The 122,602-nt window shown below is 36.7% G+C and overlaps 2 protein-coding genes and 2 long non-coding RNA genes across 10 annotated transcripts; 2 read left to right on the top strand and 2 right to left on the bottom strand.

Moving 5' to 3' along the window:
* Positions 1-26,489: 26,489 nt before the first annotated feature.
* STEAP2 (STEAP2 metalloreductase) lies at positions 26,490-41,834 on the top strand. The gene is made up of 5 exons (XM_007076731.3): positions 26,490-26,569; positions 32,968-33,492; positions 36,489-37,016; positions 39,428-39,592; positions 41,547-41,834. The coding sequence occupies exons 2-5, from the start codon at positions 33,001-33,003 to the stop codon at positions 41,832-41,834; spliced, it is 1,473 nt and encodes a 490-aa protein (XP_007076793.1). The 5' UTR covers positions 26,490-26,569; positions 32,968-33,000.
* Positions 35,961-54,334, bottom strand: LOC102958144. Its single transcript, XR_444197.3, has 3 exons — positions 54,250-54,334; positions 53,809-53,874; positions 35,961-36,321 (listed from the first exon to the last, which is right to left on the bottom strand). It is a non-coding gene; the product is annotated as an uncharacterized LOC102958144 (long non-coding RNA).
* Positions 54,297-115,669, top strand: CFAP69 (cilia and flagella associated protein 69). 7 transcript variants are annotated; one of them, XM_007076754.2, is made up of 24 exons: positions 54,297-54,312; positions 54,652-54,773; positions 65,597-65,656; positions 67,469-67,534; positions 69,887-69,996; positions 72,646-72,722; positions 75,058-75,156; positions 78,548-78,697; positions 78,802-78,979; positions 81,038-81,161; positions 83,982-84,030; positions 84,122-84,243; positions 87,159-87,375; positions 90,236-90,400; positions 93,761-93,876; positions 99,050-99,168; positions 102,871-102,952; positions 105,862-106,054; positions 108,994-109,131; positions 109,759-109,835; positions 111,162-111,359; positions 113,062-113,148; positions 115,035-115,139; positions 115,452-115,669. In XM_007076754.2, the coding sequence occupies exons 2-24, from the start codon at positions 54,654-54,656 to the stop codon at positions 115,620-115,622; spliced, it is 2,823 nt and encodes a 940-aa protein (XP_007076816.2). In that variant the 5' UTR covers positions 54,297-54,312; positions 54,652-54,653; the 3' UTR covers positions 115,623-115,669. The 7 variants fall into 7 exon arrangements, with proteins under 7 accessions (XP_007076816.2, XP_042821838.1, XP_042821845.1 ...); XM_042965904.1 differs by lacking the exons at positions 54,297-54,312; positions 54,652-54,773 and adding an exon at positions 54,839-55,035; XM_042965911.1 differs by lacking the exons at positions 54,297-54,312; positions 54,652-54,773 and adding an exon at positions 54,839-55,035 and having other exon boundaries at positions 78,805-78,979.
* LOC122233505 lies at positions 68,360-117,266 on the bottom strand. The gene is made up of 3 exons (XR_006211059.1): positions 117,160-117,266; positions 116,957-117,014; positions 68,360-68,571 (listed from the first exon to the last, which is right to left on the bottom strand). It is a non-coding gene; the product is annotated as an uncharacterized LOC122233505 (long non-coding RNA).
* Positions 117,267-122,602: the final 5,336 nt, after the last annotated feature.

The raw sequence follows: 122,602 nt of genomic DNA on the forward strand, positions 1-122,602 counted from the left end.
ATTCAAATGCAAAACCTGGTAGAAGGTGACTACCTAGCTCTCTCCCTTGGCATACTCTGGATTACATATTTTGTCCTAACAGTCTCTTGAGGCTGTTAAAAATCCTGTTGAGTTTCTCAACCTCTCAGCTACCTCATCTAATTAAAAAATAGACTTTGGTGCTGGGTTTGTCTCTCCGGGTCTCTTTCTTCTTCCAAAACTTATTATCCTTCACCCTTTTGTTAGCTATCCAATACCTTCAGGCAAATAGTTTTTATAATTAGGCTTGTTTTTCTAGTGGTTCTCAGTATTGGTACATATAACTCAGCAAGCATTACCAGAAGCAGAAGTCACTGGAGAGAATTGACTGTTTATTGTCATCGGTCCTCTTCTTCCATTTTCTGGCTTCTATTCTGAACAGCTTTCTCTCTCACTGTTCCACTGTATGCTCTTTTGTCAAGATCACCAAGTGATCAAGTGTCAGCCCTCATCTCATTTGCTCACCAAGTACCATTTGACAAATTGGAGACTCTCTCTTTCTGGAAACATTTTCATTACTTGGCGTCTGAGAAATCATACTCTCTCCTCCATGCTTTCTCTGTGTCTTTTGCTGGTTCCTCGTCTTCCCATCATCTCAGTTAGCAAGGTCAACTCCTTGGCCCCCTTCTCTATCTACACCCACAATGTGGTGATCTCCTTTAGACTTGTGCCTTTAAATATAAAACACTGGAAGCATATTGATGTGTCCCAAATTTCTATTTTATTTCTAGCCTTGACCTTTCACCTGATCTCCAGCATATTACATCTAACTACCTTCTTGACAACTTTATTTGAATGTCTAAAATGCATCTCAAGCATAAAGTGCTAAAAATAAAATCTTAAGCTCCTTCCCATCTCCACCCAGTTATCCAAGATGGACACTCAGGAGTTTCTTTAATACTGCTCTTCCCTCACATTCCACATCCAATTTATCAGCAAATTCTGCTGGCTCGACCATCACAATATAATTTGTATCCAGCTGTGTCTCATTACTAAAACCCATATCAGTCCAAGCCACTGTAGTCATACTTGCTATTCCCTCTTCCTGGAAATCTCTACCTTTCCCATGATTAACTCTTTTACATCATTACATCTATGTTGAGATGTCATCTCTTCATAATGACCTTCCCTGACTGTCCTGTCTAACATCGTTCTCTTCCTGTATCACTGTCTCCTTTTCCTTGGTTTCATTTGTGTAGTTCTTATTACTATCCAATATTGTATCTTGTTTAGATATAACTTGTGTTTGTCTGGTCATCTGGTTCCCCCACTCATGGGAACAGACACTGTGTCTAGTTCATGACAAGGTTCTCGTGACCTAGAACAGAGCCTGGCACATATTAAAAGCTCAATAAATACTAGTTGAGGGGCACTTGGGTGGCTCTGTTGGTTAAGCATCCGACTTTGGCTCAGGTCATGATCTCGTGGTTTGTGAGTTCAAACCTCCCATCAGACTCTGTGCTGACAGCTGAGAGCCTGGAGCCTGCTTCGGATTCTGTGTCTCCCTCTGTCTCTGCACCTCCCCCATTTGTGCTCTCTCTCTCTCTTTCTCTCTCTCTCTCTCAAAAAGAAATAAACACTTAAAAATAAATGAATAAATACTTGAATGAACCAACAAATGAATGGTTGAATAAGGAACACAGTTGTATTGTCAAAAAATGGTTGAGATGGTGGTGTTTAGGAAATAAAAATTATTTAGATGAGTGGTTCTCAAAGTATGGTCCATAGACCAATAGTATCACATCACTTGAGAGCTTATTAAAATTGCAAATTCTGGGACACCCCCTCTAACCCCTGACCCACTGAGTCAAAAACTGGAGGTGAGGAGGCAGTCTGTATTTTATCAAGTCTTTCCATAGATTCTGTTGCAAGATAACTTTGAGAACCACTGATTTCAGGGATAGGCCAAACCTGGCCCACTGCCTGTTTTTCTAAGTAAAGTTTTATTGAAACACAGTCACTTGCATACATTTACATCTTGTCTATATATTTTTGCACTAAAACAGCATTGTCAAAAATTGCAACAGAGCCCTCATAGCTCCAAACGCCTATATTTACTATCTGGCCCTTCGATGACTTCTAGTTTAGATCAGCACCTTACGCTGTGTCATGATGGTAGCATAAACTCATACATCTATCTCCTTCCCCACTAAATGCCACTGAAATTAAAGAAAACCTGTGGTTAAAGAAGGATACATAACAGAAAACAAGAAAGGGTGGTCTCAGTGGACCAGAAAACTTTAGAAATTTCTAATACAAAAAAAAAAAAAACATTTTGGGGAGGTAAGGGGAAACAGATGAGATCAGATTAACAGAGAAACAAGTGGGAGAAGCTGCAACACAAGATTCAAATACAAGCTATTGCAAAAGGAAGCAAAAGTTCTTAAGAAAACCCTGAATGAGTTTTATGCTCTAAGCTAACCAAACCAAAGCAGTCCTGGAGAAATCATTGGATGAGTCATTAAAGGACCAATCAGAGAATCTGGCCAGTGACCCTTTCTTCCAAAGATCTGAACAGCTGGCCATAAACCTCATTTATAAACAAAGCTAAAAAACTTTGGGAAAGGCTCCTGGCTTCAGTGCTGGGGCCTGAGAAGCAGAGTCCAGCAAGACTTCCACAATGGCAGCAGAGGACAGAAATAGAAGGTCATCCTGACTCAAACATTTGCACCATGATAAACTGGCATGCACAGGTCTCCAAACTGAGTTCCGGAATTAGAGACTCCCAGAGTAGTTTCTGGTACTGCAGAAGCAGGACTATGTCACAAGGGAAGGGATGGGAAGCCCACTTTTACTAAGTGGACAAGCTACTTACCCGCTGTTGTAGGTAAAATTGTGTGCCTCAAAAAGATATGTTAAAGTCCTAAACCCTGGTAGCTCGGAATGTGACCTTATTTGGAGATAGATGATGGCAGATATAATTAGTGAAGATGAAGTTATACTGGAGTATAATGGGCCCTTAATCCAATATGATTAGTGTCCTTTTAAGAAAAGGAGAGAGACACAGAAATGAGAAGGCCACATGAAGACAAAGAGACACACAGACCATCACAGTGAAGACAGAGGCAGAGGTGGGGTTACTTTGCTATAAGCCAAAACACTCCTGATGCTGCTACCAGAAGACGGAAGAGGTAAAGAAGGATGCCCTCCTAGGGGCTCTGGAGGTTGCATGGCCTTGCCAACACCTTGATTTTAGATGTAGATGGAGATTTTAGTCTCCAAAGCTGTGGGAGGATAAATTTCTACTTTTTTAAAGCCACTCAATTTGGGGTATTTTGTTAGGGCAGGCTTAGAAAACTAGTACACCAGCCCTCTGGACCACATATTCCACTGTGTTCCCCTTTATCACCAAAAGTGGAACCTGCCTTCATAGACAAGTAAACAGAGATTCTCATGCGGCCAAGGAAATAGATCCACACCAATAAGAACAGTCAATCATCACCTAATATTTGAGGAAAATTAATACCATTAGAAAGGTGCCTGGGTGGCTTAGTTAGGCATCCATTGTCAGCTCAGGGCATGATTTCATGGCTTGTGAGTTCGAACCTCACGCCAGGCTCTGTGCTGCCTGCTCAGAGCCTGAAGCCTGCTTAGAATTCTGTCTCCCTCTCTCTCTGCCCCTGACCAGCTCGCACTCTTCTGTCTCTCTCTCTCTCTCAAAAATAAATAAACATTAAAAACAAGAAAGAAAGAAAGGATCATCTTATTCAAATAACAGAACAACTAAACCCTACAGAAAATAATGGAGGCAACAGAATAAGACTTATATAAATAAGTATAAGTAATTTATTTGGAGAGATCTTAGAAGATACTACATTCATTAGCAAAAACAGGATTGCTATAAAAAACAGAAACAATTGGGTGCCTGGGTGGTTCAGTTGGTTGAGCTCAATTGGTTGACTTTTGATTTTGGCTCAGGTCATGATCCCACAGTCATAGGATCAAGCCCCACATTAGGCTCCGTGCTGAGCATGGAGCCGGCTTAAGATTCTCTCTCTCTCTCCCTCTGCCCTTCTCCCTCTCTTCCCCACTCACCTGCTTTGTGCTTTCTCTCTCTCTCTCTCTCTCTCTCTCTCTCTCTCTAAAGCAAAAATAAAGAAAAGAAAAAGAAGCAATTGGAGTTCTTTGGAATTAGATCTTCACTGCAAGATTTTTTTAAAGCCATGCTGCATAGCACAATACTGTCTATCAGTTCAGGAAAAAAGCATGCAGAGAAGACAACACAACATATTTTGGCATGCAGAATTACATGCACATTTAAGAACATACATCAAACATCTTAAATAAAAACAATGGTAGGAAGAATGGGAATGCAAATCAGGGAGGAAGGTTTGAAAAACAAGAGAATGAAATAAGACTCTTACACAGACAAATGATAACAACATTGTGCTGTGAACTGAGGTGTTACAATTAAGCCAACTCTTTATACTCGGGATTCAAAAAGGAAAAAAAATTAAATATTAATGGAAGAATGGAATTCCAGAATAGATATAGTTGAAGATTAATTTACAGGTTTCCAGAAGGCAGTGCAAAAGAAAAAATTCATGAAATGGAAAATGTTAAAGAAAATTTAAGAGACATGGAAAAGCATCTGGGTGATTTCAAATACCTCTCATGTAAGCTTTAGCAGGATGGAATGAAAAAAATAAAAAGAGAAAATAAATAATAAAAGAAATTTTCTGAAGCTAGAGACTGTATAGGTGTGGATTCCTGCCACCTCTCAGGCCACCAAGGATAAGGGGGAGAAAAACCAAAAACTTCTATAGGGAAAAAACAGATTATTTACTTTAGAGAAAAAAGTATCTAAGGTTCAAGCAATTGAGCAGAGAGTAGGTGGTTATGCAGTGCTAAAATTTGGCTTTAGAAAAAAGCTGGGTAGTAGATGGTATAACTCGAAGGGGTGTCATTAATAATGAGCTAAGGATTCTAAAATTATTACTTTCCTCTTAAAGCTTCATGTTCTGACAGGAATGAGGCCATCATAATTCTGGTCTCTGCTGTAAATGAACCGGTGCTAAAATATCAATGCACTGTTGCCCAACTTTTCATATAAAATCAGTCTAACATCCATCTCACATAAGAAGCAGAGTTTATAAAATCACCTCCTAATGTCTACATATCTGTAATCCAAAATAATTTCTGTAAATTCTAATAAGTAGCATAATTTTGTATCGTAAATCCTCCATGAAGTCCCGTTTTACAAATGACACAGAGGCCAAAAAGAGGAGACTCTTCCGGAATCACACAGTTGCAGGTGTCAGAAAGAGGCCTGAGACCCAGGGCCCCTGACTTTGTAGCCACTGTGTCATGCTGAGAGCTTAGCACTGATCCTTCTACGTGCTTGTGTTTGGTCTCCTCTGTGATGAAGGATGGGCATTTGTGTCATTGCAAGTGTCAGCAAAGAGTCCAGAGACTTAAAACAAGCACATTTCCCTGTATTTTGCAGAAATCCTCACCAAAGCTTACCACTCAGAGGCAGGAAATCTGAATTTGCTCCAGATGGGTGAGGGGCATAATAGTGCCGGGAAAAGGGCTACCTGAAAACCCAGGGCCAGGAATTATTCAATGACTACTAATAAATACTTTGTGGCAAAATTCTTCTTTCTGTTGGGACAGAAGGCTAGAAGCAGTTTCACACCCCCATTAATCACCACCATGATTTCCTGATTCATCTTGGTTTTCAGATCCCTGGGCCTCATAGGTAAAATTTAAACAGTAACTCTAGCAATCGTTCCTCCTCAGAGCAACCCTAGAATAATCAGCAAAATCCCGTGGACTCGTCAAAATAGTGAGGTATGCTTTTAAATTAAAAGGCACTGCGTTTTGAGAGAGAGGCAAACCATAAGAGAATCTTAAACACAGAGAACAAACGGAGAGCTGCTGGTGGGGTGTTGGGTGGGGGGATAGGCTAAATGGGTGAAGGGCATTGAGGAGGGCACTTGTTGGGATGAACACTGGATATTATACATAAGTGATGAGTCACTAAATTCAACTCCTGAAACCATTATTACACTATATGTTAACTAACTTGGATTTAAATAAAATTAAAAAATTAAAAAAAATAATAAACAAACGGTACCATGTCTTCCTTTAAAGAAAATATTTTGGGTGGACTCCTGGGTGGCTCAGTTAGGTAAATGTGCAAGTTCGGTTTGGGTCATTCTGTGCTGACAGCTCAGAGCCTGGACCCTGCTTCAGATTCTGTGTCTCCCTCTCTCTTTGCCTTTCCCTCACTCTCACCCTGCCACTCTCTCTCTCTCTCTCTCTCTCTCTCTCTCAAAAATAAACACTAAAAAAATTTTTTTAATAAATAAAAAAGTTTTTAAAAAATTTAAATCTTCTAAAAAGCAAATATAATGTGAAATTTATTAAATATTGTTTTAAAAACCTGAAATTCAAATGCAAAATAACCTATTAATGTCTAACTTTTCAATACTTACTGGAGTTTCCTAAATCTATATTACAGTGATTATAAAATGAAATATTGTCTTTACCTAAATAAGGCAAATTTAGTTTTTCTGAATTTTCTTTGAGGGCAATTGTTTTAATATAGACCAGCACACTACCCACTTTTCCTATCTCTGTTAGTCAACCCAAACCACGTTTCTTTCTTCATAATAGTCCTTTGAAAAACATCTATCATTTTGTTCTTTTCAGAGACTAACACAGAAAGTGTGACTAATGCATAAGAAGTCAGTGAAAACCAAAATCATTTCAAGTTTTCACTACATTTGTGCAATGTCACCAGTAGGGAAGGAATGGCTTTCCAGACAACTTTCTGGAAGGAAAATATGAGTGGGAAATACACCAGGCCTGTATAGTTAAACAATTCCAAGATAGAAATCACTTTTCTCCCTGGAAACCAAAGGCTTGATTTTCATAATTCAACATATAATTTTAAACTAGGGCAACCAGATTTGCAACATGAAAACTGGAATTTTATTATTAAATTACACAAGTATACTGCACAAATCATACCAAAAGAAACAGCAAAATATTTCCAAAACAGTCTTATACAATGAACGCTTAGGAATCTTCTCCCTGAGGTAACTATAGACAAAGGAACATTTTGTCTGTTGAGGGCTCAGCTAAATTTGTTCCACAAGAGCTGGTGAGATTTATTTCTCACCTCTAAGGGGATAAAGAAAGAAGAATGCACATCGTCTTTAAGAACATCCAGAATGCTGCCAAAATTCTGCCTCCAAATTTGGCATTCTGCCTTTATCCTGAAAGATAATATCTTTATGTTATAATAGCTTATGGTAAAACAAACTGTCAACAAAAAGGAGGGAGGCTGGAGAGGCAGAGGGAAAGGAAAATTATGAAGTCAACTGAGTCACAATACTCTCTTGGTTTGCATTTTATTTATACAAACAGAATTAAAAAGTCAAATAGCCCTGTTAGCCAGGTACCGTGTAGTTAGAAACGGCTGATTGGGAAACTCCCTACTTTCTTTAAACAACTGATGAGTGACTATTGCATCAGCCTGGTGTTTTGAACGTTCCCAGGTGGCATAAGAAAACCTTAAAATGCTAAGTGTATCACCAACGATGAACAAGTCTCTTGTGTGATTTTACAAATCATTAAAAGTATCACTGCTTTTGCTAATCCTTTTACACTTGCCAAAACAAATATTTTTAAAGATAGCCTCTATTTTTCATTAAAATATTCAAGTGGATGCAGGGAAAGTACATAATAAATCTCTAAGGCAGGCATCTACCAAATCTTGCAAGTGGAAGAGATTTTTCCAGAATTGAAAGAAAAAAAGCATTCAGTGAATCCAAGGCATGGATTAAGGGAGACAAGAGAATAAGGCAAGACTCTGATGGACCTGCTTTCTTTGCATTGTTGCACTTCCTTGTTTTCTGTGTTGCACAAACGCTATTGAATATCAAGATTTGGCTTCCCATGAATAAGACACTTAATAAAGAACCATGTTAGCCCTTTCAAGCCCATAAATGCCTTTTAAGTGTTCACAGAATTTTACAACAATTTGATGAAAAAGCATTTAAAAATATAGCTTGCATAATTGTATCACTACAAGTACTTGAAACTATTACTAAAGGGGTTCAGTGATGCTACATACAAAATCCTTAGGACTTGCTATTTAAATTTATGAGCTAAGAGGAATCTTAGCAATTATCTAGTCTAACTTCCTTGTTTTACATTTCTGTTTTATTTTCCCCAAGCCATGTATTGTGTTTGCTTCAGGATCATGTTAGAGAAAAGGAGAAATGTTTTTAGAAAAATGGCCCAGAGGATAACATTTTTTTAAGGGAAAAGAAACTTCAAGGAGAAGGGAATTGAAGTGTATTGGGCACTATCAGAAAAATGTTTACAGGTCATAAACTCATAGTGGTAAAAACACATATAAACAACACAGTTTGTCCGTTTGCTGGAGTGCCTGTTGGTTTCCCCTGTTTTTCTGAGTATTTTGTGAGAATGCCAATTTTATACAGCATGGAATCAAGTAGGAATGGAGCTAAAGTAGTTTGCAAAGTTAAGGGATGGATGTGACCAGGAGTCCCCTGATCCTGGTTCCAGCCTGTCTAGTAAACTGGGGTAGGTGCTCCAACAGAGATTATAATTCACCTGAAGCAACAGTGAGAAACAAGGAGAAAACTGCTAAGAGCTCTATGATTGGAGAGATTATGGCTATTGCCTCCATTTACCTTTACCTTTAGTGTGAGTGTGAGTGTGTGTGTGTGTAACAACTAGTAGCAATCAAATCACTCACTCAGAAGTGATTTTAGATGCTGTATTATTATAATAAGTCGTCTCCAACATCCGCAATAAGGAATCGAACAGTGACAGAGAACTCACTATTTTGTGAGTCTACCTCGTTTTTCTAAATACCAGCCATTGTTCCTAAAACTGCTACCTAGAGCCTCAACCTGATGATAAATTTCTTACCTCCTATTCATCTAGCACAATATAACAAATCCTCCTTCCAGACATTGTTACATCTGCTAATGATATAACCATTTTGTCAAAGTTGAAAACTTTGCATTTTCCTACGTCTAAAAATCCAATCAGTTACCAAGTGTTGTTGATTCCATTTTGGAATCTGTAGCTTCCAGTTTCACATATAAAATACCACCACTTCTGCTGTATACTCATGTATCATAAAGACCAACCCTAATACAACACGAAGGAGACTATACAAGCATGTGAATGTCAGGAGGGAACTTTAGGACAATGCTGGGGTCTAGCTAGCAAACAATGTGACAGGAAAGATGAGCACTGACGATGTTAGGGTCCCTGAGGAAGAAGGTATCTTTCCTAATAGGTCTAGCAGAAAAAAATTCTAGAGTTAAAACTAATTGGCTCAATTTAGATCATGTGCCCATCTGTGAACCAACAATTATAACCTAGGAATGGACTGTCCTAGTTGAGTAGATCAGGGTCATGTGCCTACCAGTGGCTCTTGAGGGGAAATTGTGCCCTCTCCAGCTGAACTACTGAATCAGAAAGGAAGGAATACCAAACAGAAAAATATCATTATGTTTGCTGCTCTACCTCGCACTTCAACTGCTTCTCTCGAACAGCCTCATATTACCCTGTCTCTTAGCCCTCCTTTTCTTTTCTTTTTTTTAATAACTGAAGTTCAGTTTATTTTCTGCATATTCTAATTATCAAAGGAATTATGCTTGCTTTATTTTTTTAAATATAATTTATTGTCAAGTTGGCTAACATGCAGTGTATACAGTGTGCTCTTGGTTTGGGGGGTAGATTCCCATAATTCATCGCTTACATACAACACCCAGTGCTCATCCCAACAAGTGCCCTCCTCAATGCCCATCACCCATTTTCCCCTCTCCCCCACTCCCCTATCAACCCTCAGTTTGTTCTTTGTATTTAAGAGTCCTTATGGTTTGCCTCCCTCCCTCTCTGTTTGTAACTGTTTCTCCCCTTCTCTTCTCCCATGGTCTTCTGTTAAGTTTCTCAAGTTCCACATATGAGTGAAAACATGATCTGTCTTTCTCTGACTGACTTACTTCACTTAGCATAATACCCTTCAGTTCCATCCACGTTGCTGCAAATTTTGCCCTCCTTTTCAAGTGGTACATAGCTGACAAACTACTCTTTCTGAAACCCAACTTGGATCAAGCTTTTTCTTTTATCAAGATCTTCCCCAAATACCTCCTCACTGCTTACAAAATACTTAGTCCTTAATCTGGCATTCACATTCTTCAACAATCTTGCCCAAAATGCTTTTCTAGCCTAATCTGCAATTTTTCACGTTTCTGAAAAACTGATTTACTCACTCTCCTCCAAAAATGTCTTTGTCTCCATGGTCTTGCTCACACTGTTCACATCCTTTATTCTCCAAGAAAGTCTTTCTCACCTTTCTTTCATTATTCAAAATCCACTCATCCTAAAGTACAACTCAAAGTCTACTTCCATTTAATTTTCTAAAGTCATCCTATTCATCCCAAAGGAACTCCTCTCCCCTTCTTCCTCAGAATAACATTTTTGTTGTATTATTATATGACCAATATGATGCACTGCTTTATTCTATCATGAATTCATATTTCAATAAATAACACATACTATCTACCTATATCTACCTATCCAGATTGCAAACTTCTTAAAGGCAAGGATCATGGCTTGTATTTCTTTTCAGTGCAAGTAAGGCTTAGCTTACAATTAATAAACAGGTGTTTATTTGATTTTGATCATACAACCCTGTATATGTATAGGTATGAATGTCTTTAACCCAGTTTGGGAATCTGACTCTGATCAATGTACTATAAGGAAAAAAATACCAAGTTTCTATTGAGTCTTTAGTCACTGTACAATGACACTCACATGTATTTTTTTTAATCCATTCAACACATTTGCTTCAACCAGAGAAAGAGCTGTTCAGTAATTAGGAAAGTACTGAAGTTCTAAAAATCTGTGTACTTTTGGGGTGCCTGTGAGGCTCAGTTGGTTAGACATCCAACTCTTGGTTTCAGTTCAGGTTATGATCTCACAGTTCGTGAGTTCAAGCCCAACACTGGGCTCTGTGCTGCCAGTGTGGAGCCTGGTTGAGATTCTCTCTCTCTCCCTCTCTCTCTGCCCCAACCCCACTAATACTCTCTCTCTCTTTCTCTCTGTCTCTCTCTCTCTCAAAATAAATAAACTTTAAAAAATATGTATAATTTCTCTTACATATCTGCATAAAATGAATTGCAACTTTCTAAAATGAAGTGAATTGTTGACACAATAATCTAGATGATTTTAACCAAGAGATAAATACTGCTACTCCAATCTAGTTATCTACAATGATTAGATTTACTACATACTGCTATGTCACTTTTTTAAATGTTTATTCATTTTTGAGAGAGAGACAGAGACAGAGAGATAGAGAGACAGAGTGTGAGCAGGGGAGGGGTAGAGAGAGGGAGACACAGAATGCAAAGCAAGCTCCAGGCTCTGATCTGTCAGCACAGAGCCTGGCACAGGGCTCGAACTCACAAACTGTGAGATCATGACCTGAACCAAAGTTGGATGCTTAACCGACTGAGCCACCCAGGCGTCCCAATACTGCTATGTCACTTTTAAAGGAGGCTCTTTGGACAAAAGCACAGTCAATGCAAATTGCTTCCAGGAAACCATTTCTGAAAGAATTTGGCTGTTTATGTCTTTGGCCAGAATGATTTGAGTTTGGCTTACAGTCTCTATTTTGCTTTCCTGATGGAAACATCTACTCACATTATACTCACTGCAAGGATGCCTCGCCAAAAGAAAACCCACACTTCTTCATCATGAAGGGATGATAACAGATAGACAACTGGCATGTACTCTAAATGAAATCAACCCAGCCATCATTTCATTCTTCTTACCAAGTGTCTAATAAAACACAACACTGTTCTAGGTATTATGATAAACACTGTACGAGGTGTTGCAGATATACAAAATCATCCAAAGGTTATTCTAGAAAGAGAAGCAATACAAAATAATAAGCATGCTCTACATCACTAATAGGATAATAAGTGCCATACGTAATTAGAGAGAGAGTTTTGTGTGGGCTGGGAAAACACAAGAGAGGCTTCCTAAAGGAAAGAGATCAAAACAGTAGATCATTAGTAGAGGTGGGTCGAGTCTCATCAGGGGATAGGACTGCAAATGACATATTGTAGGCCAAAAAGATGTAAAAAGAGAGATTACACAAGGGCATAGTAAGTGAAAGAAGCTAAGTAATTTGGAAGTACACTAGAGAAGAGTTCTAATAGTCTGTGTTTTATCCTATAGACAATGGAGATTTTTTTTAAAATTTGGAGCATCTGTGAAATAGTGTTTTCATATCAAAATGAGAAATAATTAAATCACTAAACTAATTTTTGGAGAAAAAGAGACAATTAAAAATAATCTTTTTAAACAAAATCACAGATAGCTTAGAAAGGAAGTAATAAAGGTCAGAGTCAGCATGATGAGGAGAAAGCATAGATTCTAACAGTATAGTGGTTAGACCATAAAAAGTAATAATATTATATAACTGAAATAATTTAGCACTTTTATTCACATTTAGTGCATTTTCCTGATTATAAAACAATGCATATTCATTGCCTAGAAAAATCTCTTAGAAATTTAAATGTGTAAAATATAACTGGGAACTTGGTAAGAAGGAAAATTTATAAATAAAAATGTAAAAACTCTTGTGATATAAAAGGAATGTATCAAAAATCTTTGCTCTAAAATTACATTGTTTTTAGGGAGAACGTCATTCAAAACCCATTTACAGATACTTTTGACGTGGTTATATCAAACTTTTATCTAGTTTATCAGTTTATTGCACTTTGGATACAAGGACTTAGAGGAGTTTTACTGCTAGGTGCTGGCATATTAATATCAGAAAGTTAAAGCTCATGGTGAGAACAGTCCTAAAAAGTATGAAAAATGTACACTCGTTGTTAGAGTCATCCCCTTACATATAAAACAAACAGCTACTTGCATCTAAAATCATTGTAATTATAACAAAGTAATTTACATTCCTAATGACCTTGCATCATAAAGAAAACATAAAATTACATAGCATTTAATATGTCTAGTACGGCTTGAGAGATTACTATCAATAATATTTTTTTAAAAAGTTTTCAGACTTAAGGGGCACCTGGGTGGCTCAGTCGGTTTAGCGTAGGACTTTGGATCAGGTCATGATCTAACGGTTCATGAATTTAAGACCCGCGTGGGGCTCTGTGCTGACAGCTTGGAGCCTGGAGCCTGCTTCAGATTCTGTGACTCCGCCTCTCTCTCTGCCCTTCCTCTGCCTGTGCGCTCTCTCTCTCTCTCTCTCTTAAAAATAAAACAAAATAAACATTTTTAAAAAAACCTTCAGACTTCAAAGAGAAATTTTCAATTATTTAAATAATTTCATAATTATTCAAAATAATAAGCTGTGACAATACGAGTTTGGGAAAGTTGTCTATTACAACATTTTAACAATTAGAATAATATTAAAATTTTAAAGAAGAAGAGGGGAGCCTGGGTGGCTCAGTCGGTTGAGTGTCCGACTTCAGCTCAGGTCATGATCTCACTGTCTGTGAGTTCGAGCCCCGCGTCGGGCTCTGTGCTGACAGCCCAGAGCCTGGAGCCTGCTTCGGATTCTGTGTCTCCCTCTCTCTCTGCTCCTCCCCCGCTCATGCTCTGTCTCTCTCTCTGTCAAAAATAAATAAGCATTAAAAAATAAATAAATAAATAAATAAATAAATAAATAAGAAGAGAATGAAAGTTGCAATTATATCAAAAGTCAATATGACTCTAAGAATGACCTATAGAAACATCTGGAACACAAGGACACAGGCATAGAAGTCACTATTTCAACAAGTTTTTAACACTATTTCTTGGTCTAAATGCCAACACACTTAAAAGGAGCTTTTCTTATTGAATCAAAATCTCTTTCTAGCAAAAATTTAAAGCATAAATTTGGAATTCTTTAAATTTAAAGCACAAAGTTGGAATGTTATGGTTATAGACTAATAGAAGGATTTAATAAAATCATTATGCCTCTTAATAGGTTCATTATAGCTAGAAATTCAGGTTAGCAAAAGTCAAACAGGAAAAACAAGGATTTTAATAGTTGGGTATAAGATAAGAAGTGCTAACTGAAATACCTATCATACCTATTTTATGTTTTGTGGCTCTGAACATTTACTAATTTTTCCTGCCTACATTTTTCCTCTTTCAGTAATTTCATCATTCTGGCATTCAGCCTTTCCCAAAGCTCTTTGGCTCTGAAGGAACATGACCTGTTCCCCAAGCTACAGGAGTGCACTCTGGATCAAACCATACCTGAAACTCTCTCCTATTGGATTTTCAATTATGAAAGTCAGTCTATTTCTTTTATTGTTGTAGTCATTTTGAATAGATTTTTGTCACATTATAAAAATGTTTTTAATTATATATTTGTATGTGTGTATGAAATATGTACATGAATGCACTGTTAAAATAATAATGAAATTAACACTCATGTGACAGACATCCAGCTTAAGAAATAAAATATTAGTGTCTCAGAAGGTCCCAAGTGCCCCTCCTTATTGTAGCTTGCTCCTCACTCCCACCCCCAGAGATAGACAGCAACCTGAATTTTTGGTTAATCATTCCCTTGCTTTCCTTTATCATTTTAGCTCCTATGTATAAATCCCTGTACAAAACTACTTTTAAAATAATACTAAGATGTTATTTTACTATTTTTTAAAGATTTTTTTAAAGCTTATTTATTTATTTTGAAAGAGTGTGAGCAGGGGAGGGGCAAAGAGGGGGAAAGAGAATCCCAAGCAGGCTCTGAGTTGTCAACAAAGAGTCCAATCTGGCACTCGACCCCACGAACCATGAGATCATGACCTGAGCTGAAATGAAGAGTCACACGCTTAACCAACTGAGCCACCCAGGTGCCCCAAAATAATACTACGATGTTATTTGACTTTTTAACTTTCATTCTCTCACAAGTGAACAGTGGAGTTTTCCAGAGGCTACATGACTTGTGGTATTGCAACAGACTGAGTACAGAAACAACTAGGAGAATCAGGCTGCCCGTTAAGCTCGGCATTACAGAAATCTTTCAAAATATGTGAAACAGTGCCACTTTTCTCACTTTTTGTTTTGGAAAATACACTAATTTTTCAAAAACTTATTTATGTTCACATGTAATTGGTCTATTATTGTTATTTTGAAATTAAATAATAAATATTTTTTAAATCTCTCAGGTTTAATTTGGTAAAAATTGATAGATATAACCCACAGAAACAAAAACTCTTAGGGGTTCTCCAATAATGTTTAAGAGTGTAAACAGGTTCTGAGACAAAAGTATCTGAGGCAAATAACAGGAATAGTATTGCTAGGGTGAATACCATGCACATGTTTTCAACCATTTTTCTTTTGGATTGCCATTGCTCTTATAAATTTGTACAGTTTTTATTTTTGGATGCTAATAGTTTGCTTATACGCATAGCACGTATGTTTTTACAACATGACTAGTACTCTTCAATCACTTTATGGTTTCTTTTGGTCATAAGGAGCTTTAATTTCTGCATCAAATGGATACATCTTTTCCTCTTTCGGTTCACATCTTTGTACGTATGTCTTATTTAATAGATCTATCCCTACTCAAAGGTCACAAAGATATTTTCCTATGTTTTTTCTCTTTTTTAATTTTTATTTAAATTCTAGTTAGTTAACATACAGTGCAATCAATATTGGTTTCAGGAGTAGAATTCGGTAATTTATTTCTTACATCACTTACTGTGCTCTTCGTTACAAGTGCCTTCCTTAATCCATGTCACCCATCTAGCCCATCTCCCACCTACCTCCCTCCATCAACTGTCAGTTTGTTCTCTATTCTTAAGAAACCAAAGCAGGAGGAATCACAATCCCAGACTTTAGCCTCTACTACAAAGCTGTAATCATCAAGACAGTATGGTATTGGCACAAAAACAGACACATAGACCAATGGAATAGAATAGAGAACCCAGAATTGGACACAAATGTATGGCCAACTAATCTTTGACAAAGCAGGAAAGAGTATCCAATGGAAAAAAGACAGTGTCTTTAGCAAGAGGTCCTGGGAGAACTGGATAGCAACATGCAGAAGAATGATACTAGACCACTTTTTTACACCATAGACAAAAATAAACTCAAAATGGATGAAAGACCTGAATGTGAGACAGGAAACCATCAAAACTCTAGAGGAGAAAGCAGGAAAAATCCTCTCTGACCTCAGCCGCAGCAATTTCTTAACGCATCTCCAAAGGCAAGGGAATTAAAAGCAAAAATGAACTACTGGGGCCTCATGAGGATAAAAAGCTTCTGCACTGCAAAGGAAACAATCAACAAGACTAAAAGACAACCGATGGAATGGGAAAAGATATTTGCAAATGACATATCGGACAAAGGGCTAGTATCCGAAATCTATTAAGAACTCCCCAAACTCCACACCCGAAAAACAAATAATCATGTGAAGAAAGGGGCAGAAGACATGAATACACACTTTTCAAAAGAAGACATCCAGATGGCCAACAAACACATGAAATGATGCTCAATGTCACTCATCATCAGGGAAATACAAATCAAGGCCACACGGAGATACCACCTCATACCGGTCTGAGTGGCTAAAATGAACAAATCAGGAAACTATAGACAGATGCCAGCGAGGATGTGGAGAAACAGGAATCCTTTTGTACTGTTGGTGGGAATGCAAACTGGTGCAGCCGCTCTGGAAAACAGTGTGGAGGTTCCTCAAAAAATTAAAAACAGAACTACCTTATGACCCAGTAATAGCACTGCTAGGAATTTACCCAAGGGATACAGGAGTGCTGATGCATAGGGGCACTTGTACCCCAATGTTTATAGCAGCACTTTCAGCAATAGCCAAATTATGGAAAGAGCCTAAATGTTCACCAACTGATTAATGGATAAAGAAGATGTGGTTTATATATACAATGGAATACTATTTGGCAATGAGAAAGAATGAACTATGGCCATTTGCAGCAACGTGGATGGAAATGGAGGCTATTATCCTAATTGAAATAAGTCAGTCAGAGAAAGACAGATAGCATATGTTTTCATTCATATGTGGATCTTGAGAAACTTAACAGAAGACCAGAGGGGAACAGAAAGGGGAAAAATAGTTACAAACAGAGAGGGAGGGAGGCAAACCATAAGAAATTCTTAAATACAGAGAAGAAACTGAGGGTTGATAGGGGGTGGAGGAGAGGGGAAAATGGGTGATGGGCATAGAGGAGGGCACTTGTTGGGATGAGCACTGGATGTTGCATGGAAGCCCGTTTGACAATAAATTATATTTAAAAAAAAAAGAGCCTCGTTTCCCTCTCTTTTTTTCTCCCTCCCATATGTTCATCTGTTTTATTTGTTAAAATTCCACATATGAGTGAAATCCTGTGTCTTCTTCCTTAAAGATATTTTCCTAGGTTTTCAAGTTTCCCTCTCATAGTAAGTCTTTCGTTTTCCTAGAACTAATTTTTGTGGGATAAAGTACAACTTCACTTTTTTTCATAAAATGAATTTGTGTAAGAATATAAACAATAGCACTTCCTTCCCACTGACAGACAAGGCCTGCTCTGCCATAAATCACACTTTTTTTCTCTGTGCCCAGGGAACAGATGTTGTCTGTTCTATTACCTTGGCCTGTTTATCTAACCCTATGTTATACAGTTTTCACAGTTTTGTATTAGCCTTGTGTCTGAAAGGAAAAATCATCTATATTCTTTTTCTCTGGGAATTTCATGCCTGTCCTTGACCTCTTGCTCTTCCGTGTCAATCTTGGAGTTAATGTGTCTAGTTCCATGAAAAATCCTGACAGGATACCTATTGGAGTCACACTGAATTTATAGATATATTTGGGGACAATTGCATTTTCATGATACTGAGTCTTTCTACCCAAGTTTACGGAAGAACTTTATACATTGAAGATTAGAAAGTCTGGAAATTTCTTTATTACATAACTGCATAATAAAGGTGAGAACAAAAGAAATGTTGTCCCAGCATTTTTAAGCCAATGGCCTACTTAAGGTAAAACCTTAAGGTAAAACCTTTGATGATTTGCATAAATACTGGATTGTTCAAAATTAACCAACAGGAGAAGAGTGAAGAGATTATGAAAGCCTATAAATGGTATCTTTCCCAGTGTCTCTGTTTATTAAACAATTTTATATCTTCTTTATTAAAATGTTCAATTCTTTTGTGCTTTTATTGGAGCCTAAAGTTGCTTCTGTTTTGAATTTGTGTGAGCTATTTAAATATTTGACATTAATCTTTTGTTAAGTTACAGCAAACATTTCCCCTCAGTGTATGTTTTTTAAAAACACAGAACTTTAACTCTTATTTAGTTGAAATTATAATTCTTTATCTTTGGGATTGCTTCCATTTATTCAAACATAAAGAATCCTTTCCCCACTAGAAATATGACTAATGTTCACTTTGGTTTTATCTGATTTTCTTTATCATATGACTTAAATTTTGACCCTTTGACCTAAATAGAATTTATTTTGGAGTGTTATAGGAAATTAAGTATTATAAAACAATTGTCATGTATAAATGCTGTGGTCAGTTCTTATAACATTTGTATAAAATGAAATGGCCATATCTTTTTTAGAGATAGTTGGATTTACAGTGATAAAATTCCAACATTTTAAAGTGCATTACAATTTTACTTAAATGTGTTTTAAAATAAATAAACTAGGTTAAAAATAACTTTAAAAAAATAAAAGTGATTATAAAATAGACTCCTGTTTTATATCTCTTCCTTTCCTAATCTTCTCTGATCCCTTTATAGTCATAGGGTCAAACATTTATGTTTATAGAACTAGCACTTGGGTTTTGTTTCTTGAAGCTGATTTCTTTCATGAGTATTAATGACAGGATTTGTAATGTTGGAGATAACTCAATTATTCAGGAAACCTACATCTTAAACCAGGCATTAAAAAATGATGAAATGACATGAAACCATGAAATAATGTCTTTGTGATTTTTTTAAAATAATAAAACAAAGAAAGAAATAGTCTCCTGAAAAAAAGTGCTAATGGAGATATTTTTTAAGGAGTTCTTATGAGAGAGATGTAAAATGGGTATTACTGATCAAAAAGAAAATGAACTTTTTTTGGTCCTTAAACAAGCTACTGTACCACTGCATAACACCTTGCCCCAATATTGACAGTATAAAACAACAATTGTTTACTTCTCACAGTTCTGTGAGTTGACTGACCTCATTCTGGTGATTCTCCTTTGGAGTCTTTCATGCTTTCATCATCCGGTGGTAGCTGGGGCTGACTTCATCTGATGTTTTGTGTTGGACATCCAAGACAGCTTCTTCCCTCACATGATTTACACCTTAACTGGGCAGACTGGTCAGGTGTCTGTCTCTTTATGTGGGCTCTCAATGAGTCTAGATTGGGTTTCCTCACAGCATGGTGGTCTCAAGGTAAATTTCAAATGGCTGCTTGCTTCCCCCAGAATAAGAGTTCTAAGAAACCAAGGCAGAGGCTACAAGGCTTCTTGTGTTCTATCCTTAGAAGTCACAAAGCATCACCACTACTGCAGTCTATTTGTTAAATGGGGCCAGCCCAGGTTCAGTGTGGGGAAAGACTACACAAAGGCATGAATACCGGAAGGTGTAATTCACTGGGAGGCCATCTCTGAAGACCAGCTACCACAAGAACTTTCTACAACATTTTACATGGTGGCTGTTAAGATGGTGCCTAAAATGATATCAAAAGAATATGATGGGTTAAAAAAGAAAAAAAAAATCAGGAATGACTCTTTAATACTGTGCAGCCAAGTGTGAATTTTCTAGTTAATTTTTCAATCTTTAAATAATCCATATCTTCTCTACTTCTGACCATTTTACCTTCTGCTACTTTGGAGAATCTTGCTGTGTATTCAAATTGATACCAAATGAGAAAAGGGCAGACCACTAATCACCTTCCAACTAGGTGATACCACATGAAAGTTTGGCACCTTGAAAGGCACATCTCTCTATTAAGTACTAGGTGACATGACAACTTATCACAGAACAATAGTTGGTATACTGAAAATGTCAGAATTTTAGACCTTGAAGGGACTTGAAGATCAGTCTTCGTAGTCAAGACACTATACCTAAGACCCAGAGTAATAAGCAACTTGCTAAAAGTTCACATAAGTCATTGAAGACTTTCTAACTCCTATTCCACAAATTTGCACTGCAACATGCTGCCTTTTTCATTTACCTACTAGTATTTCAACTCAAACTCTAAGCTATGAACAAGGCGACTAAACTTGGGTATGGTTGATCTTTATTAAATTTTAAGACTTAAAAAGTGATGGCAGTGAGGTAGTGGAGAGTATAGAGTGATGTATGGAGAGAAAAAAAAAAAACAAAAAAACCTAAGCTTATTCTAAACCAGTGTTTCCCAAACTTGAAGTATGAAATCTTTTTAAAGAAAAAAGAAGGGGTACAAGTCCTCAATAGCAATGTTGTGGACTTACATTTTTTTATTAAAAATTACAGGAATAGGGGAGCTTGGGGGACTTAAGCACCTAACTTCGGTTCAAGTCATGATCTCATGGTTCATAAGTTCAAGCCCCGCGTTGGGCTTTGTGCAGACAGCATGGAGCCTGGATCCTGCTTCAGAGTCTATGTCTCCCTCTCTCTTTGCCCCTCCCCTGCTCACATTCTATTTCTCTGAAAATAAATAAACATTAAAAAAAAACTTTTTAATTACGAGAATATATTCAAATGTAAAACTTAGTATAAATTTCTTATGCTTAGAGCATGTACACAACTATAAAACCAAACAAGTTTGCAAGTTGTTAAATAATATCTAGCATTTACACTAGTTAATAAGTACTAGGCTCTTTACTTACACTGTCTCATTCAATATTCGTAACAACCACTGTTAGGTGGACACTATTATTATACCCATTTAATAGATGAGGAAATTGAGACTGAGACAAGAGTCAGCAACAGACTGAGCAACTTGTTCTGTGTCACACAATTGTAAGTGGGAGAACAGGCTTTCACAAAAAGTTCAAAGCTAATTAAGTGAATGTAAAGAACAATATTGTTTGATAGAAGTTAAATGACTGCTTGTAAAAGGTGGGCATGGTACTAACTATAACTCTGTAGATCTTCAGGGTTTAACATACATAAATTAAAATGTAGGGCGCCTGGATGGCTCATTTGGTTGAGTTTCCAACTCTTGATTTTGGCTCAGGTCATGATTCCAGGGTCATGGAATTGAGCCCTGATTGGGCTCCTTTCTGAGAATGGGGCCTGCTTAAGATTCTCTCTCTCTCCCTCTGTCCTTTTCCTCTGCTTGTGCTCTAAATACATACATACATTTTAAAGAGATTTTTAAAAATAAAATAAATAAAATAAGAGTGAGTAATTTCTTCCATCACTTTTTTCTCTTCTGTCAACCGCTAAATATACCTTAGTAGAGCACAGATTTAATGTTATCTGGTCTTCACTCGAAGGGGATGCCTTGTTAGAAATTGTCTACATCTGCTCACTCATTAAGGTTTTGGGGGTTTTGGGGTTTTTAAATTTTTTTTAATGTTTTTATTTATTTTTGAAGGAGAGAGACAGAGCATGAGTCGGGGAGGGGCAGAGAGAGAGACACACACACAGAATTTGAAGCAGGCTCCAGGCTCTGAGCCGTCAGCACAGAGCCTGACAGGGGGCTTGAACCCACAAACTGTGAGATCATGACCTGAGCTCATGAAGCCGGACGCTCAACCGACTGAGCCACCCAGGCGCCCCTATTTTGTTTTGTTTTGTTGAGACAATCCCTGATTACTATTTTTTTTAATTATTGAGATATAATTCACATACTATAAAGTCTACTATTTTAAAGTGTACAATTCAGTGGTTTTGAGTATATTCACCAAGTTGTACAACCATCACTACGATTTAATTCCAGAATATTTTCATCATTTCAGAAAGTAAGCCCCTACCCATTAAATGGTCATTCCCTACCCCTTCCTCACCAGGTAGTAGATTAGCAATTCCTAATTCATTTTCTGTCTGTATGGATTTGCCTATTCTGGACAACTTATGTAATGGAATCATAAAATATATGGGCTTTTGAGTCTGGCAGCCTTCATTTAGCAGACATTGTCAAGATTCATCCACACACTGTATCAGTACTTCATTCCTTTTTATAATAATATGTGAATAATATCCCCTATATGGATATACTACCTTTTATTTATACATTCCTTATTTGATAGACTTGATAGACATTGGGTTCTGAGCTATTATAAATAGTACTGCAATGAACGTTTGTGTGCAAGTTTCTGTATTCTGTATTTCTGTAGACATGTTTTCAACACCAAGAAATGGAATTGTCAAACTGTTTTCCAAAGTAGCTGCACCATTTCACATTTCCATCAGCAATGTATAGGGGTTCTAAATTCTCCCCTTCCTCGCCAACATTGATATTATGATACTGACTTTTGGATTACACCCATCCAGTGGATGTGAAATGATATCTCATGTGGTTTTGATTTGCATTTCTCTAAGGACTAATGATGTTGAGCATCTTTCCATGATCTTATTGGTCATTTGCATATCTTATTTGGAGAAATATGTATTGAAATCCTTCATCCATTTTATAATTGGGTTTTTTGTCTTTTTTTTTGGTCAGCTGTAAGAGTTCTCTCAGTAAGGTTTGACAGGGTAATATTGCTAGGTACCAATGCAATAAAAAATGCAAAAAAAAAAAAATGGGATCTGAAATTGCATGGTTATTGTGAGTTATAAGATGGTCATCCATGAGATCCAGAATCAAATCTGCTTGTACCAAAATTTTTTTCATTATTTTTAAACACACATTTTTAGGGGTGCCTGGCTGGCTCATCAGTAGAGCATTGTTACTCTTTATCAAGGGTTTATAAATTCAAGCCGCATATAGGGTGTAGAGATTACCTTAAAAAATCTTTAAAAAAACACATTTTTAAATGTGTGTGGAGAAACAGGGGATGGGAATTAAAGCATACACTTATCATGATAAAACAATAAAAATGAGTTTAAAATATGCATTTAAAACTTTTTTTAATGTTTATTTTTTTGAGAGAGAGAGAGAGAGAGAGAGAGAGAATGAGTGGGGGAGGGGCAGAGAGAGATTGGAAGACAGAATCTGAAGCAGGCTCCAGGCTCTGAGCTGTTGGCACAGAGCCCCAACGTGGGGCTTGAACCCACAAGCTGTGAGATCATGACCTGAGCCGAAGTCAGATGCTTAACTGACTGAGCCACCCAGGCATCCCTTAAAATATGCATTTTAAATGTTTAATAAAGAAATATTCCCAGGGACGCCTGGTTGAGTGTCCAAATCTTGATTTTGGCTAGGGTCATGACCCTAGGGTCCTGAGATCAAGTCCCAAGTAGGGCTTTATGCAATATAATGAACTACATAGTGATTAAGAATTATAACTATCTAGACCATGTTTATATATGGAAATACATTCTACAAAATACCTTTTAATACAGATGCATATTCATATACTTTAATAGATTTAGAAATATTCTGTCATTTTTTCCTCAGACAATATCCATAAAATATATTCTTATAAATCTATTGAAATATACAAATGTACTTATGTTTCTATATAATTTTGTCTTCAAACTAAACCTATTTTAAACAGATGGTATGTATATTTATAAATCTATTAAAATATATGAATGTGCACTGACAAAAAAAGTATGTTCATTGGATCCTTTGGTTTCAAAAAAGCAGTTTCACAAAAAATGGTTCTATTTTTTGAAGAAGTATTCCTCACAAAGTTTCAGTGCTCAAAATAAATTTGGGAATTTGTGGAAAATAGATTAAGTAAGTCTTTACAGTAGAAATTCTGAGCCTCTAATCCATAATATGCATTGTGAATCATGAAAATGAAAAAGTTCTTTTTGTTATTTATCTCAAAGTCTGTTGTTTTTATCATGATTTATATTACTTTACTTGCATAAATCAATTCGTATAAATCTTATTTGCATTTGTTTACTAATTTAGCTTCCCCACCAAACTATAAATTCTAACAGGACAGATAAGTTTATCTGTGTTCTTCATTGTTTCTAGTGCCGCAGCCAGGGGATATAGTAGGAGTTCAATAAATATTTTTGTAGTGAATGAATTACTGGCAGAGCATCTTGAGGAACCAGTGCATGGTTACACATCTTAAGAACTACCATTCTAAAGTTACTCAATTGTGTAATAACTTCAAAAAAAACTTGTGTTAACACCTCTAGGCCACTAGAGATCCATTTAATAAAATTATTGCTGCACTTGAGTGGAATCAATTACTACTTCAGGGAACTATAGAGATTTCTCAGAGAGCACATCATGACCTGGAAAAATCTTGCAAAATAATTTTTATATTCTAAAACTCCAACTGAAAAACAGTAGTAAAAATTTCAGTTACCCTGGAATAAGCTGAAAGGAATCATGCTTTGCATCAATGCCAACAATTTTGGGGGACACAATTGGCAACATGAGATTTTCCATCAGGGATATTTAATAGTTCAAATATGAAAAGCAGACATTCCTTCTGGCAATTGCAAATTATTGACTGATTCTCTTTTAAGTGATTTTGCATATAACTTCACCTTTGGGTGGGAGGGGGATAGTCCAATGTTAAGATAGCTTTTAAAAATACTTAAAATACATGGTTTAGGGGTGCCTGGCTGGTTTAGTTGGTAGAGCATATGACTCTCGATCTTGGGGTTGTGAGTTCGAGCCCCAGGTTGGGCGTAGAGATTACTTAAAACAATAAAATCTTTAAGAATAAATAATTAATAATAATAATAATAAAATATATGGTTTACCTACATGTTTTGCACAATAATTAACAGCTTTAGGATAGTTAGAAAATGCTTCATTTTTAAATAACCCTTTGTGAAAGTTTATAATGCCATTGTTTTTTCTGAAAAAACACACGAGGAAGCTGCATGCTTTTCATTAACAACTAAGATTCATGAATTTCCTCCCCTTGTCCTCCAGAGTGCTAAAAAATGCTAATTTCATTGAGAGTACAATTGAAGCAAAATAATAAAAATTGGTATAAAATTTAACTATTTTTTTTCCAGTTACCAAAATGGAAAGAATTTCACCAGCTGTCAATACCCCAACATCACTAAAAGCTTAGCTTATGCCTAAACTTTAAACCTTAATAATATTTGGCGGTAGGGGACGGGGCAAATGTCAAGTCAAACAAAGAATGTATTTCCAAACCAGCATTTGCAAAGGTTAATCTGTGAATGGACTACAGAGGGGAAAGTGCAGTTGTCCAATGATCGATCAGAGACCCCCTTCTCGGTTCCCCCCCACCTCCGGTTAATAAACCACCAGGAGAGATCATTTTTAAACTTAATTTGCTGAAATGAGAATTAACGTATGAAAAAAAAAGTTACCCGAATTTGAGAATTTTCCCAAATTGATTTTAATTGTGAAAACAAAGATCTCTTGCAAAAGATAAAGGAGTCCTGACTAGGTAATCTGCAGGGAGAAAATTTACAGAATCCCAAAGCCAAAAGAGTCCTTACAGCTCAGAGATTCCCTGGGCATTCAAGGCCATCGAGGCCCCAAGAGTTAAGTGGCTTTCCTAGGAACACAGTTCTCCTGACTCCCTGTCTAACCCCTCTGTTCCCCAACTCCACAGCTAGCTCGGCACTAGCTACAGTAAAGGTCAAAGTCAACAGACTAATCTGCATTCCGCAGGCTGTGAGGATCCTTCTATCTGAGGGAGTTTTTAAATATGGTTCATGAAAGGGCATTTCTAAACATTTTATTACAAGGACACAATCCAGACAAAAGACGGTTTGGGTGGGTAAAGGTGAGGGAAGGAACACGCAGAGGAAATAAAGCGCAGTTTCGTGGAGACTTGTCAGGAACTGAGAGTATGGAAGAGGTAACGGGGAGGGGGTGGTGCACGGCGTAATAAAAAGCAAAGTCTAGAGTGGAAAGGAGACTACGCAGCACAAAAGCAGTGGAGTAGAAAAGTGGGCTTGATTTTTCTAGAACTGCTTCTAAAGGAATCGAGGGGGAGCCTTGCGGAGACTGAGGGCAGAGTGGGGGCCGCAGGCGAGAGGCGGATTCTCAGCAGCTCCCAGTCCAGGGGATACTCAAAGCTGGAGCGAGGCAGCCGGGCTCCCCGCGGCACTGCTTGCCTGGGTCGGCGCTCTCTCTCAGTCCTCCCCAGCTCTCTCCGCGCCCTCTCCTGACCCCGCCGAACTCCCCGACTCCTCCAGACGCCGCACGGCTCCACACCTCCGCCCGCTGGGCCCTCCAGTTAGCGTTCCCGGCCAGCTCAGCGCCCTCCCCGCGCGCAGCCCCTAGCGGCGCGTCACTGCGAGGCCGGCCTCTGCGCGCCTCCCTCGTCCTCCTCCTCTCCGGCAATACGCGATCCAGCTCGGGGAGGCGGGGAAGCCGCCGGAGCGCGACTGCCGCGGCAGCCACCCTGCAGCCGCCGGTCGGAGGCGCGGTCCCTAGGCCCTAGAGCGCGGACGAGCCCCTGGGGTGTCGGCGCCTTGTCCGCAGAGCTGCCAGGCTCGTCCCTGCCCGGCGCGGGAGGCGCAGAGGTGAGCGGGTCGGGTAGGAGCGCGAGACCAGGTGGTGGCGGCGGAGTTGAGGGTCAAGATGCAGTCGGCGCCACGCGCTGCGTCCGTCCTCCCCGGATTCCGCGCCTTCTGCGGGCGTCAGTCCTGATCTCTTGGCATCTCGAGGTCAGGAGTGGGAAGGGTGGAGAAGGGTGTCTGTTCCACCTATTCCGCCCTCTACTCCTCTTGGTCTTCCACGAGCTCCCAGAAAGTCCTGAGGTTGGGCCCAGGAGAAAGGCCAGGAGAGACATCGTCCCAGGTAGGATGTGCCCCAAAGGGAAAGGACGGGCAGGTTACCTTAGCCTTCCTGATCGTCTACCTATCACTTTGGGTTCATGTAGCGCATCTCACTGAGTATCACGCGGCGCTGCTTTGCGAAAAAGTATTTCTAGTAGTCATTCTGTTTATTAGCCAATTATGCACCCGTGGGGTGTTTAGGCCATTATGTGTTAGGAGGTAATTGGCTGCTTCTTTGAGTGTCCTAAATCGTCTTTCAGCCTTGTGTTCAGCCTCAGCCAAAACTTGTTGAAAATTATGCCCTAAAAATCTTGCTCTTAAAATAGAGCAGAGAGATAAAGAGAATTTTGTCCAGAGATTTCCATTTATTATCTTCCCCACCCCTTGGAGAAGGATTGGTGTCAGTTTTTACTCCTCAGGCAGTTCATTTTTTAGATGGAAAAACTTATTCCGAGCCATGGTTATTATCACTCATCACTGCGGGTGAAATTGGGAGAAGCAGAATTTGAATTTGAACTCCTGCCTCTTCCCCCACCCTCAAGACTGATTAGATTGAGTCCTGGTAGCAGCTCCACTACTGGGAACCCTGAAAATTCCAAACCACCTCCTCCACCCCATCTCACGCAACTCCACCCCCACACACTCTTACCACCTTTATTATTTCTTTGTTGTGCTGATCTGCTGTATTTATTTTTTCTTTCAGGAAGTGTTTTTTGTTTTGTTTTGTTTTTTTACTCAGCATTTCCCCCTCTGTTGTTTCATAGATTAAAAGCTATTTACAGAAGAAAAATACCCATCCTAGATATTTTGCAGGGTATTTAGAAATGGTTTGCAATTTCTTTCTCTTAGCTAGTCAGTCTTTCGGAGGGGGTAAGAGGTTGAGACACTTTTATAAACAATGATAAATTGAGCTAATTGTGCAAAAAGGGAATGAAAAACTGTATTCAAGTCACTTTTTATTTTACTGGAGACATGGAAAATAATACTTGTAATGAATAAGCATAATTATATTTTAATACTGAAAAAGCACAGACGAAGGCAACTACATTTTTTAAAGAAAGGATAATAAGTAAGGAAGGTGAGAAAGAGGGTACACCAGTTTGAAAGACTAGGACTGAGGTTTCAATAAAGGACACAATCAGGACAATCAACATCAGGATGTTTTTTCTGTGCTCAGCCAGTGACCATGACACTGGCATATCACTTACTCACTTTGGGCTAACATGTCTTGATCAGCAAAGAGAGGGATCTTACCTATAGACTTTTTACATCTCTTTAGGTCCTCACTTTTTTTTTTTTCAACGTTTATTCATTTTTGAGAGACAGAGACAGACTGTGAGTGGGGGAGGGGCAGAGAGAGAGGGAGACACAGAATCTGAAGCAGGCTCCAGGCTTTGAGCTGTCAGCACAGATCCTGGCACAGGGCTCGAACTCACAGACTGCAAGATCATGACCCGAGCTGAAGTCAGACACTTAACCGACTGAGCCACCCAGGTGCCCCTGGACCTCACTTTTTTTTTTTTTTTTTTTTTGATACATTCAACAAAGATTATTTATGGCATTCTTTTTTTTTTTTTTTTAAGTGGTCTCCACGCCCAGCATGGAGCCCAACACAGGGCTTGAACCTATGACCCTGAGACCAAGACCTGAGCTGAGATCAACAGCCAGATGCTTAACTGACTGAGCCACCCAGGTGCCCCAAGAATATTTATTGCATTCTTATTTACAGAACAGATTCAGGTACCACTTCCTGGTTCATGGACTATCATCTTGTTGTCCTCATATGGCAGAAGGAGAGAAAGAGTTCTCTGAGGTCTATTTTATAAGGGCATTAATTCCATTCAAGAGGGTTCTACCCTCATGACCTAATCACCTTATAAAATCCAGACCATCTGATACCTTCCCATTGTTAGCATTTCAACATAAGAATTTGGGCGGGGAGGGATACAAACATTTAGTCCTTAACAAGAGTTAATCTTTTTAAGCAAGTGACAATAATTATATCCTTTGGAATTTAGGATGGGTAAAGAGAAACCAGGAGGAGGTCGAAGGAGAGTGAGAAAACAGTGGGTCAATGCATCAGATTTCTTCTGCTGTCTAGAATTATCACTTTGAATATTTGACTAGGATTATTGGAAGGCTCAGAAAATGAGTGACTGAGTGGGGTGGAGGCAGAGATTCATTATTTTTGATGAATAAGTGACAGAAACAAGAGGCCATGAGGTTGAATGGTTTATCCATTTGAATGATGACATACTGGAGAAGGATGACCACTGTTGGTGTAGAGAGGAAGACTGTGTATGTATTGGGGGCCAAAGGCACTAAGTGATAAAGAATAAGCTAGAAGTCAGTAGATAAAAGCAGTGCTTATAAGAAAGTTTTATGAGGTGCCACGAGCCTCAGTGGAGCCAAGTGTTTGCAGGAGAGAAGAAAGGTTCAGATGTGGCCTTGCAAAGTCAAAAATACACCTACCCCACATCATGGTCCTGGGGGATTACATTTTCTTGGTAGCATATCTAAATCATCAGGTTGTGAATGTTATCAAGATATCTGAGGTCAGCCTTTTCAGAGTTACTGTCATCAAAAATGAATGCCCTAGATGTTTATATGTGAAACAAATTAGGTTCTATTTATGTAGCATAACAGCTGCCATTCAGCCAGAGGAATGTCAAGGAAACTCTTCTAAACAAAATCTTAGGAGGGAGGCCACATAGCTGAGTATAATCCAATTTTTTTACCTTGATGGTAAATACACTTCAAGTATTAAATGCAAACAGCAAGTTGAATGGCCATTCAAGAAAAACTGTGACCTTGAAATTTCAAGGAACCCACCCATGTGCTACTTACATCACACTTAAATCGAGCTCATAAAGTTGAAGTGTCACAGTGTGAAATATAAAGTAGTGATATTACTATTATTATATAGCCTTAAGACTTGGAGACAAAAGGATTTTAGTATTGGACTGCAGGAGTCAAGTACAACCTCTTTGTTTTCCATTTAACAAAGGAAACTGAGACTCAGGAAACAAGGTGATTTCGGAGGCCTCAGCCTGTCTTTTCTCCTCAACACCACATAAACAAAACTTTCCATAAATGACATAGTCTTCTCAATTCTTTGATCTGAGAAGGTAGAGAGACTCCAGGACCTTGCTAATCAAATTATAGCCCATGAACTACAAGGACCAGGGCCATCACCCAGGAGCTTGGGAGAAACACAGAATCTTGAGCCTCACACCAGACCTAGTGCATTTTAACAAGATCTCAGGTGATCATATTCACATTAAAGTTTGATAGACATTATTCCAGAGCAAGTCAGTAACTCCCATCTGCTCCAATCAGCAGAACCCCTGATGCCTGGAGAGTTGAGGAGTCCCTTTGAAGACAGAAAGAAAAGATACCATCACTGACCATTCCAAATGTTGAATGTGATGAAACAACAGGAACAAAGTATGCTGGGCAGTGGGATGACACAGTTTCAAGAGCAGTACTGCCCTTTCCAGAAAGTGGAAAAAGGGAAATTGCAAAATAGTGAGTGGACCTTCTGATTCTGCTCCTGCCCAAGAAGGAGAGGGGAAAGGACAGCGTGCATTTCCTCAGCTTCCTCTGCTCCAGAGGGCAACCGTTACTCTGCTAGTGTTACTTTTCATTATTACGAGCAACAGTGTAACAACGAGCATAATTGAGGATCAAAAAGCCACATTTGTTCTTTCTAAATACCAAATTTAAGTATTAGCTTCAATCCTGAATCTTTTAGTAGGGTTGTTTTCAAGCGTGGCTGCATTTAATTAAAACACTTGATGATCTCCAGAAACATAGAAACAAACAAATCCTGATGCCCAAGCTGGACTGCAGACCAGTTAAACAAAAATGGGTGGAGTGGTGGAGGTGACTGGGTATCGCTGGGTTTGAAAGCTCCTCAGGTCATGTCAGTGTGCAGCAAGAGCTGAGAACCACTGCTTTAGCAGGCCATTCTCCCTCGTGGGAAGAAGCAGCTCTGAGATTGGATTTCTGCTTCTTCATTTACTCAAGTGCTGGGATCCCCTACTACTCCCATAGCACCAAGCAGAGTCAGCAAACCTCAGGTCACGCCAGTGGGGCAGTTTTCGTATTTAGGAGATGCCACAATCTCTACTCAGGAGAACTCAGGACTGGGAAACAGGACACTTGGGTTCCTGTGTGTGAGTCTGATAACTCTTTCCCCCTTAGGTAACATATACGATTAGGGTCAAGTTGGCCAGTTCACCTTGCATTGTTGAATGAAATGACCATTGATTTAATTATATCTGTTTTTTTTAACTGCTCTTGATTCCCAAGATAGCCCATGATTTCTCCAAGAGGATGTTGATGTTTTGTATTACTCTGGTGCCTCTGACCTCTGCCTGGCCTTCTGAGTGCATGGGAAGCAGATAATTACCACCCCCTTCTATCTTGAAAAGTGTGAAAGGAAACGTGTAATAGATTCAAAAATAGGGAGTTTTCTCCCTTCCCAGGATCTGAGTTAGACATTAAGATCACTAGCTAATGCTGAGGAGCAAACCATGGCCAGAGAAGGAGAATATACTACTCTGTGGTTGAGCACAACCATAACTAACTATTCCATGTCACCCCCCACTCAAAGAAAAAGCCCTCTCTTAAATTCTTGACATGCACCAAAGTGACAACATGCCTTAGCTGGACTGCATGGGTTCTAATCATGGCTCCTGACTTTCTCACCTTTCACCTTGGACAAATTAGTCATCTACTGCATGTGTGGTGCCTCCTGTTCACAGTGGGCATGGCAACATTAGCACCTGTCTCACAGAGTGGTTGCAGGGTTCAGTCAGTGAATAAAAAAAGCACAGTTGGCAGATAGAATGTGTTATGTGAGTATTAGGCAATATTATTATTGTTTTTCTGAAGATTAACTTACAGGTTTTTTGAGTCATTGTGATCCATTTCTAGGGTAAGAAGTTGAGTTTTTCTGGCTTTCTTCTACATTTCAAATGTCATTTAATTAAAACCCCAAAAACATGTTTTTTGAAGCATTCTACCTGTTCCTGTAAAATCCATTAAATCCATCTGCTGTAAGTATAAAAGACATTGTGCAATGGGGATGGAGTGGAAGAGTGTTTTTTGTTCAGATCCAGCAGTGACACTGATTCATGGCCATCTGATGTGTCTTCTTGAGCAAGTTATTACACATATCAACATTTCAGATGTTACTTAAGTAAAAAAGAATTTGATAAATTTTTTCAGGGAAAATAAACTGCATCCTATTCTGTGAAGCCAACAAATAAAAGGGGAAGAAAAAGATTTCATAAGTATTGTGTAATTTAAGACCATAAACACATTACTAACCCCGTTTTCATTGGGATGCTGTCTTTCTCAGTAAAGTATAGGATATAGGGTGAATGACAGAAGTCAGTGGAATCCTTTGTTGTATTTTAAAGCCTGTTTTTCTTTAACTCTTATTTAAATGCAGGGGTTCATTTTTTATTAGCTGATTTATCTCTCATTTAAGAATAAAGTCACTCATTAGCTGTGGAGGTGTATAGGATCATTGATTGACTCCATCCTAAATGATTCTAGCCAGTTTTAGTTTAAATATTTTTTTTTGTTTTTTGTGGCTTTTTTGTCTTCTGTTGTCATGTGAGCTGTCACATGCCAGCACGGTCCCCTCTACCTCTAGTGGCATTTCTGATTGGTTCCGTCTGACCTGTTGCCAAACTGGGGAATCAGACTTGTTAGAACCATGTTTCTAGGTGAAAACTTCAGTCTGGTTCCTTTTGTGCCATGGTGTCTTGCTGCTCAATGAGGGGTCAGCAGACCAGCAGCATCAGCATCACCTTGTTAGAAATGGAGAATCTTGGGCCTCACTCCAGACCTACTGAGTCAGAATCTGCATTTTAATAAGATTCTTGGGTGATTCATGTGTCCATTAAAAATTTAGAAGCCACACTTTAGCATATCAACTTTGTGACAGTTCATTTTTCTACTCTGACATCCTTTTTTAGCTTACAAATTGTGTCTTGCTGGGTTCTAGGTTTTATACACCTTGCCAAAATATTTCACCTCTAGAAATGAGAGGTAGTATTTTAATGTCTAGAAGTGTTTGAATGTTTGGTCATAAGTAATTGATGAAGATTTTATTTTCTCTCCCCTAGGATATCTCTGGTGATCTTGAAAGAGCCTGTATCATGGAATCGATCTCTATGATGGGAAGCCCTAAGAACCTTAGCGAAACTTTTTTGCCTAATGGCATCAATGGTATCAAAGATGCAAGGAAGGTCACCGTGGGTGTCATTGGAAGTGGGGATTTTGCCAAATCGCTGACGATTCGACTTATTAGATGTGGCTATCATGTGGTTATAGGAAGTAGAAATCCTAAATTTGCTTCCGAATTTTTTCCTCATGTGGTAGATGTCACTCATCATGAAGATGCTCTGACAAAAACAAATATAATATTTATTGCTATACATAGAGAACATTACACCTCCCTGTGGGACCTGAGACATCTGCTTGTGGGTAAAATCCTGATTGATGTGAGCAATAACATGAGGATAAACCAATATCCAGAATCCAACGCTGAATATTTGGCTTCATTATTCCCAGATTCCCTGATTGTCAAAGGCTTTAATGTTGTCTCAGCTTGGGCACTTCAGTTAGGACCTAAGGATGCCAGCCGGCAGGTATGTGTTTTTTGTGTTTTTTTAAATTTGTTTTTAAATTTTCGTTTCTTTGTTTTAATTATTGAAGTGTAGTTGACATGCAGTGTTCTGTTAGTTTCAGGTGTACAACATGGTGATCTGACAATTCAGTACATTACTCAGTGCTCACCACGAGAAGTGCAGTCACCATCTGTCACCACACATTAGTACAATACTATCAACTATGTTCCCTATCTCTACTTTCATCTCCATGACTTACTTATTCTATAACTAGAAGTTTGTACCTCCTAATCCCTAATTTAAGTGGTGAAAAAAATGTCATACTTCTAAAAAGCAAATTCTGACTCTCCAAGGATTATCATTTTGAAAACTGTATAGGAGCATCTGAAAAATCGTGTCCTGACCTTGTAAGGGTACATTTCTACCCCTATAAAATAATGTGGAAAGCTAAGAAAATTACTTGGATTTTCCTGTCACTTGACTTTTCCTGTCACCAGCTAATTCAGGGAAAGGCAAAGTTGGCTGATGAATAATGGGACACATTGCCTTGAGTCTCTCCTGGCTTCCACAAAAACAGAAACAATAACAAACATATCTTTTTTCTTCCTCTATCTCCCAAACTTTCTTCCTCCCTTCTCCTTCCTGGCAGCTGTTTGATAACAGGATTCCATCTCATATGAAACACTATTTAGTAGGATCCTCAAGAAGAATTCTTTAGTAGTACCTTTTTACTTTACATAGATTCTTCATAGAATTTAAAATAGTGCAGCCCATTTTATTTAAAGTGTAAATTTTAATCTGTGTGGAGAGGCAGACTGGATTTCTTAGGTTCTTTTTTAGTATATGGGTTCTATCTAGTTCAACTTGAGAATAAAGCAGATGGGAGCTCCATCAATGCCTATATGGAATGAGAACTTTTAGAAGTAAACGTGTAAAATAGTGCACCTTAAAAATCTTTTAAAGGTGTAGTCATGCATCATAGATAATCATGGTGGTAAAAGACTTTTATTATTTTTGTCGATAAAGACAGTTTATGCCTTAGATTAAATGCCTTAAAAAATAAATTCAAGTATTATACCACTGCATGCATATCCAGTCATGATAACCATTCACTTTCAGGTCTTTGATTTGGAAGACTTGGAAAAGATTATATACTTTCCAGCTCTCCAAAGGTCATTTCTAAATCCTTTTTTCTTTTGTATATCTATCAAAGTTTAGGAATGGATACATACCAAATTTAAATTTGTTTAAATTTAAACCTAAATTTAATCCTTTGCCCATAATTGTGATAATTGTCATTTATTCATTTATTTTGAGAGAGAGACAGAGAGAGCAAGCAGGGGAGGAGCAGAGAGAGAGGAGGAGCAGAGAGGCTCTGTCAGCACAGAGCCCAGTGTGGGGCTTGAATTCATGAACTGTGAGATCATGACCTGAGCTGAAATCAAGAGTCGGATGTTTAACCAACTGAACCACCCAGGCACCCCTTGATAATTTTAATTCATCAACAACAACTGTGGAACAAATAATTAAATTTAAAGTGAGTTACATAAATAGTTTTGTTTGTATTTCTTGGCCCTCTGCCTTTATTACAAAAGTTGGATTTATACGTTTAGGTTTATAAATTAAATAAATTTTAAATTTATTTAAATTTAAATAAATGTTATAGTTTATAGGTTATATCTATAATTAAATTTTATTACTTTAGGGTTTTTTAACAAGAAGTAAAAAAAAAAAGGTCACCATTGTCGAAACTGTAATAAATTACCTTAGAATGCTTTTCCTTATTTCTTTGGAATATGTATTCTTCCCCACTCCATTTTAGAAATTTGTGAACATTTGTATAATAGTATAGAGTCTGTTACTCCTCTGGTTAATGTTAAGTAAAATTAATAATTGGAAGAGCTCTACATTATTAGCATAATGCAAATTTTAGCATGCAAATATTTTAGTGTGGTCTGTTCCAGAGACCTTATATAAACATCTTCAGGGATATATTTAGGAATTTGTTTTCCCCAAACATTACCCAGAGATTTTATAGCAATATTTTTCTAGCCCTGAGTAAGATGACCTCCCCGTAAGTTATACTGGCTCACTTCAGCAGTGAATTGGTGACAATTCACAAATACTTGTTAAATTCTCAGTTACAGTAATTTATCTAAGAGGTTTGTGTAGTTTGAAAGTCCACCCTCACCCCCCACTCATCACGTCATTATATTATACAGAGGTAACATCTTAGTGTTAGAAAATGGCAGTTGCTTTACTATTTAAATTAACTAAACCTTATAATACCATTTTTCCCCCACATAGGTATAGTATCACTATTTATAGATGAAAGAATTTCATATTCTGACCAGTGAAGTAATATAATAATAATAATAACTTGAGATTCATGGTTCTTCAGATACTTGGTCAATCAGTTTCTAAACCAAAGATAAATTTTATAAGTGACATAAGTTAGAGATTTTAATTGCAAATTCAACCACCCAGAATTCATGCCCATCTTCTCTCTTGCTGAATATCTATAAAGGACAGTACTTGTAATCCCTCTACTAGACAGAATCACTACAGTCCTAGAACTGAATATTGTCCTCGAAAGTCCAGGAAGCCAACCCCACCCTGATGCCTGTGAGAGTGAGAGCTGGAGTGGGCAGGAGAGGGCCAGCAGCCCAAACTCCACCTTAACCTTACGTGCCACTGCTGCCGAAACACGTGGTCTAGAAACCTTTCTTTCCTCCTGGCTTTCTTCCCGTGAGGACTTCCCGATCCCAGGCTCTAGCAGGATTGTTCTGCATTTTATTTTCAGGTCACCACAGGTAGCAAGGACTTTGTTGTTTCTATGACAGTTTTAACCTATTAATAAATAGACAAATATGTTAATAAATGCTTTACCTCCTTAACTTTTTGCATCCCTCAAGGTCGTCACAAATGACGTTCCATGGGTGAAGTGGAGCATGCGATCGTCACTGGCACCATTTTTACAAACAATAGTAATGATGAGTCTTTTGTTTTTGCCACAGGTCTATATATGCAGCAACAATATTCAAGCTCGACAACAGGTTATTGAACTTGCCCGTCAGCTGAATTTCATTCCTGTTGACTTGGGATCATTATCATCAGCCAGGGAGATTGAAAATTTACCCCTGCGACTATTTACTCTCTGGAGAGGGCCAGTGGTGGTAGCCATAAGTCTAGCCACGTTTTTCTTTCTTTATTCCTTTGTCAGAGATGTGATACACCCATATGCTAGAAACCAGCAGAGTGACTTTTACAAGATTCCTATTGAGATTGTGAATAAAACCTTGCCCATAGTTGCCATTACTTTGCTGTCCCTGGTATACCTAGCAGGTCTCCTGGCAGCTGCGTATCAGCTTTATTACGGCACCAAATATAGGAAATTTCCACCTTGGTTGGAGACCTGGTTACAGTGTAGAAAACAGCTTGGATTACTAAGTTTTTTCTTCGCTTCGGTCCATGTTGCCTACAGCCTCTGCTTACCAATGAGAAGGTCAGAGAGATACTTGTTTCTCAACATGGCTTATCAGCAGGTATGGAATGTGCTCGTTATTTACTGGATACTAGTAAAATACCTTATCAGTATCATCTGTAAAATGTAAGATTTAAAGTCGTGTGAGCTTTTACACATCTTGTAATAGAAATTTTGGTATATTTAGGGAGGGGAAAGAATTATTCTTCACACAGTGTTTCTATTTAAGAATTACGTGGCTGATCCAAAGTCATTTAGGATAAAAACTGCTACTATACCTTTCTTTGAAGAGTAAGAACAGAAATAAAGGATTCAATTCTTTCATTTTTTTTTTTGATGTTATGATTGCAGTGATTGTTTTCAGCATTAAACATTGAGTTAATGTTTTATGATTGGCCATGTTCCATGAAACAATGAGGCATCTCTCAGTAAACATATGCGACAAAATTACAACTAGTGAAAATACAAAACAGAATAGGAAGCCAAGATCAGGAGACATACATTTATAAGGTTTTTGATATCAAAAAAGCTGAAAAGATACTTTGGTGAAGGTTTAGTTCCTCAGGTGAACCTTTATAGCACTTAGCTCTTCAAGAAAATCTCAGGGAAAGCTTCATGGAAGGAGCTTGATGATGGAGCCGAGTATGATTTTCCTCAATAATTCCCACTGAGCAAATGTAACGTAAAGGGTTTCACTGAAGTTATCTGCTGTAGCATTTACCTGTGACAGCCAAGGACACTGCACCAAAACAAATGTGAGCTTTTGCGTTTTATAAGGAACCAAGGCATCATGATCCAGCTTTGTAGCACTAGATACTTAGGCCTGTTTCAACAATTTCAACCTAAAATTATTTGAAAAAAATTTGGTAAATTGATGTTCTTGAAGCCATTGTCTCTGTAAAAATACCCCTTCCGCTAACTGAATGCTAAGGCTTTGCTATCTGCTGCACCAGCTCCCTCACTGGTTGTTAAGTTGTTTGCTCAGATCTCACCTCCTCAGGGAGGCTGAGCCTGGACACCCTTTTAAATTCTGCTATGCGCTTCTGATTCAACCCCTAGATTCTTCCTCCTCCCTCCAGTCCCTCCTCCTCCTTCCAGTCCCTCCTCCTCTGCTCTACCTTCACTCTTTTCAATAGCATTTATCACCTCCTAATACACTTTATGTTTTCCTTGTTGATTATATTTACTGTTGTCTGCCTCCTCTTAATCAGAACATTATTTCATGAGAGGAGGGACCTTTGTCCATTTTGTTCACTGATAGATGCCTAATGCCTAGAACTGTGCCTGGGACGTAGTAAGGCACTCCCAAAGTGTATTTGTGGGATGAATGAACGAACCAGGAGGCCAGGTAGATCCAGGTTGTAAGCTGTAGGTATGTCCTGCTGAGGTATGTCCTTGTTCTGTATTGTTGTATAGATGTCAAAAAAGGTATCAAACAAGAGCCTTTTTCCAAAGAGGAGCTCTGTGGCTTTCTTCGGGATGTTGATATGATTGTTCCAGGGACCTCATGCTCAGAACTAGCTTTTCTTTTTTTATTTCAAGTTTGTTTGGTTAACTGGAACTGGACAAAGTTAAACTGTTTTAAGTTAGAGTCTGTTATCCATGAACAGATTTTATTTAAAACAAAGCTTTAACCCAAGGAGTCCAACCCTTGATGTATACTCTAATCATATTGTTTACATGTAAATAAACCTTTTTTTTAAGTAAATAGACAATTCTAAAAGTAATCCCTGTGCAGAATACCACACATTCAGAGTTAATCAAGTCTGACTTGATTATATATGTATTATCAATGTAAGGGAAAGACATTTGGAAAAGTACTATATCTGAGTGAGGCAACTGAATAGTTGGAAAAGTATATTGATGAGGCAATTCAAGAGAATAAATATTTGCGTTCGGTATGATTTTATCCATATGGAAATCTCAGCTTCCTGAAGAAAAGAAGTTAAAAAAAAAGAGATAAATTAACATATAAATATTCTTCATGTGAGAGAGGAAGATAGAGACATAATTTAGAAATTCTCTTCCTGGGTTCTAAGTTGATCTAAGACCAGAATGTATCCAAAATATTTAACCGAGTTTAAACCAACTTGGAGAAGTCCCTCAAAACTAATTGTAACTGCCAGTACGTTTTTTATGTCACCTTGGAACCAACCACTTGGCATTCATGGTCTTGGGACTTCAGGCCAGGAATGGTGGTGATTTATAATGCAGATGGTAGATTTACTCGCCCCCTTACACATATGCAAGGAAAGAGAGAGTCTTAGTCCTCCTTTTATTTAACTCCCTCTTCTCTTTTCCCCACACCTGGAACAATAACATCCACTAATAGGTTCTCCATCATAGTCTCTTAAATTGAAATAATGCAACTTGAATATATCCATATATGATGTATTCTCATGCCAAGAGTGAACGGTGCTGAATCAGTTAATGTTCTGCCAAATAAAAGAAATTCACATTTGCTCTCATTAGGTTCATGCAAATATCGAGAACTCTTGGAACGAGGAAGAAGTTTGGAGGATTGAAATGTATATCTCCTTTGGCATAATGAGCCTTGGCTTACTCTCCCTCCTGGCAGTCACCTCTATCCCTTCAGTGAGCAATGCTTTAAACTGGAGGGAATTCAGTTTTATTCAGGTATGTGGGTTGAGGGATTGGGCGGCATAGAATTTAAGTGTTAAATACAGTTTAATTTTAAATATGCTTCTTATAAAAGAGTGCCTTTGGGGCTGCATTTATACATCTAGCTCAAGGAACAAAAACTGCTGGAAGCCAGCTTAGGACCATTTGGGTTTAGTAAGTAAAAGACCAGTACAGGATTCTACTAGAAGACTCTGATAGCACTGCTTACTATGTTACAAGTTAAGGTTATTTTAAAAAGAAAAAAAATGAAAGTGGGGACGGGTAAGCTTAGATCAAGTTTAGTGCCAAAAGTCAGTTTGTTATTAGACGAATGAGTGAATAATTATTTTACATTTTGAGCCACCTTGATCTTTCTAGAAAAATCTCATTAATTTGAATTCAAGTTGGGGAGAAGGTCAGTCTGAATATTGTAAAAGAAAGGTGTGTGTATACACACAAACACAAGCAGTGGCAAATTAGGTAACTGGGCTGCTGGGTTATGACAAGCAACCAGCCTTATGGATCTTGTTAGTATATGTATTTAATATATGAGTTGTATATATGTGTATATGAGTACATATAAAGGGTTTTCAAAGTAGCACTGTGTTCTTTAATAAACAATTCACCTTCTCCAGTAATGGTTATTTAATAAATTTGCCTATTTTTAAAACATGTAATTCAAACTTAGACCCTACCTATATTATCACAAAGTCAGGAATGGTTGTATCCAAATGGTTTATAGCACAATATGTGGATGACTGTCATTGGGTAGTACACTAAATTTTGTTTTGTTTTGTTTTTGCCTATTTGCTCAATTCATCTAAAGAACTCATTTAAGTTAAGGGCATATCCTGTCTAAATTAACTTTTCCTTTTTGAAGGCAAGAAAATGTGAAAACTTTTCCCATTGTTAGCTTAATCGCATCTGAAAAGAGATAGAAGGCCCTCTGATAAAGGGTGTTAGACGGATGCAAATTATCATTAAATAGAGATGAGTAACTGCCAAACAGGACAATTTTCTGCTAGTTGATCCTTTCCCAGTGAAGTTAGACATTACATCGTTATACTGATGTAATGTTACACAGACCATTTTGTCAAAGTAAGCAATCAAACGTAATAATTTAGGGAACCCAGAATGCTGACCTTTTAGATTTTTGCCTATAAACTAACAGAAGTACTCTTAATATAAATTTCATTTAATGTGGTCAATAAAGCCACATGTTTGAAATGCTATTCATATTATATACTAATACTATAATATTTTTCATGTTCAATATTTACATGTTTACCTTCAACTAGTATATTTATGTGAGGCAGGGTGTGGGGGGGGAGTGTATATGAATGAGAATGCCCTTCAGCATTCACACACACACATACCTACATACTATTTTTTTAATACACACAACTGGTGGAAATGTGGATAACCTTCATAAAGAAGTTTGGCAGTTTTCATCAGTATCCTTAAGGAAAACCCAGATGTTTTCACCAGTAATCCCACTATTAGAAACAAGTTATAAGAAAATAAACCAAGATATAGAGAAGGGCTTATAGTTGAGGAAAGTTGGAAACAGAGTAAATGATCTGTTGGAAACAGAGTAAATGAGTAAACAAAAAAGGAATGGTCAAGTAAATTGTAACACATCCATTCAGTGGAATATTACATAACATTAGGGTCAAATTTTTCATATTTAATGACATGAGAAGAAAGTTCTTGATATAAAATAATCACAGTATCAAGCTATATGCAGTATGGTCTTATTTGTATAAGATGTGCAAATATATAAATAAATATATATGAAATATATGAAGATATTAAAATTCTTTAATTCAGGAGAGAACAAAGCGTAGCTCAATAATTTAAGATGAAATAGTTTTAGCACACTATAAACATGGGTGTAGCTGGATAGGTTAATTTATGAGTTTGAATAACTTCTTATACTTTGTTTCTTTTTCTTCCTCCTCTACCCAAGTCTACGCTTGGATACGTTGCTCTGCTCATAAGTACTTTCCATGTTTTAATTTATGGATGGAAACGGGCTTTTGAAGAAGAGTACTATAGGTTTTATACACCACCAAACTTTGTTCTTGCTCTTGTTTTGCCCTCAGTTGTAATTCTGGGTAAGATCATTTTACTCCTTCCATGCATAAGCCGAAAGCTAAAGAGAATTAAAAAAGGTTGGGAAAAGAGCCAATTTCTGGAAGAAGGTATTGGAGGAGCAGTTCCTCATCTCTCACCAGAGAGGGTTACAGTAATGTGATGATAAATGGTGCTCATTGATGCCATATAGAATTCTGCTCATGCCATTATTTTTATGACTTCCTTTATGTTCATTTGCAAGTGCATTGTCAAATTGACATGGGCTGAAATCCTTACAGTAAGATCTCAATCAAATTAGTGGCAGAACTTTCTTGAAATTAATTTTCACAGAGATCAATTTTGGCAATATGAATTTTTGTGGTCAACTTATATGTTTTGTTTTACACAACCATAACACTCTTGTTATTTTAATAAACTGTATTCCATAATCAGGCAAAAATATTTATGGCGAATAATATAGATGTAACCTAATGTTAAAAAAACTTTACAAACCAGCAGAATTTTAAGTGTTAATATAATTGAATGGATGCATTTTTTTCCCTGAAGCTTACTTAAGGTTTTGTCATCCAGCTTAAGAAATAGAAACACATAATCATACATTAACTTTAAGAAAGGACATGTGACATTAGCATCTAGGTAAGGGTGAATGGTAACATTCCTATATTTTTCTCATAAGATAGGGTTTGAAGAATGTAATTAATTGTATGAACCAGTGTGCTTTGTGAACAAACACAAATTAAAAAAACAAATTGAATCTGACGTATTTGAAATGCAAAGGAGACATGAAATACATACTGATAATATGTACCTTATGAAAGATTTCATTCCTTTTTACAGAGCAGTTTCATTTGCATATTAATATGTTGATTTGGGAGAAGACCGTGATATTTGGCTTCCAAAACTGATTTTTTTACTATAGTACCAATCCAGGGAATCTTACAGTTGTTTCTAGTGACAGGGAGGGTATTAAGTTTATACACAAGGGGTTGTTTGTCAGCTGATCTATGTTGTTGTACATTAGCCAGTCCCCACTCTCTCTGGTATATGATTTTACTGATGTTCATTGAGGGATTATAATATGCCAGGCACTGTTCTAAGCACTTTACGCGTACTGTCCCATCTAATATTTACAACTCCATGACAGAGGTTGTTATATCCTCATTTTACGTAGGAGAAAACAGAAGGACAGAAAAGCAATTTGCCCAAGGTCACACAGTTAGTAAGAGCCAGAGCCAGCATTTACTATGTAGGCAGTCATATTTCCGAGGCTACGGTTTTAACCACTAGGCTAATGGCCCCTGCTCCATCCTTATGCATTCATTACCATCATGATGCCAATCTAGATGCTTCCTCTTTTGTCAGTAAAGGCACTGACATTCTTCACAGTGTGTTGTGGGTATCAAAAATATATGAAAATATTACAGTCATAAATTTATTATTGATTGTGGGATAATCTGCAGTTCCTCACCTTGCAAGAGGCTCTTGCTTGGGACCTGACCCTGGAGACCTATGGCAGTCCATATGACCCTATGCAGTGAGGGACTCCAGCAGGGTAGGACCATAGCAGTTTTAACGAATGGCTAAGGACCTGCAGAATCTTAAAAGTCCCTGAAGAGTTGGTCATCCCTTTTTTCTCTCCCTGAGAAGTCCTCCTGCCTGTTCAACCATTCATGAGGGAGCAGTTTGGAAGCATGAAGGATATTAAGAAAAGTGGTTAATTATAAATCTACTCTAGAGACATATAATCATACAAATTATTCATAAAAATTTTCAGTGCTGACACTCCACATTAAAATTGCATTTAGTTCAAACTTTGATTAGAATGCCCTACATTTTTTTCATTTGTTCCTTCCTTATTAAAATAGAAAACTGCAGATAAGATACAATTATATGCATTATGTAATTATATATCCTGAAATTATAACATTTCTAAACTTATACCCACTGAAGTACTACTGAATGCAACTGCCAAAATAAAAGGAGTTCTATTTAGTGGAGGCTACCTTTCCCATCATTGGCTCTTTCCCTCCTACTGCACCCTGTCAATTTGGTAAATCACTCATGATTCTCTGGTGTTCTCTTCTTGGTGAATTTTAGTATCTTGTACTTCTTAATTGAGCTCCCCCTTTTTAAAATTTTAATTCTATTTTTTCCCTCTTGATAATCACTTCCTTGCTAGTTTTTAGTAGGAACTACCTTGGGTGATAACTTTTAAAGGGAAACACCCATACACTGTTGTAGCACACTAGTGAAATTAATAGCATATTTTCAGTTTGTTCCTCAAGTTACCCTCTGTCAAGACCAGTGCTTTCACCATTTAATGTGAAAATACAATGAGACATTTTTAAAAGCTATATGACTATTGAATTATATTGTTGCATGTGTATATTAAGTAGCCAATAATATAACAGTATTACAGATAAATGGGGCCTTTGAAAATGTGAAAAAACAAACTTTATGAAAATGTATATAGTATATAACTTTTGTTTCAAATGATAAATTCTTCTTTTTCAGTACTACAAAGATGAAATAATTTTGAAGTTTTAGAATAAATGTAATATATGCATTCTAATTCTAATTCTAAATGTTTAAAAACCTTTCTAATACTGCAAAAATATTGACTTTTAATTTATTTATTTAATTGACTCTTAATTGCTTTATTTTACCATTTTCTACCTGATTTTTTTTTCTTAATCATTATTTCTCATTATCACTTTTTTTTTAAATCATTACTCTGGCCTCAGAAGTAGAACTGAATTCTGCTCTTGCTAGATGTGAGAAAGTGTTAGGAACTTGAAAGTAGTAGGGGTTTGTATTTTGAGAAGTGCCCCTGAGAAAATTATAAGAATGTAGAAAATATACCCAGTCTTAATCCTATGCAAAAAAACTAAGTAAGTTTTTTCTTAACAGGGAAGTAATCACGAGCTGAATCATGCTACTTAGCTTTTGTGTGCAGATTTCATATGTCTCCTCTATGAAGAATATTTAAAATCATGTTTAAATAAGAATATATTCATGCTAACATATATTTTTCAAAGCACATATGGAAATTTAGCCCAGATTATCTACATATAGAGATTTTTATTTAAATTTTAAAATATTTTAAGGTATGAAGAAATTATATTTATAGGTATTTATGAGATAATTATTTTCTGCTACATACAGTATTGGCTAGTGAACTCCGTTTTAATCTGATTAATTTCTTGTAAATTAGCATAATCTTGACTTGATTAAGGAATTTTACTTTCAACATTAATTTGATAATAGCAATTTAAGATATATTCATACTTTCAAATTATGAAAATTGTGTAAAAGGGCTTCAAGAATATCATATCTGATTTTTGTATTGTTTATCTCTTACATAATATGATAAAATTTTAATTCTTTTTAATTGCCTTTTGCCATTAAACTATTTCATAATAAATTCTGTACAAAGAGTTTTTCCCCCAAATAGAGGTTTATTTGTGAAATGTAAAGGTTTCTTATGTGATATTTTAAATAAAGTACCATAAATGTAACTCATAAGTATTTCTTTAGGAATATTATAAACACTGAACCTGTGTCAGCCTAGAGAATCTCTGTTTTGAAATAAGTATTCAAATAGCCTAAAATGTGGTGTTGAAATTATTTTGTGAATTTTTGCCTAAAGCATTGCTACATGTGCTCATGCCTTGATCCGGTGTTAACATTTCTATTTGTGATGTGTCATCATGAAAATGAGATGCTCTACCCTTAATTGTTTATAAGTGAGTAAAAAAATATTCTGGTGGATATTCAGTATATGTAATTGCTCTAAATGAACATGTACTGATTTTAGTGGAAACACAGTCTGTTCTTACCTTTGAACAGTGGATTTTATAGGAATGAATGGATTCTTTAATTTTTTTAATGCAAGAAAATTATAAAGTGCTAATAATCACAGATTCTGTCCATATGATACCAAAAACAGTATTTTGGTTAGTTCAGCCTAACACACAAACATACCGAGATTTTTTTAACTTTCCAAATCACTGGCTTTCTATCATGCAGTCATGCACAATTAGAGCAGACTATACATATAGGACTCTCCCCATGGCTGGACAGGCTAAATTAAATCACTAAGACAGGTGCTTTTTTATGACTTCAAATTGTCAACTTCAATCTTAATTCTCTTAAGATTTTCCTTGAAGGTCTTTCATAGCTTTGCAGACATTCAGCCTACACAGGGCCTGGAAGTTGTCTCCCAATGTCTGGTTACCCTACTTCTTTAAAAGCTGCTGTCCTTCACATTACTCAACTGCCCTGGCAGTTGGGTGTAACAATGAGACTGAGAGCTGGTCAGTGAGATGTAGGGGCACTGTGGTTGACTTCCAGGAAGTCTCTTCAAAGAAAAGCAGCACGTGTTCTTTATCTTATTCCTCCATCTTGCTGCCGTAATTGTGGATACAATAGGAGACCTGGCAAAAGTCTAAGAGGACCAAGGCCACACCCTAAGGAAAGCCTATTAGAAACTAAAAAGATCTTGACAACTTCTACTTCACTATTTGACTCCCTCTGCCTGTATTTAACTCACTGTGCATTTGGGTTTCTTTATATGAAGTCAGACTAATCCATTCTGGTGTTCTGTTCTTTGTCATGATTCTATTTAACACTGAATGAACTAGACTGCAATAATTCTTATCTTTAAAAGTTTTTCAAGGATAATGTGCAATTCAAATTGGAATTGATTTTCCATTGTTAATTAATGATACTCAATTTCTTGCCTTTGATCTTTCATTTGATATTTTGTATTTGCTTGGAAAATACTGTTTTCTTTATAACTGTGTAATAGCTATTTGCTAAAACTCTGTAATAGCCAAAATATCACTATCAAATTACATGCCATTTTTTATATCATTCTCATAGATCTGCCTTATGAGCATCTAAATAAAAAGTATTATTTAATGTGTTTTAACCTCTTTTTTGAAGTGTTACATACAAATGAATTTTTCTTTCTTACTGAATAATACTTCCCGTATTTGATGAAGGCCGTCTGTTTCTTTCTAGAAGCATCTGGAAAGCAATACATGAAATGGTTTTGGGCTTTTGGAGGTTTTGTTTGTTTGTTTTTGCCAAAGTAGTCATTTAGGAAGATATCTATCTAATGAGGTGGTATTTTAAAAATTATTTCAGGGCACCTGGGTGATCAGTCAGAAAAGCGTGTGACTCTTGATCTCGGGGTTGTGGGTTCAAGCCCCACGTGGAATGTAGAGGTTACTTAAACTTAAAAAAAAATTATTTCAGGGGCGCCTGGGTGGCTCAGTAGGTTGAGTGTCCGTCCAACTTCGGCTCAGGCCATGATCTTGCAGTCCGTGAGTTCGAGCCCCACATCAGGCTCTGTGCTGACAGCTCGGAGCCTGGAGCCTGCTTCGGATTCTGTGTCTCCCTCTCTCTCTGCCCCTCCCCTGCTCATGCTGTGTCTCTCTCTGTCTCAAAAATAAATAAAAACATTAAAAAAATTTAAAAAATATTATTTCATTTCACTAGTGTTAAGTATCTTTAAACCAGGACTCAACATAATAGTTGAGCTGTATTCTGTAAGCAGAAACTGTATCTTATTCACTGCTGTATTCCCAGTGTCTAATGCAGTATGGTCCTGAAGATACTAATGAGATAATGAATGCTGACTCATCTTTAGAGAAAATTGTGTTATTTATCACCCCACATGCATGCAGCTGTGCCTGCATCCTCCTGCCCACACCCCTCCCCATCACTGTCTCTACCTCCTGCCTTGCTTCCTGGCTGCCACCATCGCCACACTGCTGTACTGAGGAGAAACCAACCTTGGTGCCTGTGCGCAGGATCTGTGGAAGCTCTGGCTTCCCTGAGCTGCCAGGGAATGCATGGGCGTTAATGTCCTGAGAGTAGGGTTGCCAGGCAAAATACAAGACACGCAGTTAAATTTGAAATGCAGACAAACAATGAATAATTTTTTATTTAATTCTATTACAATTGCACGGGACTTTTTTGTTGCTAAATCTGGCAACTCTCCCTGAGGAGTGATCTTTGACCAAAGAGATGCAGCACAAGAGGGAGCTGGTAGATAAATTCTCCCTTCCTTTCCTGCAGATAAGCTAGCTATTCCATAGTATAATAATGCTTAAGGCCTCCATGAAAACATCATAAAAGACTGAGCAATTGGCTGCATTTGTTCCAAAGCTATGGCCAGCTCAAGTAACACCTATATTTGCCTGCCTCAACTTCTATCTTTTCCTCACCTGCTTCCCAGAGAGAGTGCCCACTAATAAAGTGGCAGCAAGTAAATGTTTGTTTGTTTGTTTGTTTGTTTGTTTAAGGCAGGCTCTAGGGAACCTAGGCTGGCAAATTAACTTTGGTAGAGGATTCTTCAAATGGAAAATGCGACATGACATAAATGATGTTGACAAAGTCGTGCACAGGGCCCCCCGCAGGCTCAAAATCCTGATCACTTGAAAGCTCTGAGAGTGGATGCATCTCCCAGGGACAGATTCATGTAGATCAAATGTATAGTGATTGTTAAATCAGAATAGTCATTTGTCATTTCTGTGAGAAATAATCAATGTCCTATAGGTAAGAATACCAGTATTGCCTTAACTAAGCATATTCTATCCTTTAATTTGTTCTTAGAAGAATTCAAATTATAGCCCAAAGTATGTTGGGATCTGTTATGGGATGAATTAAATCCCCCTAAAATTCATATTAATTCATAGGACCTTTAAAGAGGTATTTAAGGTAAAATGAGGTCATATGGGTGGGCCCTAATCCAAGGATAACTGGTGTCCTTAAAAGAAGAGGAGATAAAGGGGCACCTGGGTGGCTCAGTTGGTTAAGCCTCTGACTCTTGATTTCTGCTCAGGTCATGCATGAGCTCATGGTTCCTAAGAACAAGCCCCGCATTGGGCTCTGTGCTGACAGTGCAGAGCCTGCCTGGGATTCTCTCTCCCGGTCTCTGGCCCTCCCCCACTCACTCTCTCTCTCTCTCCCGTTCTCTCTCTCTCTCTCTCAAAATAAATAAACAAACATTAAAAATAAAAAGGAGATAAAGACACTGAGGGAAGACTATGTGATGACAAAGGGACAAAATGTCCACCTACAAGCCAAGGAGAGAGGCCTCAAGAATGAAACCAATTTTGGACACCTTATGGACTTCTAGCCTCCAGACTGTGAGAAAATAAAATTTCTGTTGTATAAGCCACCCAGTCTGTGGTATTTATTTTGGCAGCCCTAGCAAATTAATACAGAGTCCATGGAATTGGAGCAAGTCAAGTCAGTTATAAACCTTGAATAATTAATGTCATTGGAATACACTTGTCTGATTAATCCTGCTCCACAATAAAGACAGTTCTATCCTGGGTTTACTACACTGTAACCCCCACCATGTGAACACAATAGTTCTTTTTAGTTCTAAAAGCTGGAGAACATTTTCATTTCATGGAATATTCCTAAGTCACAGGACTGAAGCTTTGGTTAGGTACAAATCACTCCATAAATTCATTTCATTTACATATTACCATTTAGCTTCTCCATTAAACATGAATAGCTCTTCTATCTTCCTATTTAAAAGTCACTTGCAATTTGGATTATTAGTACATTTTTTATTAGAATAGTTGACTTCAGAGGTGGCTGATCTTTTACTTTTGTTCTGTCCCATGTATTTATTACTCCCAAATTTGCACTAATGATTCTGTCAGAAAGAGGTAATTATTTTGTTTCTCTTTTAAGCTTTGTTTCTGTCACAAACTGAAAGATTTTTTAAAACACTGAAGTAGATAAAATGCCAGCTTTATATGTTTTCTTTCTGTTACATAATTCCCCTAAAGCTAACCTACAAAGACTATACTCTAATTACATTTCTTATGTGCTATAAAAATTCTATTTAAAATTAATTACTCTGACTCACAAAAGAATAACATTTGTTTGAACATTTGGAACATCTGGCATTATTTAGAGGCTACCGAATTCATATGTAATCTAAAATACTTACTAGAAACATTCTTAAGTTGTACTAATGAATAATTACAATTTTACTAAATATTGCTTAATTAGGCAGTGTGCAAACAAGTATCAGGAAAAAATATCAGAAGAACAATGTTATTTCTTAATACTACATTTATTAATGTTCAAAATATCCTTAGTTTCAGTGGGAATGCAAACTGGTATGGCCACTCTGGAAAACAGTATGGAGGTTCCTCAAAAAGTTGAACATAGAACTACCCTATGACCCAGCAATTGCACTACCAGGTATTTACCCAAAATATACAAAAATACTGATTCAAAGGGGCACATGCACCCCAATGTTTATAGCAGCATTATCGACAATAGCCAAATTATGGAAAGAGCCCAAATGTCCATTGATTGATGAATGGATAAAGAAGTGGTGTGTGTGCATGTGTGTGTGTGTGTGTGTGTATGTGTGTGTGTGCACACATACACAATGGAATATTACCCAGCCATCAAAAAGAATGAAATCTTGCCATTTGTAACAACATGGATGAAGCTTGGTGTATTACACTAAACAAAGTAAGGCAAAGAAAGACAAATACCCTGATTTCACTCATGTGTGGAATTTAAGAAACTAAACAGATGAACATAGGGGAAAGAAAACTAGAGGGAGGCAAACCATAAGACAGACTCTTAATGACAGAGAACAAACTTTCTGATGGAGAAAGGTGGGTGGGGGGTGGGCTAAATGGGTGATGGGCATTAAGGAGGGCAGTTGTGTGAGCACTGGGTGTTATATGTAAGTGATGAATCATTAAATTCTATTTCTAAAATCAGTATTATGCTATAGGTTAACCAGAATTTAAATAAAAACTTGAAACATTAAAAAAAATCTGAACTAGAACCAAAAAATAAATAAATAAAAAATATACTTAGCTTTATTTTAAAAGTAAAAAATGTACATAGGACAACATATTATTAAAATGTCAAGTTAATCTTCAATCTATAGCTGCTTTTAAGGAATTGCAATTTGTAACTAAACAGATGTTTAATTCTGCAAAATTGTTATCAGACTGAAACATTTCTATTCTCCATAATTTATTTCTCATACATTTCTCTACTATTAATTTATCTTTTTGCTGAGATAATTTACCATTTCAATAGTTAGTCATTTTACCCTTAGATCCTTCTGTGTTGTGGTGTCAGGAAACTGTCCTGTGCTCTTAACTTAGAGTCTTCAAACAATACATTTTAAAAGGTTCAGTGAATGATTAAACTTAAATCCATTACCGGGGCCCTGGGTGGCTCAGTCAGTTGAGCATCCGACTTTGGTTCAGGTCATGAGCTCATAGCTCATGAGTTTGAGCCCCGCACTGGGCTCTGTGCTGACAGCTCAGAGCCTGGAGCCTGCTTCGGATTTTGTCTCCTTCTCTCTCTGCCCCTCCCCCACTTGTGCTCAGTCTCTCTCTCTCTCAAAAATAAATAAAATATCAGAAAAAATTAAATTCATTACCTAATATAAACAATTAAAGCTTTTTAAAAGCTTAAACTTGGTGCACTTAACAAAAAGAAAAACAAATATTATCACCAGTAAGAAAACAAAGGAAATGGAAAATACACAGATGGATACTCAGTGAAAGCCAATTTTATGGAGATCGTTAAAACTACTCCCAAACAACATTAATGAAAATATACACGCATCACGCTAGACCAGTGCTTCTCAATTTCAATATGCACACTAATCACCTGGCAGTCTGGTTAAAATGGAGATTCTGATTCAGGAGGTCCATCCTGGGTAGAACTTCTGTATCCCTAACAAGCCCCTAACTACCTAACAATGCCTATGTAGGTAGTTCAAGGACCCATTTCGAGCAGCAAGGACTTATAATTTACCTTACTCTGGGTAACTTATGAAATGCCTTAATTTGGCTTCAGTTAAAATTTAAAAACCAATTTATAATCGTTGAAATCTTTAATGTACATTTGTTGAATACCATTAGCCTGACCAAGAGCATAACATCACTTAGGAACTTGTTACACATGCAAACCCTTGGACCTCCCCTAGGCTTAACTGAAGCTGACTCAGGAGGTGTGGTTCAGACAGTCGGTTTTAATTAGTTTTCCAAATTATTCTGATGCATGTTAAGCTTTCAGAAACACTATTCTAGATACTATGCTGAGGGGTTGGGGTGCAAATCTGGGGAAATGACTTTCCTTGCTTTCAAAGTCTCTAGAGGAAGGGGTTGGGCACCTGAGTCAATAAACACCATTAAGTATGTGGTAAGAACAAAACCATAATGATAAAGTGGCATCCAACAGAGGATGTAAAGAAGGTTCCCCCAAAAAGTCACATGAGCTGGGTTTCACAGGGAGCTAGATATTTGAAGACAGTCCCATGTACAACAATATGCAAAGGTAATGCAGGAAGAAGCTTGGAACCTTCCTGAAACAACAAATAATTCACTCAAGATGGCTTGCATGTGGGGTGTTAGGATTTCCATCCTGGTTGCCTCTCATTTGTCAAATAATAAAAACAAATACCATTAGGGGCACCTGGGTGGCTCAGTGGGTTAAGTGTCTGACTTCAACTCAGGTCATGATCTTGTGGTTTGTGGGATTGAGCCCTGTGACAGGCTCTGTACTGACAGCTTAGAGCCTGGAGCCTGCTTCAGATTCTGTGTCTTCCTCTCTGCCCTTCCACCACTCACACTGTCCCTCGCTCTCAAAAATAAAATAAAACATTAAAAAGATTAAAAACAAACAAAAACAAATACCATTAGAGCTAAAAAAAAAAAATTACAAAGTTGAATCTATTAATTTCCTAGGTAAGGGAACCCCTTCCTATGAAGAATTTCACTGACTTCACTGAGCAGGAAAAGAGTTTTTAAGTGCTAGAAAGGGAGCGTTCACAGGAGTCATGCTAATTAAGCATTGGGAACTGGTACTGTGGATATAGGACAGAATGAATATATAGATTTGTAAACAATTAAAGTAAAATAAAAATCTTTTTGTTCATTTGTTAGGAAAGTGTCTGCAGTTAAGTCCAGTGAGGAGAGTGTGACTTTCCAGTCACTGAGGTTTATGGATTCTCATCAGATTCACCTTTTGTGCTGAAACACTATAGTCAGTTGATAACTCCCAGATTAACTTTGCTTTAAGTGGAAAATTTTTTTTGACAGTCCCTCCTCTTCATCTTTACTCATCCGGAGATGCCAGGCTCAATACACAAAAAAAGATTAAACAAATCATCCGACTGTCAGCTCTCCACTACTATCTTGGTTTTGGGTGCCATTCTCACAGGATCCCCTTGTGTTTACTCAAGTGATTTCAGTCTCCTTTTGATATAGTTTACTTGGAATGTGCAACAGCAATTTAGCTCATGTTAATACACTTGACACAACCTTTATACTCTCCTGGAGTAATAGCAATCTTACACCTATTGGACCCACCTCTAGGTGTTAAGGCCTTCAAGGAGCTCTAAAAATGCCAATGAGTAAAGATAAAAGGAAAACAAAAAGAGAGCTGAAGTCCAGGCAAGGGAGTTTCAAGAAGGGGAGAAATACTAGAGATATGTACAAGATGAGGACAAGAAAGGGTCCACAGACTTTGGCCACATGTAGTGGTGACCCCAGGGCACTTTCAGGCGATAAAGGATGAGGAAAGTGGAAGAATGAATATAAGTGAGGAAATGGAGACTAGAAACACTCAGTTCTCTTTCAAAACAGCTTGGTTTCTTTGGCTATGATTTACATCAAGTGCTGGCATGCCCAATCTAGTTTTTCCATTTCTTTTTATTTGTGTCATCAGAAATGTCATTCAGTGTCTGAACTGGTTAAAGAAACTTAGAAATGACTGATCGACCAGCTCATTCTACAAATGAAGAGAGAAATGCTGAGAGGTGAAGTGAAATTTATTTTCATGCAGTTTGTTATCCGTAATTTTTAAGGCCATAAACTTTATAGATAATATAAAAACACATATGAATCTTGAAGAGTTTCTTCAGGCTAAAAAAAGATGAAAAGGTTTAAAGGACTTTAAGATATTTTCATAGCCATGGCCTTTGGGCTGATTAAGTTATACTGATGATTATCATAAGCAGCTTTCCATTAAAGTCGTGACCCTCCTTGTGTCATCACTCAGGATACAATGGATAGATAACAGTAATAATAAAGATAATGATAATATTGACCATTTACCTGGGTACTTAAGTGCAAAACGCCAATCTGCAAACTACCATCTCATTCTGTCTTCTCACAGCAATCCTATTGAGGAGAAATGTTAAAAATTTATGAGAAAAGGGGGAACGTGGGGCTTCCAGGGGTTAACTTGCTCTAGATTCCATGATTTGACTCAAAACCTCTAACACTGTGTACTATGCCTTGTTTGTTATTTAACTATCTGGTAGAGCCACGAAAGCACAGAAGAGGGAAAAGGCAGGGATTGTAGGTGACACGGGTCACTCCTCTGAGGTGAGATAAACTGCTCCACCTCTAAAACTACCTATCCATCATCCATCACTCTTACGACCCACATCCACCCCTCATCTCTCCACCCACTCTTGCTTTACTTTAAGGCCCGGCGCAAACTAGCAAGACTGAGAACACATGACGCCAAGCTAACACGCCACTGCCACGTACCGGGGTCGTCTACTCCCGCCTCCCTCCCGCCAGCGACCAAACTGAGCTACTCGCAACTTGGAGGTGCCTTTAGGGTTTGGGGTAGTTTGGCTCCCCAGGCTTCCGTAGGAGCCGACGATTCTGCCGCCCCCGACCCCGCCCCTGGCAACGCTCTGGCTTGTTAACAACCCGCCAGCCCGCGGGAGCCGAAGTCAGCCGGTGGGCTGCGGTGGCTTGATAATAAGGGTGGCGTCGTGGTGGCCGAGGCCACTGCCGGACTCCCGAGGCTTTTCGCGACCCTAGCGGCTCTCCGGCGGCCTTCTCTTCTTGGTGGGGGGTACTTTGTGGATCTTGAGGCTAAGGGAACTGTGTAGGACTGGAGGACCACCCCCGCCCCCCATCCCTCCCTCCCTCCCACTTCAGCCATGTCGGTAGCTGAGGCCGCGGGGACCTCCGAGGTCCCGGAACCGGGCCGCAGGAACAGGTCCGGCAGCCCTCGCCAAATCCCGGTGGTCGGGGTGGTGACGGAGGACGAGGACGCACAGGTATGGTCGGGTGTCTGTGCTTTGGGAAGTGTGGAGGGGAGGTTGGGATCTGGGGGGGGCGGGGAGAGGCCGGGGGCAGCAAAGGGCGGAAATGGGGGCCGAAGTGGAAACACTCGGAGCCCGCGGGACGGAGGTTCCCAAGGCAACGCCGATCCTTCCGAGAACTGCCGCCGGAGGGAGGGTCCAGCTGTCGTCAGCCAACCTGTCTGGGGACTGTGGCGCGAGGTTCTCCCGGACCGTCCCACTAAACAGAATAAGCAAGGTTTTGCCGCTTTTCTTCGAAAACTGTGACCACGAAGGGCGTGGGAGGAAAGGACACGTTTGTAGCAAAATCATGGATTTAATGAGCATTTTGTTTGCAATGGGCTTGTACGTAGATACCTGTTACTAAGTGATGTTCTTGACATAGGGGTAAAATCTCTCGTGTTTAAATTAGCTCCCACTTTAAAACCTACACCTGGAGGGAAGGAAAATCTGTCAAAATTAGAAAGTAGCCTCATTTTCATATGAAATTGGAGGCTGGTTATGGAGCCGGAGTTGAGAGAGAACAGAATTTACATATTTTACTGTACTTGTATTTGGTTTTGAGTTTATTTTTATTAGGAATACAAAATTAGTTCTTCTAAGTTGGTCTGTTGAGATATTTCACTTCGGAACCCTCGGCTGGATCTCCATTCGTGGCGGAAGTGTTTGTAAACTCCACGTCGTTTGTTTCATACTAGGGTTCCATTGCCCCTCCCTAGAGAGTATTGATCAAACCCTAAAGCGTGAATTCTCTGGAGGAATCCTACCCTACCTCTTCACACTGATGACGTGGGGTCACTATGGGAATTCCTGTGGAGGTTTTGCGAGTCCCAGGCTGCGTCAGGAACCCTGTCTCCTACGTCCACATCCTGGAACCTTGGAGAGTTCCTTGGGAGTGGCCAGTTGACTGGGGACCTCTTCTTTGGGAATAAGATTGAACTCCCTGAGGACTCTCTGACATTTGCACGGTTTTAACTGTGGGCAACAGCAATTTTGCATGAGGAGGAACGGGGAATTTACCTTATCAGTTTTGTGGACGTATTCCAATAGGGTAGGGAGAAGAAAGACTTTCAGGAGCAGCAGCTCTCCACTCCCAAGGCTGCAGGGGGGCTCAACGTTACCGCCATTGTTGTGCCCAGAAACCGGGCACAACTGAGAAGTAGGTGAATTTGGTATCTAATGGCTCTTGTTCCTTCACTCGCTGTAAAAGAGGTGGCAGGGATGGGGGGCACAGTTACACGAGGCAGGCTAGCATGGGTTAAAAAGAAAAAAAAAAGGGAAATGCTTTTAACAGGCCAAAGCCAGAGTAGTCCACAACATATCAAGTAAAGCAAAACTAGTAAACCTGTGTATATGTGTGTGTACTTTCTCCCTTCCCTTTTCCCTTTCTTTTTTCCTTTTCTTTCATTATTACCCCTCCTTACAGAGCCTTGGATTCTCTTTCAGGTAGAACTATTTTTGTATTAATTGGAGTTCCTAGCTTGTTAATAAGTACTTGGAGAAGCATTAATATTTTTCAAAGTACTGGAGAAGGCCGTTTCTACCAAAAGAAAGGAGATAAAAACTTTTTTAGAGCTAGGAGAAATGATCACTCAACCTTTTTGGGTATTCTTTGTAGTTGTTCTTACAAATGAGGCCATGAGAAGTTAACTGAGAGTTACTTAGTTTCTTTAATCGGAGTGAGGTCTAGCCATCTTTGCCATCATTGAAATGATAACCTTTTAGACCTCTGCCTTAGACCAGTAGAGGAAAGACTCATGGAACCCTTGGAACACTTGAGAGACAGTAAGTATATACTGGTAGCTAAAAGTGACTTTGGAGAGTCTATCTCAGTGCTTTAAGTCAGCTCCATTCTATGCTTGAAATCACAAATTGTTTACCTTTATGTCCTATTTTTAAAATTATTTATTTTGAGAGAGAGAGAGAGAGAGAGAGCGCGCGCGCATGAGTGGGGGAGGGCCAGAGACAGGGGGAGAGAAACCCAAGCAGGCTCCATGCCATTAGGGCGGAGCCCAAGGCAGGGCTCAAACCCACCAACCATGAGACCATGACCCGAGCAGAAATCAACAGTCGGACGCCTAACTGACTGAGCCACCCAGGCGCCCCAATTTCCTATTTGTTTTAATGTTGTTCTCATTCTAAAGAATCAGAAGCCCTCTAGAGGTGCTTCTCAAACTTTAACGTCCATTTGGAAAACCTGGGGATCTTATCAAGATCAGACTGTGATTCTGTAGGGCTGGGGAGGAGCCCCGGATTCTGCTTTTCTAACAGGTTTCCGGGTGATGTCATTGCTACTGGTTGAAGGACCTCATTTCCCACCTGAAGTAGCAATGCTTAATTTATTATAGCTGCAGTAAAGTATGAACAGTGCTACAGAATTTCACAACATTTAACTCCTGGATAGCTGTAGGAAGTAGTTTCATGTGGATTCAGATTATAAAACAAAATAATAACAAAAATAAAACAAAATTCCAACCCTACCCCCACTGTTCCAGACTGTGTGTTAAAAAACAAGAGATGTCAAATGGAGTTTAAAAGAACTACTTGCTCTCTTTTCCTGTCACCACAAAGCTTCAGTTGATCTTGGATGAATGTCACATCCTTCTAGTCAGTACCTCTTCATCTCTTCCCAAACTGCTTTCCATAAATACCACTTTATGGTCCTCCTTCTTCCCTGTGAGCCTCACAACCTCTTTCAGGATTCCACAGTAGTTTCTTATCGCTTATGTCACCACACAGAATTACCCTGATCAAATCACTTAATATTCTATTTTCTGTAAAGCAAGCCTGTTTGAGAGGAGCGTGCCCCAAACCTGGGTGACCATCATAGTCATCTGAGGGGTTCAAAAAACTGTACCATAGCTCATTCCTAACCCAGATTTACTGACTCATAATCCCCAATGTGGAGTCTGGTACTTTTTAAAAAGCTGTCTCAAGGGGCTGGGTGGCTCAGTTGGTTAAGCATCCGACTCTTGGTCTCGGCTCCGGTCATGATCTCTCCATTTGTGAGTTCAAGCCCCATATCAGGCTCTGCCCTGATGATGTGGAGCCTGCTTGGGATTCTGTCTCCTTCTCTCTGCCCCTCCTCTGCTTGTGCCCACCCACTCACTCTCTCTCTCATTCTTTCTTTTTCAAAATAAATAAATTTATTTTTTTTAAACTCTCTCGAGTGATTTTTAGCCTCAAAACCACTGAACTAGATGATATCCAAGGTCTCTGCCTTCCCTAAAGTGCCTCAGATCTACTTCTCTGTTGTGTTTTCAGGGTTTCCCAATGTATTATTTGTACTTAATCTGTACCAGATTCTCAGTTTAGTGCCACCTCCAAGAAGATAGAATTCTTGCCTGTTGTCTTTTCCTGTGGTGTCCCCCATTATCTTCCAGTATTCCCCAGTAGCACCCAGCACAATATATGGTACACAGGAGGTGATATTAAATATTTACTAAATGAATGCCCTTCCCCCTTTTCTGAATTTAAAACTTACCCTACCTCCCTACTCTCCAACGTAAAGTACTCTCCCAATAGGAAGCATTTATTTTCACCCTCACAGATCTTCTCATAAATGAATATAGTCCTAGGTCTCAGTCACACCATTTGTCACCTAATTATCACTTGTGTTATGTTAGCAACTGTTTCATTTGTCTAAATTTTGCCTCTTTCCCTAGAATATGGATTCCTTAAGTGTAGGAAATATATCTTAATACCTATGTGTCCTTCCTTCCTTGACTCTGAGCTCAGAGTAGAAATTGAAGTTCATATAAATAACTTACAAAGCCTTTTGTGTTCCACACTGGCCTCCTGGCTTCTCTTCAACCTTGCCGGGTGTATTTTATACCTCTGCCTGAGGGCCTATGCACTTGGTGTGCCCATTGCCCGGGAGTTTTCCCCTATTTTTCATACCTCCTTCAAGACTTTGCTGAAATGTTACCCTCCCTGTGAGTCTTTTGCTGACCGTTGCTTAAGCATCTTAACACTTCCTACTTTCTTTCCTCCAAAGATATGTCATCTTGTAGTAAACTATATAACAGTGATTTTTGTCTCCTCCAAAGCATATTAATTCACTTTAAATTTTTTTATTTGTGGGTTACCTGGTGGCTCAGTCGGTTAGGTGTCCAACTTTGGCTCAGGTCATGATCTCGTGGTCTGAGTTGGAGCCCCCCTCCCCCCCCCCCCCCCAATCAGGCTATGTGCTAACAGCTCAGAGCTTGGAGCCTACTTTGGATTCTGTGTCTCCCTCTATCTGCCCCTCCTCCACTCGTGTTCTGTCTCTCTCTGTCTGTCTCTCTCAAAAATAAAATAAACATTAAAAAACTTTTATATGATTATAGGTAACATGATGTTACATTAGTTTCAAGTGTACAACATAGTGATTTGACAAGTATGTATATTATGCTGTGCTCACAAGTGTAGTTACCATCAGCTACCATAAAATGCTGTTACAATATCAGTGATTATATTCTCTATTTCATCCCTGTGACTTATTCATTCCAGAACTGGAAGCCTGTATCTCCCACTTCCCTTCACCCATTTTTTCTATCCTTTCCCTCACCCACCTTCTCTCCATTGGCAACCATCAGTTTGTTCTCTGTATTTATAGGTCTGATTCTGCTTTTTATTTGTTGATTTATTCATTTGTTTTATTTTTTCATTTTTGAGAGAGAGAGAGAGAGAGAGACAGTGTGAGCAGGGGGAGGGGAGGGGCAGAGAGAGAGGGAGACATAATCTGAAGCAGGTTCCAGGCTCCGACCTGTCAGCCCAGAGCCTGATGTAGGGCTTGAACCCATGAATTCTGAGATCATGACCTGAGCTAAAGTCAAACATGTAACCGACTGAGCCACCCAGGTGCCCCTATGCATTTGTTTTTTGTTGGATTCCACATGTGAGTAAAATCATATGGTATTTGTCTTTCTCAGTCTGACTTAATTCATTTAGCATAATACCCTCTAGGTCCATCTGTGTTGTCACAAATGGCACAATCTCGTACTTTTTATGGCTGTGTAATATTCCATTACATGTATATACCAAATCTTCCTTATCCATTTGTCTATCAGTGGATACTTAGGTTGCTTCCATATCTTGACTATTGTAAACATTACAATGCTACAATAAGCATAGAGGTGCATGTATCTTTTCAAATCAGTGTTTTTGTTTTCTTTGGGTAAATTCCCAGTAGTGTAATTATTGGATCATGTGATAGTTCTTATATTTTTAACTTTTTGAGGAACCTCCCTACTGTACCAATTTATGTTATTGCCAACAGTGTAGGAGGATTCCTTTTTCTCCACAACCTCACCAACACTTGTAATTTCTTGTTGTCTTTTTTTTTTTTTTTGCTTGTTTTTAGCCATTCTGACAGGTATAAGGTGATAGCTCACTGTGGTTTTGATTTGTATTTCCCTGATGATTAGTGATATTGAGCATCTTTTCATGTATCTGTTGGTCATTTATATGTCTATAGAAATGTATTCTGTTTAGGTCCTCTGCACGTTTTTTAATTGGATTATTTGGGGATTTTTGCTGTTGAGTTGTAAAAGTTCTTTATATATTTTGGATATTAACCCCTTATCAGATATATCATTTGCAAATATCTTTTCCCATTCAGTAGGTTGCCTTTTTGTTTTCTTGATGGTTTTCTTTGCTGTTGAAGACAAAACATATTGATGTCATAGGAAAGCAGGAGATTTTGTGTTTTATTCAATACCATATCCTTAGCAACTAGAACAATGTCTGACACAGTGTAGATACTCCAAAATGTTTGTGGAATAAATAAATTGTGATTACTTGGCCTGCATAGGTATCATGGCTTAGCTTCCTTGCCCAAATTTGCTCTTCCTCTGAGAACCTCCACAATCTTCTAGTTGAAGTCCTATCCTGCCACTGTATGTAATACTGCCATGGACTGTCCTTAAAATTGCCTACCCTGGTTTTGGGGTAATTGCTAGACATAACCTCTGTGGTCAGTTGAGAAGTCAGGCAGAGAACTTAGGTGCAAAGAACCAGCACTCCTGCATCAGACAGACTTGCTAGCCCAGGTACTAGCTATGTGACCTTAACAAGTTAGGTCTCAATACCCCAGTTTCATCAACTCTATATGGTAAAGTCGAGGACTACTTAAGATATAAAGTTTAAAAAAGGGGGTGGAGGGGCCTGCCTGGCTCTGTTGGTAGAAGATGCAACTCTTGATTTCAGGGTTGTGAGTTCAAGCTCCATGTTGGGCATGGAACCTACTTAGGAAAAAAAGAAAAAAAAGGATATAAAGTGCCAGAGACAGACACATAAAAGGACCACAGTAAATATTAGTTCCTTTCCCCATAACCATGTATCAAATGAGCAGGATTTCTCCCCTTTGACCTGTCCCTTGGTAAAATGGGAAAATAAATTTATCCTGTAACTGTAAGTAAAGGTTTAATTTTCTTCAAAACAGTTTATTAGACTTGATCTTAAAATGTTTTGTTAAATGTTTTTACAATTCTCTATAAACATCTTATGTTAACAGCAATTATTTTCATGTTTACATCTGTATGTCCTCTTTTGCTTCATTCTGCTGTGTGATCTCATTTACCCAAACTCTTCCAATTATTACTTTAAGTCTCTGATTTGGAAATCTCTGCCCCCCAATTTAACTTATCTCCAGCCTCAACACAGGCCTCTTCTTCCAGCCTTCCCTGTCTCAGCAAAGGGTGACACTACTTCTATAATTGCCCAAGCCCAGGAGCATCATCACCTTTTCCTCTCTCTCCCACCAAATCAAATCACTCTTTAAGTCCCACAGACTCTACCTCCTTGATGTTTTTCATTCCATTCCCTATTGTCGGCCTGGGTTGCCAGTACCTTAGTCAAGGCCTCAAGTTACAGATGTCTCCTACCTCCTTTCCAGTTCAGCCTAGACCTTTCCAGTTCAGTCTCTACTCAGCAAACAAAATTGCCTTTTTATTGTTACACTCCTCTGGTTAAAGCCTGTGGAAATAAAGACCACCCTGATGAGAATAAGCAGGCACTATTTAATATACAGAGCTTGCTATATAGGAAGTCAGCTAACATTACGTACATTTGGCAGAGACTCTAAGGCAGGCAGGGAAGCTTTGTAGTGAAAAAAGGGAAAGCTTCTGGTATGCTCTGTTTGGAGGTTGTTGCCATGGGGAAGCTGGAGGTGGGCTAGCTACAAACAGGGCATTCTATGTGATTGATTTGGGAAGCATATTTGGGTTTCTCTGGTGGTCCTACATAGCAATATGAGGGGCAAAAAATAGGGAATCTGGCAATCATTGCCAAATTCTGACTTTCCTGAGCAAATAGCTCCTGGGTTTGGTTGCTGCAGAGATTACAGGCTAGAGTTCTGTTGCCATATGTAGTCTGGCCATTGTCTGTTTATATATCCAGTCTCTCAAACCATTCAATATTTTTGAAGATCTTTAGCATAGGATACGTACAAGGCATTCTGTAAAGTGGGGTTAATAATAGTATCTACCTCATACAATTCAATTAGCAAATACGTGGAAAGTACAACTGTACCTGGAAATAGACATCACCATCATTGTTATGATCATTATTGTTATTATTCATGATTTGACCTCTACTTACCCAATCAGCATCATCTGTAGCCACTATCCTTTGTACTATATTTTCCTCCCCATCCTCAAAATGCCTTTTCTTTTGCCTCCAGGCCTTCACATATGCTACTCCCTGTCTCCACCTCTCAAACCTTCAGTTCATCTCACAGATCCTACTCCTTCTCACCTCTCCCTGCCAATTACTTTTTACAGCAACTGTGTCATGCCTTCTGTGCTTCCAGTCTGTGTGCTTCCAGAGCACGCCTTTCAGCATCCAGGGAGCATTTTGTAGCTTTTTATCTGTATTACTTGTATTCCATGCCAGACTGATAGCTACTTGAGGTCAGAGCAGTGTTGTTCCCCACACTTAGCACAGTTTCTGAAACATAGAAGCTGCTTCTAAATATTGATGGAAGGAGGAACGGGCTAAAGGAGGGAGGGCAGGAGAAATCTTAAAAATATAATATATGCTAAGCAAGTAACACACAGAGTAGCATGAAGTAATCAACATAAATCTGAAAGGAATCTATGCTTTAACCTTTACTACTCTCTGTTTCTTAATAAAAGTTATACCTGCTCATTTGGGAAAAACAATTCTGATAATACATGCAGGTATTAAAAAGAAAATGTTGCATTGACTTTCATTTCAATATGCTTTCCAACCTTCAAAAACAATATTGCAGAAAATCTTAAAACAAAAACCTATTTTTTCCAAGAGGAAGAAAGAAGACAACTGAGGTAGTGGCAGATGGCACTGAACTCAAATCTTAAAAGACAAAATTCTATTTATCAAGTTTTTTGGTAACAGTAAATTTAATAATTTAAACAATTTAACAGTAAAATATAACAGTTTTTAAGGATAACCATAATACCAGGTAAAGATCAGTATTTAGAAAATCTTTTTTGATTATTAATTTTTTTGGTAAAAAGCATTTGGAGTTAAACTCACTCAGATACCCTACAAACTTAAAATTAGAACACTTTACTGAAAATTGTTTTTTTGTTTGTTTGTTTGTTTTTAAGTTTATTTATTTGAAAAAGAGAGAATCTTAAGCAGGTCTCTGCACTGATATTGTGGAGCCGGATGTGGGGCTCGAACTCGAGCCATGAGTTCACAACCTAAGCTGAAACCAAGAGCAGGACACCTGACCAACTGAGCCACACAGGCACCCCTGAAAATTGTTTTTGAAAGACACTGCCTGAGATTAGAATATATGAGTTTGTAATTGTGAAAGGAAAGGAAATTCTAGACTTAAGAGGCAATAGAATAATATCTATGTAGACATAGGGAAAGATATGTATTATAGATTTAGAAATCAAAATACAATGGTGTTAACACTAAGTTAAATTATATATTTATACATGTAAACAAAAAGTAGCATATAAAAATAAACATAAAAACAAAATTATATATAAAAGTAGATGTATTTAGATGATAGGAATAAGTAGGATTTTCTTCCCTTTTGAATTTTTTTATATCATCATCTTTTATATAATTTTTTTGAAGTTATTTTTTTATTTAAAAAATTTTTTAATGTTTATTTATTTTTGAGAGAGAGAAAGCCCACATGAGCAGGGAAGGGGCAGAGAGAGGGGGACAGAGGATCTGAAGTGGTCTCTGTGCTGATGTGCGTGCTCTCTCTCTCTCAAAATAAATTAATAAACTTAAAAAAGGTTAAAAAAAAGGGAAGAAAACGTCATGCAACAAAGCATTAATCCCCAAAACTGAATTTAAAATGTGGAGATTTTTGTATAAGTACTTAAATTTGGGATAATAGCACTTCCTGTTTCCTTCTCCGCTTACCTACAAATAACTTCATATGCCAGACCCAGTTTCTGGAGCTGGGGTGCCAGAAAACAAAAGTCTTTGCCTTGAGTGAGCTTTGGGTAGGGTGTGGCGGGGGATAAACATGCAAACCATTCTAGAACCATAATGGGAATTGTAGTGGATAAGGAACTTAGGATGCTATGGGAGCACAAAGGAAGGACATTTGTTCTTTTTCCTTCCCTTGAGGAGGCAACACCTGAGCTGAGTTTTGAAGCACCCGTGGGGTTTAACCAAGGGAAGGAAAATAGAGGAGGGGTGAGGGGCACTAATGGAGAGTAACTGAATGATTTAGATGGGTTATGTTCAGAATTGAGTTTTATTATTCACCATAGAGTAGAGGACCATGAAGGGTGGGAGAGTAGAGGCACTGAGAACAGCAGGATACCTTCACAACTCTGTCAATAAATCAGTTGCGCTCAAGAAATATTTAAAATGGGGCGCCTGGGTGGCTCAGTCGGTTAAGCGGCCGACTTCAGCTCGGGTCATGATCTCGCGGTCCGTGAGTTCGAGCCCCGCGTCGGGCTCTGTGCTGACAGCTCAGAGCCTGGAGCCTGTTTCAGATTCTGTGTCTCCCTCTCTCTGACCCTCCCCCGCTCATGCTCTGTCTCTCTCTGTCTCAAAAATAAATAAACGTTAAAAAAAAAATTAAAAAAAAAAAGAAATATTTAAAATGTAAAATCTATAGAACTTGGACATTCTGTTTTCTAATGTTGATGACTGTAAGAATGCTGATACCAACTGAGAAAGGGGATACCTAGTTCAGGAAGATGATCTCCTACCTGTAGTTTAGAAGCGAGTCTTATGTATATCTGCATAGACAAACTCAACGTATTGTGCATGTGTGGGATGTGGAATATATATGTACCAGATCATTTCATTTTCCATGATTATTACAGGTGTTTTGAAATTTAAAGACCATAAGATTATAAGATAATACTAGAATTCAAGAGGCATTTTTATTATTTTTTTCAACTCCAAAATTTATTTACTCCTATAAGGTCTCATCTGCTTTTCATTCTCCCCTCCATATCTTTTATAGAAATTGAAGTATAGTTGACATGTAATGTTGCATTAGTTTCAGGTGTACAACATAGTCATTCCACAAGTGTATAGTTAATGCTATGCTCATCACAAGTGTAGCTATTGTCTGTCACCATGCAATACTGTTAGAATACCATTCACTCTATTTCTTATGCTGTATGTACTTTTCATCCCTGTAACTTATTCCATAGCTGGAGGTCTCTATCTCTAACTCCCCTTCACCCATTTTGCCCATCCCTCCATTATCCCTTTCTCCTCACTATCTTTTTGTCATAAGATACTTTTAAGTTGCTGAGGGATAATATCATAGGAAAATAGTGTGCTTGATGTGATTTCTTGACTCTCATGACACAGAATTGTAAGAGTTGTATGTTTTTTAGGGTGCTTTCAAGACCATGGACCTAAATCGCGTCATCAAACTCCTTGAAGAAACTGATAAAGTAAGCTTTGAGAGAAAATTTCTCTACTGTATCACTTATAAACTATGATTTCCCTGAAAGGTAACATGTATTCCCCCAAAATAAGTCTTGTTTATTCCTTTTTGTTGAAAACATTTCAAATAGGAACATTTCTCATATTCAAGGACTGTTTGAAGAATGTGTTTTACCTGGTATGGAGGCTGGAGGAGGAGATTTCATTTGGTTTTGTGGGATGGACAAATCCATGGTAGATATAAACAGAAGGTATCAAGAGTACAGGAAGACTCCTCCAGCCTCTATTAATTGCTTGTTACCAAAAAGGATGTGGGGAACAAGAGTAGAAAAAGTGATTCATGATGTACTACTTAAAATTTCCTGACATGAAATCTGGATATATACACACTCAGACATATTCATAAGTTAATCTACTTTGAGAGGGATCTTATACAGAATGGAATGGAAATAAAATTATTTCAGATCTGAGCCTCAAAGTGGAGAGTGTAGGCATTGGGAGGAAGGATAATAAATGCATTTTATGCATGCTCACACACCACACTCTCCTGACATTACCTAAGAATCGATTGCATGCCTAAAAGCCAGCACACACTATAACATGACTACAGGATGAAGATTTCATGCTTTTAATACGTGGAAAATGGGTTGATCATGGTAGAGCCAATCAAAAAAAGTGTCTAGTGATTAGTAGGCCAAAAATTTAGTTACTGTGTTAGCATTTTTTAGTCTCACATTTTCACATAGAGAAAAAGCACAATAATAATAATGGCCCTTATAAGAATAATTTATCTCTTGCTGGCTGTGTTTGTTGTGAAAGTTATTTTTAATTTTGAATGTGCCTTCATTAAAAAAAAGAAAACCCAACTACATAAAGTTCCAACTAGTTTTTAAATAAAGGCAGACCAAAAAAAAAAAATGTATAGAAAATGCCACAGCTTCTTATGAACAATTTAAGAATTTTAAAAGGACAGTGTGATTCAGTTATGAAGACAAACATATCACTGTATTGAGTTTTGTTTTTGTTTCTTTGTTTTGTTTTGTTTTTTGAGTTTTGTTTTAATTTGCTGAAGATGTTTGAGCCATTACACTGGGCTTGGTTTAGAAGTTAAAAATACAATTTCTACAGTCAGATAGCCAACTTTGACTCCTAACACCTCCAGTTACTAGCTAGGTGATTTTGGACAAATTAGCGTTTCCACTTGAGTTTCCTATTCTGGAAAATAGAGATAGTAATGGTACCTTCCTAATAGGGTTATTTTAAAAATTAATTAAATGACATGCATCAATAGAGCATAATGGTGCATGGCATAGAAAAATGCTCAGTGAATTCAAGTATTGTTAATATTATTAATGGAAACAAATGCTGCTTTTATATTAATCTAGTTTTGATTCTCAATTTCCTAATCAAATTAAAAAAAATATTTTTAACGTTTATTCATTTTTGAGAGAAAGTGCGAACAGGGGAGGGACAGAGAGAGAGGGAAATATGGAATCTGAAGCAGGCCCCAGGCTCTGAGCTGTCAGCCCAGAGCCCAGCCCAACACAGGGCTCAGATCCACGAACTGTGAGATCATGACCTGAGCTGAAGTCAGACACTTAACCGACTGAGCCACCCAGGTGCCCCTTCCTAATCAAATTTAAATGATATATTTATTTTTACCTTCACTGTTTGAGGAAGTATTTTATAATGCTTGCATTATAATATAGTAATTTAGTAATTAACAGTTTCAATTGACTTTCTTTTTATATTCAGGAAAATTTTTAATATCTCAACATATTTAACAGTACAAAAGAACTAAAATAGATAACTTGTTTTAGGATGATTTAGAAGAAGAACAACTTAAATCTGTCAAGAAACTGGTGCAGTGTTATCAGAATGGACTTGTATCCTTTACATATATCTATATCTGTATCTAGATCTTTACGTGTTTGTTTCATTTATCCTGAAATGGGAGAATTTTTATTAGAAAATGTATTCATTTCCTCTTGCTGCTATAACAAATTACCCCAAACTTAGTGTCACCAAACATCCTAAAGCTTTTTCTTACAGTTCTTGAGGTCACAAGTCCAAAATCAGCCTCACTGGGCTGACGTCAGGTGTTGGCAGGGCTGGTTCCTTCTGAAGGCTCTAGATGTGAATCCCTGTCTTTGCTTTTCCCAGCTTTTAAGGTGGCCGGCATTCCTTGGCTCATGGCCCCTTCCTCAGAGTAGCACCACTCTCATCTCTGCTTCTGTGGTCACATCTTTTGTGATCCTCTCCTGCCTCTCTCTTTCCCATGTAGAACCCCTGTGATTACTTTGGGCCTACCTGGATAATCTTGGATAACAGTCCCATCTCAAGGCTTTTAACGTAATCACATCTGAAAAGTCCCTTTGCCATGTAAGGTAACATTTGCAAGTTCTAGGAATTAAGGTATGGACAACTTTGGGCAATCCATTATCCTGTCTACCACAGAAAATATCTAACATTTTGTATTTTTCACAGAATTATATGTTTTGTTTACCAGGGAATATAAAATTGAAGAAACACTATAATGCGATTAACTCTGCACAGATAGTGGCAATTTTTAAAAAGTATATTTATTTATTTTGAGAGAGAAGGAGCACAAGCAGGGGAGAGAGGCAGTGAGAGAGGGAGAGAGAGAAAATCCCAAGTAGGCTCTGTGCTCCACACTGGGCCCAATGCAGGGCTTGATCTCACAACTGTGAGATTATGACCTGTGCCAAAAGAGTCACTTTACAGGTGCCCCAATGGATGTAGTTAGGAGGGTCAAGTCAAAGTCTTATTTTTACCAACTTACCTGATTATTTGTACTGTTGATAAACGTATTAACTTCTCCACCTCTTAAGAAAATCGGGATAACAGCACCTCATCATATTGTTAGGAAGGCTAGATAATGTACATGCAGGTGCTTGATAACCTGCAAAACATTGTATAAATATATTATTCCCACTGTATATACCACCCTGATCAGAATATGTGGAAACCAGTGCAGCTCAAAACTGTGTTTAAGAACCAGTTTATTGTTGGGTTGTTGTTGTTACTGTTTTAACCTTTGCATATATTAGCTATTATAAAAGGCAATGCAATTGTCACAGGAAACTCTCACTCCCTGTAGTCATCTTACCAGATTGGTAACAGAGAGTTCCAGAACTGGCTGTTATGCACCAGGTGGGGTTTTGTTTGTTTGTTTGTTTGTTTTTAATGTTCATCTATTTTTGAAAGGGAGAGAGTGGGAGCAGAGCCAGGTAGGGGTAAAGAAAGAGGACAGAGGATCCAAAGCAAGCTTTGTGCTGACAGCAGAGAGCCTGATGTGGGGCTCAAACCCACCAACCATGAGGTCATGACCCGAACCAAAGTTGGATGCTTAACTGACTGAGCCACCCAGGCACCCACCAATTGGGGTTTTTAAATAGATAAAAGGTGCTGTTACCTCAAGATTTAGAGAAGATAAATTTTGCTTTTAGACTAATATAAAAGCAAAATTTTTATTTCATTAGTTTTTTCTTAATGTTTATTCATTTTTGAGAGAGAGACAGAATGAGTGGGCAAGGGGCAGACAGAGAGGGAGACACAGAACTTGAAGCAGGCTCCAGGCTCCCCACTGTCAGCACAGAGCCCCATGCAGGGATCGAACTCACTAACCATGGGATCATGACCTGAGCTGAAGCTGGATGCTTAACTGACTGAGCCACCCAGGTGCCTCTCATTTCATGAGTTTTAAATGAAATAAAATCTCAGCCAATTTACAACATAAAAATAAGAACATGCATCTGAATAATGTTAATAAAATAAATAAGGTAGGTTTGGGTTGCTTATTCTGGAGCAGTGTATGTTTTGTGTGTGGGTAGGGGAAAAACAAAGTATAAAATTGAGCTATTGTTTTTTTCTATGTGTTATTTCTTATTGCCAATAGTAAGTTATTGATCAGCTGAATCCATGGTGTAGTAGTTGGTAATCAAATTCTAAAGGTGTGGTAAGGGAAAATGATATTTTGAATAAGCGATTACTGAGACAAAAATTAAATAATATTCCTAAAAAATATATGGTTCCAAGTTTTCCTCTTTAGACTTCAAAATTAGTATAATTAAAAGTGTCAAAAAATAAAAAATAAAAGTGTCAACCACATTTAACAAAATAGATGGAATTCTATAGACTTTCTTGAGAGAAGTGCTATAGAGTATGTTAATAAAAATATTAATCTTAATTTTATTTCTTAACTAAAAATATTAAAGCCCCTAAGGGATTTAGCACAAATATTTAAAATTCTGAATCTGTGTGCAGAAAAAATTGAAAACCAGCCCCACTTTATAGAATCTGCATTTAATATCCTAAAATTATGTGGGTAAGTTTTTTTCTTTAACTTTATTTTACATTAGCATGTAGCATATTATTTTATTTTATATTACAAAGATATGCATCATGGTATAGTATGTGATAAAGAACTCAAAACTTCACTGGATCACTTGATTCCAGTTGATATTTCAGAGGTGGTCAATTTTATTGTAATGGGAGATTCTAGCCACAAGAGATTAAACTATAATAAAATTTTTTCTCACAATAAGTTGCTCTCAAGTGAATGATAAATGTGAGATGAAAGCAAGAAATTATGATTTTTTTAGAGAATTTTTGAGAAAATTTATGAACAATACTAAATAGTTTGCCTAGTATTTTTTTCTCTGTTTAGAAAATTTGGCTCTCAAAGATATATTAACTTCTGAGTCATGTTTTATTGATTTTTCAAATTCCAATGAAGAATAAAATGTCACCAGTTATTTTTCTATGTATATTTTAAATGTAAATTAGAGCATTATAAATGTAAATCAGCATTATAAAATTAATATATTCTATCCTCCATACTATTGTTTCTTCACCCATTTGGGGCAACTAGGAATATCTTCTGCTTCCTTGCTGCCACATAGTAGCTAATCAAGACATCCATTTTTAGGTTTCAATATAATATAGTAGAGGAGATTTCTCAAAGTAGCAATAAACCTTTCTGATAATTTAACCTTCTAAATCTTTCTAACAATTCAACTTTTTAAATAGCATGTTTCTTTTAATACACAAATAACACTAGTAGGAGCATATATATATGGTAGTTTTAACTCTCACTTTTAGGTTTAGTAGCAATAATATTTTAAAATGTTATAACTATCTACATTTAATTTCTTTGATATCTGAATAAAATAACCAAAAATCATTTATTGAATACCTTTACCATACCTTACTTTTTAATACAGACCATGAAAAAAAAAAGAAGTAAATTATTACTCTGGTGCTTTTAAAGAACTTTTTTTTTTTAATATGAAATTTATTGTCAAATTGGTTTCCATACAACACCCAGTGCTCATCTCAACAGGTGCCCTCCTCAATGCCCATCACCCACTTTCCCTTCCCTCCCACCCCCCATCAACCCTCAGTTTATTCTCAGTTGTTAAGAGTCTCTTATGGTTTGGCTCCCTCCCTCTCTCTCTTTTTTTTAATGTACTAATTGCAAATTATGATATTGATGTGGATTATATTGTTATCATTTCAAATTCTGAGGCTCTGCAAGTCCTAGAATACCAGGTTTATAAGCATTACTTTCAACAGCAATGCTCTTATGGAGCTTGACCAAGAACTGGTTCTGTGTGAAAGCTGCAACTGAATATTTCCTTACATAATATGACAGACTTGAATTGCACTCTTCACTTTCCCTCATATTTCATAATTATTCAAATTATTTAATAGTTTTCTTTCATAATTTCTGCTTTCATCCTGCATTTCTCCATACCTCACCCTCACATGATTGATTCTTTCCTCAAGACATTTTTGGGAGATAAAAACATTGAAAATAAAAAATAAAACCTAGCCTTTCTGTTTTTGGTGCCTATGTTTTTCTCACTACATCAGAGATATAATGCATATTATTTTCATAACCTTTTGGGGGGAACTTTTCTAGCTTTATCTTTTAGGTTGTTTTCTTTGGTAGAAAAGTTTGAGGACAAAAAGTAATTTTAGAGTTCTTCACTTTAGAGATTCAACAACGAGCTGGATAACAAGTAATAAGTTATTGGTTTCAAATGAAAAGTTCTAACAAACACTAAAAATGAATCTCTGTGGCATTTGTAAAATTGTGCTTTTCAAAGATTTCCCTTGAAATATCTTTAAATTTTTCTTGACAAGCATGAATTAAAAGTCCTATAGAGAGGATATATTATACTTTATATAGTACAGGAGATTCAAATTTTGAACTCATGAAACGCCAAAATAGTTAATATTTTGTATTTAAGAAATAACTTTTATCTCTCCTTTCACATTTAGACTAATGACTCAGGTTTGAATGCCCTGCTTTTTATGATTTTTAAATAAACTATTTTCAAATAGCTTTGCTATAGTAGCTGTGAAATAGAAGTCTAATATAATTAATATTTGTTAACTTGGATTCTTTAGAGTCTTAAAAAGTGTATTTGTTATTTTGTGGATGGTAACAAGGATCCAGTTAATCCAGTTAATAAGGAAAATCCAGTTAATAAGGAAAAGGTCACTAACCTTTGAGAACAAATAGACCATTCATCTATCAGATTTTCAGAACTTTAAAAGCCCCTGAGCAGAGCAGTTTTCAAGTTCTAGGTAAGCCGAGGTCTGTGATTTGTATCTGATTATTCAGTGTCTTCCTAATTTTGATAGAGGTATACGTGTAATCCATTATTACTTTGCCTTCAGAGAGAAAAGAGGATTCTTAAGGTTTTTATTTATACAGTGTTGCAAGATGGCTTTCTTAACCTTTGCCTTTTATGTCCATCTCTCTTTATTTTTATAAACCTATTTTCCTTTTGGTCACTTAGTTAGAAACAAAAATTTTTTTGATAGTTGCCAATTCTCCCAGGGCTACAGAATAGGATATTATTTTCATTGTTTCCTTTAGAAAGGAAAATTTCTCATACTTTACAAATGGCTCAATTACAGACTTTATTAAACATAATTCATTTGTTCTTCATTCTTATTGAAGCTTGCCATTTTTGAAAAAGAAAGTATCGGATGAAGTAACATATGCTGAAGATACTGCTAATTCAATCGCTCTTCTGGGTAAGTTAAGATTTGCTTAAGGTAGAGGGGTGTAACATATGACAGGCCCTACTGTCAAGAAAAAAGTGTCTTATATACTAAGTCTTAGAGTCCCTCAAATGTAGGTTCTTTTCTTGTTTTTGGTTGGGAATTAATCATAGCGTGCTTGATGATAATTTTTGTTATCATTATCCACTTAGGCATTTTATAATACCAACAAGATTCTGTGTTCCTTAATTTAAGGACTGGCAGATGTTTATTTGTCTTGATGTTATTTAGTTTGTTGAAATATTTAACTTTTTTTGTAAATCAGACATGTGTTCCTCTCAGTAATCACAAAAATGTTTTCAATGTTAAACTCTCATAATTGCTAGTCTAATTGATTGCTAGAATCATTGGGATCCAAATTGTTCATTAAATAATCTAAAATTTTATATAAAATCATAAAATGGTGAGACATCCTTTTATATCTAAATAAGTTTCATTAGTCTTCTATGGTAGATTCTGGGAGAAATTATTATGGGCTAGAATGGAGTAAGGGTGTCAAGGAAATTAGAATAAATGTGGGGAGTTAGATAAGATGACCTTAAGGAGCAGGCAGGTTGGAAACTAATAGGAAACTTGAACTCTGAATCTCTACCATCAGTGGAAATTTACAATGGGAAGCCAACCCAAAGGAGGACATGATAACATTAATACATAAAATATGTAGGTTTGGGGGCACCTGGGTGACTCAGTCAGTTAAGCATCTGACTCGTGATTTCAGATCAGGTCATGATCTCATGGTTTGTGGGACTGGGCCCAAGCACAGAGCCTGCTTGGGATACTCTCTTTCCCTATCTCTTTGCCCCTTTCCCTTTCTCTCTCTTTCTCAAAATAAATAAATAAACATTAAAAAAAAAAGATGCATGTTTGGATGATAACATTAAAAAATGCCTCTATTGCCCTTATTGTTTTTAAATGTTGCCTCCATAAGAGTGTTGGCAGGCATTTGTATGATAAATACATGTCTCTTTATTACTGTGTCAGTCTGGTCTTTGCTGAATAACTGCTTGCCTGCCTATAGAAGAGTGAAGGAAGTATGAACTCTTTGCTTAAAATGAGCTCCCTTCACTGATTATTGACTGCAAATACTACTGTCCTGTCCCTTATTTTTTAATTGCTGAAAAGATGAGTTTTAAGCTAAAATAATTATATAGAGTATAAGGGGTTGAACAAATGTTCATTTTTACTAATAACTTCCAGCTTCTTCCTAGTAGTAAATCATATTACTTTTTTCTTCTAAGTGATAATTATTTCTGATTCAAGAGCAGGATTTTGGAAACGTATGAGGGAAAATGTTGGTACTCTGTCCTGAGATAAAACAGGAAACCGTGAGAAATGATCTAAACTTACAAGAACTAAAAGGGTGGGGAGCAGATGAGAAACCTTAGAATTTCCCGTAAACTTGTTTAGTTTTGTTGGAAAAGTTTAGTTGTTTCTGTTGACTAAGTTTTTCCAAAATGTAATGATTTTTCAACATAAAAGGAAGTGTTCAAAAAATTAAGGGAATCATCTGGAAATTGTCTTCTTTTCTTCTTCTTCTTCTTCTTTTTTTTATTTTAGTGGTATTTTTTGCAGATAGATACTCCTAAAGCAAGTGTGAAGCTTTCCTATGTGCTTTCTCCTTTGGTCCATTTGTGTCCCTACTCACTGACCACTCCCAGAGGTGAACATTGTGCAAATCCTAATGCAAATCACAGATTTTCCAGGAACACCTCATTATCTGTTTCCCTCACAGATTCCACCAAGATCTGGTTCAGCCCTGAAGTTGATTCTCCCAACTCCAGTCTCCAGTTGGGACACACACACGAACACATGTGCATATGTGTGTGTGTGTGTGTGTGTGTGTGTATAACCTATATCTTGCCAAAATAATAATAGTAACTTATTATATGCCAGACTCTATTCTCATCTTTTTCTCATATTAACTCATTTAATCCCCACAGCAATCTTTAAAGTGGAAACTGTTGTTATACAAATTTTATAGATGAGAAAACATACAAGTTTACATAGGTAGTAAACGGCAGAGCCAGTATTTAATCTTAAAACCATCTGGTTCCAGCATTTATGCTATTAATCACCATTCCTTTCTCCTTGGGAAGAAGAGGTTGAGTTGATTGAGGGGCCAAATGTTATAAGGATAGACCCAAGGTATTTCATGTATGGATGTTGTGTATGTGTGTGCATGTATAAAATACATGATCCAGCTTGAATTTCCAGTGAGGATATTTTTAATCATATTACTCACACATTTAAATTTGCAAATAAACTTATGACAGTGTTATTAAATAGCATTCATTTATCTTTCTGGCAGGTGAATTAATGAAAATACCAAATTCTGAATTGAGGATACAAATTTGTAAGTGTATTGTTGACTTCTATCATGCAGAACCACCAAAGAAGCATATTACAGGTGAAGTTTTCAATGGTCTTTTAGTAACAACTTACGTCTAGAAAACATTCTTCTGTCTCTTTGAACCTACAAAGACATGGTGGGATTGATGCAAGCTAGTGGGATCCAAGGACCCAGAGGTATTCCCACAGGACTCAAACACAAGCTGAGAGGTAGTAAGAGCAGAGTTTATTGAAGACATAGAGTGTAAATATGGATAGAGCATCTGGGAGACTCATAAAGGAAAGAAGAATGAGTCTTGTCTTTGCTTGGGGCCTGTGGTTTTTATTGAGGATTGTGGTCCTGTGCACATCTCCATAAGTCACTTACGCCCTAGAGCCAGGGGTCTTGATGAGTCAGTGGTTCTTGGAAAACCTCACCCAATTACTCTTAAGATATTGTCTGTTGTTCTGGAAGACTCCAAAGAAATCATTAAATCCATGACCTTTATAAGAAGGATATATATGTATGTATGTATGTGTATATGTATATGTATATAGATATAGATACACACACACATGTATATATATATACATATATATGTAATTATTTGCATGATATTTTTATTCTAATACTAAATATTTAGGATACAGTTTTAAAAGTAATGCCTAGATTAGTTTAATTGTAATTATTATTATTAATGTTATTTAATACTGTTAATGATATTATTTATTGTTTTTCTAACCCTTCTATAATTATTCACAATATCTTTTCCACCCAATTAGATGTTAAATTCTAAATGCTAATAACATTCTCACTCATCTTTGGGAAGAAAGGTCTGTATATTATAGCTAAGGGATCTTAATATATAATGGTAAAATGAGTCACACTGAAATGGGTGGTATCAAGCCAGGGGGCACTTGCATTGTGGATGATATTATTTAGGACATAGTTCCTACCTTCATAGTTTCTATAATTTATAATCAGTATAGGAAGGGAGAGAAGACATAAATAATTTAAGTGATATGTTTCTTAAGAGATGAGGAAATAAGCTATGGTAGTAAAGAAAGATTACTTATGACTAAGGAAAATGGAAAGACCTCTGAAGCACAGAGTAAGGAGATTATTAAATGTCACATTTGAATTATTGGTGATATAGACAGGTAGAAGTGTTTGGTAGATAGTAGACAGTGGATACTTAGAATAGACCAGAAATACAGGTTTGGAATTTATACAAATAGAGATGAAAGTTGAAGCTATCAGGATAGTTCAGTTTGCCTGGAGATAAAGCATATGAATAGCCAAGGAGCAAGAATGGCAGCATGGACAGTGCCCATATTGACATGTGGAAAAAAATGACCCAAAGAAATCAGCAGTGAAAGGCTCAATGAGGAGAAAGAAAACCTCAGGACTGTTATGTCTTAGGCGCCAATGAATGAAAAATTTGATGAAGGAAGAAGTGGTTTTAGCATCAAATACTGTAGTAAAGGCTTCGGCGATTGATGAATGAAAAGGCCAAATTAATATGGTACCTGAAAAGTTGTAGCTAGCCTTTGGTGGATGTATTGCCATGAGGTGGTCAGGGCAGGTACAGGATTGTCAGAAGAGAGGCAGGGGGAGTAAGGGAGTAGAGGCAGTGAATGCTTACTTAAATTGTGAGATCAGGTGGTGAAGAAAAAAGAAGAAGATGGAGAAGAGCTGAGCTGGTAGGAAGATCAAAGAGGGATATTTGGGTTTTACTGTTTTTTATTTGTTTATAGGAGAGGGGAAAATGAGGTTTGTAGACAGAACAAGAAGCTAGTAACTCAAAAATGGGAGGGTGAAAGTCCCAAAGAAAGCATGAAGAGGATGGAATTAAGAGCACAGGGATAGGGTTAACCTTGGCAAGAGACAGGCACCCTTTAAGATGGAAAGAAAGGGTGACAAATGATGTCTAAGATAAAACAGAGTAGTTAAAGTGTGGTGAGGCTGACCTTAATTTAATCAGGCTCCAAAATTTAGGAGCCCTAGGCAATGCTCTTACTGTCACACAGTTGGTTTTTAGTGGTAGGCATGGCTGGACATCTGGAACCACAGAGAAAAGTCCTCAGTAGAACAATTTAAGAGACAGCCCTGGAGACAGGAATCCAGTCCATGAGCCTTAATATTACTATATGCTTCCATAGAACTAGAACTCAATAGAAAAAGATATAGGGAGTTTGAAAGTACATTTTGGTCCATCCATATGATAGATTAGTATGGAATTAAAAATCATGATTTGGGAAAATATTTTACAGAATGGGGAGAATCTTAAAAAATGTTTAGTGGCTGCAATCGAATATAAAATTCCACATATAAGTATATTGTTAAAATTATATGCGTACATTAAAAATATTAGCAAGAAATATACCAAAATCTTAATGTTGCTATCTCTTGATAGTGAAATTACAGGCAATTTTTGCTTTCCTCTTCATACTCTTTTTTTTTTTCTTCTCCATACTTTTTAAATTCCTAAAGTAAGTAACTAGGGTATACCATAGAGAACCCATCCCAGAAATGAACAGGGCCTTGTCCATTGCCAAAGATGAGATTCAGAAAGATAACACAAACTGACAGACCTCTCAGAACTATGGCAAAGTCAAAGAACTTCATTGGTTTCAAAAGTGAAGAAGTCAGGGAGCTAGATAATTCACAGCACCAAGAGAGGAAATAGCTGCATCAAGTGAGCAAGTACCCTCTAATGTTTATTTAATGTTTCTCATTGAATGTAGTCAGGCAGGCACCTGTGCAATTATGTCAAAAGAGGAGGTAATGTTTCTCATAGGAACTAAGGCGGAAGGAAATTCTTATGCGTTGCCAAGAATCACACTTCCCTAAAATACCATTCTATTCACTAGCATTTATCAAAACAGCATTATATTTTCACTTATGTCATTGTCATGTCACATCATCATTTTTCCTTGAAAGCAACTGAAGTAATGCATTGACTTAAATAGTGAAAACATTTAATATTTGTAATCATACCACTTTTCTTTATGGGGAGGCATATCTATGGACAAATAAGAAATATTTTGCTCTTTTTTAGAATTCAAGATGTGCCCCCTCGGATCTGCGGTCCTATTTCAAATTTTACACCAGGGACCAGCAAACTATGGACCCCAAAGCTAAAATCAGCCCACTGTAAATAAAGGTTTATTGGAACACAGCTACATCCATTTATTTTCTGCATTACTTATGCTTGTTTTTGTGCTATGGTAGCAGAGTTGAGTATTTGAGACAGAAACCTTATAACTTGCAAAACCTAAAATACTTATTACTTGGCCTTTTACAGAAAAAGTTTTCCTGTCCTTGTGCTATACCATTTTAAAATGCCATACACTTTTTAAGTTGTTATTGCTGTTGTTTATAATAATAAATTACTCATTCCTTTGTCTGAACATAGATGATTACTATGTGAAATAACTGTACATATTTTTTAACTAATTGTTTTTAGGTTACCAGCAAGCAAGTTCATCATACAAGATTAAGATGGCTGAAGTTGGAGGATTGGCAAAAAAAATGGTCCAGTCATTGGCCTTACTTGAAAATCAACTTGTTGAGAAGCTTTGGGTACTTAAAGCTCTGCAACATCTTTCAACTTCTGGTTTGTATATTATTAAATTTAAATACTTCATTCTCAACTATTTTTGTTTTTATTTAATAATGCCAAAACTATACAACATAAATAACTTTTAAATTTATTTTAAGAAGTTAATTGTACTTTAATGATGAAAGCCCAAGCAGCCAGTGGAATCTGTGCCCACCTCAATGACCCAGATCCCTCTGGACAGCTTCTGTTTCGTTCATCAGAAATACTTTGGAACTTATTGGAAAAATCTTCAAAGGAAGAAATCATACAACAGCTTAGTAACTTGGAATGTTTGCTGTAAGTATGTAGTTAGATAGGAATGCTTTTTAACCTTAAAATGATAGCCAGTGACATCACTAACATCCTTGTTTGAATATGTATTTAATTAGGCTTTTGAGTCATGTAATGGCTATGTTTCAGGACATCACTTTTATGCTGTGGTATAAATGCATCTGCACATCAAGCCATTTTTTTTCTATTTGGAAAGCTTTTAAAGTAGATTAATTAAAACTAAGTTATGTCTCTGAATAAGTATAAAGTAAAATTAGACATTTAAAAGAACTACTTCATTTGTTCATTCACTAAACTTATTTTTGAGTACTTACTGTCTTCCAGATGTTGCAATAAGCATTAACAAGAAATATAAGTGAGCCTTTAAGTTACTTATTCATTTATTCATCAAGTAATTGTCTTCTCTGTGCCAACTTCACTACTAGGCCATAGAAATACAAATGAAAGCAATGCAGACATGGTCTCTGCTTTCATGGAATTTGCATGATGTTAGGAGATGGACAAGTCAATAGCAACTAAATGTTATGAAAGACATTATCACAAGGTGCTACATGTTCTTTAGAAAAGAGTGAATCAGCACACCCAGACCAACAGATTTAAACCATTTAGGATATTTATGGGCTTATGTAACTACAAAGTCAAGGATAAAACTTGTTTCGTGGGCAGTTGTAGTCAAGGCTCAGCAAATAAAAGGAGTTGGGCCCTTGTCATCCCTTTGCAGTCTTCCAGTGTGTTGTCTTTATTCCCAAGATCCACATGGTGAGACCTAGGAAGTGTACGTTCATATCGTCACAACCCCAAATGAAGCAGAAAAGACTTGCTATTCTGAAAGTCCAAAGAAAATATTTCGAATTGAGTCCCTGTAGGCCCTGCGTAGTCTGGATTGGCTATATGCCATTCCAGAATGAATTACTAGTGACAAATAAATGTTCTGGCTAAAAGGAAGCTGAAGGCATCTTTGCAAGACCAAAAATGGGGAAAGAGTAAATGCCCAAATAAAAATAAGGGTAGTGTTATCATAAGAAGGGCAAGTGAGGGGCACCTGGCTGGGTCATTCGGTACATCATGAGACTCTTGATCTCATGGTTGTAAGTTCAAGCCCCACATTGGGTGTAGAGATTACTTTAAAAAATAAAATCTTTCAATAGTAATAATAATAATGAGAAGAAGAAGGAGGAGGAGGAAGAAGAAAGGAGAACAAAAGAAAGAGAAGAAAGAGGAAAGAAAGAAGAGAAAGAAGAAGAAGGACAAGTGAGTGCTAGAAGACAAAGCAACAAATGCCCATTGTATAGGAAACCTGATGTAGATTTAGAGAGTTAATAAATACTTCCTGATGAACCTTAATTTGGTATCTGAATGATAAATGTGAATTGGCAACAGAGAAGAGTTTTGCGTCCTAGACAGGGGAACAGAAGTGAAAATAGAACCTAGCAACATTAAAAAAAAAAAAAAAAACTGAAAGAAATTCAATATATCGAGAGCAGAAAATAGTAGAATAGGGAGAGATGAAGCTAATTAGCAGGGACCATAACATGAAAGGCTTGATTAGCCTTGGTAAGGAGGTGTAGGACTTTTTAATATTAACGACAAAGAAAAGCCTTTAAGTAGTTTACAAAGGAAAATGATATGAATTAATCTTTATTTTAGAGCACTGTACCCACCTTGTATAGATTTGGATTGATGGATTCTTATGTGATAGAGATTTGAATCCTATGTAGAGGCAGATTTGGAAATGTAGAAAAGATTACAAATACTTTGAAATGAATAGCATAATATGAAAATGGGGGAGGTGCCTGGGTGGCTTAGTCTGTTAAGCCTCAGACTTCAGCTCAGGTCATGATCTTGGGGTTTGTAAGTTTGAGCACTGCATCAGGCTCTGTGCTAACAATGCATAGCCCACTTCGGATCCGCTGTCTTCCTCTCTCTGCCCTTCCCCTGATTGTGTTCTATCTCTCAAAAATAAATAAGCATTAAAAAATAAAAATAAAAAGGGGGCTTTTGTTGGTAGACACTTAAGTAGCATTTACAAAAATATGGTTTTAAAGATATGATTTTGCTTTCTAGGACTTTGAAGGAAGTATTTAAAAATCTGTTTATGAGAGGTTTTAGTCATTATGATCGTCAGCTTAGAAATGATATATTAGTAATCACTACAATTATAGCTCAAAATCCTGGAGCACCAATGATTGTAAGTATGAATCAAATTGCATTAATTTTAATTGTGGAAGTAGTTGGTATGGGGGGAAGGAGTCCTAAACTATGTTGTAATAGTTATGAACTTTGTTGTGATGCCCAGGTATATTGTAATGTCATTATGGTCACCAATACCCTTGCACTCTGCCAGTTCTTCTTTGCAACCTTTTGGAAACCTGAGATTCTCTTAATATTTTATAATTTACTTACATATTTACCATTTATGATACGTTACTTTGCTTTCTGATAATATGAGTTTATATCTGGCATCATTTCTCTTTCACCTAAAGAATTTACTTTGCCATTTCTTGTGATGGAGATCTGCTGGCTGCTGGCAGTAAATTCCCTTAGTTTCTTTTATCTGAGAATATCCTTAATTCAGCTTAATTATTGAGGTTTGTGTTCACAGAATATAGAATTCTTAAGTTGAACATTTTTATCTTTTAGCATCTTCTGGTTTCCATTGTTTCTGATAAGAAATATTTATTATTTCAACTTGTTTCCCCATGGACAGTGTATCACATTTCTTTCTGGCTGTTTTTCAAGATTTTCACTCTATCTTTGGTCTTCAAAAGTTTCACTATGATGTGCCAAGATGTGGTTTTCTTTGTGTTTGTTTATCCTGCTTGAGGTTCATTCATAGAGCTTCCTGAGTATTTAATTTTACTAAATTGGGAGAATTTTGGGCCATTATTCAAGTATTTTTTCAGCCCCTCTCTCTCTCCTCTTCTTCTGTAATTCAGATTACATGTATGTTTGTCATGAGGCTCTGTTCACTTTTTTCAATAATTTTTCTATTCTTCAAATTCAATAATTTGTATTGGTCTATATATGTAAATTCACTGACTTTTTTTTTTTATCCTCTTCATTCTGTTATTAATTCCATCCAGTACATTTTTATTTCAGATGTTACATTTTTGGGATTTTTAAAAAAATTTTTGTTTCCTTTTTTATAGTTTATATTTCTCTGCTGAGAGTTCCTGTCTTTTGGTTTATTATGAGCATCTATACCATGGATTCTGGTGTACTCCTCTGACAAATATATACTTTTTTTGTATTAATAGGCATTTAGTTTGGCTACTCATCCCTATGGTGGATGACAGGTCAAATCTGAGTTCATTTCTTTTGGCCTCACTTGGGATGCTTGAGAATTCCCTGCCCTGGCATGATTCAGGCATTAGCCAGAGATTTGGGAGTTTATACACAGAAGTTGAGGTTCCCTTTCTGTGGCTCTCTCCTTTATGTGGGATTTCTCTCTTCACATTCCAGTAGTAGCAGTTGCCCTGAGATTACCTCTGCCCTCTGAGTCTTCAAACCACTAAGATTACAGCTTTACTCTGAGTTGTATCATCCATACAAGGTGTAGACTAGGGCCTGGCCTCAGTCTAAAAGCCATTTTTTTAAAAAAGGGAAACCCATGCAGTTTGCATTTTTTAAAAAATGGGAAATCCATTTCTTTCTTCAAAGTTCTGAGTCCCTTCCAGCGTCTGCTTGGTTTTGGTCACAAAACCATTGTTTTTATATTTTGGTCAGGGTTTATGATTGTTACCTGAAGAAAGGTTTTTTATAGGAGCTACTCTGCCATCCCAGAAGCTGAGCCTTCCCACATTTTATAATGTAAACCTCACTGAATGATTGACATCCCAGAGTAGAGATCTTTGGCAATGACATTCACATATCAGCTACACACTTTCTAAGTTGTGCTTAAAGGAAATTTGGGAGCGAAGGCCTCAGTCTCATATCAATGGTTATCAAATGATCCCAACAAAGAACAGTCATGGAATTTATAATGTGCAAATGGGGCAACAATCCTCCATAGCTTCCTACTCAAGGCTGCAATGTATGGGTAGACCTGTATGTTTCTCTGGAAGCCCCTGGTTAGTTAATAAGTTCTCATTAGCATCTTTGCAAACATCCAGGTGCATTTTATGAGTCATATAACATCTTCACATTTAAACAAACTATAGGGGGACATCTGGGTGGCTCAGTCGGTTAAGCATCCGACTTCGACTCAGGTCATGATCTCATAGCTTGTGAGTTCGAGCCCCACATCAGGCTCTGTGCTGACAGCTCAGAGCCTGGACTCCACTCCAGATTCTGTGTCTCCCTCTCTCTCTGCTCCTCCCCGGCTTGTACTCTGTCTCTTTCTCTGTAAAAAATAAACATTAAAAAAAGTTTTTTTTAAAGAAACTGTATGGATCCTAAAGCAGTACAAATGAAATGCTGCAAGCTCTAAAGCCCAGGGTTTGTCCCTGTAAACTCTCCCTAATTACAAAGTCCAATTAGGATATCTCTGTCTGTAATGAGTTACCTCATGCTGAAATGTTTGCAATTCTGTTTATTCTTCAGGGCTTTTAATGTTAACTAGGAAATGTTATGTTATCTCTTGACCAAACCTTTGACATAATGAGATTGGTTGGGGTAAAGGTGGGAAGCAGGGTTGTTTAAGAAGAAAAGCTGTCGAAAATAACATCTTTCTCCCTCATTTTGTCACTTAAGGGTATAAATAATAAATTACATGAGTAATTTATAGTCTTAATACATTTTGGGTTCTTACCAAATTTTAAATAGCATCCTATAAGATATAGAATAATCTAAAAATATTTCTTAGAACCAATAGAAGGAAGTTTATATTAAATAAATTACAAGTTTATCTGGCTTCACATTTCTTGCTTTCATCCCTTTCTATTATGAGTAGTTTATGAAGTCAAATAAATGACAAAGGGAATCTGATAAAAATAGTTAAATATTAAGTAAATATAGACATCTGTAACTTCCATCTAATTAAATCATCCTTCTGTGTATTTATTATTAGGAATGTGGCTTTACCAGGGATTTGATACTATTTGCAACTTTTAATGAAGGTAAAAACTATAAAGCTTTCAACCTATAATTATCCTGATGAGTTTTATACATTATTTTAGCTGTTATTTTCTTTTTTTTTTCTCCTAACAGTTAAAAGTCAAAATCCTTTGGTAAAAGGTCTTAAGCTTTCTAATTCCTATGAAGATTTTGAGTTGAAGAAACTGCTATTCAATATAATTGTGATCTTATGTAAAGATTTACCTACTATACAGGTAAAAAGAAAAACAATCAAAACAAAGCTAAAATTGCCTCACTTTGTAGTGTAACTTTTTAAAACTCATGACTGCAAATCTTTTATCAACACATAGGTTTACTATAGAAAGTAACTTTTATTGGGCAGAATTTCATCTTTGCAAAATTTCTTTTGATTACCTGTTTAATAAACAGTGAATTTACCTAAATTTAAACCACATAAACCAAATAAAAGCAGGAGAACCTTACTGATTTATTTATGTATTTAGATCTCTTGAATAAGAAAAAAAATTAAAGAAAATCCATATAGGCCCATCCAGCCTAATAGTCTGTCTCTGATCATATTATGACTAAGGCTTTAGTCAGGCAGAATGCATTGCTGCCATTTTCTAGCAACGTGATCCCACATAGGCTGTCTAGTTTCTAAAAATCCCAGATATCTTAATTTCAAAATGGGTATAACACCTACCTCATGGAATTATGGGTTAAAGGAGCTCAGGATTTTTCGGTATTACAACTTTGAAAAACATACACACACACTAAAAAAGCCCAGAGAAAGAAAAATTGTCTTTAAAGTTATGGCTTTTTTTAAAATTTTTTAATGTTTTACTTATTTTTGAGAGAAAGAGCGACAGAGAACAAATGAGGGAGGGGCAGAGAGAGAGGTAGACACAGAATCCAAAGCAGACTCCACGCTCTGAGCTGTCAGCACAGAACCTGACATGGGGCTTGAACCCACCAGCCATGAGATCATGACCTGAGCTGAAGTCAGACGCTTAACTGACTGAGCCACCCAGGTGTCCCATAGCTTTATTATTTACATCAAAAATATATACTCTATAGAAACTAAGTGTATTTTCTGAATTGCCAAATAGAAAATCATTCCATAAAATATGGTTTTATTAGTACAGTGGAGTCTTCTATAACTATTAAAATGATAGCTATGGAGACAAAATGTACACTACAATTTACAAACCAATTTTAATTGACAACAGAGTCAAATAGCATAACAACTGTGGTGAGATTCTTAATACAGTATGTAAGCAGTGGAATCAACTAATTTGTTTTATGTCGTAAGTTTGTGGTCCATTAATAGTAATGATGATAAATATATGTCCTATTATTTGAAGTTCATGGAGTATTTTGAAAACATCCACTTAGGGGCACCTGCGTGGCTCAGTCGGCTAAGCTCCCCACTTTGGCTCAGGTCATGATCTCAGGGTCTGTGAGTTTCAGTCCCACGTCTGGCTCTGTGCTGACAACTCAGAACCTGGAGCCTGCTTCGGATCCTGTGTCCCTCTCTCTCTCTGCACCTCCCCCAATTGCGCTCGCGCTCTCTCTCTCTCTCAAAAATACATAAACATTGAAAAAATTAAGAAAACATTATCTACTTAGTACTTATAGTAATGCTAGAACTAGCCGTTGTTCTTATTCCTATTTTCTCACATCTATATCTTGTGTTCATTCCACATGGACTAGTAGAAAATTTAGAAAATAATCATAGATGTTATTGTGAAAAAATCTTTATAGAATAATACCAAATGAAGGGGCGCCTGGGTGGCTCAGTTGGTTGGGCATCCAACTTTGGCTCAGGTCATGATCTCATGGTCCGTGAGTTCGAGCCCCGCGTCAGGCTCTGTGCTGTCAGTTCAGAGCCTGGAGCCTGCTTCAGATTCTGTGTCTCCCTCTCTCTGCCCCTCTCCCACTCATGCTCTGTCTCTATCAAAAAATGAATAAATGTTAAAAAAAATTTAAATAGGGGCGCCTGGGTGGCTCGGTCGGTTAAGCGTCCGACTTCGGCTCAGGTCATGATCTCGTGGTCCGTGAGTTCTAGCCCCGCGTCGGGCTCTGTGCTGACCGCTCAGAGCCTGGAGCCTGTTTCAGATTCTGTGTCTCCCTCTCTCTCTGCCCCTCCCCTGTTCATGCTCTGTCTCTCTCTGTCTCAAAAATAAATAAATGTTAAAAACAAATTAAAAAAAATTAAATAAAAAAGAATACCAAATGAAAAGAAAATTGAATAGAATATAGCATATCATGTGTTGCTATCTTGTGAACCATATATAAGCATCAATCAGAATTAGCCGTGGGGCACCTGGGTGGCTCAGTCAGTTGTGTGTCCAACTCTTGATTTCAGCTCAGGTCATGATCCCAGGGTTGTGGGATCATGCCCTATGTTGGACTCTGAGCTGAGTGTGGAGCCTGCTTGAGATTCTCTCTCCCCCCACCTCTGCCCCTCTCCTCTGCTGGCACACACTCTCTCTCAAAACAGAAAAGAAAAAAGAAAAGAAAAGAAAAAGAATTAGCTATAACATTGACAATTGTCAACTGTCAACATTGTCCTATTCTAATAGCTATACATTTTTGTTCTGTTTTAGTGAAATAATGGATTCAGTACCATTTTAAAATTCTAGACATGTAATTATAAATATGGCTTGTGACCTGAGTGGAATTCATTGAATAGAAAATTTATATAAGTTATATTGCAGGTGCTTAAAAGTTAGCCATAGTCGTTATTTTGGATAAAATTGATTTCTTTATAGTATACAATTGAGTCTGTGAAGTGTTTGTTTTTCAAAAAGTGAAGGGAAGAGAGAAATGGCAGCAGTTTGTTTGCTCCAAATTTTCTGCTACTGTGGTTTAATAATAGGCAGAAGCTAAATTACATATATAAGCAGCATATATGAAAACGTTAATACTTGCTTTATACAATTGTCAGCTAGAGAGGGCATATCCCAGATAAAGGGGATCATAGCCGATTGCTGTTTTTGTTTTTGTTTTTTGTTTTGCTATTTAACATAGGCTGGGATCTTTAGGAAGGAAATAATTTTTTAATGATCATAATAAAACATAATATTGGAAATTTTTAATTTTCTTAGATTAAATAAAACTGTTTTAATTATGCTTCTAATAAAGTACTTTTTGCCCTTTCTCATAGCTATTAATTGATGGCAAAGTTATCTTGGCTTTGTTTACCTATGTTAAAAAACCTGAGAAACAGAAAACAATTGAATGGTCTGCAGCACAGTATGAAGAATTACAACTGCACGCAATTGCCACTTTGTCATCAGTGGCTCCTTTACTAACAGAAGAGTATATGTTGTGTCAGGGAAATGCTCGAGTCCTTGCATTCTTACAATGGTGTGAGAGTGAAGGTGAGTGATCCCTGTGAAAATTCTAATTTACAAATTTCAACGGAACTCTCAATATATGCATAGAAAAAGAAATAAAATTAATTAAAGCAAAGAAATAAAAATATATATCTGGTTTCTTGTGATTTATATTCATGTAAATATATTCATGTGTTTACATGTTGTTTTAAGGGAAAAAAATCTGAGATTTCATTTAAAGTCTGACACATTAGTAAATATCCTAACTATAGGTAACGCGTACCTCTCAGTAAAAGAAATCATTCATATAACCTGATTTAAATTTTTGTATCATTAGGCTTATCCAACAATTATACTAAGTCCTGGAAATATTTTAATTATTCAACAAATATTTGTCGAATACTTACTGGGTATAGATATTGTTTTAGCTGCTAAAGATACATTTATGTTCAAAAAAATAAAATCTCTACCTTCATGGAGCTTAAAATCTCCAGCCAGAAGTAATGACTCCACAAATAGCCTACCAAATTAGCAAACTCCCAGTTTATACAAATACTTTATTTCAATTCTCATCATTCTCAGAAAGGAAATGAGAAATGACTTTCTTTAAAAAAAAAAAAAAAAACGTTTATAAGGAAGATACTGAATTCTTGTAGTAATTTTGCTCTAGAAATAATTTGGTATGATACATTTTCAGTAGATCAAGAAAATCATATATCCATGAGAGAGGGAAAAAATTATAGCTGATTTTTTTTATCCTCTATTTTCTAATATGCTGAGTTACTAATTTTTTTCTTGGTAAACTGCTGTGCATTAAATAAAACAATTCTTCGGTCTATTCTTTATATCATTTATGTTTACAAAAGATTATAAGGAAAAAGAGGAAATGCTGCCTAATATGAGGAAGACTTAGAGCTAACAGTTATTGAGTACCTACTGTGTGGAAGGCCTTAAACACCTAACAAGTATTAACTCATTTAGTCTTCACAACAAATCTAGGGGTTATAGGTACTATTTCTATCCCTGTTGGTCAGATGGGTAGAACTTAATCAAAAAAGTTAAACAACAGGGGTGCCTGGGTGGCTAAGTCGGTTGAGTGTCCGACTTCGGCTGAGGTCATGATCTCACAATCTGTGGGTTTGAGCCACGCGTCAGGCTCTGTGCTGACAGATCAGAGCCTGGAGCCTGCCTTGGATTCTGTGTCTCCCTCTCTCTCTGCCCCTCCCCTGCTCACGCTCTGTTTCTCTCTGTCAAAAATAAATAAACATTTAAAAAAATTTTTTTAAATAAATTTAAAAAAAATAACATGTTCTTGGTCACACAGGAAGTGGCACATCCAGGATTTAATGCAGGCATTCTAGCTCCAGAAACCCATTTTTAACCTATACACATACACAATACTCACAACAGTACTTTTTTGAACGTTATTTTAGCTTTAAACAAAATGCTACTTCTAAAGACACTTTTATTTTTTAAATTGTTTGTTTATTTATTTTGAGAGAGAGAGCACGCACAAGCAGGAGAGGGGCAGAGAGAGAGAGGGAGAGAATCCCAAGCAGTCCTAACACTAGGTGCGCGCCCAACATGGGGCTCGATCTCACAACTGTGAGATCACAACCTGAGCCAAAATCGAGAGATGGACAATTAACTGACTGGGCCACACAGGTACCCCTAAAGAACCTCTTAAAGAATGCATATTATTGTAAAAAAGAAAGGAGAACTAGCCTTGCTATTTACCAAGACCTACCATAAAGCTATAGTGATTTAAACTGTACGGTATTAGACAAGGAATAGATCAATGAAAATAGAATATATGGGAGGTTGGCATTATCAGAGATGATATTGCTTTCAGTGAAAATAAAAATTAGGTTCTTTCACCTTGTTAAAAAAAATGAAATGCAAAATAAATTAAAGCCCAAAATGTGAAAAGTTAAACTGTAAAAATCTTAGAAGAAAACATGGGAAAATATCTTCATGATAACAGGGTAGGGAAAGACTTAAAAACCAGAAGAGCCTAAACTATACAGAAGATGAATGCATTTAATAATAAATTTAAGATGAATGCATGTAAAATTTAGAATTGCCTGTGTGACTAAATCTGAATAAAGTAACAATCTACAAATTGAGAGAATACATTTATCACTTCTGTGAATAATAAAAGATTAGAGTCCTGGCTCATAAAGAACTCAAGAAGAAAATAACTCTGTAGAGAAGGTGACAAAGAATAGTGACTGCCAAATCACAGACAAAATCTCAAATTTAAAAAAAAGGAAAAAAAACATTAAAAGATATTCAACCCTATTGGTACTCTCAGAGAAATGCAAATTCAAATAACAACAAACTATCATTTTCCATTTAACAGATTGGGGAAAATCTATTGGTCTTATACATTGTATCCATATAACCACTTTGGGAAGCAATTTAGGAATTTAAGTAAAATTCAATGTGGGTATATCCTATATGATTCTGGTGTCACGTGGCAAAACCTTTCTCAGTGGGAATAAGAGACATGAACCAGAATGTTCACTGTAGCAGTTTGTACTACTGAATGGATAAACTGTGATTTATTTATAAAATGAATGTTGAAAGCAATTAAATATTTCAGTCTGTAAGAGTGTGACTACTTTAAAAACCGTAATGCTGAAGAATAGTAGCAAGTTACCACAGATACACACAATATGATACATTTGAGTAAAATTTTAAAGCATATTTCCATTCTGGGAAGAGAAGGAGAAGGGGGAAGGGATACTATTTATTTCTCTAAAAAAAACAAGTATGACAAAATTTTAACATCTTTTTAAAATTAAGCATACATATATAAGGTATTTGATGTATTCTATTTTATTTGAAATGTTTTATGCTGTAAGTTGATACAAAGTATTAAATTATTAATATTTCTCCACAGATTCCTTCTTTAGTCATGGTAATAGTTATCATGGTACAGGCGGCCGTGGCAACAAGTTTGCCCAGATGCGTTACAGTTTAAGACTCTTGAGAGCCATGGTCTATCTTGAGGATGAGACTATAAACAATGATCTTTGTGAAAAGGGAACAATTCAGCAACTGATAGGTAAACATAACATGTTTGTATACTTATGAAAGTAGAATATTTATAAACTAGAGGTTTTGTTTGAAATATTTCTTACAAATTTATTTTGTCTTTATAGCTTAAAAACCCCTGAATACTCTCTTGATTTTTGTTTCATATTGTTGCTATATAAGACAGTTTGTCTTTACTAAAACATCATGATCACTCATTCTGTAAACATCTGTTTACTCAATTCAGATACTATTTCATTTAGGATTATCTTTTTTTTTTTTTTTTTTGTAATGGGCTACTGTTTCATTTTTCTAGTAATATGATCACTACTTTTTGGCCAGGAAGAGGATAACATTCCATTTTCCAGTGTATCTGACATACCAGAACACTGGTATGCTGGGATATACAGATATGTACATAGGATATTCTTTTCTGTTATGAAATATCAGGATATCCTTGATTTAAAAAAAAAACAATGTTCATTTTTGAGGGGGCTATTTTGAGGGAGAGAGAGAGCGTGCAGGGGAGAGGGAGAGGGAGAGAGAGAGAGACACAGAATCTGAAGCAGGCCCCAGGTTCTGAGCTGTCAGCTTAGAACCCCTGACATGGGGCTAGAACCCATGAACTATGAGATCATAATCTGAGCCAGTCAGATGCTTAACTGACTGAGCCACCCACGTGCCCCATATCCTTGATTTTCAACTTAGATTTGACTGTTGAATCACCTTACCCCAAAGTACATACAGGTGAGCTCAGTATAAACTCAGAACACCTTAAAAGCTTTTTACCTTTTTCTAGTTCAGAAATAAATAGTCCTCTGGCCCTAACCTTTCCTGACTTTGCAAAGAGCTATTTTGGTTATATTCAAATTCAGTAATTGCCTCATGAGTAAGAGATAATTTGTTGGATGTCAATTAATTACAAATGCCTACTCAAAAACTCTTCTCAATGTTAAGTTAAAGTGCCTACTCTTCCATCATTAGTGGAGTAGAGTGGTACCCTTTAATAGCGGTGCCTTTTAAAATGAGGATATTGAGAAGGGTGCTAAGCAAAAACACTCACTCTCTTGATGACTTTACTCAGGATGACCAAACCCAAAAGTAGATATTATCACTTCTATGCACATTCCATTGTACAGAACTCAGTACCAGCCTAACTGGATGGAGTCTAGAAAATACAATTTTTCATATGTCCAGGAAGGAGTATTAATCTTACTTGTGTAGGAAGTGGGGTAGAGACAAGGGAAAACAAATGTAGAAGGATTCTTTTCTTCTTAAAATCCTTTCCCTTTAACTTGAAAGAAGCTGATCTTTATCATGTGAGTTCTTAGAGGCAGTAGTGGCCTTCCCTTACTCAATCCAACAGAAGGCTCAACAAATAGTTTGTTCAACAAATAGTAATTGCATTGTAAATGCAAATGTTTATAATACTCTTTGTGCAGGCACAGGACCTTGGCCTTAATGAGAACAAAAGAAAAGATGTCTATCATAGAAAAATAGCATGTGTTACCTAACACCATCAGTAAGGCCCCTAATGAGTAATACAGAGAGTAAATACCACAGAAACTAAGAGGTTATCAATAGTTTTTAAGGCTGGGTAATCTTGGCAGGATTAAGCCGGAAGCTTTATTGAGCTTGGGTAGGAGGGTAAAGCTAGTTTTGAAACAGAAAAATAAAGGAGATGGTTTTTCAAGCAAGGGAAGAGCAGGGGCAGAGACATGGTGTCAAAATATGTATGATAATGTGTGCTGAACTAGCTTAAGTGAAGTCTTCATAAAACTGAACATATGCATCAACTATACTTCAATTTAAAAGTAATAAAAAACAGAAATTGAAAATAAGTGTTTTATGAAAACAAATAATATGAGATATAATATGTCTAGTTAGGAGCCAAGCTAGAAAGAGTTTTGAATAGCATTGTCTTTAGGCATGGGGAGCCATTAGTGGTTTTGATTAGGGAAGTTAAGTATAATGATGTATTAGGAAAAGGAACCTGGAATAAATATATCTGATGACTTAGAAAAAGGAGAGGGCGCCTGGGTGACTCTGTCGGTTGAGCATCCGACTTCGGCTCAGGTCATGATCTCACAGTCCATGAATTCGAGCCCCACATCAGGCTCTGTGCTGACAGCTCAGAGCCTGGAGTCTGTTTCAGATTCTGTGTCTCCCTCTCTCTGCACCCCCGCCCCCCCCCCCCCCCATGCGCACGCTCGCTCGCTCGCTCGCTCGCTCTCTCTCTCTGTCAAAAATAGACATTAAAAAAAAAAAGAATAGAACAAGGAGAGGATAAAGGCAAGGAGCTAAAAGATACTGAAATATGAAGGAAATAATTCAATATTAACATAACATGTGGGATAGACAACATGAAAAGTAACATACCTGCACTCAAGTAGGAAGGAAAATGAAATCCTCTAGAAAGGAGAATCTGACCCCTGGCTAATGAGATTGAATTCCTAGGTGTTCCTAATAAAGGAGCATTGGCCCATCTGTCCCTGGCATGCTCCTAAACCGGGCCTCCAGCATGCTCAACTAGCCCCCTAGAGATTGATCCAGCACCTGTCCTTCGTTCTAATGGGACCAAAAATCATCCCTTCAGGGCTAGCTATGGAAATAAGCTGTGATTTCTGTGGCCCTCTTACTTTGTTTGGAACATAACTCCACCCCTTCCTGCTAATGCCAAGGACTTCTTTAACAGAGAAGCAATGACTTTTGTTCCTCATTTAAAGCTTGAAGGAAAACTTCTTTTTGAGGCAAAATTTTATTGTGATTGTCATTCCATCAGTGTAAGTGGCTCTTTTCCAATCTTTCTAATTTTTTATTAAAAGCAGGGGAGAGATTTCAAAGGACATGGGAATACTGCTATCTAAAGTTGTTGAAGACACCTCCAGGTAGACATAAGGAGAAAATGCAGAAAGAAGTAACAGAGAAATAAAACATTTAGAGAGATCTACCTTTGCCTAAAATTGACCCTGTTAACCATAAGGAGATGAGCAAGTTGGGATCAGGCATTTTAGTCATATATTTGCAGCAGCACTCATCTCTGCCTCATGGCACTCTGTATATTTCTAAAGAGTTTTGTTTGCTGGGCAAAGTATCAGGTTGTTAGGGCATCTTTTAATGTCACTCCATTAATTCTGTACTAGACATGCTCTACATATGGGGCTACTGACTGTAGTCAGTGTTCAAAGAGTCCCTTTATCATCATCTGTCTACAGCTTCTAAGTAACTGTGCAATGAAAACAACCCCTTTTAAAATAGTTGCTCTAGCTGAAATTTTATAAGGAGTTTCTTTTTTTTTCTTTTTTTAAGAAGAGATTTCAAAACAGTAATTGATCAAAATAAAAATACAATGTCCAGTAAGTTTACATTCTTTCGATTTTTTTCATACCAGGCATTTTTAAAAATATAATCAAGTCTCATGACAAAGAAGAAGCCATTGTTTTGGAAATTCAATCTGATATATTACTTATCTTATCTGGTCTTTGTGAACATCATATTCCTAGAAAGGTAAGTATGCCTATGAATCCAAGTTTTGTTCAGATCTCCCAATCACCTAGCACTATGAACTTTTTTTTTTTTTTTTTTTAATCTCAAGTTAGCTAACACAGAGTGTAATCTTGGCTTCAGGAGTAGATTCCAGTGATTCATTACTCCCATATATACCCAGTGCTCATCCCAACAAGTGACCTCCTTAAAGCCCATCACCCATTTTACCCACCTCCATCAACCCTCAGTTTGTTCTGTATTTAAGAGTCTCTTATGGTTTGCCTCCCTGTTTTTATCTTATTTTTCCTATCCTTCCCCTATGATCATCTGTTAAGTTTCTCAAATACCACATATAAATGAAATCATATATCTGCCTTTCTCTAACTGACTTATTTCAGTTAGCATAATACCCTCCAGTTCCATCTGTGTTGTTGCAGGATTTCATTCTTTTTCATCACAGAGTAGTATTCCATTATATGTATATATACCACATCTTCTTAATTCATTCATCAGTTGATGGACATTTGGGCTCTTCCACAATTTGGCTATTGTTAATTTCACTGCTATAAACATTGGGGTGCATGTGCCCCTTCAAGTCAGCACTCCTGTATCCTTTGGAAAAAATCCTAGTAGTGCAATTGCTGGGATGTAGGGTAATTCTATTTTTAATTTTTTGAAGAAACTCCACACTGTTTTCCAGAGTGGCTGCACCAGTTTGCATTCCCACCAATAGTGCAAGAGGGTTCTCCTTTCTCCACATCCTTGCCAACATCTGTTGTTTCCTGAGTTGTTAATTTTAGCCATTCTGACTGGTATGAGGTGGTATCTCATTATGGTTTTGGTTTCTATTTCCCTGATGATATGTGATGTTGAGCATCTTTTTCATATGCATATTAGCCATGTGGATGTCTTCTTTGGAAAAGTGTCTATTGATGTCTTCTGCCTATTTCTTCACTGGATTATCTGTTTTTCATGTGTTGAGTTTGGTAAGTTCTTTATAGATTTTGGATACTAACCCTTTATCTGATTGGCCACTTGCAAATATCTTCTCCCATTCTGTTGGTTGCCTTTTAGTTTTGTTGATCATTTCCTTTGCAGTGCAGAAGCTTTTTGTCTTGATGAGGTACCAATAATTCATTTTTGCTTTTACTTCCCTTGCATTCAGAGACATGTAAGTAAGAAGTTGCCGTGGCCGAGATCAAAGAAGTTGCTGCCTGTTTTCTACTGTAGGACTTTAATGGTTGCCTGTCTCACATTTAGGTCTTTTATCTATTCTGAATTTATTTTGTGTATGGTGTAAGAAAGTGGTCCAGCTTCCTTCTGTATGTTGCTGTCCAGTTCTCCCCTCACCATTTGCTAAAGACACTGTCTTTTTTCCATTGGATACCCTTTCCTGCTTTGTCAAAGGACAAAGGATTTGTATGTCCATTTCTGGATTCTCTATTCATGGTCGATGTGTCTGTTTTTGTGCCAATACCGTACTGTGTTGATGGTTACAGCTTTGTAATAAACAGGAGAAAGTCCAGGATTGTGATGCCTCTACCTTTGGTTTTCTTTTTCAACATTACTTTGATTATTCAGGTACTTTTGTGGTTCCATACAAATTTTAGGATTGTTTGTTCTAGCTCTGTGAAGAATGCTTTGATAGGGATTGCACTGAATACGTAGACTGCTTTGGGTAGTATTGACATTTTAACAATATTTATTCTTCTAGTCCATGAGCATGGAATATTTTTCCATTTTTTTTGTGTCTTCTTCAATTTCTTTCATAAGCTTTTCATAGTTTTCAGTGTATAGATTTTTCATCTCTTTGGTTAGGTTTATTCCTAGGTATTTTATGGGTTTTGGTGCAATTGTAAATAGGATTGATTCCCTGATATCTCTTTCTGTTGCTACATTATTGATGTATATAAATATAACCGATTTCTGTACATTGATTTTATATCCTAAGACTTGGCTGAATTCCTGTATCAGTTCTAGTAGTTTTTGGTAGAGTCTTTTGGGTTTTCCACATAGAGTATCGTGTCATCTGCAAAGAGTGGAAGTTTCACTTCTTTGCCAATTTGGATGCCTTTTATTTCATTTTGTTGTCTGATTGCTGAAGCTAGAACTTCCAACACCAGGTTAAGCAACAATGGTGAGAGTGGACATCCCTGTTGTATTCCTGATCTCATGAGGAAAGCTCTCAGTTTTTCCCCATTGAGGATGGTATTAGGGCCTTTCATGATGTTATGTTATATTATAACATATAATATGGCTTTTATGATGTTATGGTATATTCCTTCTATCCTGACTTCTTGAGGGTTTTTATTAAGAAAGGATGCTGTATTTTGTCAAATGCTTTTTATGCATCTATTGACAGGACCATATGGTTCTTATCCTTTCTTCTGTTAATGTGATGTATCACATTGATTGATTTGTGAATATTGAACCAGCCCTGCAGCCCAGGAACGAATCCCACTTGATCATGGTGAATAATTCTTTCTATATGCTATTGAATTTGATTTGCTAGTATCTTGTTGAGAATTTTTGCATCCATGTTCATCAAGGATATTGGCCTGTAATTCTCCTTTCTAGTAGGGTCTTTGTTTGATTTGGGAATCAAGGTAATGCTGGCTTCCTAGAATGAGTCTGGAAGCTTTCCTTCCATTTTTATTTTTTGGAACAGTTTGAGAATAGGTATTAACTCTGCTTTAAATAGCTGGCATAATTCCCTTGGGAAGCCATCTAGCCCAGGACTCTTACTTGTTAGGAGATGTTTGATAACCAATTTAGTTTCTTTGCTGGTTATGGGTCTGATCCAATTTTCTATTTCTTCCTGTTTGAGTTTTGGTAGTGTGTGAGTGTCCAGGAATTTGTCAGTCTGAAGAAAGCCACACAATTTTTAAAACTCCGATCCTCAGCTCCTGGCGCTGTTTGCAAGGTAGAAACTGGCACTCTCCATATTTCTCACTCCCCAGTCCGTGGTCTGGAGAGGTTTTACTCTTGTACTAACACAATACCACAATTCCACAGCCTCTGTCTTTCCCTTTTGTCTCTCCAAAGAAGAGGTTCCTTCCCCTCCATGCCTACACTGTTTTATCTCCCCCAGTTTGCATACATGCACCTCTGACCCACTAAGCTGTCTCCCTCAACCCGTGGAGATCCTTCTGCTAACCCCCCCCCCCGCCCCCCCGCCAGATTTATTTCCTGGTGTTCCAAATGCTCTAACCTCAATAGAGCTGTGTTTGAGGGAGGAGGGAAATCCTGGTCCCCCTACTCGTCTGCCACCTTAAGTCCTCCCTCTAAACTTTTTCTTGGTGTTCATAAATGTTGGTGTTTTTTTAATCCTGTGAAGTTTTAATATTCTTTTTTGTAATTAGAGTATTCTTATATACGATAAAATATATATTTTGTGTATATTTTGATAGGTTTTGATGAATGTATATACCCATTTAACCAGTTCCCCAATTAAAACAGACTATTGTTATCTCACTATAAAATTCTTTTTTTTTAATTTATTTATTTTTGAGAGACAGAGGGAGAGAGAGAGAGAGAGAGAGAGCAAGCACTAGCAGGGGAGGGACAGAGAGGGAGAATTCCAAGCAGGCTCCATGCTCTCCACAGAGCCTGACGTGGGGCTTGATCCCACATCTGTGAGATCATGACCTGAGCCAAAATCAAGAGTTAAATGCTTAACTGACTAAGCCACCCAGGTGCCCCATCCCTATAAAATTCTTTCATGCCCCTTAGCAGCCATCCCCCCACTTGCCTTCAGGTAACCACTATTCTGATTTCTATCCCCTTAAGTTAATATTGCCTATTTATTTACTTTACATGAATGGAACCACATAGTATTTACTGTTTTATAACTGGTTTCTGTCATCCAGCATTATATTTCTGAAATATATTGATATTGTTGCAGGTATCAGCAGTTCATTCCTTTTTATTGCTGAATAGTATTTCACTCTGAATATACCAAATTTTTTTATCCATTCCCCTATTGATAAACACTTAGGTTGTTTCCATTTGGGACTATTATGTAGAAAGCTTCAGTGAACATTTTTATAGTAGTTTTTTGTGGCCATCATTCTTTCATTTCTCCTAAATACCTAGGAGTGCAATTAATGGTTCATAAAATAGGTGTCTGTTTTTAAGAAACTGGAAAACAGTTCTTCCAAAGTGGCTGTAGCATTATAAATGTTTTTTTGAGTTTACATTTGATTCAGGGTGATGGGCTTTAAGGAGCACTTGTGTGAAACCCTGGGTGCTGTATGTAAGTGATGAATCACTGAATTCTACACCTTAAACTAATATTACACTGTGTTACTAAGTGGAATTTAAATAAAAACTTGGAGAAAATTGAATTCATAACTAGAATTAAAAATTAGAAAAAAAGAGCTTAATTCCCTTTGATCTTTTTAAACTCTATAATAAACCCTGAGTCTCTAAGATTGATAAATAGCAAAAGATAGAATTGGAAAGATAAAAATTAAAGATTATGAAGTTTTCAATAGAGGGGTTTTAGGGAAAGCCAGCAAGAACAGTAAATCCACACCTCGCTCTGAGCTTTGGTGCAATTTTTCCTTGTATTCTGTCATCCTGTGCCTGTGTTCTTCTGGAAAAATGCTCATAGTCTTGCTTACTGGGTAGCAGAACTGAACAACAAAGCAATGGGAAAGGTAATTGTTAAGGGAGAAATATTAACTGGTAATAACTTGATATAAATTATTAAAGGTTTTACAAAACCTTATATGAGTCTCATATATATATATGAGAGAAATATATATATGTATACATATATGTATGTATATTTCTCTCTTGGGAGCATTAAAAAATCTTCCATGATAGAATTTTAGCCTCTTAAATTAGTTTTTGCTATCTAGCATTCATCTGACAGGATATTGGACTACATTCATTATAATGTGGAAGAAAATCATGGGGCAAGCTTATGGTTTATTTTTTTTTTTTAAAGAAAGGGAAAAATAAAAATTATAAAGAGACATTAAGCTAGCATAGTGATTGATGCCCTTTCTTAAAATGATTAGCTTTATAATAATTTGTCCTAAACTCCTGAGACTGAATATTAATTCAAAAAATTGTGTAATAAAGTAACAGTGTTTTCTGCTTCTCTGGTAAAAAAAGTTTTAGGGGACAAAATGAAATAGAAAAGGATGAGATTATTTCAAAACATAATTTTAAATAAATCTCTTAGGAAATTTTCGGAACAGAAGGAGTGGATATAATTCTTCATGTAATGAAAACCGACCCCATGAAGTTTCAGAGTGGATTAGGCTATAATGTACTTCTTTTTAGTACACTGGACAGCATTTGGTGAGTATTACTGTAACCAAGTTAGAACTGTAATACAAGAAAATTACCTCATGACATTTGTTGGCTTGAGGTCTGATTTTTTTAAATAGATTTAAGATTTCTATCTAATTTTTTAAAACTGCACAAATTTGTATGGAATAAAAGCCTAGAACAATTAAAACTATAGATTGGATAATAATTGAAATTAACTCTAGTGTGTATGATAGAGGAGGGAAAATTTTGTTGCAATAATTTCTCTCTTAAATCAGTTGAAATGTATTTTTGTACCACAATTTAAGCTTCAATAAAAGTTTTGCTAAATTCATAAAAAATTTTTCTTCCCTTAAAATCACACCATAAAGATAACTCTTCCAATGCCCCCCCCCTTTTTTTTTTTTGCCTTTTTGCCTTTTTCTTTTTTCAATAGTCCAGAAATGATATTTACTAACATCCTTTGGAAAGCAATCTTGTCTGTAACTCAGGATACAAGTTTGTATATAAACTTAAATTCTTGTTTTTGTGATTTGAATCCATTCCATTTTGGCCTGGTCTGGAAAAACACAAGCATCTACTTTTACTCATACAGTTCCTCACTCATTTCCTCTTTGAAGAGTCAAAAACCAATTGATTAGGTATTTCCTAACCAATATTTTTCCCCAAATGTCTTAGCATTCCTAAATAGCAATAAATAAATAAATATTGCTTTTCTTAACATTAATTTATGAAATTTTGTCTTGGAGAAAATTACTTGAGTTTCAAATATCATTAACACTTAACATATTTCTTTTTTTCTGCTTGGGTGGGATTCATGACAGCCCCACTGCGGCATATCTGGGGGGAAAAACTGACTATAGATCTAACACAAAGAGCAATGAGAACATCTTTTGTTACAATATTTGGTCTTTTATTCTCAGTTCCTGTAATAGCTCCAGAGTAATAATTTTTGAAGGCTGTGTCTTTTGTTATATATAACAAGCCCCTTTCAACCACATCTGAGTTTATGTCAATGAGGTAGTTTTTGGAGAGCGCCTAGATAACCACAGGATGGGGGGCTGGTTCTGCCTACAAGGTCACAGACAAGTCTTAACAAATTTAAGAAGACTTAAATCATTCAAAATATCTTTTCTGACCACAATGGAAGAAAACTAGAAATCAATACCAAATGGAAGTTAGGAAAATTCACAAATGCATGGGGATTAACACACCCTTGAACTACCACTGGGTCAAAGACAAAAGCAAAAGGAAAATTAGAAATTTCTCAAGACAAACTAAAATGAAAGTATAGCATAACAAAACTTATGTGATACAGCAACAGCAGTGCTAAGAGGGAAGTTTATGGGGATAAATACCTAGATAGAAAAGAAGAATGATTCAAACAACCTAACTTTACACATAAAGGAACTAGTAAAGGAAGAACAAACTAAGCTCAAAGTTGGCAGAATAAAGAAAATAATAAAGATTAGAACAGAAATAAATGAGGGATTGGGAAGAAATCCAGAAAAATAAGAGCTGGTTTGTTTTGAAAACATATCAAAGTCTACAAAGCACTAACTAGACGAAGAAAAAGAAGGAAGATGATTCAAAATAAATGATGTAAATGAAACAACATATCACAACAGATGCCATAGAAATAAAAAAGATAAGGGATTATTATGAACAACTCTATGCCAACAAATTGGACAATATAGAAGAAATAGGTAAAATTCCTAGAAACATACAACCCACCAAGACTGAATCAAGAAGAATTAGAAAGCCTGAGCCTCAGTAATCAAAAACCTCCTGGAACACCTGGGTGGCTAAGTCAGTTAAGTGTCTGACTCTTGATTTTGGCTCAGGTTATAATCTCCCAATAGTGAAACTAAGCCTGTGTGGGCTCTGTGCTCAGCGTGAAGTCTGCTCAAGATTCTCTCTCTCTCTGTCTCTCTCTTCCTCTGCCCCTCTCCCCAGCTTGTGCTCTCTCTCCCTCTCTAAAAAACAAAAAACAAACCTCCTAACAAAAACAGCTCAGGACTTGAGAGCTTCACAGTTGAAATTTACCAAACATTTAAAGAAGAATTAATACAATCCTTAAATTCTTCCAAAATATAGAAAAGGGAACACTTCCAAAATCATTTTATGAGGCCAGCATCACCATGATACCAAAGCCACACAAAGATACTATAAGAAAAGAAAAACTACAGAGCAATATTCCTGAGGAACATAGAAGCAAAAGTCCTATAGAAAATATTAACAAACTGAATTCAACAACAAATTAAAAGGATCATACACCATTACCAAGTGGGATTTATCCTTGGCATGCAAGAATTGCTCAATACAAGCAAATCAATCAGTGTGATATACCACATTAACACAATGAAGAACAAAAATCACAATCATCTCAGTTCTAGAAAAAATGCATGTGACAAAATTCAACACCCTTTCATGATAAAAACAAACTCTCAACAAATTAGGTAGAGAAGGAACTTGCCTTAACACAATAAAGGCCATAAATGAAAAACCCACATTATACTCAATGGTGGAAAGCTAAAAGCTTTTCCTCTAAGTATCTGTAACCAGGCAAAGATACCCACTCTCACTATTTCTACTCAATACTGTAAGTACTAGCCAGAGCAATTAGGCAAGAAAAAGAAATAAAAGGCATCTAAATCAGAAAAAAAGTAAAATTATCTCTTGATGAGCTTACATGAGCTTACATGAGCTTATAAAGTTTCAAGATACAAAATCATCTACAAAAATCAGTTGCATTTCTTTACACCAATAATAAACCATGCAAAAAGAAAATTAAGTAAATAGCATCAAAGAGAATAGCACCAAAAAGAATAAAGTACTTAGGAAAAAACATAACCAAGGAAGTAAAAGACTTAAACCCTGAATACTATAAAGCACTGATGAAAGAAATGAAAGCAGATACAAATAAATGGAAGGACTTCTTGTGTTCATGGATTGGGATAATTAATATTGTTTAAATGTCATACTAGTCAAAGTGATGTATAGCTCCATGTAATCCCTATTAAATCCTAAAGATATTTTTTACAGAAATAGAAAACACAATCCTAAAAATTCATATGGAACAACTAATCATCAGGAAAATGCAAATCAAAACCACAATGAGATATCACCTTATACCTGCTAGGGTGGTTATTCAAAACAAAAATAGGTAAATAGATAGACAGGTAGGTAGATATATATAGAGATATATAGATATAGAAATGTTGGCAAGAATATGGAGAAAAGAGACTCTCTTGACATTGTTAGGAATGCCAAGTGGTGCAGCCACTATGGAAAAGAGCATGGAGGTTCCTCACAAAATTAAAAATAGAACTACCACCTGATCCAGTAATCCCTCTTCTACGTATATATCCAAGAGAATTGAAATCAGGATCTTAAAGAAATAGCTGCAGTCCCATGTTCATTGCAGCACTATTCACAATAACCAGGATATGGAAACAACCCAAATGTTCCATCAATAGATGAATGGATAAGAAAATATGGTATATATACACACCATGGAATATTACTCAGCCTTAAAAAAAGAAAATCCTATTTATAGCAACATGGATGGACCTGGAAGACACTATGCTAAGTGAAATAAGTCAGTCACAGAAAACTCTTATACATGATTTCTCTTAAATGAGGCATCTAACATAGTCAAAGCTATAGAAGTAGACAATATATATAGATAGTAGAATCCTTGTTAAAGGAATAACTTCCTTTTTATTTAAGGTGCTGTATTTTGGGATGTTATCCCTTAGAGGATTATTTTCTTGAAAAGGAAGGCATTTTTCTCCTTTTGGATTTACTGGCAGTAAGTATGATTGTTAACAATTATAAAATACTAATAATAATATGTCTTTATTAAAGCTTTCCAAAGCTAAGTGCCACAGAACACTATTCTGTAATTAAATGTGTCCCCAAATCATGTTTAAATGTTTGTTTTAAATAAAATCTTGGTGGCTCAGTCAGTTAAGTGTCTGACTTGGCTCAGGTCATGATCTCACGGTTCATGGGTTCAAGCCCTGCGTTAGGCTCTGAACTGACAGCTCGGAGCCTGGAGCCTGCTTTAGATTCTGTGTCTCCCTCCCTCTCTCCATCCTTCCCCCAGTTGTGCTCACTCTCCCAGTCTCTCAAAAATAAAGAAGTAAACATTAAACAAAATCTCACCTGGAGATCATAATTTGCATTTGTATAGGTAAAAGCTCTGAAAATCCCTCCTCTGAAGAAACCAGTGTACTTAGGTCAGAACTCACAAACACATAACAAAAGATAATTTGTTTTATGGGATTTCTTTTCCCCACCAACCTTTAAGGAAATAGTGTGTGAAGTGCTAGACAATATCAAAATGTATAATCATTATTGATAACTTCTAGCTTCTTTTAGTATTAAAAGTTAAGGGCTACATTACACAAAGGAGTAAAGATCAGTATTTTTTAAGAATTGTGTATAGTTTGTAGGTTATGCGAGGAATTAGTATGTCATAGACCATTTCACAGAATGAACAGGAATGGATATATTAAGCCTGTCAGGAAATATAGTTGCCATCTAATACCAATTAAGAATGGCAAAGACCCTCAATTATCCTCAAAGTCATTTTCTACTGGCCTGAATTCTAAGTAAGTCCATAGTCAAGACAATGTGGGAGGAAAAGTTATTTTGGTTTCAGCAAAACTTTGAGAGATATTCTGTCCCTGCCTGTGATTGCCACCATTCATGATTTTATTAACAGAATAATGAACTTAATTGGATTTAGCAAATGTACTACAGTTATTTGTGTCCCTTCATCTCTCTGAAAGAAAATTAGCTGGCATTACAGATAGGAGAGCAAACTCATTAGATATAAAAAATTACATACAAAACATAAATAATGATAAACTTTGATAAACAGGAATGAATCATGACCAGAAACCCTTGGAAAATTCAGAGATATTGGACATAATATGGAAGAATATATGTGTGGCTCTACTAAATGATGTATACCTCACCATGCTTCTCTGATGAGAGTACAGGTGTGCCCAGAGACACATGGTGATGTGTCAGGAGATTCTCAAAGTCACAGAATTAATTTGGCATATCTTCCTAGAATCTTTTTATTTAAAGACTCAAAAGTAGGGAGTTATATAATAGGGGCACCTGGGTGGCTCAGTTGGTGAAGCCTCAGGTCATGATCTCGCTTGTGTTCTCTCTCTCTCCCAAAAATCAACATTAAAAATAATTATAAAATAATAAATTCTATAGGAATATTTAAGATTATATAAAAGACTTCACAGACATTTCTCAATTGTGTTCACTCTCCTTCACCACTAGGGTTTCTCTGATGGAAAGGCATGAAGAAGACTGCTAGGAGAAGCCATATATAGCACAATGGTTATGAGCATAGGCTGCAATCAGTCTGATTGAGGCCTCCAATACTTGTTAGCTGTGTACCTTGGACAAGTATTTAACATCTCTGTAATATGTTTCTTCATCTATAAAAGAGATAACAGTATCTACCCCGTGCACTGTTGGGAGATTTATATGAGTGATTATATATGCGTGTGCACGTGTGTGTGTGTGTATAGACAGACAGACACATACACACACATACACACTTGTTTGGAATAGTGCCTGACATATTTTTACCATGTAAGTGTTTTCTATTATTATGAATATAATTATTAGATTGTACTTAATGTGGATCAAACCAATCAAGTTAATTACAGATAAAAAATATTCTTTAATGAAATTTTTAGATCAACTCCAACCTTTGACATTTGCCCCTTTTTCCTGAAAGTGATGTATAGGAATAAAAAACTCAGTTGAGAGTTCTGCTTAATACAATCTGCTAAAATATTTATTCAGTATGCAATAATTGCTAATTATGTTACATATTATTTAGAACTTTCTATGTGCCAGGCAGTCTTGTATAATTCATCATAATAACTCTTTAAAGCAGGTAATATTATAATCTTTCATTTTATAAAAGAGGAAACTGATAATGTTTGCAGTTCAAACAACAGGTTACATGTTTCCTTTGCTATATTCTATTAGTGGTATACTATGAGTTAATCAACAAAAAATATTTCAGACGCAAATTATTGTGTGGAGGAGGCTATTATTGTGGATGGACTTTTCTATACCTAAATTTTGGTTTGCTGAAAACTAGTAGCAAAACAAAGGAATAGCTTGATGATTTTTCTTAAATGCTTACTGTTTTGGATGCTGATTTTCAAAATACAAAATTACATCTCATTTGTATCTATTTTCATATATGACTTCCACTTGCAATTACCATCAGTTATTTTCTTAATCACAATGAGATTATAGTTAATATGAGTCTTTATAAACCTTAATAAATCATGTAAATTGGAAAGATCCTATAAATACAGTGAACTATGTATAGTACTGTTGCCATTGCTCTACCTAAAATGAACATTTTCATTTATTTTTATAATCTCTCTTTTTCTGACTGAACCTAATCATTACATTTTGGTCATGACATATATTCATGACTATATGAGAATTATATTGAATCTTTTTCTTTTTATATTTTCTAATTCTTAATGTTTGAAAACATACTTTTTAATAGGAGATTGTCCCAAATCATACTTCAGTCTGAATTTTAAGGCAGTCATTTAGAAGAAAGTTACTGATCAGTAATACAAATGTTTGTTTTCTTTTTTGAAGGTAATAATTTTTAAAATTTATTGCATTTTTTTCTTTCCTGTTTCCTTGCAAAAGTTGAACCAAAAAAAATTCTGTAATCTAGTACTTGGAATAATGGTTGAATTTTGTGATAATCCCAAAACTACGGCTCATGTTAATGCTTGGCGAGGGAAGAAGGACCAGACAGCTGCTAGTCTTTTAATTAAATTATGGAGAAAGGAAGAAAAAGAACTAGGAGTAAAACGTGATAAACATGGGATGATCATTGGTAAGTGTATTTATAACTGTTATAATAGCAATTAGATGCATATTTTTAATTGAGATATAATTGAATTTTACATTGCATTAGTTTTTTAGTTTTTTATACATTACAAAATTATTACTACAATAAGTTTAGTTAACATCCGTCACCACACAGTTACAATCTTTTTCTTGTGATGGAACTTTTAAGAACTACTCTCAGCAACTTTCAAATATATAATAAAATATTGTTAGAATAGCCACCACCCTGTTAATTACATCCATAGGACTTCATCATCTTTCACCCATATTTTTAGAAAGAGATCTTTAAGATATGAGGGAAGTATGAGAACTTTCACCCCTTTGTTTAAGGTTCTTTTCACAAGAGTTTGAAGAACTTGCTATCATAAATTCTGAATGAATGGAAGAAAAGTATATTATCAGCAGATTCATATTTTTATAGATATTTTCAGGAAGTGGTATTTGATTATATTGTTTAACTCAAAACAAAACAAAACCTAACACCATGTCCTAAAGAAGTTCCTTTGAGTTACCTGCTTTTACAAATAGATTCAACCCATTTCATTTACTGATAAAATTGGGGATATAAATAGAGTGCCTGTATAGTATTTTGCACATTTCTGTTGATTCATATTCATGCAGTTTACTTTTTTTTTTTACAAATGAATAGTCTAATGAATTATTATAAAGTCAACATCTATGTGACTAATACACAGTTTACATTATACATTGCATATGTATATGTAATACATATATAAAATGTTACAATTATTTTATTGCATGTAAGTTAAACCACAATAGGAATGATTTTTAAAGGAAAAACAAAGAGAAATGATCTATTGTAAACACCCCAGAAAGACCCTACTCATAGACCCTTTCCAAGCACAACTGGATCTCTTCTATTCAATATTGTTCTTAAGATTCATCCACATTAGATTTAAAGCTGTATTACAAAGCTGTGGTCATCAAGACACTATGGTACTGGCACAAAAACAGATACATAGATCAATGGGACAGAGGAGAAAACTCAGAAATGCACTGAACTATATGGTTAGTTCATCTTCAACGAAGTAGAAAAGAATATCCAATGGAAAAAAAGACAGTATATTCAGCAAATGGTGTTGGGAAAACCAGACAGTGACATGCATACACCATACACATGCTTACGCCACACACAAAAATAAACTCAAAATGGATGTAATACCTAAATGTGAGACAGAAAACCATCAAAATCCTAGAGGAGAACACAGGCAGCAACCTCTTTGACCTTGGCCACAGCAACTTCTTAGTAGACACGTGGCTGAAGGCAAGGGACAAAAAGCAAACGTGCACTTCATCAAGATAAAAAGCTTCTGTACAGCGAAGGAAACAATCAAAACTAAACGGCAACTGACTGAATGGAAGAAGATAATTTGCAAATGACATATCTGATAAAGGGTTAGTATCTAGAATGTATACAGAATTTATAAAACCCAACACCCAAAAAACAAATAATCCAGTTGAAAAATAGGCAGAAGACATGAATAGACACTTTCCCAAAGAAGACATCCAGATGGCCAACAGACACATGAAATGTTGCTCAATATCCCTCATCATCAGGGAAATACAAATCAAAACCACAATGAGATATCACTTCCCACCTGTGAGAATGGCTAAAATTAACAACACAAGAAACAGGTGTTTGTGAGGATGCAGAGAAACAGGAACCCTCTTGCACTGTTAGTGGGAATGCAAACTGGTATAGCTACTCTGTAGAACAGTATGGAGATTCCTCAAAAAAACTGAGAATAGATCTACCCTACAATCCAGCAATTTCACTATTAGGTGTTTACCCAAAGGATACAAAAATACAGATTTGAAGGGGTATGTGCTCCCCAATGTTTACAGCAGTATGCTCAATAATAGCCAAACTATGGAAAGAGCCCAAATGTCCATCAACTGATGAATGGATAAAGAAGAGGTAGTATGTATATATATACAGTGAAATATTACTCAGCCATCAAAAAGAATGAAATATCATTTGCAATGACGTGGAGTAAAAATACATTGTACCAATAAGCAAAATAAGTCAATCACAGAAAGACAAATACTATATGATTTCACCCATATGTGGAACTTAAGAAACAAAACAAACAAACATATGGAAAGGGGTGGGGGAAGAGAAGAGAGGGAAACAAACCACAAGAGACTCTTAATGATAGAGAACAAACTGAGAGTTGATGGAGGGAGGTGGGGGGAATGAGCTAGATGAGTGATGGCTATTAAGGAGGGCACTTAGAGAAGCGCTGGGTGTTGTATATAAGGATGAATCACTTTTATTTTTTAAGTGTATTTATATATTTTGAGAGTGAGAGAGAGCATGAGCAGGGGAGGGGCAGAGAAAGGGAGAGAGAGGATCCCAAGCAGCCTCCACGCCACCACTGTAGAGGCCGACGTAGGGCTTGAACCCCGAACTGTGAGATCTTGACCTGAGTTGAAATCAAGAGCCAGATGCTTAACTGACTAAGCCACCCAGGCACCCCAAAAGTAATTTTTTAATGTTTATTTATTTATTTTGAGAGAGAAGAGCGTGAGAGGGGCAGAGAGAGGAAGACAGAATTCCAAGCAGGCTCTGCCCTGTCAGCACAGAGCCCGATTCAGGGCTCAAACCCATGAACCTTGAGATCACGACCTGAGCTAAAATCAAGAGTCAGACACTTAACTGACTGAGCCACCCAGGCACCCCTAAAATAGTTATTTTGTGAAATTTTCATATTGTACGTAAATAATAAAAAAGCTTTAAATTTTGCCATAGAATGGGGATTACTTATGCTTTCACAAGAATAACCATATACAATGCACTATTTTATAATATATATTCTATGTCTGGAGTAAAATTTCAAATTAAATTAATTTACTAATGTTTTTACCTGTCCTTTCTGTGTTTTCATGATATGCAATGAGTAGATACAAAGAAACCTCTATTTACTAGTTTCCAAGAAGAGCAAAAAATCATGCCACTGCCTGCAAACTGCCCAACTATTGCAATTATGGATGTTGCCGAGAATATCAGAGCAAAAATTTATGCTGTGCTGGGCAAACTAGGTAAGAAGCTACTTGTCACATTCATAAGAGCCTCTGTTTTGCAGAGTGTGCAAGTTCATTTTGCTTTGGAGTCTATTTTTCAGACATGATCAAAAAGTCCCCTGATACAGATAAATGCATGTTTCATTGTTACTCTAATGTCCAGCCTACACCCTTGATGAATTAGAATCAGAATCTCTGGGTATGGAGCCCAGGCATCAGCATTTTTCAAAGCTCCCCAGGCAGTTCTAGGTGCAGCCAGGATTACAAGTGGTTAGTTTAGATGATTAGGCTTAAACACAAGAATTCTGAAATACTTGCATTTTTAAAGTCCTTCTTTTTTTCCCTTTTCTTTTTTTTTCTAGTCCTTGCTTCCTATTAAGGGAAAAGGTACTCAAACATTATTCAGTCTCTGAAAATACAGTATCATTGTCTTGACCACAGCAGTGACTCAATAAGGATGACCTGGCAGAGGTTTCTTATAGGAGGAAGCCAAAAGCTCACAAAACTAACTTTTCCATAATCAAGATGAAACAAAAATAACTGTTTGCATTAGTTTTTATGATAGATATATGGGGTTATTATTATTATTTTTTTTGGAATTACTTGCTTTGTTACAGTAATTCTTTCTTTATAAACTTTGTTTAGATTTTGAAAATTTACCTGGCCTATCTGCTGAAGATTTTGTCACTCTTTGTATCATACATAGATACCTTGATTTTAAAGTGAGTACTTTCTTATAATCTTGTTATTACACTCTGATATGACAAAAAAAATCAATTGGGAAATAAAAGATCTATATTCATAGTTGTAAGCAGTCAACCATGTATTGTAAGCAGTCAACCATGTACTGTATAGTTTTTATTTTCCATTTTGCATCTGATACTGTTCCAGAAACATGCAATTAATTAACTGGCTATTTTCCATAGGATATGATTTCATCTAACTATTTATAAAAGAAGATGGATGTTACTGACAGAGGCATTCAGAAGTTTTACAGAATTTTTAAAATATAATTTCTTCTGTTTATAGAGCATTAGGAGCTATAATTAATTGAATTATTAATGAATTATTGCTTATTAAAATCAATTAATATTTATTAAAGATTTTATTATTAGTTTATATGGTAATCAAATATCAGTTAAAGGATATTAGGTTGCTCACCCTGATGGTTATATCTTTATTGGCAAATAAATGCTTTTGAAGTGTCAGCAACGTCTTTTTAAGTACATTTTCTTCTACTAATATTAGTATTATATATTTGAATGTTGCCAATGAATAAACCTATTTTCAAATGAAAACTAAGCTCCTTTTCTTCCCAATCCTGGATATATAAATTTTCTGCAAATATAAGCATACTCAAGCACATTAATTTCCAGACAACCTAGAATATGAGCTGTCAGTATGATGAAACCATGGAGTTTTAACAGCTTACGATTCAGTCTTAGGTAGAAAATAAGGGGCAAGAGACAGGACTCTAGATTCTCAGGAATCCCCATGCTCAATGTCCTACAAGTTCAGCCTTAGATTTTTTTTTCTTTCAAGCAATTTATATTCTTTATTGTTTTATTTAAGTAGGCTCCATACCTAGTGTGTGACTTGAACTCACGACTCTTGAGATCAAAAGTCTCATGCTCTATGGACTGAGCCAGCCAAGCACTCCTTAACTCATTTTTTAATACATGGGTTTGGGGAGGAAAACATCAGTAGTTCCAGAGGATGAGACTAAAGCAGCAGTTTCTGCAACTATGAAAACAGTGTGACTATAAACCAGAGGGCAGTGACAATGACAGTGAACTAGACTTAGATAGTAGAGCCTCATCCACAAATACCTTATCACTATAAAATATTTAATAAATTACTTCTGAATACTCAAATGTAACTATTGCCTCAAATTATTCCCAATGCACTTATTCCCAAGTAGTAAGATGGGAAAGGGTAGTTCAGTAGATGTTAACTTTGGAACAACCACCCAAATAAAGGATTACCTAAAATTATATCATTTATTTTTGGTTAATTTAACTTTTTAAACTTAAACTTTATTATAACAGATTGGAGAAATATGGAATGAAATCTATGAAGAAATAAAATTAGAAAAGTTAAGACCAGTCACTACAGATAAAAAAATTTTGGAAGCTATTACAACAGCATCAGAAAATATTGGAAAGATGGTTGCTTCTCTTCAAAGTGAGATGATTGAAAGCCAAGCACACCAAGATGTGCAAAATGAACAAAAAGTATATGCAAAAGTAAGTCACATATACTTTTAAGGCAGAAGATAATTTCATTGTATAAGCTAGTTGACCAGAGGATATATTTGCCTGATTTGTGTTTCAGCACTTAGAGTTATTGTGTAGTTTTTTCTTATAGTTATTTTCAGTGTTCTTGTGAAATTTTTAAAGAAACCATGGAGTTAAGAGCCTGAGATTCAATTACTATATTCAGTATGAATTTATGGCATTGTAATTTGATTTCTACAGGCTTACATTTTAAAAAATAGACAACTGAGATACATTTTTTGAAATGTCAGTTCCAAAAATTGTGGTCTATTTAAGGGTATACACTTGGCAAATTGTGTCTGATAGTGTATCTCTGTGACTGTACATTTAACCTCACTGGGAAAGTTGGCCCTCATCCATCCCTCTGTGATAGGCCCTTACTGGCATGCCAACCATAGGCATATCCATAAAGCTTCATCCTCATTTCAGTACCATAAAACTTACAATGAATGTTCTATCTAAAAATCCAGAGGTAAGCTGGCCTCTGACTTTAATCAGAAAAACCTTCCAGGAAAATATAAACCATTCTCCTAAAGCTTTGTGTTCAGTCAGAAACTGAATACAACAGAAGTTTTGAACAAATAGGTTAAGTAGCTATTTAGCTTGTCTCCAGATACAAAGGTGATGCAGATTCCCCACTTCTGGTTGGTGACCCTTTATGATTACAATTAAATGTTTACAACTCTCTAAGGTGATTTCCAAAGTTTTCTATTGTCTGATCTTTCACATAGTCTATTAAATGTTTGTATCTACAGCCTAGTAGGAATTCTGTCTGCATCCACCTGTGAATTCTGCTCCATCTTAGACACCAATTTGCTTGAAAGTTTTAAGAGGTTTTATTGCATAGATGTTGCCATTTAAGTAATTTATTTCTCTTAAGCGGGAGAGCCCTCTTGGAAGTCCTGCTGCCTCATTAGTTTTGTAGAATGGTAGAACGTCTGCTGTGTGGACTAACAACTGTTGATTTGTTGGTTATTTTTGATGTGTTATCATGGCTTTGACCCCATTTATTTTTAAGTAGTTGTTTAATTAAATACTCTTAGGTTCATAATTCGTAAATTTAATAATATATGCTAAGGGCATGTGTCCTCTGATTATAATTTAGTAAATAGCCTGTTGAGAATTGTTTCTATAATTTAGAAGTAGCCTGCAGTTAGTGGTTACCTCCCTAGACTGCATCACCACAACCAACACGGCACTCTCACAAAACTGCTTGTGTTAAATTGCTACAGTCACAAATTAGTAGTTTTCCTGAAGTAACCTCGCGTAAACTATTATCAATGGCAGTAGGAATCTATTTTCTCCCGTGAATTTGCCGTTGGGTCATTTACTTAGCTTGTTCTGGATTATGATGTGTCTTCACAAGTGATAATCACATAAAGCAATCAGTCTTTGGAGAATGATTATTGTTATTTTATATTTTATATTTTTATAACAACAGTTTTATATTACGTTTCATGGAAAGCAGTTCAAACCTTAGCCACATAGTGAAGGAAGGATTTTTCCTCCATATTTAGACTTTTGCTGAACTCTGAATATTCTAATCCTGTGCTAGTCATTCTAAAATTTACATTGGCAAAATCTAGGTCTTCCTTCAAAGTAAGGGCTTTAAAAAAGCGCTTTGGTATTCTTCCATAGAAACTGGAATTCTTACTTATCTTTCTCATTTCAGATACAAGCCACACACAAGCAAAGAGAACTGGCTAGTAAATCATGGGAAAATTTCTTGGCCAGAACATCAAATGCTAAAACTTTAAAGGTAGGACTTTTAAAATCTTGTGATATCCACAACAAATAGTCAACTCAGACAAACAGACTTTTTCAGGAATATTCATTTGGCCCTTCTGCTGATCTTTTTTTTTTTTTTTTTAATGTTTATTCATTTTTTTTAGAGAGAGAGACAGAGCATGAGTGGGGGAGGAGCAGAGAGAGAGGGAGACACAGAATCCGAAGCAGGCTCCAGGCTCTGAGCTGTCAGCACAGAGCCTGATGCAGGGGTCAAACTCACAGACCACGAGATCATGACCTGAGCCGAAGTCAGACGCTTAACTGACTGAGCCCCCCAGGCACCCCTTCTGCTGACCTTTCTATAGAATACCAACACTGTTAGATCCTCACACGCAATGTAGCATAATAAGTGAAACTATGCATTTTCATATTACAGAAGACGCTACTTGGAGTTTTATTTGATCTAGCAATGGGAATCAAGGATGATTTCCTGGATTGCATAAAGGAGATGATAGTTAGCCAGCAATGAGCAGGAGAAATGTGCTCCTACTTTCCACTTTGAGTCTTCTTATTCATTGGTCATTTCTTTAAGAAGTAGAGTGAAGGACAGAAAAAATAATTGTCTGTACTCTCTCCCCTAAGGGTATTTCCCTTCCATGACTGTCAAAAGTAACGTTATATTAAAGCTTAAATGAGAATTGAGAAGAAACATCCCTTTGGAAAAATGTGGTAAGCTGTTTCAGGAATAAGTTAGAAACTAATCTAAAAAGTTTATAATGTTGAATGTTTACTTGAGATATGTGAGAAGCAGCAAGTATTTCCAAAACCTCCTTTTTCTATTAATACTTTTGGATATACTTTTATGTAAACTTTTTTTATACATAAACTTTTCCCACTTTTTCCATTAATACTTTGGATATGCTTTTATGTAATGTTACAGTTCTTCCACTAGATATGAAATTGTTGAATGTTAAGTTAGGCCCTGAAAATAGTGAAACCACATTAAGGTAGCAAAACCAAAGTTAAGAACAAAAGCTCACTTGAGGTACCATGTCTCCCCCTTCTCAATAAAAATTCTTCCCAACTTATAAAACATCCTCACAACTATCTGTACTTTTAAGGAATAATTAATGAAAATCATCCCCTCATTTGTTTAAGAATGCAGATCATTTGTTACCTTGAATTTCACCTGTGGCAGTGCTTCAACTATTGAGTTTAACTATAGGTGCAACAGGGGCACCTGGGTGGCTCAGTGATTAAGTGTCCAACTCTTGATTTTGGCTCAGGTCATGATCTCGCAGTACATGGGTTTGAGCCCCACATTAGGCTCTGTGCTGGTAGGGCAGAGCCTGCTTGGGATTCTCTCTTCCTCTCTTTCTGCCCCTCCATGGTTCTTGTGTGTGCATGCTCGTTTGCTCGCTCTCTCTCTCTCTGTCTCTCCCCCACCCCCCAAAAATAAATAAATAAACTTAAAAATTTTTTAATATAAGTGCAACAAATTATACAATTTATATTATTCTGTTTGAAGCATTTAAGTGTTCTGATTAGTTTAATTTATGAAAAATATTTTGAAAATATGCATCACCCAAGTTAGTAGCTTATTAAATTATGTGCTAAAAATTGAACATGATTTCCTTAGGACCGCCTTATTCCTTGGTCATATATGACTGGTACCTCTGGAAATTTCAGTAATGGTTTTAGGTGACTGGTGTCTTCTGCATCGTATAAAAGATATAACTTACTAATAATGATCTTTTTAGCCTAAGGGAGTAAGTGTAGGTTACAGGGCTACTTAATGAACAGTCTAAGTATAAGCCAGGCACAATTAAATGTACTTCATATACTTCATTCTAAGTACAATAGTTAATGCTTTAATAGAAATTAATACTACTTTCTTTCTAATTTAAAAATCTTCAGAAAGCAAAGAGGCTTCAGGAAAAAGCTATAGAATCCTCTAGATACAGTGGGCAACCTCCAAATGCAATATTTCATAGGACAGATATTAAAGGCCTTAACACAACGGTAAGGGTTTTTGCTTCATGACTTTTCTTAGTAGATACTGAATTTAGTCTCCATAGAATGTTATTTCCATGGGGTTTTGTCTCATATTTGTTCTTTTCACTGGTCACATTTCCCATAGTTAAGGCATATTTATCTCTAAAGTACCTCCACTCTCACCCAGTACTGGTTTAGACCAGATCAGCCTTCCAGGATTTCCAAGAAACTGCTATAATTTGGTATCTTTTCCAAAGTCAGCTAAAGGATGAATGGGTTTCTCTCTTATTGGGAAATTTTGCAAATGAACTCTTAGATATATACCTTTTGCTTTTCCAGGTGCCTTCTGGTCGGGTAGTAACAGTGGAAAGCACTCCTGCCCGATTACTGGGAGGACCTCTGGCTGATACAGACATTGCTCTTAAAAAACTGCCTATTCGAGGAGGAGCCTTACAAAGGGTGAGAGCAGCCAAAACTGTGAATGAGCCAAAGAAGATCGCTCCTACATAAGACAGTATACAGACTGTCTGAAATAAAGTCTGTTTATTTTAGTTAAATACATGTTTATTTATAATTATAAAGCAAATATTTTGGAATATTTTTGTAGGAAATACTAAGAAAAAATAAAAGTAAGCACACAATTTATTTGTACTGAAAATATCAACATTTGGCATCAGAAGAGCTGTCATCAATTTCTTTTGAAAGATTGCTAATTCTCTTAATTGTAAAACATATAGTATCAGTTAAAACTCCTTTGGTTGCATGACTACTCCATCTGGTTTAAGCCAATAAAAACTTTTACAGGCACTCTGTAGCTATCAAATCTAGGAGTAAATAAGACTGCAGGCATTGTTGGATCCAGGGACTAAAGCTCTGAGTAGAATCTCCTTCCCTAGCAGCTACTGGATTATATTTTCCCAAATTGATACCCAGTACAGAAAAATACATGCCTGTCTCTCCACAATGTCTGCAACTGCCTCCACATGTTGGGACCCTTGATTGGTCACATGCCCACTGAGCCATCCACCATGACTTTGGCCAGATCTAAGTACTGCCTACTCCCAGAGCCAGAAGCAGGCCAACTCCAAACAAAATATAGAGATGGACTGGAAAATCAGGATATTGTTATCATATGTACATGTAAGTACTGGGCAGAAAAAACATTTGCAACAATTTGTTGGTCAAAGTAAAATAAATTATGTCTGTTATAAAAAGCAAGTGTTATTCATGAGCTAAACAATAAAAATAAAAATACAGATGGTTTTACTCTTAATATATAAATATGCAAAGTTAATTCTAATGCTATTTTCTTCTTTAATGGGGAAGGGAAGGGGAGAGTTGGGAAGTGTTTTCCCTCCTTTGGTGGTGGAGATATCTTTCCAAAAAACAGGAGATAGATGCCTTAATGCTGGATGTGGAACAGAGTGTCCATGTATGTATGCAATTATGAGGTTTCCATAGACTGTCTCCATTCCCATCAACTCCAGGGAAGCCACAAAGTTGAATTCATGTCCAGGATATGGAGAGACAAGAACCTGTTTTCTTTAATAGGAAAATATGCTGGTATTTGAGTCTAGATTCTAGGCCCATAGGCACACTCAGCAATATACTGGTAATTGTGTAGCAACTGGTTCTTCAAGAGGAAATAGCCCTTATTTGTAGTGTTTGCCAATTTGCATGGTGTAAATACTCCCACTGTGACCAGTTACAAGCTATCAACATGATGCTACTGAATCCAAAGTTGGGAAGACCTGCATAGAGTCCATGTTATCAAATAAGAGAAGGCTCCATCACCCCACTGGACCCACCTCCTCCAACTTCCTCCTCCCTTCTCCTCCTCTTACCTCATCTCACATTCCACCAGAAACTTTCCATTATCCCCATCTGTGAAGGTAGTAGCATCTGCAAAAAGGAGAGAAAGTGCAACGTTTTTCATGTTCTAATTAAAATGAGTTGACAGTATACCATTGGCCAGCAGCTTCTAATCCTGGCCCAGCTGCCTATTCTCCTTGTGGCCCACAAGAATAGATAACATGCATCAGCTTACCATGCAGCTTTGTCTCTCCCGAATCCTTTTCTTTATTACCACCACCACCACCACCACCACCAAGATATTAGAAATCATAATTTGTTCCTCTTCTTGACAGGAAGCCCTAAGCACAAAGAGTCCATGAAAGAGTAGTTACTGGGTCAAGAAAAGATGTGGATAAGAACACGCAATGATGAGATGTCCATACAAAAAAGCAACAGATACACCTCAAGTATGTCAGATACACACACAATCAAAATGAAGTGTTCATGGCTAAGAACAACAAATCTTGCCTCATTTTGTAGACTATATGCTTCTTCCTCAGATGCTAAGCTCCCTAAGCACAAGGTAGAAACTACATTTCATTCATTATTGAAACCAACACTTCAGTAAATAAATCATTAAATCAGTGTAATGGTGGCCCCAGCTCCTGACAGCCTTTCCCTTGAGCTCTGCAAATGCAGCAAAGTTTTGAGCTCAAAAGGAAGATTCAGCCAACAAAATACAGGTAATGCTAAACACAGGTATATTAAGGTAGTTCACATGTATTTACTCCATAACAGTGATAGACTTTATCCAAAATGAATTTTAAGTATTTAAGACATAAATACTATTACATTAACTGATTACACAAACAATGTGTAGAAATAGAATTGATATTACTTGGTTGAATATAATTTTTTGTATCTAGTACAATGCGATATCTCCAAACTGATTAGGACAGACTACAAAGTAGTCTGTGATATCGCTGGACCTTTCCCCTCTGCTGTGTAGATCTTACCCATCAGGAAGAGGAAAGGTAAAATAGGGCAGGTTGTTACCTAGCAGCCATTTAACAGCTAAATAAATGTAGGTGGATGGAGGATAGTGTTGCTTCATACAGACACTTAACCTTGGTAGACAGATGTGCATTGTGTTTGCATATTACAATTCCAGCCACCTTTGTAGTAAGCAAGTGAACCAGTATGACAATGTCACTAACTATAATAGGTCTCTGTCTCTCCTCACATCCTGTGCTCCTACACCAATCTTGAGCCCTCTAGTCCATCCAGCCTGGCTGAAAGGCAGACAATATATTTTCTTCCATGAGTCAGTTGAGACAAAATTTCAAGCTCTCAAACTGAAACTTTTGCTAATAAACTAAATTCAAAGAGAGTCAAAAGAATAAAAATGGAGTTTAGTGAATACAGATGAAATGGTTTCAACATGCTTCAATGAGATTTTTACCACATGAGGGAGCTCATCCCATGGTTAAACTCTATTAGCCAGTTCTTGCTTATATTGGATGAAAACCAGTGAATAATTAGGTGAATAACTCATCTCTTCCTCTGTCTTCTGGAGCACAAGATATGTTTCATATCACAGGAAAAAAACTATTGTGTTCAGCCTAAGTCTTTTCCGGTCAAATATCTATTTTCTGTAATCATTCCTCTTTTTTTTAATGTTTATTTTTGGAGAGATAGAGAGACAGAGTGTGAGCAGGCAGAGAGAGAGGGAGACACAGAATCCGAAGTAGGCTCCAGGCTGTAAGCTGCTCTAAGCTGTCAGCATAGAGCTTGACATGGGGCTCAAACCCATAAACCATAAGATCAAGACCTGAGCCAAAGTTGGATGCTTAACCGACTGAGCCACCTAGGTGCCCCTTCTGTAATCATTCTTATTTAATCATTCCAGACTTTATGAATCTGGCTAGCCCCTTCTGAAGTGCCACCATTTATTAATTTTCCTTTAAACTGTGACCAGACTTAAAACTAAACAAAGATTTCCAGGTGTTGTAGGTCCCATGGAGGTTATAATGAAAACAGTATTCCTCATTTTTACATACTTTCTGCCAACAGAACCTAAGCTTACATTAGTTTCATTAGCAGTTATGTTTCATAGTTGCTTATATTGAGTTTACAGTCAAAGATGCTTTCTGAGAAAGAGAAAAGCAGCCCCTGACAGTCAGGAATTGGCCTGGTACTATCAGGTCAAAATTCTATAGATACACCTAGTGCCTAGATATTGATTTCTGATAATATTCTCCAATAAAAGAAACCAGGGCTCCTTGGAGAAATGGCTGGTTCTGGGGATGGGGCAGAAATACACAAGATGAGTCTGGAACATCCTATAGAGCTCCCAATGACCAAAGATGGAACAATTTCAGCAACAAAATAAGTAATGTAGTAGTACTGGATTATAACCCAAAGTATAAATAAATGCCTGTTAAGTTCCTACTGATATGATGACGAATGATATGATAAATGGTGAAAGAAAAGGAATGAAGGAAGAAGAAGGGGGGGGAGTGAGGGCAGACAAATCTCCCATATAAATTATCTACAGATAATTTATGTAGATATTCCCTCCTTCAGCATGTGGAACATAACTTCCCATTCTCTTACATGTGGGTTATACTTAGTGACTTGCTTCCAAAGAATACAATATAGAAACAGAAGAGAAAGTAACATGATAGCGGAGAAACCTGGGATACACTACCTTAGCCAAGGTTAAACATCATCAATGATAACTTATGTTGATAGCATATACCCTTGATCTGAAGTACTGAGAACAGTACTTTATTTTTGTGGTCTTCACCCAAAAAACCTATAAATTCAGTCTAACTGTAAGAAAAACAATCAAGCAAACCCAAATTGGATATTCTGTAACATACCTTATCAGCACTCAAAACTGTCAAGGTCATTGAATGAAAACACCTTCTTAGAGCCTAAGGAGACATGATACCTTAATATATTATGGAGTCCTGGATGGGATCCTGGAACAGAAAAAGGATATCAGGGAAAAACTAGTGAAATCCAAATAAAATATGAAGTTTGGTTAATAATGTATCAGTAATGGACCATTAGTTATGACAAATATACCATACTAATGTAAAAAGTTAACAATAGGAAAAAAATAGGTGAGGAGTATACAAGATCTCTGCATTATCCTTGCAACTTTTCTGCAAACTTAAAACTATTCTAAAATAAAGTTTATTTAAAGTTTAAAAAAATGATCTTTTGAATGATCTAGTCAGATGATTTTGAACAGGGCAAAAGTGAAATACATATTGTCCCCCACTCAATCACATTTGACCACCATTTCTCTTTTTTTAACTTACATTTTCATATCATAAAATTGTTTTTGAATTAGTGTATTAGTTCCTACTGTACCTATGTCCCACTGCAATGGCAGCTCTGTGAGTCAAGGATTATTCAGCAGTATACCTACAAGCTCAATACATTTTTGTGAATGAATGAACGATGAAAACATAATAATATATCTTTCTATATAAAAATGACAGGATTTGTGCCAAAAATTGCTGGGGAGGGAGGGGATTTTTAACAGAACATGGTATCTAAGTACCAGCAAAAAGACTTAAGATGAACTGTTCTAAAACCAGACTGCCCGTTTTGGCAAATGTCCTTTTTACTATTTTTAATAATCCAATGTAGCCTGTTAATTCAGTTAGGTGATCTAGGAAGCCATTTTCAATTAACCTATTTTGGATAGCTAACAATTTTATTAACACTGAAAAGTTAATAATTGCTGCAATAAAAATTTGTATGACAACTCTGATTGATAACTAGTTGAACAATTTTTTAGGCTAAAATTATCTGGTTTTGCTTTATGATATTGAATTTTTGAGCTTCAATCATTTGCCCAAAGGTTGTAAAAGAGAGATATCCTCTAAGGAAAGTCATGACCCTATGCCTCCACCTGCAGGAAATGAATTAGGCAGTTTTTTATGTATCTTTCTGGTCATCTGAGCATAAAACCTACCCTCCAACCAGCTAATTTGATGAGCTTAGGGATCTGTCCTTAATTGGCAAGATAAAATATTTTCAATATAGGAATTTATTAGACTGACAACCTTATATTATCTAAAACCTCATTATACAAAACTCAGTTATATGAAATAATTTTTATAAAATAATACTTGAAAGCCATGCAAACCATTTATTCTTTAATATTGGAGATTCTTAACCTGGGGTTCATGGACCCCTCCCCCCAAAATCATACACAAAATGATGACACTGTGTACATAAAACTCCTTGTTAAAGTGTCTATAGCTTCATCAGAATTTCAAAGTGATCCATAACTCAAAGAATGTCAGCCCCCACTCCACCATTTAATGTTTATTCTTGGATCAAGTCAAATCATTGGACAGTTGCCCATTTGTTCAGTATTATTTTTGCTACTTTTAAAATTATTTATATTTAATTGAGTTTGGGTGTGCTGACATCAGCTTGCATTGAAGGGAATCTGTCATTGCCAGGATACTTGAAAACACGGTGCTGTATCCCATGGTAGCCATTATGAAAACCTGTGATCTTTATTGGTGTTTAGTCCTAGCAAAGGCTGGGCTTCTCCTAAACATGTTGTTTGGTTTTTCTTATCAACAGAGTGAGGGCACCTGCGTGGCTCAGTCAGTTAAGCATCCCACTTTTGATGTCAGCTCAGATCCTGATCTCAGTTCCTGAGTCAAGCTCCATGTAGGACTCTGTGCTAACAGTGTGGAGCCTGCTTGGGATTCTCTCCTCCTCTCTCTCCCTCTCAAAATGAATAAACGTTAAAAAAAAAACTTTTTAAGTGTGAATCTTGAAAATGCTCATGAGTCCTTCACCTTTAGAAGTAGAAAACTCAGACCAAACTTACAGCTACCTTTTTATCAAAGGTATAGGCTTTTATAACATGCATTTAAAAGTATTCATCCAAAATACAACTACATATTATTAGTTTCCTGTCTTTATTTCCCATCATCGAAATTTCCTCATCCACTTCATGTTATCCTATTGTTTGTTATATTTTTTTAAAGCTTCACATCCTCTTTGGAATAAGATGTGAGATGTATGTAGGAAATACATTTAAAAAGAAAAACTGAGCTAGTACCTAAAAACCAAAATTCTACCAAACTTCACTTTACTAAAATGAAGTTTCTTACTACCTTTCTGTTTTTTTTTTAATTAAGCCAATAAAAGTGAGAACATAAAAATTTTAGTCCTTAATGTATAGAAAAACACTTTAATATATAGGATGGCTTGGAGATGAAATGCACATTTCAGAAGCCACTCAGTACATGACATCAAAATCAAATATTACTTTTTAGGACAATACTGGCATTTATTTTGGCACAATTTAAAGTCAATATTACGTATAAGATACCTTAAAAAATTAGTTACAGCATTACTCCCTCAACTATTATATTTAATAATATATTGCATTTGCATTTTAAATGTTTTCTTTAAAGATGCTTTACAGAGATGCCTTCCAAATAAAAAAAAATATTGACAAATTACCTGAAAAGATGGAAATGCTAATTCAATAGCCATAAAGCATTTACACATCACATCAACAAAAATACAACTTTCATAAATATTAAAGAACTAGAAATAACAATTTTGATAAATACTATAAGAAATATTTGACTTCAGAAATACTGACAGAATTAAACCTTCAGGTTGATGTCACTTTGCTTGAAGTA

Source organism: Panthera tigris, chromosome A2 (assembly GCF_018350195.1).
Source record: "Panthera tigris isolate Pti1 chromosome A2, P.tigris_Pti1_mat1.1, whole genome shotgun sequence".
NCBI classification, from domain to species: Eukaryota; Metazoa; Chordata; class Mammalia; order Carnivora; family Felidae; genus Panthera; species Panthera tigris.

Bases quoted from the DNA above. Each gene is read 5' to 3' on its own strand.
- STEAP2 (XM_007076731.3), top strand. From the start codon at position 33,001: ATGGAATCGATCTCTATGATGGGAAGCCCTAAGAACCTTAGCGAAACT. The intron at 33,493-36,488 runs GTATGTGTTTTT...TTTTTGCCACAG, and splicing joins CTAAGGATGCCAGCCGGCAG to GTCTATATATGCAGCAACAA. The intron at 39,593-41,546 runs GTATGTGGGTTG...CCTCTACCCAAG, and splicing joins GGGAATTCAGTTTTATTCAG to TCTACGCTTGGATACGTTGC.
- CFAP69 (XM_042965904.1), top strand. From the start codon at position 54,865: ATGGGGGCCGAAGTGGAAACACTCGGAGCCCGCGGGACGGAGGTTCCC. The intron at 72,723-75,057 runs GTAAGTTAAGAT...TCTTTCTGGCAG, and splicing joins TAATTCAATCGCTCTTCTGG to GTGAATTAATGAAAATACCA. The intron at 84,031-84,121 runs GTAAAAACTATA...TTCTCCTAACAG, and splicing joins ATTTGCAACTTTTAATGAAG to TTAAAAGTCAAAATCCTTTG.